General features: G+C 38.6%; 1 protein-coding gene across 2 annotated transcripts; it reads right to left on the reverse strand.

Moving 5' to 3' along the window:
- Window positions 1–6,237: 6,237 nt before the first annotated feature.
- Window positions 6,238–119,347, reverse strand: LRRC8C (leucine rich repeat containing 8 VRAC subunit C). 2 transcript variants are annotated; one of them, XM_074221709.1, is made up of 3 exons: window positions 119,220–119,347; window positions 42,014–42,155; window positions 6,238–14,002 (listed from the first exon to the last, which is right to left on the reverse strand). In XM_074221709.1, the coding sequence occupies exons 1-3, from the start codon at window positions 119,240–119,242 to the stop codon at window positions 11,729–11,731; spliced, it is 2,439 nt and encodes an 812-aa protein (XP_074077810.1). In that variant the 5' UTR covers window positions 119,243–119,347; the 3' UTR covers window positions 6,238–11,728. The 2 variants fall into 2 exon arrangements, with proteins under 2 accessions (XP_074077810.1, XP_074077811.1); XM_074221710.1 differs by lacking the exon at window positions 119,220–119,347 and adding an exon at window positions 102,804–102,890.
- Between the last annotated feature and the right edge of the window lie 24,832 nt (window positions 119,348–144,179).

The following is a 144,179-nucleotide window of genomic DNA, read 5'->3' on the forward strand; positions in this document are numbered from 1 at the left end:
TGAACCTATGAATTTTTATGTATAAACAGCAATAAAATGAACATTTCCGTATACAAAGAATAATGTATTGTATATGTAACTGTGAACTTATAATACCCTGTATCTTGGGATTTGGGGGAATAGAATGACAGAATGTCAGCTCAAAGGGAACTCTGTAACCATCTAGTTCAATCTACATTTGTGCTCCCTTCCCAGTCCTCCTTCAAATCCCCAATACAATATATGTAAAGGGAAGTCTTCTTTCTTCCTGATATCTCATATGGAGGCATGGATTTGGGGAGAGAAGAGGCATAGCAATACCCTTTCTATCCTTGGATAGCTCTGATGGATAGGGAGCATTTTCCTGTCATCAAGGCTAAATTCAGCTCTGTGTAAATCCACGGCTCCTGGTTCTACCCCTAGGGTCAGATAAAATATGTTGAATCTCTACCTGATAGCTCTTCTTGTACTGTGAGGTACAGCAGTGGTAGTTATTTCATTATTTAATTGTGGTTGCACTATGAGTTATTACTACATTTGAATAACCTAAATTCAGAGTCCTTCATTTTGTTCTCCAAGGAACATGACCTTAATGCTAACTTCAGAGACTAGGAAAACCCATCCCTCTTAGACACGCAGTTTTGGGTTTATAATTAAAAATTAACAGAGTTCTAATATTGTCTTACATGTCTATGGCTCCTGGATTTCCTTCTCTCTTTTGTTTATTTTAATGATTTATTGGTATTCTTTTTTTTTTTCTTAGGTTTTTGCAACACAATGGGGTTAAGTGGCTTGCCCAAGGCCACACAGCTAGGTGTCTGAGGATCGATTTGAACTCAGGTACTCCTGACTCCAGGGCCAGTGTTTTATGCACTGCGCCACCTAGTTGCCTCATGGTATTCTTTTCTTGACTTTCTTATTATCACTATTATTCCCCCAATTCATCCCCCCAAAAAAAATTAAAAAAGAAAAGTCCTTCCTTATAACAAATAAGCATAGTTATATAAAACACTTTATACATTTGATTTCATCTGGGAATCTGTCACCTAATTTACTTTTGATTCATTTGCAAGAGCTAGGAAGCATGATTCAACAGCATCAGTCTTCTAGAGAAGAAGGGTCAAAGGAGTCAATCTGACAACACACCCAAGTGCAATAAAGGAAATTAAAATGTAATTGGAAATATTTAACAAATTAAATAAAATACAATAAAATCTAGATAACATTATTAGATGAGTGACTCTCCATTTCTATTTATTTAACATCCCTATTTTAGAGTCATAAATGGTCACCGTGCTGATCATAGTTGTTAAGTCTTTTCTTTAGAAGATTGAAGTCATTGTATAAATGGTCCTGGTTCTATATTTATTGATATATTTTACTTTTACACCATTTACATTTCTCGGTGTATTCCTGCCCCTATCCCTATGGTATTGGGTGGGGAAGGAACCAGTTGTGAAAAACCAATTAATTTAATAAATGAAAAATATAATAAACATGATGCTTGTAGACTGAATAACAAATTGGAAAAGTCTGGCATTAATTGCAATTCCACATCCATAGCATTCCATCTTTTCAAAAAAGGGAAGGAAATGACTTTTTTCCCCCTTTGGGACCTAGATTTATCATTATCATCTCACAGTATTCAGTTTCAATTGTTTTATGTTATTCTTTCCATTGACATTGTTGTTATCATCAGGTATGTTGTTTTCCTGATTCAGCCTAATTCACTTTGTATTGGTTTATCTAAATCTTCTCAAGATTCTCTGAATTCATCATATTCAGAATTTCTTATAGCACAGAAATGTGACACGTATGTGATAAAACTTTTTTAAAAAATTTTATTTTTGAAAGACAATTGGTTGAATTGACTTGTCCAAGATCACACAGCTGAGTATTAAGTGTTTGAGCCTGGACTTGAACTTAGGTCTTCCTGACTCCAGGGCTGGTATTCTATCCACTGTGTCACTTAGCTGCCTCCTGATAAAACTTTTTTCAGTTATTTTTCAATTAAAGGACTTTTTCTTAATTTCTAGTTCTTTGCTACTCCAAAAAACAGCATTGCTATAAATATTTTGGTGTCTATGAGACCTTTTTGAAAAATGACTTCTCTGAGGTATATCATACATCTATCAGTGAAATACTTGAATTGAAAGTATGGATATTTCAGTCATTTGGGTTTTTTAGCTCAATTTAGATTGCTTTTCTCTAGAATTTATTATTAAAGAGATAGTTAATGGTATCTAGAAAAAAGGAGAGGAGTGCCTTGAAAGAGTTAGTTTTATGTCTTCAAGAATAGGTCAGACCAAACTAAATTTTAATCTTTTTTGACACAGTTAATTAGCTGTGAGATCAAAGAAGTGGTATATATATATATGTTAGATATAGATAAATATAGAAATACACACATATACATATGTGATAGCTGGGTGAAACAATAAAATAGAGTCAGGAAGATACATTTTCCTAAGCTCAAATATGGTCTCAGACATTTATTGTTTACATGATCTAGGACTTAACCCTCTTTGCCTTAATTTCTTTATCAATAAAATGAATTGGAGAAGAATATGGCAAAGAATTCCAGTATCTTTGCCAAGAAAACCCCAAATGAGATCACAAAGAGTCAGACATGATGGAAAATGACAACATACTTAAATTTTAAGTAAAACATTTGATAAAACCTTTCATTAGATTCTTGTGGAAAAGATAGAGCTAATTGGACAATTAGGTGGATTTGATCATAGTTATGTGATGAACTCAAAGAAATGCTATTAATAGTTTAATACTAATTTGGAAAATTCCCTTTTGAATGTCTTAGACAGTTGCATGAGGACAGTGCTGTGTAACATTTTTTTTTAACCAATGACCTGAATTAAAGACACAGAGAGCATCATCAATTTTTCAGATAACTTAGAACTAGGAGGGATAGCTAAGTGGACAATAGTCAGGATCCAAAATTATTTTTGACAAACTTAGGATTTTAGGTTGAATAGAATAAGATGAAATATAGTAAGAATAAACATAGACTATTACTTCGGGGTTAAAAAAAAAGTCAACCCCGAAGTAATAGTTTATGTAGCAGAGAGAAGTTTGTCTCCAAAAAAATCTTAGGAGTGGAGAGATGAATAGAGGAGTTTTCTGCAGCCTGTGGTGCTTCCAAGGAGGTCAACCTCTTTTTGGCACCTTGTATCTTTCTTTGAAAGGTCCAGGCCTCTCCTGAAGAATGGGTTTCAGGAAACTTTTGGTGCTTTTGTTGTATCAGAAACCACATCTCTGTACTGACCTATAAAAAGTGACTCATTGCCAAAGATGAGATATTTATTAACATTTTTCTGAAGAATGAGTACAAAATGCAGAACAAATTAGACATTATCACCATAGGAAATATAATGGGCCAAGAAATTTGAATTCATGTGAACAAGTTTTTTAACCAAATTTTTAAAAGTTGCATTGAGGACCCTACTCGTCATAAACGTCAAACATCTGTGAAGCAGCTGGTGTGCTTCTAAGTCAGGATTCAATTGAAATTGAAATCTGTATGCCATTACAACTAGATCAACAACCAAAGAAGCTTCTCCTCTTGGTAGACAGACATAACAAAAATATTTCCCTATTGTAATAGGTGGCTAAATATAGGAAGTGCATGTAAATAAGTGCATATGGTCCATTTTTGCTTCTTTTTTTGTAGGACTAGAGACAGTGGAAATGAGGATGGACCTGAACTCCAAGGATCCCCTTCTCAACCCCTCTCCGTACTACACAGCCAATAATAGAGTTTCATGAGTTCTTATCCACCCTCAATCCAGGATATAGCCCCTGAATCAGTAGTCCTTGGGGACCAAGGGACTAGGGCTCAAGCCCAGGAGAGGCATTGATTGAGATATTTATGCTCAAGGAAATTGGAACTGTGTGGACTGAATGATGAGAACGAATGAACTTCATTCTCCTGGATAAAGAACTGGGCACTTTCAGGGTGGCTCGATCTCAGAATCCAGTCTTCTAGAAAGAGAAAGGGGATGTTCTAAGCAGTATCCCCCTAATATAAGAATCCTGGAATTCAAACTTCTACAGAGAGAAGAGTAATCTCAATCATCATCATCAACTTCTTGGAAAGGAAGGATGATCACACACATCACATTTCTTCCTACTTTCCCTCTCCTCCCTTGTCTGATGAAAAGTCACAATATAGTTAAGTAAAATACCTAGATTTTGCCCTCCACTATTGTTATTTAAGTGCAGATCTGAGGGCAGAAGGTAGCCTTTCTTGTTCATTGCTGTTCTGTGGAAGTCCAAACCCTCAGCAATATATACCAAGGTTTGGTGAATAGAGGGGTCTTTAGAGCAAAAAGGAATTCACTAGAATGTTAAAAATTGCCTTAATAGAAAATTTTGAATTCTCTTTGGAGGAAATTCAAACCCTCAGGGTTCTGTCATAAGGGTGGATGCTTATATTGGACTCTGGAGAGGTTTTTGAGAGGGAGAATAAGTATGATGGTTCACTGGCCACAATGGGTTCTTTATATGTTTTCTGTAGTTTGGTGTGAGAGTCAAGATAAAGGCTGTCTTTTGCTGAGCATATGCATTGTTACCTTGAATGGTTATATGGGATCTAAGAGATTCTTTTATCAACATCTATGTGTACAGGTATTCAGAGACTAGTACCTCTGGTGTGAGGGCTACTAAACCCTCTTCAGGACTGCTTTACATCTTTGGTGTCTACATGCCAACCAACACTCAACTGTGGTTTCAAGAAGTTGTAGTTTGGGCAGCAGCCACACCCCAGTAAACCCATCTTGACAGACCGGGCTAAACCATTGAGGGTAATCGGCAAGCCTCAAACCCTTAGATGAGTTGGGGAGTGTGTTTACCCTAAGCATGTGAAGAATTCCCAGGGGAATAGGCAGATGTGAACAATTTGTTCCAACAGACCATGAAGGAGGGAGAAGCAGGCACTTTGGAATTCTTAGACCTTGGTTAGACATTGAAAAGGTCATCTACTACATCTTAACTTTTGTCTCACCACTGTATTACAATGACTCTGGAAGACAGTGAGGCTGACCTTCATGAACCTTTGTATTATTTAAATCTGAATTATGTGTTAAAAAAAAAGATTAAGATGAACATCTGTGAAGACCTAGATCTGAGCTATATTCAGAAAGTTCCCAGAGGCAATTCTGAACTAGAACAAAGCAAGCCAAAGAGACAGTTTAGGGGTAAGCCTCTAAGTTTAAACACTGGCTATATAAGCCCATGGATTTTAGACAGTTTTTTGCTGCAAATATAGTATGTCAATTGTAGGATTAAAAAATGCAAACTTGGGGCTGTATTTTTTAAAAAATATCGTTTTCAGGAATGAAGTGGTGATAGTTCTGCTGTACTCTAGTTGAATTACATCTTTAATATATGTTATTTCTTGGGATTAGGAAGGACATGGTTGATCTGGAAAGCATCCAGATATAGATAAAAAAGCATCCAAAATAGAATGGTACATCAAATTCATGTCATATGAGGATCAGTTAAAAAAAAACAAACAAACTGGACATGTTTAGCCTGGAGAAAAGAAGGCTCATGGGGGATATGCATGATAATTGTCATCAATTTGGAGTGGAATTAGAGTTTGTTCTATCTAGCCCTTGAAGGTATAACAAGGAACAATTGATAGAAGTGGCCAAGGGACAGATTTTGACTTGATGTTAGGTAAAGCTGAAGATTAGAATCTTTCAAAATGGAAGCAGCTTCCTGGAAAGATTTTCTTCAGTAGAAGCTAGATAATCCCCTGTTGGGTATACCACAGTGAGGATTCTGTCTTCAGATCTGCATTGTGCTGCATGGCTGCTGAGGCTCTTCTAGCTCTGAAATTTGGCAATCCCTGGAATCCAAGTCTCTTCGGACTTTAGTCCAAGGTTCTTTACACTATATTACATTTCCTCTTGCTACAAAATTTTCAGAAAATGGCTCCTTGTGATCCAGTCACAAGTTATTGTTCCTTCTCCACCTCAGATTTACTTAAATTATTGACAAGCACATTGTTCCCCTCTTCTCACCCTCTTCTCACGGTGAGACAAAAGTCAAGGGGACTGGCAATGGCCACAGATCTCACCGCTGTACTCCAATGACTGGAAGAGAGTGAGGATTACCTTCATGAAACTTTGCATCATTTAAATTTGACTTATTTCTATATCTACCTCAGATGTAGAAAATACAAATCTTCCCCTTATCTTTCTTCAACCCCCAAACTGAAAAAAAAGCAGATCTCCATTTTAAATTAGAAAAAAGTTTTATTTCACTTACATTGTTGGAAATGTACTGCAATATAATACAACACAGCCTATGATATTAAGACACTTTTGCCATAGGTTTAAGATGATTCTCCATCATGTCTATTTTCCAACTTTTGACAGTCTTAAAGATCTTGGTAGAATTTGACAATTTGAGCACACACACACATTGATGTCTGGAGAATGCAACGAAGGACTGGGTTCACCAGATACAGAACTTTAACAACAAAAATATTCCCTTAAAGAAGACTGGATGGGAGAAGATGGATACAGAGGAAGCAGGTGAATCCACAGGACATTACTTCTCAAATAGCTGCCAATAAAATAAAACTAAGACCACACCAATCTCCATTTTCTTTTATTCTTTTACAGAGATTTGACATTTAAAAAATCCTTCTTAAAATATAAGAGGTTTATTCTTTTATCCTGCCAAGTATTGTCAAATGAAATTTCCTGGGATGACCATGCACCAATGGACATTGGTGCCTAGGGACCACTGGGGAAAAGGTGATGTTACTGGGCAGATGTGGTATCCTTAAGTTTCCAGAGTCAGTCAATATTTATTAAGCACCTACTTACCTGTCAGACACTATGCTAAGTGCTAAGGATACAAAGATGTAAAAGATAGTCCTTATCTTAAAGGTATTCACAATCTAAAGAGATACTCACCTTCTACCAGTGAGATCTATGCACTCTGAAGAGTCAAAGGGAGATCCAGTCTGTTTGCTTAACAGTTCTTCCCCAGTTTCCTTGAGTGGAAATGAATCCCCAGCAGCAAGGACCTGGGACTCTAGGTCTAGCCATTAAATTGCATTGTGATGCTAATTTGACAATCCCCTTATGGATTATTAATCTGAGAGGTCAAATTTTGCCATTCATAAATAAGATCATGGATGAGCAATGACATTTCAGATCTGTAATGATGAACTTTTAAATGGGGCTTTTAAAAGCATGCATTTATGCAAAAATATATTCTCCTATTGACTGCTCCAGAGTGTTGGTAAAATTCTTTGTAAGAATGTATGGTTTGTTGATGATTTATATTGGTAGATCCTGATTGGTGACATCATTTCAGTAGAAAGTAAGCTCCTTGAGGTCAGGAAATATTTCATTCTTGTTTTTACCTTGACAGTGTCTGATGTGTGGCTTATATTAATAAATGGTTGTTGAATTCAATAAGATGATAAATTCAGAGATCTGTTCAGGAGAAATCATTTCCATGGAAGGAAGCTATTTTAAAGCCTGTATTTTCTTGCCTTTTTGACTAAATGAAGTATAGTGATACCCATCTTGTGCCTTTTTTTTAGAGGATGAAGGAAAATGTTGCTAAATGGACATCCCAAAATCAGCCAAGCTATTTCTGATTCTTTCTTATTTGTAATAATGACAAATCCTAGGGGTATGACAAGAGTCAAGTGGTCCTTCTCTATTTGCCTTATCCCAAGAGATACACAAACTAAGAGTCACAGACTCTCACTGTTGGAAGGGACTCTGGAGACCATCTAATCCATGAACAAGAATCCCCTTGATACCACTCCCAACAAGTGGTCTTACAACTTCTGTCTGAAGATCTTCAAGGAGAAAGTGTTCATTCACTCACTACCAATTGAGGTGACCCATTATATTTTTAGAGAGCTGATTGTGAACAAATTTTTTCCTTATTTACACAAAAACCTAAATTTATTCCTAGGCAACTCTACCCATTGTTCCTAATTCTGTCTTTTGGGCCCAGGAAGAGTCAGCCTAATCTCTCTTGTATGACAGTCCTTAATGGCAACCTTGATTTTCCACTGTGGGCATCTCTTTTTTGAGCTTAGTCTTCTGGGATATTTCTTACCCATTTCTTGTGTTATTTAGGGGTCTGACCAAAGAGGTATTAAAAAAGGTCACTTTGGGGATTTTTTCTTTCCTGGTCAGACACTCTCAGTATGGAGACTTCCCATCTTCTCTCCTTGCCTCCCTCTAACCCCAGTACCTTTTAGCAACTCATCCTAACTTATCTTCTAAGAGTAACTTGGAGGCCCTGAGATGTTAAGCTGACTTGTCAGTAGCTGCCAAGCTAGGGTGTTATCAGAGGAAGGACTTGATTACTCCAAGGCTGTTCCTCTATACTCAAGAGTTCATAGATCTAGGTCTGGAAGGTCACAACCTCTGAGGACATCTAGTCCAATCCCCTCCTTTTCCAGAAAATGGTCCTGAGAACCAGGAAGGTAAAATGATTTGTTCCAGGCTGTCCAGGTATTAACTACAGGGATGTCATTTGAATATAAGTCCTTTGATTGACCAGCCAGGGTTCTTTCCACTGAATCATACTTCCCATCTAGGAATTAGCAGAGGAGATATTTACATTAACATATTTTTTTTTCTTTATAAGGAGTGTATAACAGCACGAATTGTGAAGGCCAGTCTAGATTAGCACCATAGGTGATTTAATGGGCTATGAACCATGTTGCAAATGGCAGAAGTGAAAACTGTGTTCATGTGATCCAAAAGTTTTATTATCCTCAAAATCTTGTAGTCAAGAAACCATGGGATCAAGAACATCTAACTTCTTCAGAGCCATTGCTGAGCTAATTCATAGACAGGCTTCATTTGCAGATACAGCATGCACACTATTCCATTAGTTCATCAATGAAAGGAACACCTGTTCTTAGAGAATTACTCTGCATAACAAAAATGTTTCCTCATTTTGATGCTCAAGGTCTAAGCAGCTGAAAGCAGAGAGTGCCTATATATTTATATAGGTAGCCTTCTAGAGGTCCTATTGAGGGGAAATACAATTTATTATATTCATTTCTAACAAGAGCACTTTTAAAATGCTGAAAATGGGGGGCATAAATGAACCCCGCAGATGACTAAAATGGCCTTAGGAAAGCCAAGCTACTTACTTACCTGAGTTTTCTGTAATAAAGGCCAAACTTTTTTTTAATTAACAAATATGATTAGGGAAACTAGAAAGCTACAAAAGAGAAAATTAAGTAATATCTAGGTCTGTGTATTGTATGTCTTCAGGTGGGGCAGGCCCCTCCCCAGCTCTCATAGAAATGTCTATATTTATTTTTTAAGTCAAAGCTGAAAGGCTTTATGCTGTTTCATTTGATCAGACACGTTTTGTCAGGTAAACGAGTTGGTAATTGCTCCCTTACAAATGGAAAAATAAGCTAGGCTGATTTGACATCAGAATTCTGTCAAAATTGGAATAAGTGATGGAAATGCCTCACGCATATGGCAGGTGTTTAATAAATGCTTATAGACCTAGAAAGCGGAATTGTTTTTTAAATAAGTTTTTAAGTTTGATGGCACTTTTTTTGGAGAAAGGACTGCAATAAACAAACAAACCTATGCCTATAATTCAGAAAAATACAGCACCCCTTTCCCGGGTTCCACTGGGGTTCTGACTTCTGGAATAGGATCGGTTTGTTCTTCTTGGTGGCCAAAAAAATCTTCCCTGGAAGTTTAAAAACATTCAAATTACTGAGTATACTACATTTCCTAAATACAACACAGAATCGTCACGACCAGTGTCTACAGGGATCACAACAACATTCTGAAAGTGAATGGTTAATTGGAGAGAAAATGTAAACACAAGACCACTTCAAACACACAAGATTTGAAACCCTCACTCTCCACTTCATGTAAGTGAGTTGGCACTCAAAGACACTAAATGTTCAAGCAAGTCCTATAACAACACTTTGGTTACATCATTAGGTAAATAGTACAATGCAAAGTGTTTCTTCAATATGGCACCTTTTTGGAAAGTGGATACAGTAATGCATATGCATACTGAACAGTTCCTATCCATGCAGTCCACAGTAGATTAACATTGTTACTGGATTATTTGTTGAACAATAAAAGTTTTTAGAGCAAGGCTTTTGAGGCCATTCACCACCTTCTTCTTTGACTTTGATGTTTGTTGGAGAAGCTCCATTGAACTAGTGAGAACTCAGTGCAATGAAAATTTGGTACTATGACAACGGTCTTATGACCAATCACAATATATGCAAACACCATTTTTGTATCTTCTTATTACAAACATTTAAGAGTCCATCAGCACTTTTTGCACAGAGATCCAAATATTTCTGCATTTCTAAGTGCAAAAATAGAGAGGGTCAATATTATTGACACCATCAGGTAAAATCTGCTAAGTAAAAAGCACTTAACAATTTATTCACACTCAAAGGAAAGAAAGTAACAATCATTTAGGACAAGATCCTACTTTAAGTCCAACATAGCAGATAGGTTTCCTGTGCCCGAATAATCAGCAGCCAATAGAACGTTCATAGGGAGGAAAGGCTTGGAGGGAAACTGATTAATACCTAAACAGATTATTTTATAGCCTTTCATTTGTTTAGAGGCAAGAGGCAAAATTTAACTAGATTACAACTGCCACACAGCCCAAAAAAGGAAGGAAAAAAAAACCCAGTGGAGTTCACCAGCTATAGAACATAGTTTTAGTAGGTAAAATTTCCTATCTACTGAACCCACATATTAAGATTTTGCAGATGATTGAGTTACTGGAAAAAGCAGGCTTCTAATTTTATGATTTTTAATTCCATTACCAGTTAGAATATTAAAATAAATTGAGTTCACCAAAGGTTGTTTACCAGTACTACACAGCAATATCAAGATCCAATGGATAAACAGGAACCACTGAGAATTTCATTGGAAAATCTGATTTAAAAAAAAATTATCAAAAAAGTACAAATCCGTTCAACTCTATTCACCCTATTCACCCCTATAAATGAAGATGACTTTCTTTCACTATCAACCCTCCGCCATTGAAAAAGCAACTGCAACTCTCTTGTAATCCTAACAACCCTGTTTGGGGAGTGGGGTACTGTGAGAACTTAATGGTGACTTTATATCTACCTATCTGTATGCTACTTGTTAGTACACTCACTGACTTCAGCTTCATCTGAGCAGCAATGAATCTGGTTTTTGAATTCTAATTAAATTTAATTCTAATTCTTTAAAGGAGGATAACCAAGGAATTCTGTCAATGGAAAAGTCAGATGGTAAGAGGAAAATGATTTGTATCCCTTGCAAGACTGCTTGGTTCAACAAACAACAGAAAGACCTTGGTACTCTATTTGCTCTTAGCAAAATATCCTTATCTGTTACAAATAATCAAAAACACAGTGCATTTCCAAACTTCCACTTTTCCTTGAACTTAAACTAAAACCAAAAATTAAAAAAAACCCAACAAAACAGCAGATGGAACCATTTGTTTTTGCCCGTACAAAACAATAATAAAGGGACATTAGTTTCTAGAACAAATAAAATTTTAAAATATTAACATTGAAAAAATACAAGTAAATTTTTATTAAAAATATATGTACTCCTTACTTTAAATCTGTCTGTACATTTTGTTTTGTGTGAAAAAGAAAAAATAGTAAAGGCATTAGACTACCTAATTATTTATAATGTATTTGGTAGAAGCATGTTTCAGTCAAACTTTGAAGAAAAATAAGTTATTCTGCTTTCATTTGCTCCCGAATATCAGAAGGTAGCGTTTCAAACAGTGCATCTTCCACCATAAAGCCAGATCGCTTAAGGGCCCGGCAATCACCAAGTTCTGGAGGGAGGACCTCTAATTGATTGCCTTTGACTTCCAAAGAGGTAAGGAGTCCCAAGTTCCCAATTTTTGGTGAAAGGACTGATAAGTTATTTTTACCAATCTTCAAAGTTTTCAGTTTCTTACAGAAGTACAGTTCATCGGGGAGGCTCTCCACTTTGTTAGAAGTGATGGAAAAATACTGTAAACTCTGTAGCACTCCTATTTCTGGTGGGATAAACCGGATGTCATTGAAAGACAGATCTAGGTGTCTGATTTTGTTGCATAGAAAGAGGTGAGAAGGCAACACCTCTATTTTATTGTAACTAAAAGTCAGACGCTCCAGGCTGGTGAGCTTTTTGATGTGCTCTGGGATGTAGGTGATACTATTATGCCAGAGTTTGAGCACAGTCAACTTTCGTAAATGTTGAAAGCTCATAATCTCTTCTATGGATTTCAGGTTGTTTTCCTTCAAGTCCAACTCCTGGAGGCTGAGCAGACTGAAGATGGCGTGGGGGATGCGCTCTAGATCACAGTGGACCAGCTCCAACTCTGTAAGGTTGGTCATTTTCTTCAGGTTGTTGAGCATGACCAGTTTGGTACCATTGTTATGGATGTACATCTTTTGGAGGTGGCTGGAAACATCCACAACAGCTTGTGGGATTTTGGAGATGTTGCTTTTGAGTAAGAGAACCTTCAGGTTCTTAAGTTCCCGCAGAGATTCTAGAGTGATGTTCCTGGAGATATCATGACCCAGAGAACCATATAAGTAAAGCTCTTCCAGATTCCTGAGACCATACATCCAGGGGGGCAGTTCTCGGTAGTCATCGAATTTGACGCTCAAGATCTTCAGGTTTTCCTTCAGGAAGCTCAATGCGGAACTGTGGATTTTGACAGAGCACTGGTGCAAAGACAGCTCCTGGAGATTGCTGAGCTGGGCAATGGTGGCTGGGATCATTACATTCTGGATTATTTCGAGTTTTAAAGACTGAAGTTCGGTGATATCAAAGACCGTGTCCGGAAGGCCAGAGAGCATGATCAACGGCAACTCCAGGCGGTTCTGGGCATTCATCTGCAGCTTCTGCCTCAGTTTATCCACTGTCCACTCATTATTTAAGTTCAACTGCTTCAGTTTGTTTTCGCTGACTTCGGACAGGAACACGGCAAACCTCTTAGAGTAGAGAGGGTCATATTGATCGATCATGTGGAGCAAAAAAGCAAAGTCATTTTTCACATCTGGTATATCATCAATTCCCGTCTCCTGCCTAACATACTCAAAAGAATATTCCTTTAGGGATCGGTAGAACAGCCAATATAAAGTGTAAAGGCACGTTAGTCCATAGATGCTTACAAAACATAAGTAGCAAAAGGAAAGTTTTGAGAATAAATGTGCCATAGTATGATTACAAGAGAAGTGTTTATAGCCAGTCATGTCCTGAATATCGATGTCACAACTGACTGTGAACTGGACTTGGGGAACCAGGGCACTATTATAGCCAATGATGATTAGGAATTTGAGCACTTTGAGGACAGTCTGGCGGACGTACATGCTATATAGGATGTCACCCTCTTCAACATGCATTCTGAACTTCTTTACCTTTTCAAATAGGGCCTTAGCTTGCTCACCTTCTTTTTTATCCAGTGCCCCAGCAGAGGTCTTGTCTACAACAAACTTCTCGGGTATGGACTTTAAGGACTGAGATTTGACCAAGTTGTTATCGGTACTCATCTGGGTGGGATGAGGTTTTTGTAAATTGTTCTTCCTGTTGTCTTTTTCTTCAGAATCCTCCCCAGACACCTCAGATAAAGCCCTGGTGGTCCAAGGGGAGTCAAAACACTTCCCCAGGATGGAAATGAAGTGTTCAATCTTTGAGCTGGAGCCAGGGAACTTGAACCAAAAATTACTGCAAAGCATGAAGATGAGGGTATGGATGAGGACAAGGTAAGGAAAGTACTTGGCATACCAGTGGAGGGCCTTCTCATAACATATCTGATTTATAAAACTATACTGCTGAAGGTCCAGATCAGTCTTTCGCCCCTTCATTTCCACAGTTGCTGGGCTGGCAGATGGTGGAGGTGGTGGAGGCAGTGGTGTTGACGTGTTCATGGTGTGAGATGTGTTAGGAAAGGAAGAGTGGTTCTGAGAAGGCTGTGTGGTTTTGGGGAGACAGATTATCTTGTCTTGCATTACCTGAAATATAGAAATGATATTTTGAAATTTTACTTTCCCAAGGACATGTCTGTGTTGCTGAAGCTGGAAAAATCATCACACAAAACCTCTTAAAGAATCACAGATTTCAACCTAGAAGGAACCTTAGAGAAGCTATCAAGAAAAAATCCCTCATTTGAAAGATGGGGAAACCGAAGTGCAGAGTGGTTAGGCTTCTTATTTAATATATTGGTGTTTTCAAATTGTTATCCCTATTAGAATGCAAGTTTCTTGAGGGCAGGGTTTCTTTTGCCTTTCTTTGTCTCCCCAGAACTTAGGACACAGTAGGCTTACAAAATGATTGCTGACTCTTTGGTCAATCCATGGAGTCAGATGCATTGGAGAAAGATGATTTCAACATCAAAGATAGGCCAATTAGGAAGGAATAGTACAATATGATTCAGTCAGAATGAGGAAGGAGAGGATGGTAAGAACCTATGTTATAACTGACCATTTTCCTTTTATTTATAATAATTTTATAATACAAAATATGCTATTATGATTTACCCTTTTTCCATTTGTTCGATCCCTGAACATTGTATATTTGTGTGCAAACATGTATGTCTACAATCCATATGTGGGGGAGGGTGTGTGTGTGTGTGTGTGTGTGTGGAAGGATTTCCTTGACTTCTCCCATCTTTTGGGGAGACTAAGTGATTTAATAAATCTGGAGAGTTTCTGATGATGAAAATTCCTCTTTCAACTATTCTGTACTTTATGGTCTTTGTTGCCTGGAGCAGTAAGATGAAAACTGCCCTGCGTCATATAGCCAGTATAGTGGAATTTGATCGCCTTGACAGATTGCTCAGTAGATAGTGTTGGGCCTGGAGTCAGGACTCCTTGAGTTTCCATCCTGTCTCAGACACTTATTAGCTGTGTGACCCTGGACAAGTCACTTAACCACTTTTTACCTTAATCCCCTGGAGAAGGAAATGGAAAAATCACTCTAGTATCTTTACCCCATAAGGGGTTCATGAAGAGCTGGACATGACTGAATAATAACATGCCCCTCCCTATCTGCTATGCCACCTTGCCTTGACCTTTATATACCTTTAGCCTCCCACTTTTTAAAATAAATCTCTAGAATAGAACCTATTAAAAGAGTAACTTCTACCTTTGTGGTTTTTGACTGTCCCTGATAAGAACACATGTGCTACTCCATACATTTTAAAAGGAAATGTTAACTTCAAAACATGCTCCACAGGAAGCACACAAAGGATAGAGAGAGTGTGGAGTAGACAATGGGAGAGGTAAAAGGAAATGCCTGTCATATTTCTTAAAGTTTAAGGAAGCACCAAATAAAGAATGTTAGGCCTCTGGCTTTAATCTCCTCCTCAATAGTAACTCAGTTCTATTTCCTTCGTCACTGATTTTTCCAGCTAGCTGGCTATTGTCTTAGCCTTTAGGAATCTACTTTTCTCCTCCTCCTCCTCTTGTGTCTGTGTCTCTTGATCTAAAGTTGGGGTGTGGGAAAGCTGGGCTGGGCCAGGGTCTCTATTTTCTTCCCCACCCCCAGCTCAGCCATATCTCACAACCGTATCCTGTTGGCCACAATTTGGAAGTGTCCTTCGTGTCACCCCCATCAACCAGCTCTAGTCCAAGATGACTTTTCTCTACAGGACCCCACAGATAACCCCTTACTTCAGATTTTAGGCCTTAAGCAGTTATCTGTGGGGCTTTACTCTAGGATCTCCAAGCTCAGACCATTGAGTGTTTCTTTTCTTATCTCCTGTTTTCTATTTAGGCAAATATGCCTGAATCAAGTCTGATTTGTTGGACCCTCTAATCTTTTTCTTTTTTAAACTAGATTTCTTCAGTTCCTGTGTTCTGGTCAATTGGGCATCTTTCAGCCTCGGGGCCCCCACAACTTGTTTATAACATCAATTTCTATTTGGGACTGAATTTATCTCTTTTAAATTCTGAAACCTCTTGTGGTTCTCACACCAACTTGTACAAGTTCAGTTGAATGTAAACCGTAGGGTCAATGCAAAGCCTTCTACCTGTTTGTAGGATATACTTCTCTATTTAATAGTGAGTCCCAGCCCATTTTGGGGTCTTTAAGCCTCAAGGTAGAGTCTAAAGATGTGCTTCCGATATAATTATAGATAAAAACATGCATATATGTCATTTCAACAAATTTTTCAACCCCAGGAAGGTTTATTTCAGCAATTACAAAAACTTTTTTTTAATTGAATTAAAAAAAATGAATGGGACCTTACCTGAATAATTTTTTAAAGGGAGATCATTGTATACGTCTCTCCCTGTCTTATATGTATTCATACATAAGCAATTTAAATTTCAAGGAGGGGAAAGAATAGGGATTAGACCCAAGATTTCACAGGCATAGGGGACTTCTGGATAAAGAAGCTATACTATCAATGGCAGTTGGCATCATTGTTGCAACTGAGACTCTTACAGGATTGCCTTGAACCCTGAGAATTTTGGTGATTTGCTTAGGGTCACACAGTCAGTCTGTGTTGCCAAGGTGGGACCTGAACTCAGGTCTTTCTGACTCCAAGGCCAGTACTCTATCTACTAGTCCATACAGCCTCTCTAACAATTCTAAGAAAAAAAAAGCAAAATGGTCAATGAAGGTCTGTTACAGTTAGACCAGAGCAGTGATACAGCAATTATTTTTAAGGGGCTCTTTGAATATTTAATTCCACACCAAAGTCCTACCCTGATGTCTCTTCCTTCATGCTCTGGAAATGTTAGGTCCCATATTCTCAAAGCTCAGATCACAAACCTTAGAGGGCCCTGCAAAATTGAAATGACTATGACAATGGAGGGACACATGTGCTGTTTCAGGATCTGAGCTCAGATAGGTTCATCTTTATTATCACTGAGTATCAAGTCAAGCAGACAAAATTTTATTTAGCTCTTTATTAAGTGCTGGTGATATAAAGAGTGGGGTATAGTGGTTAGAGTGCCAGAGTTAGAGCCTACTGTACACCAGCTAGTTGTACAGTAGATAGAGCACCTGCCCTGGAGTCAGGAAGTCCTGAGTTCAAATCTGACCTCAGACACTTAATAATTACCTACCTGTGTGGCCTTGGACAAGAACATGAGTTCAAATCCAGCTTCAAACACTTCCTAGCTAGGTTACCCTAGGCAAATCACTTAACCCTGTTTGCTCAGTTTCCTCATCTGTAAAGTGAATTGGAGAAGGAAATGGCAAACCACTTCAGTATCTTTGCTGAGAAAACCTCAAATGGGATCACAAAGAATTGAACACAACTGAAGCTAATGAATAACCACCATGATATAAAGAACAAAAAACACTTCTCCATGCTGGTCCTTTACCCTTCTCAAAAGAAAAAGAACAAAAGTTCCTACTTTGCTACTTTCAAAGTGTTCATAGGTAATGATTATGTACAAACAAGCTATATACAAGAAGAAATGGATAGTTTCCATAGAGAAAAGTGGAATCAGGAAAGGTTTTAGGAACTGGATTTTTGCTGGGACCTGAAAGAAGACAGAGAAGCAAAAATAAGTTGTTGAAGGGGGAGAGAATTCCAGGTATGGGAGGTACTCAGTGAAAATAAATGAAGGGGAGCAGCTAGGTGATGCAGTGGATAGAGCACCGGCCCTGGAGTCAGGAGGACCTGAGTTCAAATTTGATCTCAGACACTTAATACTTACCTAGCTGTGTGATCTTGGGCAAATCACTTAACCCCACTGCCTTGCAAAAACCAAAAAAACAGAAAAAAGAAAATGAATGAAGTCTGAAGAGGGAGGGTCTTGTTCAAAGATCAGCATGGAAGCCAATGTCCCTGGATCAAAGGGTACATGTGAAGGAAGAAGATATACCAGGCTTGGAAAAGTAGGAATTTGAGATTTGATTCTGGAGGTAATGGGGAACCACTGAGATTTCTTAATAAGGGGAGCAACATGGTCAGCCCTGTCATTTGACAGCTGAATGAAGGGTGGCCTGGAGAGGAGAGGGATTTGAGTTGGGAAGAACAATGCTGATGTTTAAAGTGATGAGGATCTGCATCAGGATAGAATCAGAAGACAAGAGGGGATGTATATGGGGGATGTGATGAAGTCAGAATCCATAGGACTTGGCAACAGATAGGATGGAACTGAGTGAGGGTAGATGGGGAGATCAGTGAAAGACAGTGAGGAGTCCAGGATATCATCTAGCCCGTAGGTCTGAATAACAAGGAGAATGGTGTTGCCCTCAGCAATGTGGAAGTAGAAATATGGAATAGTAGGAAGAGGAAGTTTGTTTTTACATTATAACTTCTGAAGACTATCTTCCATAGCACTGAGGCATTAAGATCTGTAACCCAGAAGGAAGAATCTATACTGTTAAGATTCCAGATCACTAAAATACTGAAGGATGCTCTATTTTTGTCTAATAAATGGGGACACCTTGTAGGAGAGCAGCAATACAAGTATGTGTAGTTTGTAGACCTCTGAGCACTTACTGTGATCTATAGCTGCAAATTTGTTTTTTGTTATATGAAATTATACTTTTTTTCCTCTTACCTTTGTATTTAAAAATTCTTAAATTTTGATTGGTAGCTTTTATTTTTATAACACTGACATTTCTAAATATCTCATGTCCTCTTCCCTTATCAAGAAAGTTACCCTGAACCAATAGAGGAGATGGAAAAAGGAGGAAACATATCTGGCTACATACCAGAGACACAACAAAATGAGCCAACATGGGCTGAAAATAAGTACAGTGGGCCAGATCCACTCCTAGCCCCCATCCATCTCAGCAATGAAGAGAGGGAGGCATATCTCTTTTAGTCATATGCCATGATGCATCAAAGATCTGTATTTTCTCCAGACTGGGTCTCTTGCCAATCCTCAATCTACATCTTATTAGGAGTCTTTAGGTGTTATGGTGAGGGTATAGAAAGTTAGGTCAGGAAATATCTGAGTTCAAATCTGACCTCAGAGGCTGACAAGCTGTGACACCCTGGGTGGGTCACTTAACCTCTGTCTCAGTTTCTTCAGTTGCAAGGTGAGAATAATAATAATAATTCCTGCCAACTCCTAGGGTTGTTGAGACAGTTAAAATGAGAATATTTATAAAGTATTTTGCAGTTCTTAAAGTACCGTGGAAAATGATATTATTATTATGACCCATTTAGTCTATGCTTCCTTTGGGCAATAATAAGAGGCTCAGTTACTACAATCCAAAATAAAATCTCCTTTATGTTGTGCTTTCCAGGAAAACATCTGAACAACAAGGTAGGAGTTGACTATAAATAGCAAGCAAAAAAGACAAGAAATTTGCTCAAGGGAGATATGAATGGGCTGTGCTAAAAGCAAAAAGAGAAGTCAGAGGAACAGCTTGAAATATAGACTGTGACAACATATGTCAACTGGGGCAGCTAGGTGTACAGTAGGTAGAGCACCAGCCCTGAATCAGGAGGTCCTGAGTTCAAATCTGACCTCAGACACTTAATAATTACCTAACTGTGTGACCTTGGTCAAGTCACTTAACCCCACTGCCTTACAAAAAAAAAAAACCCAAAAAATGATGTCAACTTATCTGGTTATATACCAGAGATACAGTACCCTAGGTCAGGACTTGGGAGGGAAGGGAAGGGAAGACAAGCAAGGTCTGATTGTTCCTTCAGAGAACAGTCAGACAAAGTCTCTGGGAGATTTGGAGACAACTGTGGAAAGTGTGGTTTTCCCCTTGCTTTCCCTTTTAGTTATTTGTTCCTTCTCTTTGGGAATTGTAGCAGTTTGCTTTGACGGAGCTGGGAGGGATTATTGGGGCTATGTTTTTCAATGTTTAGCCTACAATTCCTCTGCTCACGCCCTCTGTGTTATTTTTTAATGCAGGAAAAAAGAAAAAAACTGCCCACAACAAACAGGAAATAGTGCTAATAACAACTCTTTATGGGAGTGGATATGGAAGTGGATATGAGATATGGAAGCGTTCTCTATGGGAACACTTCCATTTATGTTTTGAAGCTCACCAACTTTTTGTGTAGCATAATCAGTTAAGCATGTCCCATTTGATGATGGGACAATTACATAACTTAGTGTGTGTGTGTGTGTGTGTGTGTGTGTGTGTGTGTGATGAAAAAATCCTAGGCTTGTAGTTAGTAGACCCAGATTCAATTCTGCCTGATTAAGTCACTAATTCCTCTGATCCTCAGTTTCCTCATTTGTATTCTTGGGAATGTTTATGATAACTACCTTCACAGTACTGTGATAGAAACTCTTTGTAAAAAATAAAGGTTTTAGAAATATGAGTCATTAGAACTATTAAGGGCAGAAGGGACAGTTATGAGCAAGGTCCCAGTTGGGTTCTTCCAACACAGATTTATGAGTTATTATCTGGAAACGATATCTGGGAGGAAAACTGCCTTGTTTATAGAATAACACAAAGGCAAGAACAGTGGTTTAAAATAGTAACGTGGCTATTCTAGGACTACAGATTGAAGCTAGAAAGGACGCTAGGATTCAGGCAAACATCGCCTACTCTAACAACTAGACCCAAATCGTGCCCTATTCTCCTGGTGCTCATACTTCTTTGATCCTTCCTTCTTTGCTTCATTAGCCCATCCATCTATCAAACCCTTCATGGTAGGTGGGCTCCAAGACTCTCTCTCTCTCATCCTCTTTTTCTTTAACAATAGAATGAGCCATGACAACCATAATCTCTAGGCAGCTGACCCCCAATTCTTCATCTTCAATTCTTATTTTCTAGTCTTAGCTTTTGAACCATGGGGTTTTGGAGATAAAAGACTTGAGTTCAAACTCCAACCCTGTTTTGTAAGTGTATAACTTTGAGCAAGCCTCTGGGCCTTAGGTTCCTCATCTAGAAAATAAGCCTGCTGTGCTCAGTCTAAATCAGATTTCTGAATCTAAGATCCTTAGATCCATGGAACTTCAGTAGATTAGAAATTTTTCTTGGATGGTAGGATGAGCCCCAGTAAATACAGGTTTTGTTTCCACTTCAACACTGTCAGTCCTGTTCAGATTTAATAAAACTTTTGGGCAAGAAATGAAGCTGTAAAAGGATATGGCAAAGATAGTATACAGGGGGAGCTGCATATCCTTATTTTACTTTTGGTAAATGAGTCCTGTTTCACCAGAACCAGTGCTTGTATCTCTGCTCATCTGAGTACGATGGCTGCTACCATGCTATGGCAAAGATTGAACCATTCTGACCTACAAGCCGCTTTATTCATTATGGTGCAAACAAAGACCTTGCCTTCTGTGGGGAAGGAAATGTTCTCCTACAAAATGTTGTTATTAGCATTGTTTCTTGTCTGTTGTGGGCAGAGTTTTTTAAAACGATAATTTTTTTTAACAAATTTTGAAACACCTGCCCCTCAACAATCCCCCCAACCCCATCAAAGCAAACTGTTACAAGTATAATTCTCAGGGGGGAAATGAGGACCATTTCTCAGAATGCTTTTCAATACCATAAATAAGATTACAAAAGAAATCAGCTATATTAAAATGCAAATTAGTCAGAAAACAAAAACAAAAAATCAACAATCACCAAGTTCATGGATTCCAGGTTACGATCCTCTGTTCTACAAGTTAACTGAGGGAACAATGATTTTTTTAAAATAAGGCCCTATCATTGTGGTTATTTTGTCCATTTTAATAAGATTGATTTCAACCATCACCAAGTTAAAACAGCTTAAGAGAATCCATGATTTTTTAAAATGAAGCACTAATGTGGTTTTTTGTTCATCTTAATAAGATTAATTTCCTAATTTTTTTATTTCAGGCACAGGTGTGTACAACCCATGGTCTGGGGGGATACAGCTCTCAAAACCTATTCAAGCAGCATGATTACATTTTATTATTATATTCATTGCTAATATGGGTTACATTGTAGTCATAAATAATTATTAATTTGCATGTATGGTACTTGACAAGTTTTTGCTGGGCAACGAGGCCCAGAAGAGCCACAAGTACTCCCATGTTTTAGAGTAATTGAAAAAACTTCAGATAGATTACAACAGCCACATTGGCAGAAGGTAGGCAGAAAGCTTCAAGGTAGTTCATCAGTTATTTAATGTAGTTTCCACAAGTAAATCTTTCAAGTTGTTCAGAGTTAAAGAATATTTTAAAATCAAAAACACAGACTTGGCCAGTGCACACAGATGTCAGCATGACTTGGCCAACAATTTGTCTCTGGTCACTTCAGCTTCCCAGAAGATAAAGCAAATTCTTTTCTTTTAATTCTCATTCTCTGTCCTCAACTCCCATCTGCCCAAGTGAAAGAACCCTGATAATTCCTCAAACAGAAAACAGAGCACTGACTCACAAGAGACACAGAAGCAGGAAAAGGGAAGGTCCTTGTCACTGGGAGGGTTGCCTTTGGATTCCAAAGAAAGATAAAATAATAGCCATATCTACTGAAAGGGACATCCAGCCATTCTATCTTTACTCCTTCCCTTGTCAAAATGAATTTTAGCACCTTGACTTTGGGGGAGGGGGGTCTTGAGAACTGAATATGAATAGATTTATCATTTGTATTTATTTTATTTTCTTCCCCCTGCCCCAGTTCCAAACAGTGATCTGCTACTTTTGGCCATTCCCCACTATAGAGAAAGCCAAGAAAGGAAGATGTTTGGCTTTGGGGGGTTAAAGGGGTGACGAGAAACTGAAGGCAGAAAGAGCAAAAGAAGAAATCAATTAACTCAATCAACAAGTAAGTTATTAATCGCTTACTATGTGTTTGGCACATATTATGAGGGGAGTTGGTACAGATGTTCTCCCCAACTCTAAACTCTATTGAAAATGGAGGCCACCCTTCCTGCATGGAGTTTCTGGCCACTGCAGTCCCAGCCTATAGCTAACAGCTTTGTCACAGAATCATAGAACCATTGAATTGGTGAACTCATTCCTACCTAAGGGATGACTCTTACCACCTGTCCCCTATAATATCTGCAATAACTGTTTTCCCACACTGTTTGAATGGTTCAATGGGAATTGTGATGGGTGAACTACACTACACAAGACATTTTGACTATTTTTTTTTTATAAATGAGGTTAAGTGGCTTGTCCAAGGCCACACAACTAGGTAATTATTAAGTGTCTGAGGCTGGATTTGAACCCAGGTACTCCTAACTCCAGGGCTGGTGCTCTATCTACTGTGCCACCTAGCCACCCCTCAAATGATATTTCTAAAAACCAAATCTGACTAAGTCACTGTGCTGTGAAGGAAAGAAGCAAACATATTGAGTACTCTAAAAATAAATCTCGTTTTATTATCACAATCCTAGGAGTTAGGCTCAATTTATTATCCCCATTTTACAGATGAGGAAACTGAGGCATCCAGAGATTAAATGACCTGCCCAGAGTCACACAACTAGTCAGTGTCTGGAGTCAGATTTGAACTCTGGATTTTCTGACTCTAGCTCTTCCTGATACCAGGTGCACCACCTCACTGCCTCAGAAACTTTATTGGCTACCTCTTGCCTCTAGATTAAAATGTAAACTCATTTTTTTGATATTTAAAAATTCACTAACCAGTTACAAACCTTTCTAGGGTAATAACAAATTACTTCTCTCTCTGAACACACATTTTATAGATAGGTCTACTTGCTGTTCTGAGTCACAGTCATCTCCTACCTGTGTCCTCAGGTCATTTCCTCCTCCCCTCAACTCCTTGAAATCCCCTTTCCTGATTCATTAAGCTACTGGTGTCTCCCCCTCTCAAAATGACTTTATATTGATTTTTGTCTATAACTTTTATTTACTTATGTGTATACATGTCATACACTTCTGCTTCCCACATCCTCTGGATGTAAGCTTCTCTATCATGTTTTTTTGTTTCTGTTTTCTTGGTCCCAGCACTCAGTAGTCACTTAATAAATGCATATTAATTGAATTTTTATTGAATCATATAATTTGAGAATTGGCCACCCCTGTGGCCACTGAATTCAATCTATACCCAAAAGGAATCCCTAAAAAAACACACCCTCCAAGGAGGGGAGCACACTATTTGTCCAGGTGACCCATTTCCCTTTCAAACCACCATGTTCTGACGAGAAGTTCATGGCAGACAGGAAATGGTAAAGTAACAGAATGATGTGGCAGACTCAGGAAATGTTGTTTTGTTTTTTAGCAGAGAGAACTTTTAAATATTTAGCAGCAATTAATAAATATTTAATAGTGTGAAGTACCTATGCCTTCTAGGATCAATATTATGAAATGGTATCATATTATAAAAACTCAGATAACTTTTTAAAATATTCTGAACACTTTCCTCATAAAACTGGGTGGTAGGTGGTATTATATTATTTTACCTAATTTTGTGGGGGTGAAGAATATGAGATTCAGTGAGTTTGAGGGATCTCTCCTTCAGTACCCATGTCAGAGCCAGGTCTTCTCATTTCCAGGGCAGTAATGCTCTGGCCACCAACATATTGTCCTCTTAATTAATCTATTAAAAAGTCATTATAAAATTCCCTTCTCCCATAGCCAAATACATGAAAAGAGTCTATTGTTAGAGTAGAATTTCCTGAGAATATTTAGTTGTATTGTATTACCCCATATTTAAACCTAAACAGCATGTACCCAAGCAAATTTGGAAGGATGAAGCAAAGGCTGGGTTAGATTATGGTCAGTGATCTATCTCCTCAACCAATTCAAGTTCCACTAATGGTCTTGGGCAGATGACCCTCAAACCTATTCATTTCTTTACTGATCTCCAATTCAACATTCATCTACTAAACATCTATGACAATGAATATAACCCAATGAGCTTGCCTAAAGTTTTTTTTTTAGGTTTTTGCCAGGCAATGGGGCCCAAGGTCACACAGCTAGGTAATTATTAAGTGTCTGAGGTTGGATTTGAACTCAGGTCCTCCTGACTCCAGGGCTGGTGCTCTATCCACTGCACCACCTAGCTGCCCTTGCCTAAAGTTTTAAAGCAAAAGAGTTAATGGGATTAGAGATTAAGAAAACTCAGAAGTCATCTAAGTTTAGTCACTTAATTTTATGGATGAAAAAAACTAAGGCTCCCAAAAACCAAAGTCACAGGGATGTTAAGTGGTGATCATCTTAGGAAAAGGGAACAAAGCAAATTTTATGGATAATACAAATGGGTGTTGCCATCCATCTGCACAATATATTCATTTGTGGTTGGGCACAATGCTTTATCAAAGTCAACTCCACAACAGAAGAAATGTAGGAAGAATCATAACCAACTATCATGCACAGATATTTATAACAAATCAGAATTGAGAAGAAACAGAGGATTTTCTACTTCTAGAATGCCTTAACTAACAGAACGCTATATACAAATCATAAATAACTCAATGCAAATTGATTGAATTAATATAAAGGAAATACAAAAGGCAAAATTCCCAACTGAAGTTGTTTACAGGAGATTCAATCAAGATTTTAAAGAATAGTTAATATTTATGCAATACAAATCATTTACAAAAATTATTACCCAATCTATGAGACACCTTCTCTGAAGTAGCCATCATCCTAAGCTCTGAAGATACAAAGAAAAGCAAAATGGATGCAAGTAATCTATATTTTAATGGGGGAGAAAATCTATTAAAAATTTATTTACACATTACATATAAAGTGGATGCAAGAAGAAGGCATTAGCATTAGCATCAAGGGTGGGCATAGATTTGGGGGTATGGAATGGAGACCAGAAGGCAGCTATGTTTTAAAGGAATCTAGGGAATCTAAACAGCAAATTTAAGGAGAGAGAACATTCCAGACATAGGTGTCTGCCTTGAAAAAGGGATGTGGGTGGTGGTCAGATCCATGCTTTAGAGATATCATGTTGGCCATGAGATCAACTACTCAGTTTTCCTAATAGTTCAGACAAGAGGTGACAAGGGTTTGAATTAGAGTGGCAGCTGAGGGAATGGAAAGGAAAGACAGGGTTGAGGTAGATTTGAAAAGACTTGGCAACTGATGAGGTGCAGATGTGGGTGTGAGGATGAGGAAGAAGGAAGAATTAAGGGTGACTCTGAAGTTACAAAGCTGGGTGACTAAGAATGTTGGTGCTCCTCACAGATACAGGAAAATTAGGCAGCTTCACCACCTCATGGTTTAATTCTTAATTATTTCCCTATGTATCAGTCTTCTCTCCCCAGATGAAATGTCGACATCTTAGAGATAGAGTCCAAATATTAAATTCTTTTTTATCTTCCATAGGGCTCACTGCAGTTGTGGGCAGGAGAGATGTTTAAAGGGAACTTATTGCTTGATGCTGTGTGGGGACAGCAGGTTCATTGAGGCTGGGATTCCCTTTCTTTGGGGTTGTTTACCTGACTATTCCTTCCAGGTTTGGATTAGATTCAGTGGAAGGCACCAGGGGCACCTTCTAATTCTCAAATTATATGATTCAAAAAATTCAATTCAGGAAGCATTTATTAAGCATCTACTGTATGCTGAGGACTGAGTAAACAGAGAAAAAGCATGATAGAGAAGCTTATATGCAAGAAGGCTGTTGGAAGCAGAAGGGTAGGATAAGTTCACACATAAGTAAATACAAGATATGGACAAAAATCAATATAAAGCAATTTTGAGAGGGAGGGAGATATCGGTAGCTTGATGAATCAAGAAAGAGGTAAAAATTTCAATGAGCAGAAGAATTCCATTGTTCAGTTTATTACAGGCTAACTGAGATTTTACCATATAATTTCCCACTTCTAGCTGTATCAGCTGACATGGGGAAACCATAGATTTTGAGATGAGAGAGCATTTGGAGCTTATTTAGTCAGACTCATTTTATAAATGAGGAAACTGAGGCAGGACAGTCAAGTAATTCCCTAAGTGGTAAAATTGGGCTTTGAACTTAGGCTTTAGGATTGGTATTTTTTCTACAGTACTACAAACAAATCCAGTTGCTGACATTGCTAACTTGAATTATAGAAAATGATTTGTTTCAACAGCCATTAAGTATGTATTATGTTTAGGAAGCATCCTCAGCATTATTCCTCAATTGGCATATTGGTTTTGGTTCCCCTCCCTTAGCTATATGATTGTTTATATCAGTGTAGTTTTTGCAATGCTTCCTCTATGGGTTGTCGTTATTGTTCAATTGTTCAATCATGTTTAACTCTTTGTGATCCAAGAGTATTGTCCATGGGATTTTCTTGGCAAAGGTACTGGAGTGATTTGTCATTTCCTTGTCCAGTTTATTTTACAAATTAGGAAACTGAGGGAAACTGGATTAAGTGACTTGTCCAGGGTTAAACAGCTACTAAATTTGTGAGGCTGAATTTAAACTCAGGTCATTCTGACTCCTGGCTAGAGATCCATTGCACCACCTAGCTGCCCTGCAAATTATAAGGAGAAGCATCCAAAAGTTAAATACATTATCCTAACCCAGACAAGTCAGGGCTGCTCCTGTTTTTTTCTGTCTAGAATTCTAATCACTTTATTATGCATTTCTCCACACATAAGTGTGGTGTGGTATCAAAGAGTTTGGACTTTAAGTTGTTAGGAGACAGGTAGAAGCATGAGCAATGTGAAGGAGAAAAGAAGGCATGGCTTACTTTTATCTCATAAGAATTTCTTAACAGTCTAGGCAGGTATTCTTTTTATTGCCAATACATTTTTTAAATATCATTAGTCTATCCCCTCTCCTCTTCCCATTTCCAGAGAGTTCTCCCATATAACAAATCATATTTTTAAGGGAAAAAAGAAAAAAATTATTTTTATAATAACTATATAAAAATTTTTAAAAATCTAAAAATATGGGCAATGCATAATACTTAGGAACCTTCCACTTTGGCAAAATGATACGATTTGGGAGAATCTTCTCATCTATCTTCTTTTAAGTGTTGCTTATCTTTTTAAGTTTGCAAAATTCACTTTTGATGTTTCTGTGTGTGATTTTTATTCCACTTACATTGCTGACATTACTTTATATATTGTTTTCTGGGCTCTGTTTATTTCACTCTGCATCAGTTTGTACTTCTCTGTATTCATCATATTCATTTCAATTATATTCCATTATACTCATTTACCATAATTTATTTAGCCTTTCCTGGGCATGAAGGAAATATTCAAGATAAGGAGCTATAATTGTATATAAAATCCATGAACTTGGTATTTAGGGGCCATAGAAAAAATTTTGAAGTGTTCACACTCTTTTATCCAGTGGAGTTGATGAAGCAGAGAAATCTCATTGAATTGACAAAGAAAATTTGCGATAATTTACAACAGTGTCTTATGTTATTGATTTGAAGGGGAACTATATGTTGCTGAAATCTCTAACTTCAACAAAAGTAGGGCAATAATCCATTATAATGATCTGAAAGAATCAATGTTTCTTGTTAATGACCCATAGTGTTGAAATGGTGTCATTTGATGATTTAAGAGAAATCTCTTCAGAACCATATTGAAGAGATTGGAGGAAAAAAAAGAAAAGGTAATTTATTCTCTTCAAGATCTGCCATTCTCTACATGGAAACAGTCCAAAGAATGATTAACCATAATGAAAAGTTGTAGGAAGGTGAAAAGTAAATGGTTTGGTTGAGACATCACCATACGAATAATGTTATTTATTGATTACAGTTAATAACAGCTACCATTTAAATAGCAATTTAAGATTTATTTGGTCTTCACAATAACTCTGGGAGGTAGGCACTAGTGTTATTGTCCCTGTCTTATAGATGAGGAAACTGAAGCAAAAGGTGAAGGGACATACCTACTAAGTATCTGCAGCCACTTCTGAACTAAAGTCTTCTTAATCCAGGCCCACTGCCTTATCCAACCACATAGCTTGTTTTAAAAATTTAAGACAGTGATGTTAAGTGACTTGCCCAAAGTCACACAGCTAGGCAATTATTAAGTATCAGAGGTTGTATTTGAACTCAGGTCCTCCTGATTCCAGGGCCAGTGCTCTAACCACTGTGCCACCTAGCTGCCCTACCACCTAGCTTTCTTAATGGTAGTTTAGTGATATTATGGATAGAAGGTTGGGTCCTAGAGTAGCCATGTAATCCTGGGCAAGTAATTTAATTATCCAAAGTCCCTGGCAATTCTCAGTCAGTGCTTCTCAAAGTGCAGTCCTATTTTCATAATAATACTAAGACATTTTAGCTTCTAATATAGTAAATATTGGTTAAACTACATAAACAAAAGCACTTTGGATAATCATCAATGATTTTTAAGAGTGTGATGGTGTCCTAAAATAAAATAAAATTGAGAAACCCTGCTCTAGGTTACAGAGGACTGCTCATACACATCAGTAGAAAGAGTTCCCATATGGCTGAAATCATAGATCTATCCAAAAAAAATTGAGTAATAGTACATGAAAATAATGGTATTGATCTTGTATAGGGTTTTTACAGTATAAAATTGTATAATCAACAGCATAAAATGGGAAGAACATTGGTTCTTGAGTTAGAGAAAGTAGGTTCAGATTTTGTCTTTGACATCACCTGCAAGACCCTGACTTCACTTCTCTGGACTCAGTTTCCTCATCTGTAAGTTAATGAAGTCTTCAAGTACTTCTGAACTTCCTTCCAGCTCTATGAGCTGAAAATATACATAGAGTATTATCATTCACAGTTTGGTTCTTATCCACCATTCCACAAGAAGTAATTGCCTGGGGCGGCTAGGTGGTGCAGTGGATAGAGCACCAGTCCTGGAGTCAGTAGGACCTGAGTTCAAATCTGAACTCAGACACTTAATAATTTCCTAGCTGTGTGGCCTTGGGCAAGCCACTTAACCTATTTGCCTTGCAAAAATCTAAAAAACAAAAAAGTAATTGCGTATCACAGCCCAGGTCCTACCTGTAGGTATATTCAGAGATGTTAATAAAATTTTTTAAAATTTTACTTCTCATAACATTTCTATTAAAATGTCCTAACCTACTTCTTTCCCAAGACTTGAGCAGAATACTAAATTATCCTGACCCCAGAGAGGTTTTATCAGCATATGTATAAACCTGTCCTAATTCAGGTTTTATTTTAAGCATCCCCATTAGCACCCTATGCAATTTTATTCACTCTGAATTCCTAAGAATAAAATATGCTCATGAAGTGAAAATTTCTGAGCCTCTTTTCACAAGGCAAAATGTGATTTGGAAGAAGGGGGGAAAAAGAAGCATCAACAGTTGGTAGAATGGGAGAGCCAACTATCTTCAGAGAGCAGCACTAGTTTCTAACATCATCTCTTCTGAACTACTCAAGAGTTCACCAATGGCTTGATCAGATAACCAAGAATATTGTTCTCACTTCCAGATCCCAAGGATTTAGATCCCAGGGTTTCTGAGGGGTCCCCATGTCACCTTCTCTGACAGAGATGTAGGAGATGAACTAGATTTGCATGAGAATCTCTCTATTTGTTGGGAATCAGAATCTTGGAAGTCACAAACTTCCTAGAACGAACAGCAATGAGAAATGAGAAACTTGATTCGGGCAAACCATCTATGATAACCTTGAGCTATTTTCAATGGCATTAAAAAAATAAAGAGAGCAGGAAATACCTTTCTTCTGTCCAATTCACAAGGGCAGGCCCTTTGGGACTTCATAGGGGTGGACGACTCCTAGTTCCTGTTTCCATTTTAGAACATTTGGCTATATTTGGTAAGAGTCTGGCTTGTTTTGAATTTGGTTATAAGAAGATGACCTGACATCTCTGAACAAGGATATAAAGTGAATATGGGGGGGGGGGGGATTCTGGGAAGATGTTGGAATAGGTCAGAAAATTCCAAGCTTTCCCAATTTCTTCCACAAATAAGACAAAATTGCTGCTTCAAAGTGAATGTTGAGAAAAATAAACAAGAGTTGGGGCAGAGCACTGGTTCTCCTGGGATAAAGACCCTTGGAATGACCCTAGGGATCAAGGTTTTGCCTGAGTGAAGTGCAAACCACTTCAGGCTATGTCCAATGAAACAGCAAACTACAAGGGGGAGAAGGGGGCCAGCTGGGCTGGGATGTAGCTTCAGCCTCAGTCACAGATAGTGTATGTGGGGGTGACATCTGAGCAAGGGAAGGACCCTCTGCTGCTAGGCTATACCAGATCCAGATTTGCCACCGATAAGAGGGTTTTACTGCTGCTGTAGGTGAGAAGGAAGCAGCACAAACTCCTGGAGTGTAGAAGCAATGAGGTAGGAATGCTGACTGTACTTACAGGATACTTACAGGAGAGTTGAGTTCCTGGTTTAGGTTCCAGGCCAGAGGGGATAACTGAAGGTTACAGACACTGGAGTGCCCTCAAGGAACAAGAGCATTTCCAGAATAGTGTGGTTGGGGTCCCTAGCTGTGACTTGGGGGGTGAAAAGAAGTGCTAAGGTCGGATCCTAAACAAAGCTTGGAAAAGAACAATTAAGAATGACCTGAGGTCAGAGACACCATCTTCCAGGTGATAATAGCAATAAACTGCTACAAATAAAAATTTAAAATGAGTAAGAAAACCAGAAAAAAGTCAACCATAGATAGCTACTATGGTGATAGAGAGGACCTGGGCTCATTTTCAGAGGAGGATACCAAAACAAAAAAAGGCCTCTTCTACCCCAAAAGAGTAATGTCAAATGGTCATGTGCCCAAAAAGAGTTCTTAGAAGAACTTAAAAAAGAAGTAGAAACAAGAAATAAGAGATATTGAGAAAAAAATTAGAAAAATAAATAAGAACAGATCAAGAAAACCAAGAAAATTATGAAAAGAAAGTCAAAGAAGTAGAAAAAGAGATCCAGAATCTTAAGGAAGAAAACAACATCTTAAAAACTAAAATTAAGCATGGGGAAGCAAATACAAGATATTAAGAAATAATGAAACAAACAAAAAGAGAATGTGAATTATCTCATAATATACACAAACTGATCTGGAGAAAAGATCAAGAAAATATAAGAATCATCAGACTACCTAAAATCTTGATACAAGAAATAAAGAAAATTGGCCTGAAGTTTTAAACAGTGGTGGAAAGTAGAAATAGAAAAAATACACTTGAAAGTATATCCCAGAATGAAAATTTGTTGGGCCATCATAGCCAAATTTCAGAACCCCCAGGTTAAAAATATTGTGTGCAACAACAACAACAAAAAAAACAATTCAAATACTGGGGAGTCACAATTAGAATTACACAAGACTTAACCTCTGCTACACTAAAAGACTGCAGGTCTTGGAACATTACATATCAAAGAGCAAAAGAACTGGAGTTGTAGCCAAAAATAACTGAGCCAGCAAAGTTAAGTTTGTTCCTGAACAACAACAAAAAATTGACATTCAATGAATTGACAGATCAGGTTTTTGTCTTAAAAGCACTAGAATTTAATGGGAAATTTGATGTGTGAGATCCAGCAGAAATATAAGTAAATATGAAAGGCCAAGTGCAAGGGATTTCATAAAGTCATATTGTTTATTTTTTATTCATGGAAATGTAAACAGTTTTCTTAAGACTGCCATTAGTTATTGAATAATTTGAAAGAAAGATTGGGGATAAGCCAAGTATTTTATGATGATTCTAAAAAAGCAACATGTGCAGGAAAAGGTAAAAAGAACAATTATTTCATATAAATGAGGCAGAAGAGGAAGAACTGATACTGCAGAATCAGGTTAAAGAGGGAACTACATATACTCTAGAAGGGTATAAAAGTCTTCTAAATTTATAAAGAAAAAAGGTGATGAAATTGGTTAAGGGGGAGTTTTCTAAGAAGTATATGTAGATTAAAATTTAGGAGTGTGAGATAGAGAAAAAAGGGAGGAATCCTTAGAGAAATAGGTAGAACAAAGAAAAGGAGGTTTAAGAGAAAGTTTCCTTAAAAGGGTGTGGAATAGGGAAGTAATTGTAAGAAGTAAACTAGAAATAATAATTTCAGCAAGATGGCAGGATATAAATTAAACCCACATAAATCATCCCTATTCCTTTATCAGTAAATTAAACCCACATAAATCATCCCTATTCCTTTATCAGCAGCAAAATCCTACAGGGGAGGGAGGAAGGGAGGGAGGGAGAGAGAGAGAGAGAGAGAGAGAGAGAGAGAGAGAGAGAGAGAGAGAGAGAGACTACATTTAAAAATAACTTTAGATATTACGAAATACCTATCAAAACAAACCCAGGATCCATATGAACAAAAATCATAAAACAACTTTATACACAAATAAAATCAAAATTTAAATAAATTTAATTTAAATAAATAAATAAATTTAAATAAACAGGGACAGCTAGGTGGCCCAGTGGATAGAGCACCAGCCCTGGAGTCAGGAGGACCTGAGTTCAAATGGAGACTCAGATATGCAATAATTGCCTAGCTGTGTGCCCTTGGGCAAGTCATTTAACTTCATTCCCTTATTAACATTAAATATTAATTAAATTAATTAATTAATAATTAAATATTAAAATAAACAGAGAAATATTAATTGTTCATGGGCAGACAGGGACAATATAATAAAAATGACAATTTTACCAAACTTAATCTTTATATTCATTATTTGGTAAAAATTGTTGGGAAAGCAATCTGACAGAAATTGGGCATAGATCAATCCTATAATTTACCAATATATGATCAAAATGGATACATGACCCAGATATAAAGGGAGATATTTGTGAAAATTTGAAGAACATGGAACATATTACCTAACAGACTTATGGATAGGTGAAGAGTTTATAAACAGGCTTAGGACTAGGTTTAAAACATGGACTGTGGTTAGTTTTTGAATAACGTTTACATCACAAAACTGAGTGTTTACCCTATTGATCTCTTGGGCATATGCAGCCTCCCTAGAATGTTGTGTGTTGGTCTACTTTTAAATGAATAATAACTTTTTGACAAAATTAGCGAGATCCTAGGAATAGTGTTTTCTCCAATAGCTTTGAAAAGAATCATTTGTCTAGAAATAAATCAGAGGCAAAGGGTTTAGACTTTTCTGCTGGGCCTCCAGAGAGCAGGTTTAGGAGCTGTGAGTGGAGGTTTCTAGGAAGTCAATTTATACTTGACGTTAACAGCTAGAATGAGTTGCCTCAGGAGATCGTGAACTCCACCTTATTGGAGGTCCTCTAACAAAGATGCGACCCATTGTTGAGTGCATTGTAGAAGGTCTCTTGTACATGGAAGGTTGGACTGGATGGTCTTTGAACTCTAGATCCGAAAGTTCCTCAGCTGGTTAAAAACTAAAACTCTAAAGAACCATTAATAAATTACATAAATCTTTAAGGGTCACGGCTATAACTACCACCCACCTTTAAAAGAAATCTGACTTAGATGTGAATTTTAAATCTTCATTAAACTACTCCTTACTACATCTTAAAAGGAATGATGAAGAAGTGGGTAGAGATATTTGCAGACAGACTCCAAAATGGATTGACATGGAACAGAGCAAGGGAAGTGGGGAGGTCATCCTTAGAGGTTCAATGGTTTGAATCTCTTTTCTGATTTTCCTACCTACAGGACTTCAGAGTCACTCAACCTCTCTGGTCTTCAGTTTCCTCACTTACAAAGCAATCAGGTTAGACTTGGTGACTTCTGAGTTGCTTCCCAGCTTTAAATTCTAAGATTTTACACTCAAATCAGACTTCAGAAACTTAGCTATGTGACCATGGACAAGCCCATTAGCCTCTCTGAGACTCAGTTTCCTCTGTAAAAATTGGGTAATAATATTGTTTTGTTCTTTAATGGTGTCAGTTGAACCTGCCTCATTGGGATGTTATATTAATTCACTCTGTATGAATAAAGAAATTTGAGGATTTTTAGTTTGTTACTTCTGACAAACAAATAAGCAAGTAAGAAAGAAAGCAGGAGGTAACTTTTAATGGGGAAACCTGAGAGGCCTTTTCACCTTCTTTTATTAAGACCATTCAACAGTAAATCTTGACAAATTAAAAATGCTCCACACGTAAACCAAGAAAGGAGTAGTAAAGTGAAGTCAATAAGTGATGAGTGTGTGAAGGGCTGGCTGTTACTGTATAAAGAATGTTAGATGGCTTTAAAGCCATCTAAATGGTAGTTATAGCTCTGACACTTGAAAGATATAATAATGAAGGTAGGTCATCTCTTGGATGCTACCACCTCAATCAATTACATCTGATCTATTAATTATATAATAATATTCTAATGCTATCAGAAAACATAATTTCCTGACATTATAAAATGTTTTATAATATTCTAATCCTTATCATTATTACATTATTATATAATTATTATAATATTCTGATGCCATCATAAAACATTATTATAATTTTCTGATGTAATAAAACATGTGTTTTTATAATATTCTAATGCTATCATAAAACATCAGAACATTCTAATGTTATCATAAAACATGTATCATCATATTCTAGCTACTGTGCAAGTAGTGAGGATGGTAAAAACAAAACACAAGGACCCAGTACCTACTCATAGAAAGCCTACTTTCTTTTCTTTTGTTAAAAGGCTTTTGCAAGGCAAATGGGGTTAAGTGGCTTGCCCAAGGCCACACAGCTAGGTCATTATTATGTGTCTGAGGTTGGATTTGAACTCAGGTCCTCCAGACTCCAGGGCTGCTGCTCTATCCACTGCGTCACCCAGCTGCCCCAGAAGCCTACTTTCTGGAAAGAATATAAATGTACATAAACATGTATGTATAAACAAGGCAAATGTTTGCACACATAAAATAGGGTGTTCACAGGGCTTTGAGCCTTTAATGACTTGATGCATGTAAGGTGCACTGCAAATCGTAAAGACCTACAAAAATGTTGACTGCTAGTATTATTAGTATTGTTACTATTATTATTACTAGCTATTATTAATCAATGATTTATCAACCCTGAGAGGTATAAATTATCACATTAGTTATTCTATGAATTAGCAGGTGATCATTTCATTACTGAAACATTTTGCCAATCAATAATTAAGCAGTTTTACCAAGCTTCTATTTGATAAACTTAATAATAATAATAATTGATATTAACATAGTGCTTTAATGTTTCAAAATCATTTTACATACATTATTCTCACCAGTATTCACAATACCCCAATGAAACAGGTTCAATAAATATTATTAAAGAATGACATTATGTATTATTATCCCAACTCTACAGAGAGGAGACTGAGTTTTGTAGAAACTAAGGAGTTTGCCCAGGGTCATATAGGTAAGTTTCAGAGGGCTTATCTCAACCAAAGACTTCATAATCAAATCCAGTATTCTATTCACTATGCTACTTAACTCTTTACCTTAACAGATAAATCCTGAAATTCTTTTGGTATTTCTAATTTAACAGATCTTAAAAATTGAGGTCCAGAGAATAGCACTGACTTGTTCAGTAAAAGTTAATCCAGAAATGTGAACAGAAGTCCAAGTTATAGTTTTAGAAAGGACTCTCTGTTGACTAGGAAGGTATTCATTAAGCCCAATATTATCGGATGATTTGGCAGATCTAAAATTAAAAGCCTCTATTAAATATCTCCCCATGTGGTACTGCTTCCCTTTGCAAGCATTTTTGGTAGCTTTGTTAGTAATTTTGTATTTTGAATAACTGAATAATATTGTGAAAATGAATAGAGTCATTTTGACTTTATTTACTTATCTAGCTATCATTGGAAAGCTATCCCCACCTTCTCGGTCCCATCATCAAGCTTTCATGGCTAGGGTGTAGTATGAATTAGCCAAAGGCCATTCCCAATATTAAATGCTCTTTGCCATCATGCTATGAATCCAGCCTAACATGTGTGACCCAATATACCCCTAGGACCACCCTTAAAGTTTTGTTGAGTCCTCTGCAGCTTCATTCTAATAGAGCATGCATGTATATTGGTCCAAAGCAGCATGCTGTTGTCAACATTTGTTGGTTTCTATAAACAAGCTCCATTCTTAGGAGAAAAATGCCGGGAGCTGGTCTGTTGAGTTGGAACAGAGCACAGAGAAGAAGACAATGTCAGTAAATACTCGGACAGGACAACACTCTGACATAACCCTGGGCAAGACCCAAAAGAACCAATGAGAACTGTGAACGCAGTTCCAGCTGATCCCTTTTATCGTTAAGGAGCTCCTTTTGTGAACATCTGACAACTTCCCAGTTGTCTGGAAAGAGGGGGGAAGGGCAAGCAAGGACGCTTTTGAGTTCCCACTTCCAGGCTCTCCATAGCAACCCCATGAAACTAATTAGCAAAAACTGACTCTTCCAGTAAGATATCTTATTCCTGCATCTCTAAGTGGTATGGTGGAGAGAGCACCAGCCCTGGAGTCAGGAGAACCTGAGTTCAAATGTGATCTCAAACATTTGACAGACTAGCTGTGTGACCTTGGACAAGTCACTCACCCTTCAATCCAGAGCCATCTCCAGTCATCCTGATTCCTATCTGGCCACTGGACAGATGACTCCAGAGGAGAAAGCGAGGCTAGTGACTTAGCAAAGCTTCCCCTCACTCAAATCCAATTCTCTTGTTTGTCATGACATCACCTTTCTTCTTTGAGAATGAAGGACAAACAATATCATCAAAAAAAAAAAAAGCAAGCAATGATCAAAGAAAGCCAAAAAATAAAAGTGCTTCCCCTCAGGAAATATAGCATATAACAGATAATAAGACTCAGGAAAGGCTAATTGGATTTATTATCTTATCTTCTCGTTCTTCACAAAGACCTTGGCTTCTTAATATCTTTATTGCATATAACAGTCTCTCATTTAGCAAAGTTAAAATATTAGTGTCACTTTTGTGAGTCCTACCCTCTCCCTTCCCATATTTATTATTAAATACTATTTTTAGTAATAACAACTAATGTTTATGTAATGCTAACAATATGCTAAGTATTTGACCAATTATTATTTCATGAGTGGTGTCTTCTGTTCCTCTCCCATACTTATTATTAAGTTTTATTATTTAATAATAATAATTAATGCTTATATAATGCTAACAATGTATCTGACACTCTGCTAGGTACTTTACCAATTATTTTCTCATTTGATCCTCACAATAACTCAGAGATGGAAACTATCATTATCCCCATTTTTCAGATGAGGGAACTGAGGCAGATAAAGGTAAAGTGACTTGCCCAAGGTCAGACAGCTAGAGTCTGAGGCTAGATTTGAAATCAAGTCTTCTTAGAAAAGCAGCATGTTGGAGTGGGAAGAGCACTGGTTTTGGAAATTGGAAAACCTAGGTTCAGATCTTATATTAAATACTAATTAGCCAGGCGACTAAAATAAAAATAGAGTAGCTAGCATTTTGAGATTTGCAATGAGACATTTTTACCAGTGTGTGGCCATTGCACATGCTACAGCTTCTTGGGTGTTGGATAAAGGTGGTCACCAAAGGTATGGATGAGCAGCCTGGCAGCCCTCATGCCAAAGGCACTCATCCTCCCTTAACACCCCAAGCACTACGCACAAGTGCTTACATAGAAGTTAGCAGAAGGTGGCCTCCATAGGGGCAGGGCTGTTTCTGTTGTTTTATAGATGATAACACTGCAAGGGGGAGAGAAAGCTGCTTAGGAGCCAGGTTCATCTGGGCTCTACCACATACTGGCTGAGGGACCCTGGGCAATTCAGTGATCTTTTCAGTATACTTCAGTACACTTAAGACTAAGTTTCCGAAAAGAGGCTGATCTGGGTTGGAGGAAGGTATATTCTATTCAGGGAGCTCATTATCCTATGTCCCAGAGATTCAGGCCCTAGCCCAAACCCCTCCCCACTGTTGATCACATTTTAGTATTTGAGAGTGTACTTCACTATTCACTTCTCTGAAGTCAGACTCATAACTAGACTCTCATACTTATCCAAAGTGATCTACAATTCTCACCTTATCACTTCTCCACCCAAACTTCTTCAGTGGCTCCCACTGACTATAGTCCTAGCCCTTAACCTCTCTCCAAGTCCTTAACAAGATGGTCTTGGCTCGGCTATTCAACATTTTATCCCATTGGGAATCCAAAAGAAACCCTTCATTCTGGGTCACTATCCTTCCACAAAGACTTATGTTGGCTACCATGTTCTTTTTGCATAATGATCTCCCACAGTGTTAACACCCTTTCCCACTTGTATGGCATCTCTACATCCTTCATGGTCCAACTCCAATACTATTGTACTTTGAGACCTTTTAATGCCCAGCCCTCTTCCTATTTTTAACAGGTGTCGCCTATACTGCTCCCTTATCACATTTGTTTCTATCACAGTGCTTTCAACTCAACAAATATCTAATGACTGTTTGATTCCTTAAGACCATCTTCAGAAGCCTGCCATTGCCAAATAGAAATCAGACAAGTTCAGAACACATTAGAAGTCCTTCCATATGAGAGAAGGGACTTGCATAGTCTGTAGAGTCTCCCTCTCCTTCTCCTTTTCTCTATGGTAGTATGGATAATTAGGAGAATGTTTAATGAGACCAAATTTGCAGGAAACATTTGAACGTACTCCTGGACCTAAGGGATATGTGGCCTCCCAATCAATGCTCTCAACCTCAAATAGAAACAGGCCCATACATAAGCATGCTTGAGGGTACACATTGACTTACTTTTAAAATGTAACATTATCCAAATTTTATTGTATTTAAAAAAAATTTTGTCAAACATTTTTCCAATGAAGTTCTAATTGAGTTCTGCTACCATGGGGAGTTTTGAGGGCAAAAGCTACTTCATGTTTGACAGTGGTTCAACTGTTCTGTGATCCCATTTGGGCTCTTCTTGGCAGAGATACCAGAAGAGTTTGCCATTTTCTTCTCCAGCTCATTTTACAGATGAAGAAATTGAAGCAAACAGGGTTAAGGGACTTGTCCAGGGTCACACAGCTGGTCAGCATCTTGAGGCTGAATTTGAACTCATGAAGATGGGTCTTCTTGACTCCAGACCCTGACATTCTATCCATTGTGCCACCTAGTTGACCTTGTGTTGGTGTTAGGAGTGCTCAATATGACCATTTTTCTAGGTGATCTTGAATTTCACATTTTTTCCCCAAATAAACTAATTCTTTCTTATCTATTAGGGTTTCTCCAGAGCTTCCCTAGGCTCCCATTTCATTCTACCATAGGAAATACAAACAATAGGGATGATTGGAAAGAACCCTGGACTTGAGATGTGAGACTTGCTTTCTAACCCCAAACTCTCTCATAACCACCTGACCTTGGACCTTGAATTTAACCATATCTGGACCTCGGTATCCTCATCTGTAAAAGTAGAGATCTAGAGGAGATGACTGCTAAGATTCTTACATCTAAAATTTGATGACTGCATCACATTCTAAGCAAGTTCAGTGGGGAGACATGTAACCATGGTGGAGTAACCCAGAGACAGGTATGCTATTAGCATGGGAATGGTATGGAAGCCTCTGGGGGCAGAGATGCATCCTTTTTTGTCTTTATATTTCACTGGCACTTAACAAGGTCCACTTTTGAACTGGCATCCAAGGAATATTCAAGAAGGAAAGGAAGCCCTTTATCCCACCCACTCCCATCCCTCTATGTAGGTGTTATAAAGGGGAAAGATTGGAAATGCCTTATTGATTTGATGTATGACGCTGGGCAAGTGACAACCTCTCTGATGCTTCCTCATTTATGAGGGCAATTAGACTAGATGGTGTTTGGGGTCCTTTTTGCTTCATAGGAGGACAAGAACATAAGATTCCTTTTTAAAAGGAGTGGACAAGAGTCACTCTCACTGCCAGAGGAAGTGACTACACATTGAAGAGGGAAGTACTCCAATTAGTATTGTGATATAACACAGAAGGTTAATTTTTAGTTAGAGCTTAGAATTAACATTGTGCCAAAAGACATTCACCTGAGGAAAAATATCCAAGAAGCTAACATTGGTCCTTAAATCTAGCCCCAGACACTTATAAACTGTGTGACCCTGGGAAAGTCATTTAACCCTGAGTGTCTTAAAAAAAGAAAAATATTTCATTTGAAAGTGGTAGTGTGGCATAGGAGAAAGTGACTGGCTTTGAAGTCAACAGGCATGAGTTCAAATCCTTGCTCTGTTACTACCTATGAGACCTTGGACAAGTCAAGTCACTTATCCATTTTGGCCCTCAGCTCCTCACCAACAGAATGGGTTGAGAAGGGTGGTTGTACTAGATGACACCTAAGATTGTTCTCAGCTCTAAATTTATGATCTTGTGATCCTAAATTCAGGAACTGAATTTTTTTTATTTCATTATTCAACAATTCTTAAAGTCAGGGATATTTTCAATACTTTTTTACAAGCAAAATAAAACCAAAAGACTCAACAACAATAACCTGCTTGCCCATCAGTCGACTGCCTTTAAGTTTCAGTGAAAGTATATCAGAACATTTATGAATGACTGCAGTGTTTGAGCTCCAAGGAAGCTCGTCCAAAAAGGCTCGGTTCCCTGCTATGCCACAGCAAGAATTGCAACAGGATGCAGTAAAATAGAACTCTGGTGATTTCTTTTCAGAGGAATATGGGCAGATAACAAGGTAACCTAAGCAGAACTCAAAGAATAACATAAACAAAATGACAACAAAAATGCGAAGGATCAACGAAAGTCAATGGAAAACTAAAGATGATTCTGGAGAGCAGGTTATGAATCATACTTTCCCTTCTTTAAGTCAGTCAGCTAGCATTAAGTACCTCCTATGTGCTAAATATTGGACATACAGAGAAAGGCAAATAGAGACTGCTCACAAGGAGCCCACTCCCAGTCAAAAGGGGGGAGACAACATGCTGATAACTATATACAAACAAAATACTTATGTACAAGATAATTAGAGTGTAGTCTGAGGGAGGAGGTGCCATCATTGGAAAGGTCTTCTTGTAGCGGGCAGAAATTTAGCTGAAACTTGAAGGAAGCCAGGAGCCAGAGAGGAGGATGAAAAACACTCAGCCAGGAGATGTGTGTGGCATGTGAATAAGAGCAGGGAGGCCAGTGTCATAAGAAAGCAAAGCACTTGGAGAGGAGTCAGTAGAGGGGAGGGAGAACTACTGAGGCACAGTGCTGCCATTTCATTGTGAATTGCGGTCACTGTGTTGAGTTTTGTTCAAAGGAAGAGTTTGATTTTGATGGAGGGAGAGAGTAGGAAAGAGATAATATTTCTGAAAATGATATCTAAAAATATTTAACCAATAAAACTTATTTAAAAGAAAAGGTTTCCTTTATTCCCACATCTCCCAGCCCTGGATTTATGCTAGCATTTTATTTACTTACTTGTAAGGTACAGCCAAACACACCAATCATTAGCATGACTACAGAGAGATATTCTGTAAACACATCCCACCAAGGTTTCAGTACTCTGAATGCAGGCTGCTGTTCAGAAAACTGCCTGAATTCCGTTACCGGAATCATGATTCTGAAAAAGAAGGAAAAATACAGATGAGTTTAACCAAATCCATTTCCATATAGGTAAAGAAAGCTGAATGTCTCACAATTCACCCTTATAAACTGTGCTCTTGGGAGCAGATTTTTGACAGTCCCTTGGCCAGCAAGAAAACAAATTGGTTGATACTTAAAAGGAATTAATTCAGGCTGATCATTGGAAGATCAAATTCTGAAGATAAAGCTTCAATACTTTGGTCAATAACAATAATGTTTGTCCTTCATTCTCAAAGAAGACCATGACAGCAGGGAGCTGATGCCATGGCAAGCATGAGAATTGGATTTGAGTGAAGGGGATGGCAGCTATGTTAAATCACCAGCCTCATTTTCTCCTCCAGAGCCATCTGAATCCAGTGGCCAGATATGAATCAGGACAACTAGAGATAGTTCTAGATGTGAGGTAGTTAAGGTTAGTGACTTTCCCTAATATTGTGCCCAAAGTCGCATGGCTAGTAGATATCTGAGGCCGGATTTTCCCGTCCTCTTGATCTCAAAACCAGTGCTTTATCCACTGCATGCTCGGGAGAAGAAAGTTAGGCATGAAGCTCATCATTTAGTACAGTACCCCCTCACTCAAATCCATGTCATGGCATCACCTCCCCCTGATGCCATGGACAAACATCATCACCACCACCACCACCACCACCATCATCATCATCATCATCATCAGGGAGAGACACAGGCTGTGCAAACAGAACAGAGGACTCAAGAAGCTCTGTTGGGGAGTTCACACCTGGTTGCCTCCCAAGAAACAATGAGCTACCACATTTCAGAAAACATTTCACAGAGCAGTGTGAGCCAAAGGAAATCAGCTTGGGGGGAAAAAAGTACTTTGGCCACATAATTAAAGCACTTTGGCCACATCATTGGAATGGATCCTGGCATTTGGGAAAGATTAGGATAAAAGGAAAAGGAATGGCAGAGGATATGATGGATAGACAATTTCATGGAGGCAATGAACATGAACTTGGACAGACATTGAGTGATATGGAGAATAGAAGGGTCTAGAGTGCTAGTCTATGGGGTTACAAAGAATTGGACAGACTGAATGACTAAAAAACACTAGGTAAATCTGATGTTTTTCCTATATTAGCTACATTAGCTGGAAATTGTAGGGCAATTGAGTTGTGCTCCAAGGGTTGGAGAAAGAAATGCCAAACCACTTCAGTATCTTTGCCAAGAAAACCCCTTGGACTGTATGATCCATGAGGACATTAAGAGTTAGATAACAATTGAACAGCAGTAACTTTAAGGACTACCCTCTAAAACGAGGAAATAATTAAAACTTAGTGAGTCTTGAAACCAACCACTAAGGTTATAAATTTTTGCTTGTCTCAAAGTCCTGAGACTACCTATTTGAGCAAGTGTTTATACTCAGCTGATAGAAGAGAATCAAAGTCATTCTAAATTTCCCTAACACTGTGTTTCTCTTGAGTTTATATCAGTCTTCAGGAAGAAATAATGGACAACTATGTCACTTTCTGCCCAAGAAAATCCACTGGCTCTTTGATGACCACTAAGAGAAAATGAAAACTCCTTTGTTAGGTATTTATAGTCCTTTCCCACAACATGGTAAGGACTATTATCGTTTATCAGTGTTTAAGTAGACTGGGAAGGAGAAAGACAGAAACAAAAACAAAGCCCAAGACTGCAAAAACGTCAGCCAACCCAGAAGACCTAGGTGGAAGATGGAATCTATTTGTTCCATGATAATGATATATGTCCTTCATTCTCGAAAAAGGCCATGACATCTGGGAGATGATGCCATGATGAGCACATGAATTAGACTTGAAAGAGATAGGGGCTGTGCTAAGCCACCAGCCTCAATTTCTCCTCTAGAGCCATCTGGATCCAGTGATCAGATATGAATATGACCGGACCTGGATGCCAGGCATAAGTGACTTGCCCAAGGTCACACAGCTGGTGAGTACCAAGTGTCTGAGGCTGGATTCAAACTCCTGTCCTCCTGGCTCCAAGGCCAGTGCTCTAACGACTGTGCCTTCTAGTTGTCTTTTGTTCAATGGAACACATTATTTGTACTATCTCCTGAGCAGTTTTCTATATATTCATAAAAGTGCTCAGCAGATAGTACAAATAATGTGTTCCATTGACCAATGTAGAACATGTAGAACATGTAGAAAATATTCATAAGTCTAACACTTTTATACTTGATTGTTTTTTAATCACTACTCAGTGGGAAGAAAATGATTTAGTTCAGTTTTGGATCATCATTTCAAGTTAAGAGGGAACTATTTTGAATTAACGGTAAGATCTATTAAATAGTCTCCCCCCCCCCCACTTCAGGTTTTATACTTTTTTGAAAATTTCCCTTCTTTATAAGTATGTCAGTTTTTCCCTTTTTAAAAAAAGACTCGGCCTCATTTACCCAATGCTTTCTGAGAAATATTAAATACTTTACACTCCTGTAATTTTACATGCCTAGGAATTCCCTCCCCAGACACAGATAACATCCTCCAGACCTTCCATGGGGATAGGATGCCCTCCCATCCTTACCTCCACCTCTTAGAATCCCTCATTTCCTTCACGAATCAGCTCAAATATCACCTTCCTTATATTAAGAATTCTTTTTTTTTTTTTGCAAGGCAAATGGGGTTAAGTGGCTTGCCCAAGGCCATACAGTTAGGTAATTATTAAGTGTCTGAGACCGGATTTGAACCCAGGTATTCCTGACTCCAAGGCCGGTGCTTTATCCACTATGCCACCTAGCCGCCCCTATATTGAGAATTCTTAACCATCAGATTTTAAACTTGATTTTTAGTGTAACTGTTTTCCATTACAATCATTTGTATTTTATGCATTTCAAAACATTATTCTGAGAAGATGACCATAGGCTTTAACAGACTGCCAAAAAGAGGTTATGTAAGCCTTTCCTGACTGCCCCAGTTGCTAATACTTTCCTTTACCCCTCCCTAACTTTCCTCAACTGCAAATCATGGCTTCTAGGGTCTCTCCCTTATGATCTTCAGAGCTAACCCTTTCATTTCTTGATATTTAGTCTAGATTTACTTTTTTGGTGCACATTCTCTCTCCAGATAGATGGTAAGCATGGCTTCTAGGATCTCTCCCTAGATGATTTCAAATCTATGACATTAAAGGATGAATCTTTCATTTCTTAATATCTAGCCTATATTTACTTATTTGTGTGCATGTTATCTCTCCAGACAGACAGTAAGCATGGCCTCCTGGATCTCTCCCTAGATGACTTCACATCTGTTAAAGGATGAACCTTTATATGCGTGTTATCTCTCCAGATAGACTGAATTGAGTAACAACTGGTTCATTTTTAGTTTTTGTAATCACAATGTAATAGGTGTGCAATGTAGTAGGTACATTATAAATTCATAATAAGTGTATAGTAGATACATAATAAATGCTTGATTAATTTAATGATAAGCCTATTATTAATGTTTGTTTTAAATCTGTATATAATTTTGTTTTGGTTTTTTTAAGGATTTTTGCAAGGCAATGGGGTTAAGTGGTTTGCCCAAGGCCACACAGCTAGGTCATTATTAAGTGTCTGATGTCGAATTTGAACTCAGGGACTCCTAACTGCAGGGCCCGTGCTCTATCCACTGCACCACCTAGCCACCCCATATATATTTATGGACTTGTTTTTCCTGATAGGATATAAGCTCTCTGAGGGCAGACTTTAATTTTTTTTCTGTGTATTCCCAGGATCTAACAAAGCACCTTCGTATACAAGCTTATTGATTGATTGGTGCCTGAGAATTGCTCTGGACAAAACTTTTATCACGCTGGACCAACCTGGAGATGTGCATTTCCTAATTAGCTTTGTCCAGCTCCCTTTTTAGGAAGTTTTCCCTCCCTCTTGCAGAGTTTTCAATAATAATGGGATTCTGTGGGGGCTCTTAGAAAGGGGGCATTTCAAAAGGCCAACAAAAGGCGTGTAATTAAGATCAATGAGAAATAATTATTCAGTCTTCTCTTTTTTTCTGTTCCCACTAAACTTTCCCAGAAAGGAAATGAAACTCATTTCCTCTTGCAATCTAAACTGTTTGCCACTACAAAATATCATTATGTGTATACAACTCATTTTCTTCTATTATGCATAACAAATCTCAGCCTCTCAGAGGTAAACAAGTAATAATATTGTGTTACGGAAACTAGTAAGAGCTAAGGTCATCATTTAAGTTCTTTCCCCATTATAGATCTCCTTTATAAAATTTCTACTATCCTATAACATTAAGACTTTCACCCCCTTTTTGCTTGGAGTTTCTAAGCATCACTTTCCATACTAATGCTATGCTAAATTGAGAGCAGAGCTTCATGGTGGTGGTGGGGTGGTGACTTGGGCCAGCCTCTTACATCTCTGAACTTTTAACTTATCTAGGAATGATTTTCCCCATCCATTTGCAAGAAGTTTCCCATATTTTGCTGTTTACCAGTGCCATTATACAATGAGGCAATGCAGTGGATATAGCACTGGTCTTGGAGTCAGGGAGAGCTGAGTTTGAATTAGTTGTGTGAACTCTGAGAAAATCACTTAACCACTCTCAGCCTCAGTTTCCTCATCTGTAAAGTGGGGTTAATAATAACACCCACATCACAAGGTTGTTGTGAGCATCAAATGAGATAATAAATGTAATATTCTTTTCAAACCTTAAAAAAGTATATAAATGATGTTGTTGTTGCTATTTTTATAACTCAAACATCAAAATATAGGTCAAGGGACCTGTACATGAGAACTTTCTTTTTGCAAGGCAGTGGATGTGACTTGTCCAAGGTCATACAGCTAGGTAATTATTATGTGTCTGAGGCAGGATTTGAACTCAGTTCCTCCTGATTCCAGGGACACCTAGCTGCTCCCTACATGAGAACTTTCTTAATGAAAGTGACCAATAAGTATTGATTACAGAAAATAAAATAGAATGTAGAAAAGCCTATAGGCATATGGAATTGGGCTTCCATAGGCAAGAAGCCCAAACTTATAGACTAGGTAAGACAGGTCTTCCCCATCTATTTGGGGACAGAGAGGGCAAGGGAGATCCTGAATTCAAATGTGTGACTGAACTCTATTGAATTTCTCTGGGTAGGAGAGCATAGAGCATGTGCCAGGGCAACGTGTAAGATGCTTCTGCCAGACCACAGGGCATGTGGATAATGTGAGAAATGTTTGTAAAGTGTGGAGGAATGTCAGATTGGGGAAGTCTGTGAAGGCATATGCCCCTTAATCAGGAGCCAGTAAGGATTCACTGAAGATTTTGGAGCAGAGAAGCAATTAGATCTATAAATCTTTAAGTAAATTAAATATATAAATGTAACATAATGATATATAACATATCATATATACATAATAAAGGTAACATAATTATGTAAAATAACCATTAGATCTATAAAATAAGCCAAATTTTTTTAGTAGTGGGAAGGTAGACTGGAGGAGGCAGAGAATGGAGGCAAGAGGACTTTTAAAGAGTCATTTATAAAAGTCTAAATCGCTGGCATTGAGACTTCATCTAATGATATAATGAGACAGATGTGAGGCTGCAGATGGGATCAATGAGATCTGATTGGATGTGAGAGGTAAAATAACTATCACTGAATTTGGAACCAACAGTTCTGAATTCAAATCTTAGCTCTGCTCATTTGACCTTGGACAAGTCATTTGCCAGTGTCTCAATGTTTCAAGGTGGGTGTTGAACCTAAGGCGGAAACATGGGGTAAAGGGGGTTTGAGTCTAGGAGAGGGTCTCAGGTTGAATTTTAGCAGTTCCTGACTGAATGACCTTAAGCAAATCACTTTACTTTTCAACTTCTGCCTCGGTTTCCTCATTTGAAGGAGAGGAACTAGATTTAAATGGCATCTAAAAATTCCTTCCAATTTTAAACCTACAAACTGAAGTATTAGGATTTAAATCCAGGTTCTTTTAACTGGGTCATTCTATTCCAACTAAAGGATCCCCAGCCATAGATAGCAGTAGGTGGTGTGTTCTTTTGGGGACTAGACTTGTTCTTTCTTTCATTATCTACTAAAATGCCACACCATAGTCTTAGGGAGTTGCTGGGGCCACTGAGAGATTATATAGGGGCAACTAGGTGGCACAGTGGACAGAACACCAGCCCTGGAGTCAGGAGCACTTGAGTTCAAATCCAGCCTCAGGCACTTAATAATTACCTAGCTGTGTGGCCTTGGGTAAATCACTTAATCACATTGCCTTGCAAAAACAAAACAAAAAAAGAAAAAAAAGAAAAAAAAGGGAAAAAAGAGAGAGAGATTATATAGCTGAGTCAGGGTCCTTTCCCCCCATATCACCCCTTAAAAGATCTGAACTTGGGTCTTGCCGGTTCAGAGGTTGGTTGATCAATAGTACTAATAATAAAAGAAGTACTGACATTCAGAGAGTACTTTAAAATTTGCAAAACATCTTAACATTCATGTGAACATCCACTATGTCATTAGTAGCTATCAGAATTTAACAATTCTGGAGAAGCTCTGCTACCATATTTCACCCAAGGAGACAGCACTACCCACCCAGGCAGGACACACTGACCTCCCACCACCTCTGTGAACCTCAGCAAAAAGGGGGGGATCTAATGAGGTTATTTCAAGTCCTAAAGCCAAAATTGGGGGGGTTACAGGAATGGGGAACAGAGTGGAAAGGAGAGACTGAAGAAGTGACTGCTTTTTCCCCCAGAGACTCCATCAATCAGAAGGCAATCCTAAAGACAGACACAAAATATGTTTATTTACAAAAGGAGACAAATATCACTTCCAGTTCACCAACAAGAGGGACAGGGAATTTGGACCTATGGTTGCCAATGATTTTGGAACCCCCAGATGAGGTAACTCACTCCCCTTCCACCAATGCAGGCTGGCCCCTTCTCTTCAATTTAACAGCCATAGTGAGGGTCACAGCCGATAAATATGAGAGGCCAGACATGAGTCTTCCCAGCTTTGAGGGCAACTGTCTATCCCTTATGCCATACTGCCTTTCTAGACACAAATTGCTTTACTTAAGAACAAACTACCCTCATTTGAAGAAAACAGAAATACCTCTATCTTATCATAATTACAAAAAAGCCCACATTAATATGTAATTAACAAGTCATCCAGCACTTCCATTCTGGTGTGGAGCTCTGCCAGGACTCTTAAGGGCTACTCCATCATTAAGCCCTAACTCTGCGGTGATTTCTGAGCTAGAAAAGTTTTTTTTTTAATTTTATTTAAGGCAATGGGGTTTAAGTGACTTGTCCAGTCACACAGCTAGGCAAATTAGTAAGTGTCTGAGGCTGCATTTGAACTCAGGTCCTCCTGACTCCAGGTGCCCTATCCATTGTGCCACATAGCTGCCCCTCTAGAAAAGTTTTAAATATTTGCCACCATGTCAGATCATATTCTGGTCATCTGAGGAGGGACCAGCTTAGCTGTTGTATGTCCATCCTGCTCAGAGAGGACCATGACATCAGGAAGGTGATGCCCTGATTTGCAAGTGAATTGTATTTAAGTGAGGGAGTGTTTTGCAAAGTCACCAGCCTCACTTTCTCCTGCCCAGCCATCTGGGTCCAGTGGCCAGATAACCATCTAAGCTAAATTCATGGATGCTCCCTCTCCAGGAGGCTGGCTACCAGCCAACAAATACATCAGTCTACGTTTCTAATTATATCACAACCTGTGAAGAGTAGCTACTAAGGAAATTGTGGAGGGTAATAATTCATGTGAGTTCAAGGAATGTTCACATCCCTGGAATCATGGGACTCTCTGAAAGTGTAAATATTTGCATATGCAAATACATACTTGAATTTGTATGTGATTTATATGACAGTTATTTTTTTGAAATCTTCCTGAAATCTTATTAATCATTGCATTAAAAGAGAAAATGGTGAACAGATCACAGAGGCGTTTTATAACTGGAAAGGACCCAGAGATAACCATCTAATTCTACCACTGGATAGATGAGGCAAACTCAAGCTCAGAGAATATCGAATCTGACGCAAGGCCACACATCTAGGTAACAGCACAGTCAGGTCTATTGCCTGGTCGCCTGACTCTATAGTCTCATTTAACTATGTCATGATAATATATACTCAGACATTTCAGATCTACAAAAACAGTCACCTCAAATTATGTATCTTCATGGCTATTTTATTATGTTTAGAGGAAGAGTACACTTTTTTGTTTTGGTTTTTTTTTTTGGCAAGGTAATGGGGTTAAATGACTTGGCCAAGGTCACACAGCTAGGTCATTATTAAGTGTTAGGCTGAATTTGAACTCAGGTCCTCCAGATAACAAGGCCAATATTCTATCCACTGTGCCACCTAGCTGCCCTGAGAGTACACTGTTTTCAGTAAGCTACCATCAGATTTAAATGACTCTTAAGGCATAATAAATAACCTTAATAACCCTGAAAAGAATAATTTTGAGGTCATCAAACTTAATCTTCTATTATCTTTCTTAAGAGATGATGAGCAAAGTGTGATGAGGAACCTCACAGATATATATCCCTTGTATACATCCAATAACATGGGAGGCACTACCTACAAAACAACCTATTTACACTGTTTCACACTTTTAGGATTAGAATATTCTTTCTTAAGCTAAACTGAGCTACAATCTGCCACCCATGACTGTCTTGGGTTCTCATTCTGCCCACTGGACCACACATTTCTTTTTTCTTCTTCAAATATATGAAATTTCTTCTAATTTAATATTTGATTGAATGCATACCTCTTTAGCGTTTACTGTCCTCAGATTCATCAACTGAGGAGAATGGGGCTTTCATAAGCCTTTTCAGTCTGGTCATCCTTCAGTGAATCCATCAACTAGTTTGTTATATTAGCTTTCTTCATCTCATTTTCTTCCCTATTACCCTTCAAACTTTTTGGAAGAATATTTATCATAGCATTTCCTTCAAACACTTTCAAAATCTTTTAGGAGAACATGATACTTCTTTCTGAACATCACCAATATTTGTTTGAAAAACCAGTTGAGGGATTCATAAATGAATAATGGTTTGCTTTTTAAAAGAAGCAAGAAAAAATAAGCTTTAAGATACAAAATACAAAAGATACAAGTAGTCAGAGACCCCAAATGTTCCTTACTAGCTAGTAATTCTCCATTTCTTGACAATGACAAACAAAATCAAATAATTTATTCTGTTGCAGCTCATCAGTGATTCTTTATGACAATACAAACAACATCCCCCCAAAGTGGGTGAGGAATAGATGGAAGATCAGGAATAACTTGTTGTTTCAATTTTCAGGTTCACTGATATTTTGAAACAAAGCATTGTACAACATTCACGAAAAAGACTGCTGATCAATATCATGTTTTATGTCTCAGCTCAGGAAATAAGGAGAAAAGACAAATTATAACTATTTCCCAGGTCAGAAGCAATAACCTATTATGAAGTGATGGACAGAAAACAGATTCAAAAATTAAAGTATTATATACAAGGTAATGGGCAGGGATGATTCTTTTTTTTGAATATGGTGAGAGGTCAGAAAAGGTTTTTTTCTGTATAAAAAGCTTCAACACTATGCATGGCTCCATTCCTACAAATATTGTACCTTCATCCTGGATCCTTTATGTAAGATGACAGCTTCTCTCATTTGGATTCAGAAGGAACAGTAAGATGAATTTAAGTCACTTCCTATTTGTCTAATTTGATACAAACATTTTTCAAATAAAAAGGATCATGCCCTCATATTCTTTATTTTCCCTTTTTTTTTACTTGTTCTTAGAATTCCTTTTATGAATTAGTGTCCAAGTTCAATTTAGTGCCTAGAAAAATTTTACTGGTAAAGATGTTAAAATGAATAAGTAAATGAGGCATGATCCCTTGTCCACATATAGTTTAGAATATATATCCTTTTTGAGGAGGGATAGGGCAGTTTTTGAGAAGGGACAGGGTGAAAAAAGAGAGAAGGATAAATAGGAAAAATAGAATCAAAGGAAATACACAATTAGTAATCATAATTGTCAATGTGAGTCAGATGAATTCACCCACAAAACAGAAGAGCTTAGCAGAATGGATTAGAAATCAGAATACAACATGTTGTTAGCAAGAAACTATCTTGGGGTGGCTAGGTGGCGCAGTGGATGGAACACTGGCCCTGGAGTCAGGAGTACCTGAGTTCAAATCCAGCCTCAGACACTTAATAATTACCTAGCTGTGTGGCCTTGGGCAAGCCACTTAACCCCATTGCCTTGCCAAAAAAAAAAAAAACATATCTGAAGCAGAGTTAAAATCAGGAGCTGAACAGAAACTATGATGATTTAGCTGAGCTAAAAAAAAAAAGACAGGACTAGCAATTATGATCTCAGCAAAAGAAAAAAGACTACATTAAAATGACAATCAGGGATACTACATTTTGCTAAAAAACAATAAAGTAATATCATAGACAATGAAGAAATATCAATATTAGACACATGCACCAAATGGCAGAGCATTCAAATTGTCTTTTAAAATTTATTTAAAAAATTTTTTTGAATTACATGTAAAGATAGTTTTCAACATTCATTTTTTTAGATTTTGAGTTCCACATTTTTCTCCTTCCTCTCTTCCTTCCCCCTTCCCCTTGACAGCAAGTAACATGATATAGCTTATACATGTACAACTATGTTAAACATATTTCCATTTTACTCATGTTGTAAAAGAAGAATCAGAACAAAAGGGGGGAAAAACCATGAGAAAGAAACACACTTAAAAAAGCAAAAACAGTATACTTTGCTCTACAAGTCTCCATTGTTCTTTCTTTGAATGTGGATGGCATCACAATTCTTTTAGAACCATCTTTTATCACTGTACTGCTGAGAAGAGCTAAGTTTATCATAGATCATCACACAATATTGCTGTTAATGTGTACAGTGTTCTCTTGGTTCTGCTCACTTCACTCAGCATCAGTTCATTTAAGTCTTTCCAGGTTTTTCTGAACTCCACCAGCTTATGATTTCTTACAGACCATTAGTATTCCATTACTTTCATATATACCACAATTTGTTCAGCCATTCCCCCAATTGATGGGCATCCCTCAATATCCAATTCTTTGCCACCACAAAAAGAACTGTTATAAATATTTTTACATATGTGGATCTTCCCCATTTTTATGATTTCTTTGAGATATAGACCTAGAATGGTATTACTAGATCAAAAAATATATACAGTTTTATAGTCCTTTGGACACAGTTCCAAATTAGAGCATTCAAATACTTAAAAGGAGAAGTGAAATGAGTTTCAGGAAGAAATATATAAAGTAAAACTATACTAATGGGATGCTTTTAACTTTCCCTTCTGTGAACTAGACACTGTGCTAGAATTATTATCTTAACAATCCTGGGATGCAGATGCTATTATTAGTCCCATTTTATAGATAAGGAAACTGAGGCAGGCTGAGGTAAAGTGACTTACCCAGAGTAACACAGTTACGTGTCTGAGATTAAATTTGAAATCAAGTCTTCCTGTCCCCAGGTCTAGTACTCTTATCTACCATCAGAGGTATGACTGAAACAGAGTCAGTATTTTATCCATAGTACTAAGTACATAGGAAAAACAGAACTAAATACAGAGGTGAAAAAAGTATGTAACTGAAAAATGGGTCTATTATGTAATGAGAGTGCAAGAGAAGTGATAAGTCAACCCTCATGTTTATTTGAATTCCTACAATTTCAAGAGAATGAAAAGAAGGTCCCCTGGCACATTGGATGGGTCCCCTGTAAAAAACTTATAGGAAACTCTGGAGGAGATTTGAAAGACTGGGCAGTCATGGCTGGTTACTGCCAGAGGCAGTAAGCAGATCACTGAGGAAAAGGAAGAGATGGAAAGAACCACGAGTATCACTCTGAAATTATTCACAATTTCTGGGTGATAGAACTCTTAGGAAAGGGGGAAAAAAAAGGAACCAAAAAAGAGCACAATGCCAATATCTGCTGTTTCCAAAGGAAAAAGCTTTATCTTCTCTTTCCCCTAGGAAAACTGGTTTGTATCTTCTCTTTCCCCTAGGAAACCTGGTTTGTTTTATATGTGATTTATCCAAAAAATTCCAGAATGTGGCTTTGTTTCTCAAGCATCTGAAACTCACGAATGAAACATATCCTGCTATTAAATCTTCTCTTCAAGGAACACATTTCTTCTATATTAAGCAAACATAAAAGAAAGTTGGGGGGGGGGGGGATGACCATTCAGCTAAACACAAATAATTGAGAGAATAAATAATGAGAATGATTCAGATAAGCAAAGGTGAATTGGGGGGAAAAACCTAACATGATTGCAGTGCATGCAAGAATCATTACAATTGTCATGAGATTGAAAGGCTAATATGTTTTAAAGTAGAGTTATTTTGTTCTCTTCCTTATCAAACCAGCCTCAATGGTAACTTGTTAATTTCTCAGTTTAATATTAGGACCCAAGAGCAATAGACTTGTGTTATTAGAACTCTTAAAAGGAACAGAAATTGGAAGCAGTGAAAAAATTGCTTTGTACTTTTATAAGGGAAGTCAAAGAAAATGTTGCCATAAGAAACATTTTTGGCTCTAGATTTTATTCTTTTGGATATGATAAAAGCAATGAGGATGCTTTGGCTCTAGCTCATTGTTTCCCCCAATTAGAGATAATGAGAAAATCACTGACACCTGGTTCTCCTTTTATAGGGAACCCTGATGTTATAAAAGAAACATCAGGAAACCTTGTCATTTTTTGTTTTTAGATAACAATTTTAAAATAATAAGCATTTCTTTTCTCTCCCTATCATGTATTACCACTTCCTCATTTGGGTGGAACAAAGGAAAAAAAAACAAGACTCTCAGAATTTATATTTATTCAAGAAATTATCTTGGAGAAGCAAAAACAAAAATCCAAGATAGGTTCTAAACCTGATATTAATTTAATAGAATCTTTCTTTCAAATGAGTCATTATATGGCAAGATTTGATTTCCTCAAATCATTATTTTGTAATTATGAAGTTGAATACATTTTAATCACATCTGGTGCTTATATCAAATGATTCACCCAGGGACTGGTGTCGGAGGAAGTCAAATGGCCCCCTTTGGGGAGTGCTGTACTCATTATCTGAAAATATCCAATTTCCTTGGTAAGAGAGACCTCAGAGGCCCAATTCCTTATGGAAATCTGCTCTTCATATTCTCTTTACATCACTCATCCATGTGATCATCCAGTCTCCAGCTCAAGGTCTCCAATGAGGGACCCCACGATAGCCTCCATTTTTGGATATTTCTATGGTTACTAAACCAACTTCTTTGCAATTTGCAGATCCTGACTTTGTCCCCTGGGCCAAGAAGAATGATTTGTATCCCTCACTGATTAGCCCTTCAAATATTGAAGATAAATAAATTCTATTGTTGCCTCACTGAGCATTTTTTTCCTTTCCTATAGTCAAAAAATCCCAGATTCCTTCAAGTTTCATGCTGGGGGGAGGGTCTCCCTCCCCATACCACCTTCTGGTTTTCTTCACCTTTCCTGATGGTCCTTCATACTCCCCTCTGTTGGCCACCACTAATATATTCTCTACATATCTAGCTTGAACATCGGTGTTTGCATGTTGTCTCCCTCATTAAGCCGAGATCCTTGAGAACAGGACTGTCATTTGCCTTTCTTTGCCACACACTCACTTAGCACAGTGTTTATAAAAGATTAGGTTCTTAATAAATAGGTGTTGAGTTCATTTCACACCACAGGTTTCCATTACTGTCCATAACCATCCTTGTCACCCTTCTCTGCACATGACCCAGCTCCTCATTGTCCTTCCTGATATCTGGCACCTGGAAGCCAACACTGAGCTCCAGATACCAATTACTGAATGAATGACTGCCAAGGGCAGAGTATACCAGGCCTGGACACTAAAATTACATCAGCTTCAGTGTCCACAGATAGATTGCACCGAAGACTCACGTTAAAACTGACCATTCACTTACAAGTTCCTAGATGTTTTTCAGAAATTTCCATCTAGTCATTTGGATTCACAAAATCAGCTTCATATATGGAAGTCTCAGATTTCTTTTAATAGATTCAGCCTAACATATGGTCTGTCAAAATCTTTTGGATCCCGAATTATATCCGATCCAAGACATTAACTAGTCGTGCGATCCTGGGCAAGATGCTTTGTCTCAGAAATCTGTAAAATGGAGATAATACCTACCCTCCCAGGTATACTGGAAGGATTAAAAACAGATATTTATAAAGTGACTTTACAAACCTTAAAGCTCTCTATAGAAGTTAGTTTTAGCTATCCTTTCTAGTTCTGTGGTCTACACATTTGGGGAGCATACTACTGTACTTTTAATGAAGGTGGGGATAGATATGTTAAATGGCAAAGGACTAAGTGCTGATCCCTGGGGCATGCCACTGAAGAATTGACAAAAAAAACCCTTTAATATTATTTTGGTATCTGGCTAATGTAAAGATTTGTTTTGCATGACTATGAATCTTTGTAATGGCTTCTAATTTTCATGCCTTCTCAAGGGTTGAGGGAGGGGGCGGAAGAAGGGAGAGAATTTGAAACTGAAAATAATTTAAAAAAGAAAATGGGAAAATAGAAAGGAATATACTTTTTTTCTCAGTAGTACATAGCACCCACACAAAATTGACCATATATTAGGGCATGTAAACCTCACAACCAAATGCAGAAAAGCAGAAATATTAAATGCATCCTCTGCCTCATAATGCAATAAAAATTGCATTCAATAAAGGGCCTTAGAACTAGAAATTAAAAATTAATGTGAAACTAAATAATCTAATCCTAAAGAATGAGTAGATCAAAGAACAAATCATAGAAACAATCAATAATTTCATTAAAGAAAATGACAACCATGAGACAACATATCAAAATTTATGGGATGCAGCCAAAACAGTACTTAGGGAAAATGTATATCTCCAGATACTCACATCAATAAAATAGAGAAAGAGCAGATCAATGAATTGTATTGCAATGAAATGCAATTAAAAAAAGAACTTGGAAAAGAATAAATTAAAAATTCCCAATTAAATACCAAATTTGAATCCTGAAAATCAAGACAGATTAATAAAATTGTAAGAAAACCACTGAACTAAAATAAAAAAGTATGAGCAGCTTTCCAAGAAAAAAGCAATTGAGTAGACAACTACTGATTAATTTGATTTTTAAAAAAAGAAAACCAAATTACCAGTATCAAAAATGAAAAAAGGTAAATTCACCACCAATGCAATTAGGAGCTATTTTGCCCAATTATATGCCAATATCTCAAAATCTAAGTGAAATGGATGCATACTTATAAAAATATAAATTGCCCAGATAAATAGAAGAGTTAATAAGAATAACTTAAATAACCCTACCTTAGAAAAAGGACATCAACAAGCATAACTGAGCACATCATTTAAATGTGAATTGTCTCAATAGATGTAGAAAAAGTTTTTGACAAAGTATAATACCCATTCCTATTTAAAAAAACCACTAGGAAGCACAGGAACAAATGATCCTTTAAATGATAAGCCATGTATAACGTCAACCTTTCAACAGGCATCATCTACCAGTATGGTAACATTTTTTGCATGATTACACATGTATAACATATGTAAAAATGCTTAGTGTCTTGGGGGGGAGAATTTAGAAGTCAATTTTTTAAAAATGAATGATAAAATTAATTTTACAGATAATTGGAAAAATAAAATATCAAAAAAAAAGAAAAAGAACAAAAAACCATTTATGCATCACCATTTGACCAGTTTCAAACCCACCTCACCACATTAGTCTGTGCTTCCAAAAGAATGATATGAATGACAGGTCAACTACTTTCCTAAAATTAGTTAAGCTACAGCTATAGCGTAGATTGTGGATAAACAACCCTCTTCAAAATGGAAAAAAAAAAAAGGTTAGACAGACATTTTATACTTGAGGAAGACATGATAGCTTCTGGTTCCTCTAGCTCAGGCTACTTAATTTTTTTTTTTATTTGTATCACAAGTCCTGTTGGTAGTCTGGGCAAACCTATAGACCACTTCTCAGGATAATTTTAAATGCATAAAATAAAATCTCTAGGATTGAAAAAGACAGCAAGTTCACCAACCCCAGATTAAGAACCCCTGTGCTAGTGATATAGTTTATAGTTACATAATGATATATTATTGTTGGATCATTTTTAGTGTCTGACTCTTGATGCCTCCTTTTGGGGGATTTTCTTGGCAAAAACAGTGGAGTGGTTTGTCATTTCTTTTTCAGTTCATTTTGTATATGAGAAATTTAAGCAAACAAAATGAAGGGACTTAAGTATCTAAGGTAGGATTTGAATTCATGATCCCAGTGCTCTCTCCTTGAGTCACCAGCTCCCTTACACATCATAGGCTGTTAATACCATACCAGACCTTGTTCTAAGCACTTCACCAATATTTCATTCGATCCTTATAATAACCATGAGTTGGTTCTTTATTCCCCCAGTCTTTCTCACTTAAAAAAATTATAGATTTTATTGTTAATTTTTATTTTTATATCATCTAAATTTCTCCCAGTATTCCTCATCCTTCTAGACAGCCATTCCACTTAACAAAGAATATTTTTTTTTTTAGTTTTTGCAAGGCAATGGGGTTAAGTGGCTTGCCCAAGGCCACACAACTAGGTAATTATTAAGTGTCTGAGACCAGATTTGAACTCAGGGACTCCTGATTCTAGGGCCGGTACTCTATCCACTGCACCACTTAGCCACCCCAACAAAGAATATTATTAATCAAAGAGGAAGGGGAAGAAATAATCAATTAATATAACAGAAAAGTCTCAAAAAACAGCCAGTGTTCCAAACCTATGGACTTCCCATCTTTTTGCAAAAAGTGGAATCATCTTTCCATCTCTCTTCTCTGGAGTCAAGCTGTGCTTTGTAACTTTGCAACATGCACTCAGTTTTATGGTATTTGTTCTTTTCATTTACATACTTTTATTCATTTCCTGTACTTTTTCTTGGCTCTGTTTATTTCAGATGGTCCTATTTCATGTAAACCTTTCCATGATTTTCTGTATTGCCATTTCATAGCAAAGTAATTTTCCTTTGCATTCATGGACCACAATCTGTTTCTTTTCCCAATCTGTGGGCATCCACTTTGCTTCAAATCAGCGCAACCCCAAGAAGTGTTGCTATACATATTTTGGTATATATATTTAGTTACTTTTTTCAATGACAAATTAAGTGGAATTTCTGGGTCAAAGAGCATAGCTAGGAATTCTATTTGCATAATTCCAAATTGCTTTCCTAAATGGTAGTATGATTTCCTAACAACTTCTCCAGTGTTTCCCAGAACCCTTCCAACACTGGTGATTCCCATCTTTTGTCATCTTTTTTGATAACCTGCTGATTTCGTTGCTGGCTCTTTCAGTGCCCTAGAACAGAGATTAGAGCCTGGAGATTTGAGTATCTCATCATCAGGAAGTGGTTTTCTTAAACTGCAAGCTATTAGGGGCATGGCAAAAATGAGATGTTTTAGAATCTGAAAAGTTACTAGGGAAAGGGAGAGGAAAGGACTAAGTGAGAGGGACAGGTCAAGGTGCCAACTTATTAATAACAATCTCTAACAGGAAGGTGAATGGATGAGGAATTAATGGTCAAAATGGAATTCATAACCATATAATAAAACAAAGGGAAAAGTTCAGTGACAGTAATAAAACTACAAGACAAATTGGCTCATTTATTAGTAATAGAGCAGATGCATTTCCTAGAAGAAGCTTCTAGAAGTAGTAGCCAAAGACTGAGAGATTTAGAAGTGATGAAGACATCTAGTCCAATTCCCTTATTTTATGGATGGGGAAACTGAGTCACTGAGAAATTAAGTGACTTGCCCAAGGTCATGAAGCTAGTAAATATTTAAAATAGGATTAGAACACAGTCTTTCTAAGTCTAATGACCTACTAAACCCAATTGCACCAATTAACCTTTAAGATTTACAAGTTCCTTCCTTATACTGGGACTTAGAAGATTGGCTGGGACTACCAGGTACTTCCCATAGGCTTTTATACTTGTTAAATGGATTAAATAAATGAAAGCAGTGATTTTAAATAACATATAAGTATATATACATGTATTATACAAATACATGTTTATGATTGCATAATTTATGATATACCACATATTTGATACATATTTCTAAAAATTCATGATATATATGTATAGATAACTATATATCACTTTTTATTCATAGAAGTTTTATGTGACTATAAAATCAAGTTTTCATATCTAATATAAATGTAGACTTGAAAGTAGTATCCAGATACTCCAAAAATTGTCATTTTGGCTTTATTTTATTTAGCTTTATTTGAGAATTTCATCAATAAGTTGGCAGATGAGGAAATGCACCAAGGGGTAACTATGGGGATGTGTGAAATGTATTATTTTGGGAGGTGTCAAATACACTTAATAGCAATTTCTTAAAAGTGAAAAGTCACCTGAAAAGATTGGAAAACTGGGCAGAACTCTGCTAAAATTTAAAAAGAAAAGGATCTTTGAAAACCAGACAAAAAAAGAAAATTTAGAATTTAAAGGAAAACTTTTTGATGGTGGAAAAGAAACCCTTTGAAAAGTCTTGGGAAGAAGCCTTGGGGTGGGAAAAAGTAAGGATTGGGTTTGGGTTTTGTTCCTGCCTTATTTTATTATGACAAAGCAAAGTAAAAGAAGCACTTTGCCGGGATCAAGTATACTTAAGGTCAATCAATGGTTCTGGAAGAAATTAATTTATAGACTGCAGCTCGGAAAAAAAGATCCTTTTATCAAATTCAGAAAGACCAACAAATGAATCTCTAATGCTTCAGCTTGTTACGGGAAAATTTACAATGAGACAGGCAGAAAAAAAATCAAAAGAAGGGAACCAAGGGCAGATTAGCTGAGCAGTTTCTCAAAAACCCATTAAATGATCCCAAACTTTCCTAAAAGTCTCTTTATAGATGACTGTCAGTCAACTCAAGATAACTGCTTAAGGAAGACTGCTTCTGGAACTGCTAAGCTTTTCATTGCATCCTGTGATGTCCCATAAAGCTTCCTAGTCTTTGAAATGTCAAAACTAACCTTAATTTGCTCAGGATTGTTCATCCTTTAAGTCTCATCTTCCTTTATAAAATCAAAGCCAGAAAGCTTTGGGTTTGAAAAATGAATATACAAACCCACAGCCAAGGTTGATTCCTTACCTACAAAAATCTAATTGTTCAAATTCAGGTACAAGTTCTGGGTAGTGTCTAATAATCATGGGATAAAGAGATGGGGCAGTGGATAGGGTCTGAGTTCGAGTCTTATCTGTTCTGACACACAGTGAGTGTGTGGCTTGTGTGACCCTAGGCAAGTCGATTGTCAAACAAATAGGAAAAAAAAACTGTACTTAAGGGCAAATAGGTGACATAGTGGATAGAACCCTGGGAATGGAGTCAGGAAGACTGCTCTTCCAGCATTCAAATCTGGCTACAGACACTGACCAGCTGTGTCCCTGGGCAAGTCATTTCACCCTGTCTGCCTCAGTTTCCTTATCTGTAATGTGAGTTGGAGAAGGAAATGACAAAGCACTCCAGTATCTCTGACAAGAAAACTGAAGAGTCAAGACACAGCTGAAAAATGACTGTCCATAAAAATCCACAATTGATTTACAATACTACTTATGACTATTATCTATGTTTTACTGCATATTCTGTTAAATATTTTCTAATTACATATTAATTTGGTTTAGCCCTGAGGATTTCATGTTTGACTCTCTGAAACAAGACTATTAGGTCTAATCTAGACTATTTTCTAAAACTATTGGATGAAAATAGAAGTTCCATATTAATTCATAAAGAAGTTAATTATCAAGAGTTGCCTAGGGGTGGCTAGTTGGTGCAGTGGATAGAGCACCAGCCCTGGAATCAGGAGTACCTGGTTTCAAATCCAGTCTCAGACCCTTAATAATTACCTGGCTATGTGGCCTTGGGCAAACCACTTAACCCCATTTGCCTTGCAAAAACCTTAAAACAAAGAGTTGCCTAAACTAATAGAAAAGTAAAGAAAAAGTTAAAACAACAATACATTAAATTAATAGCAACTGCTTGGATTTTCCCCTCCATTTTTTCCCTTTTATTGTATAACATTTTATTCCATTCATGCCAGTCCCCTTAGAATCTTTCATTTTTTTTTTTTCAGATCAGCAAAGTACAGAGGAAAGAGCCCTGGATTTGAAATCAGAGGAAGAGGTTCAAATTCCTCCCATTTACTAAACTGAGGGGGTTTGGGATCCAAATAAGGAAACTAAAATAGAGCTTTCTAGCACTAAAGCTTTAATACTATTCATTTTATTTTAAATTTCAGTGCCTGAGCCATTTTATCTCACCACATGCTAACTTATGGCCTCCGTTCTTCTCTACTCTAGCCAAAAGAGATTACCTGCTATTCCCCAAACACGCCCCACTGTTTTTCATCTAAACCCCATCAAAGCAGGAGCCCCAGGGCATGAGCCCATTGAACCTAGGGAGGGGAGTGAAGAGAGAGAGAGAGAGAGAGACTGCCAAGCTCTGTACTCTGCCCCTGGAACAGAACTCTGGGGCTCTGACCACATTCAGATCCTGATCGCAGTCTAGGTCCCCCATAGAACAGCAGGGACCCCCCACACATCAGCACCGTGGCAGAGGGGGGCGCTTATGGTCATTCACAGACCAGGAGGGAGGACAGAACCTCACACACTGAGACGCTTGTGGGAGTGTCCCAAAAGCTCAGGAAGCACCCCAAACCAGGCTTAGGCTGGGAAAATGAGCAAGCTGAGAAACAAGAGGAACACCATTGAGAAATACATTATCTGTGAGCCCAAGAAGGATCAAAATACTCAGTCTGAAGATGAGGAAGCACAAGCTCCTGAATCTAAAGACTCCAAGAAAAACAGAAATTGGGCTCAGGCTATGACGGAGCTCAAAAAAGACTTTGAAAATCAAATGAGGGAGTTAGAACAAAAACTAGGAAAAGAAATGAGAGACATGCAGGAAAACCATGAAAATGAAGTCAGCAGCTTAGTCAAGGAAATCCAAAAAAATGCTGAATAAAATAAAATGCTAAAAGCCAGCTTAGATCAAACAGATAAAACAGTTCAAAAAGTTATTGAGAAGAATGCTTTAAAAAGCAGAATTGGCCAGATGGAAAAAGAGATAAGAAAGCTCTCTGAGGAAAACAAATCCTTCAGACAAAGAATAGAACACAAGGAGAATGATGAATTTACAAGAAATCAGGACTCAATACTTCAAAACCAAAAGAATGAAAAATTAGAAGAAAATGTGAAACATCTTATTGAAAAAACTGATATGGAAAACAGATTTAGGAAAGAAACAGATTTAGGAAAGATAATTTAAAAATTATTGGAATACCTAAAAGTCATGATCAGGAAAAGAGCCTTGACATCATTTTCAAAGAATTACTACAGGAAAATTGCCCTGATATCCTAGAAGCAGAGGGCAACATAGAAATGGAGAGAATCCACCAATCCTCCCCAAGACAGAGATCCCAAAAAACCAACCCCTAGGAAAATTATAGCCAAGTTCCAGAACTCCCAAGTCAAAGAGAAAATATTACAAGCAGCCAGAAGGACACAAATACCATGGAGCTGCAATCAGGTTTACACAGGACTTAGCAGCAACTACATTAAAAAGCTCGTAGGGCCTGGAATATAACATACTGGAAGGCAAAAGAGCTTAGAATACAACCGAGAATCAACTACCCAGCAAAACTGAACGTCCTCTTCCAGGGAAAAAGATGGACTTTCAATGAACCAGGGGAATTTCAGATGTTCCTGTTGGAATGGCCAGAGCTGAACAGAAGGTTTGATCTTCAGAGACAGGACTCAGGTGAAGCATGGAGATTGAAGTAGAAGGGGAAAATATGAGGGACTTGATGATGATGAACTGCTGTATTCCTGCATAGAAAAATTACACTGATAATACTCATATGAACCCTCTCACTTAATAGAGCAGGTAGAGGGAGCTTTTATAGTTGAAGCACAGGAGCAAGCTGAATTTGAAGATAAAATATGGTGTGAAAATGGAGTCAGTAGAAAAAAGAGAAATGTAATGGGAGAAAGAAAAAAGGGGGGAGGTGGCTAGGTGACACAGTGGATAAAGCACCGGCCCTGCAGTCAGGAATACCTGGATTCAAATCCGGTCTCAGACACTTAATAATTACCTAGCTGTGTGGCCTTGGGCAAGCCACTTAACCCCATTTGCCTTGCAAAAACCTAAAAACAAAAAAACAAAAAAAACCCCAAAAAACAAAAAAGGAGAGGGGGAATAGGCCAAGATATTTCATATAATAAGATTTTTCGTTATTACAATGAGCTATTGCAATGCTATGGAAGGGGGTAGACAAGGGGGAATGAGGGAACCTTTGCTCTCATCAGAGATGGCTAGGAGAGGAAACAGCATATGTACTCAATGGGGTATAGACATTTGGGGTAAGAAGGAGGGGGGGACAGGGGGAAGGGGTGGGGATGTGAAGGAAGGAGGAGAGGATGCATGGGGGAGAGTTGTCAGATATAAAGCATTTATTTTTTATGTCTTGCAAGGGGCTAGGATTGGAAGGCCTGCCCAGGACCATAGGGCCGGGTGGACACTGGGCCTAAGGGGTGGTATGGGGGCTCAGGGCCTCTTGGCCCCAGGGCCAGGAATCTGTCTGCTGCACCACTCAGCGACCCTACAGCAGAGTCAGAGTGAAAGGAGGGAGAACATATAGTACATGGTAGTGGAGAAACAGGAAAGGGGGGAGTTGCAATCAGCAATGAAAATGGTGGAAAAGTATAGAAATAACTTTTGTGATGGACTTATCATAAAGAATGTGATCCACCCGTGACAGAGTTGTTGGTGTTGGAACAGAGACTGAAGCACATTTTTTTTATTATTATTATTTTGGGGGGGCGGGGCAAATGGGGCTGGGTGGCCTGCCTGGGGCCGCATAGCAGGGTGATCCTTGGGTGTCTGAGGGCGGATTTGGACCCAAGTGCTCCCGGCTCAAGGGCCAGTGCTCTGTCCACCACCCAGCCGCCCCTACTATTATTACTATTTTATTTTATTTTAGGCCTTTTTTTTCCTTTTTTTTGTTTTTGCAGGGCAGTGGGGTTGAGGTGGCTTGCATGTCACACAGCTGGGTAATTGTTGGGTGTACGGGGCTGGATATGGGCTTGGGTGCTCCTGGCTCCAGGGCTGGTGCTCTGTCCACTGTGCCACCTGGCCATACCTACAATTATTACTATCCTTTTTTTAAATTTAAATTTTAATTATTTTTCTCTCCCCTTTACTTTATTGCTCAAGTGAGTCTATATTTTTCGGGGGGAGGAGGTATTTTGTTTACTCTTAAACAAGAATATTTTATTAATGTATAAAAAACATTGTTTATACAAAATGATAATAAATAAATATTAAATTTAAAAATTTAAAAACAAAAAAGAAAAATGGGGATAATAATAGAACATGCTTCTCAGGGTTGTGAGAACCTAATGAAAAGTGTAAAGTGCTGAGGTGATTAATGCGTGTCGTATGCCTTTTTCTTCCCTTCTTCCCTTCCTTTCCTCCTCCCAAATAAGCAGCCTAGGTTGGGCCTGGGTCCTATCCTACCTAGCCTGGCCCAACTCAGGGCTAGACAGAATGGGTTTACAAAGATAGAAGGAATTTCCAAGGTTTTCTAAATAAAATCTACAAAATAATTCAACACTCTACTCTTGATACATCAGAAAAAAATGGTTAAAGTAAATCAAAAAACTAAGAAGAAAACAAGTGGCTAAAAAATTACATTAAAAAGAAAAACTTGTGGGTTTTTCAAAATGGTAATGAGGACAAAAAACTGAGTCATTAAAGTCTCTTAAGAGGATCATTCAAGGAGGAAGTGAAATTATTTGGAACTGCCCACAGTGTTATGTTTGGACAAAATTAGGATAAGATAATGCAGATTGAATGCCAGGAAAACTCCTTAAAATTAAAAAAAAACTTCTTACTCTCAGAATATGTTATCTAATGACCACTTAAGGTTCATTCAAAAACACAGAGCAAATGAAGCATTAAATAAAAATATTCTAGGGAGGAAAAACCATTACACAATCTTGAGGTTTGAATAAGTCCAATAAAGGTTCTGTGCATAATTTACAGAAAGAAATGGGTGGGGGAGGAAGAAGAAGAGGAGAATGTTACCTTTACAAGAAATGATTGATTGGCTTAGTTTGTTGAACTTGGAAATCATTTATAAAATTTAAGCTGCTACTTCCTCCCTTGGAGGACCTCTACCCATTCCTTAGGGCTGGTAATTTTACAGGAAAAAACAAGAGGACAAAGACCATCTTGACAAAGAAACAGAAACACTTCTTTGCATTGTTTTCCTAGAGTTCTTATCCCCTTCCTCTGGGAGAATAGATAAGAGACTTCCTATGTGTTGCAAAAAGAGCATTAACTCAATTCCAAGGAAGACTTTGACACATGATGGTGGAGTTTCATATTTAGAATACAAACTCTTTAGTGCTGGGAGCAGGAGGTTCTGATTCTGGGAGGGGGTATTGGACCCTGGAGATGAATAATTCATCCCTCAACAATGGAGGCTCCCATCCTTGGAGCCATGGGCCCATCTGAGAGGAGAATTGGTTATCTGTGGGCCATTGCAGAGAAAGGGAAGCTGCCATCTGAAAACTGGTTTAAAAGCCAGCATAAAGGAAGGGGAAAAGTCCTGCAGCTTCTTTGGACTGGGGATATTTTAAGAACAATGCAGTGACCCTGGCTGTAGATAACAATTTAAAAGTTTGTAGTTTGTTCTGGCCTTTATTTTATCATCTTCAAAGTGAGGAGGACAGGCAGTGGGGAGTGGTAAAAGGGTAGATAAGATGATCTCTTGGAATCAACCAGTTCCATAACATGCTTTTTTTTTAAGGTTTTTGCAAGGCAAATGGAGTTAAGTGGCTTGGCCAAGGCCACACAGCTGGGTCATTATTAAGTGTCTGAGGCTGGATTTGAATTCAGGTACTCCTGACTTCAGGGCCGGTGCTCCATCCACTGTGCCACCTAGCTGCCCCTCACAAGGTGGTTTTTTGAAGGGGGGAAAGAAGTGAGCCAACAAATGAATATGCATCCCTCTGGACTCAGGGAGAGAACTGACTGTCAAATTTTCCATTTTGCTTTAAGATGAGAGGATAAAAAAATGATCAGGGGACTGTAAATGCTCATGCTCAATAGGAGGCTTGGGGTAGGTACTCCCAGGAAGGCATCAGCTTCCTGACAACCTGCCAATGTGGCTCTAGCCTCAACTCGCTGCATCCATCTTCTGGCATGATAAAGGCAACAGGGCTGCCCAGGTAAAGACCTTTGGTCTCTCACTGCTTGGAGAGTCCAGATTGACCAGAGATGTGTTCATCAGCAGAGGCACTCCCAGTGGCAACAACAACAGGAGATATATTTTCCTCTTTAGTGCTGGGAGCAAGAGGCTCTGATTCGGGGGGGGGGGGATGTTGGACCCTGGGTCAAAAGATGAAAAAGGATTCTATATAGTACATTTCAATTGATCCTCATAGCAGCCCCAGCTGGGGAGTAGACAGAGGAATTAATGAAATTACAATTGGCAAAACACTGTATTAGAGACTAGGTAGGAAAGCTATTTGCCTAGAGATCTTTTAGGCTCAATTCAACTGCTACCTATCTACTCCATAAAGGATATTTTCCCAATTCCTGCCCTTTTTCACCTTAAAAAAGTTACCTTATATGTGTTCTGGATATATTTGTACTCCCAGCCCCCCCATAGAATGTAAACTATTTGAGGATACAGACTTGCATTTCTGTCTTTGTTTCTAGAGTCTAAAACTGAGTTTATTGAATTGAATGAATAATGTAATCTGAAGAAGAAAAATTCTAATCCCAGTTGATTGGCTCAGGCCATTATCATTGTTTTCCTCAACACTCAAATAGAAGACACTCATAAGGAGCTCAGCTGAATCAGCCACCCCTGTCCTCCATGTATATTCTTATGGAATTTTCTTCTACTCATGGCTAGGTAACTCTAAACTTTTGAATGACCTGTAAGTGCCTCATTTGGTTCCAATCTTAAACATTAACTCAAACAGCCTAGAACATCCTATAAAATTAGATTATCCAGACCAGAGTGATCGTATTCCATTAGAATAAACTCTTGAGGACTTTTCTTAGAATTTTCAGAGATTAGTACAGTGTCTGGCATACAATAAATGCCTGATCAGTGTTTCGTTATTAGGTGGACTGGCCCCCCAAGATCCGTGTGACTGGTGTATGGGTTGCTAACACCAATGAGGCAGATTTGCAACACATCCAACAGTCACACATAGATGAGAACATAGTTCCATCCTCCTCCTCAAATACATCGATTAAAATGCCAGAAAGAGCAGATGCAAGCTGCCAGCATTGTATGAGGGGCTGGTGAAACCTTGGAATTTTAGGAAGCAGAGCCAAGGCAAATAAAGATAACATTGGCATTTCACTCTTGTAATGCTATATCTTGTCTATTCAGCAAATCTGTTGTTATATAAACATTTTTCAACTTTATTTATTTATTCTGCCAAGGTAGGAAGTCGATTTGAAAGCTCTGGGTCTGCATCTAATCACACTGCACCAGACCAAGAGGACACACTGTCTCTTCCTCTAGGGAGAAGGTGAGACTGGTACAGAGAGCATGGATTTTATAGAGAGTAGAGGAGAAAGGACCGAATGCCCTTCTCTTCCTCATGGGAAACATTTGGCTTCATTTCAATGAACTGCATATAGGACTTGGTAGAGAATGGGTGTCAAAAGACAGATTCACAGAATTAGAGCTATCTTAGAGGTCAGCCTAAGCCAATCTCCTATTTTACAGATTAAGACACTGAGGGTCTAGAGAGATCTTTAAGCTACTTACCCAAAGTCAGATACTAGAATCCCCCCCTTGTCATCCCTGAGTATAGCTCCTCATAGAATTTGGGATTGAGAAGATAGATTACAGATCCTCTCCAAGACATAGTGAATAGAACTCAGGATCTGAGCAGAAATTTCTTTGAAGAGTGGGTTCGAATCTTGCATCCTTGATATTTATCAGTTACATGAATTCGAGATAGTGAAGTGACAGTGGGGAAAGCACTGGGCTTGGAGTCAGGAAGACATCGGTTGAAAGCCAGCCTCAAAACACATAGGAGCTGTGTGTCCTTGGGCAGCACAACCTCTGTTTGCCTCAGTTTCTTCAATTGTAAAATATGAATAATAAGAGCACCTATCTCTTGAAGTTGTCCTAGTGAGATAATAGATGTAAAGTGCTGAGTATACAGTAGGCACTTAATAGATGCTTGTTTCCTTCCTTCTCATCCTTTTTTTTGTGCTATAGACACCTTAGACAAGTCTGCTGAAGCTTATGGACCCTCTTCTCAGAATCATGCTTTTTAAATATATATATATGTATATATATGCATATATATATACATATATATATATATATATAATCAATCCATAGGATTATCAAGGAAAACAATTATTCTGAGATAGGCATCAAAATGTATATTTTTCAAAAAGTTTGAAGACTCCAGGTTAAGAATTCTTACTTTCAGATTTACCTAATCCAGCTCCATAAAGTGGGACATAGATTTATCATGATCATTTTGCTGATAAGAAAACTGATGATGGTTCAGAAAGTTTAATGTGACAACTTAGTAACAATGTGAGTGGTGCCCATTGAGTACCAAAGCCCAGACGTCAAATTTAGGGTATTATCCTTCACTTCAAACATATCTTCTTGTATAATATAAAATACTATTGCCAATATGACATAGAAATAAGAATTTTTGGTCACAACCAGTGGGGACTGGCTTCACTATGGGGATCCACAATGGAGATGATGTCACAGGTGTGCCAATTTCTTTTATTCACAAAAATGAATAGATATGATTTTGCTGAGACATAGAAACTCAGACCTGGAAGGACCATCAGTGATCTCCAGTCAAACCCATACCTAATTAGATTTCTCTCTTGGACATCTCCACTAAGTGGTCATCCATTCTTTTTCTGGAGACCTCCAGAGAGGAAGAACTTATCATTGTCCCAGACAGCTCATTCCTCTTATAAGAATGGATTAATAGGGTAGCTCAGTCACAATGGATAGAGCACTAGCCCTGGGGTCAGGAGGGCCTAAGTTCAAAGCCAGCTCCAGACACTTAATAATTACCTAGCTGTGTGACCTTGGGCAAGTCACTTAACTCCATTGCCATAAAAAAGAATAGATTAATAATAGCGAACACCAACTATGAGCTAGACATTGTGCTGTTTTCCAATTATTAACTCTTGATCTTTGTAATAACCTTGCAAGGTAGACACTATTCTTCTTATTATAATATTGATTTTTGGAAGGCAGTGGGGTTAAGTGACTTGCCCAAGGTCACATAACTAGTAACTAGCAAGTATCTGAGACAAAATTTGAACTCAGGTCCTTCTGATTCCAGGGTCAGTGCTCTATCCACTGTGCTACCTAGCTGCCCCTATTATTATTATTATTAATCCCCATTTTACAGATGAATAAATTGAGACAGAGGGTGACTTGTCCAGAGTCACCTAGCAAATGTCTAGGGTCACATTTCATCCCAGGTCTTCCTGTCTCCAGAACCAGCACTCTAACCAGTGAGCCACCATTAACTTTGTAGAAAGCTCTAATTGCCAGGAAGTTTAGATTTGTTTTGTTTTCCTTTTCCGCACACCCCCCTCAAATCTAAATTTACTTCTTTGTATGTTCCAGGCTTTTCCCCCCCTAGCTCTGCCTCCTTGGGAGCAAATATTTTTGACTATTCATCCCTCAATAGCCTAAGACTGAACTCTGTTGTTCTGTAACCCCTTCCTGAATTCAACTGAAAACTCCTTGAAGGCAAGGACTGTATTCTTTTCATTTCACCCTCTCTCATTCACTTTTCTCCCTCCTCTACTGGCCCAAATAAGGAGAGGGGAAGCAGCAGAGGGATGTAAAGGGAAGGATGCTTTTGAATTCTGATTCTTTTCATGTATAGATAGGTGACATTGGGCAAGCTGTTTAGCTTCCACATGTAAAATGGGGGTGCCAGAGTAGCCAAAAAGCATTTAAGCATCTATTATGTACTAAGCACTGGCAAATACAAATTCAAGCTGCTAATAATTTAAGAGAGGATTGGCAACATAAAATAAATATGTACAAGGCAAATATGAAATAATTAAGAAAGGCATTATAATTAAGAGAGGTTGGGAAAGACTTTTTGTAGAATATGTGTGTATATACATGTAGATTTGTTGGAATTTTATTAATAGTAAATAATATTTAATAAATGAATCAATGCTATTAAATATTAATAATGAACATAATTACAATAAATAATAAATGTAGATTTTAGTTGGGAAGCCATGGAAGGCAGTAGATGGAAATGAGGAAGGAGGGTAGGGAAGCCATGGAAGGCAGTAGATGGAAATGAGGAAGGAGGGTATTCTTAGAGGAGACAGCCAGAGAAAATGCCTGTTGCTGAGAGATGAAGTCTTTTTTTTAGTGAAATATACAGGATGCCAAAGACATTGGTTAGTAGAGTATGTGGCATACCATGACAAGCCCACCCAGATATAATGGTCTTCTCCAGGAAGACCAACAAAACAGCAGCAGCAATGTGGTGAGGTGGACTTCCCACCTCAGCTTTTTTCCTCCCCACATTTTGGAATCTACTCACCCTTCCCCAGTCTAAGAAGTGACTCCCCAAGACTTTAGAAAAGTCCCTTATTTGGGGAAGATTTCAATTTGCTTCCATACTCCAAAAATCAATTCTCTCCAAAAGAAGGGAACAGGGGCAGCAGGACACTTCCCTTCCCATTCCCAAATCTTTCCTCATTTTCCATCATCCTATCCACTTCTGTAATTTCTTTCTTAGGCTATTCATCCTCCCATTTCCTAGGTTTCTGTTTACTGTTGAACTTGCTGCTTTTTTTTTCATATTAAAAAAGAGGGTGCCCCAAACTTAAAAATAAACAGGAAAAGGCGGGGGGAGGAAAGGAGAGTGTGTGGTGAGGAGTAAGGTGCAAGAAGACAGGAAATGTGGAGGGAGAGGCTAGGTAAGAAATGTAGAGCTTTAAACACCTAAAAGAGAATTTTGAATTTGGTCCTGGAGGCATCTGGGGATCACAGAGCGTACTGAGTAGATAGGTGACAGTAGCAGACCTGCATTTTACAAAAAAAAAAAAAGAATCACCTTAGTGGCTGAATGGAGATTGGATTGTCTGGGGAGACATCTGAGGGAGAGCAGACCCATTGCAATATTTCAGATGTGAGGTAATGATGTCCTGTACCAGGGGGATGGCAATATTAAAGAAGTGAATATATTCGGGAGATGTTGCATAGGTAAAATAAGTTTTCACAATAGACTGGCTATGGGAGAGAGAGATTGGGAGGAGCCAAGGATAACACTAGGTTACCAGCCTGAGGTGATGAGAAGATGATGTTGTCTTTTACAATCAAAGGGAAGATGGGGAAGTAATTTGGGGGAATGATAATGAGTTCTGTTTAGGGCAAATTTTAGGATGAACATTGGACATCCAAATTGAGATGTCTGAAAGAATTCAAGAAAAGTTCTCTGAAAGGAGATGTGAAAATGGAGGTCAGCAGAGAAGTTGGGGTAGAACAAGTAGGTTTGAGAATCATCAGCTTAAAGATAATAGTTAAATCCAAGAGTGCTGATGAGATCACCAAGTGAAGTTGATAGGGGAGAGGAGAGGAGGGGTCCATTTCAAAGTCTTGTGGACCACCTAAGGTTACATTTTAATGATTTAAATGAACAGACTCAGTAGGAATGGTCAGATAGGAGAACCAGGAGAGAGTGATGTCTCAAAAAGTTAGAGGGAAGAGAGGATGATCAACAGTTTCAAAGACTGCAGAGAGGTCAAGGAGAAAAGAGGATTGAGAAAAGTCATTGAATTTGGTAACTAAGAGATCACCGATAACTTTAGAAACTTGATGGCCTTGTAGATTTAAAATTATGATCCTAGAATCTTATTAATTGGACCAATTGATAGCATCCCCATTATCAATAAGAGACTCAGCATTTGGACAGGTGATAACTGATAACATGGGGAAAAGGAAGTCATGGAAGATGATCTAGATAAAGAGGTTTGTGGGCTAATTTTTGAGATATGAGCCCCAGATCTTGTTTTGGTTTGATTTAATTAATATTAACTATCAGGACCCTTTTCTCCTCCCTTCTTCCAGGAGGAGCTAATTGTGACTTCAGTGCCCCTGTGACTTCAGTCTATTGAATGAATAGTTCAATATCTCAAGGAGTTCAGGGATATAAAAATGGTATTGGAAGTTTCATTTCTGGCTCTGCTAGAATTTGCCTAGTTATCTCCTCCAAACTGAACAAGAAATATGATATTGTACTATTAGCAGTGCTCAGCCTGCAATCTACATCAAGAATAAATCATAGGATGCCTTTTCAGTGAAGATATGTGCACACATAATAAAATACTTAATAGGAATAAATAGATCACCTTTGAGAAGGGACGATCTCACATTCTGTAGAGTGCAAAAAATGCTTCAGTGGTGATATAATTTAAATTGAGGGGAAATTATTTTTGGCTGAAATTTTTGCTAGCAAAATTTCCTACCTCAAAAGGTGACATAATGGATAGGAGCACTGAATTTGGAGTCATGATAACCCTAATTCTAATATTTGCCCTATACAACACCTCCTAGCTATGTGATCTTAGGCAAGTATATAAATCTTCTGTGCCTCAGTTTCTTCATCTGTAAATGAATGAAATAAGAATAGCTACTGCTCATAGGGGTGAGTCATTGTAAGAATTTAACAAAATAATACATGTTAAGCACTTAGCAAATCTTATAAAGTCATATAAATCATTGTTATTAATACCATTATTATTATTATCATTTTCCTCATTATATTCTATAGTAGAAGAGTTACTCCAACATAGTATGTTCACATTTCACTTCTATGAAACTTGGTTTCCCCATCTGGTTATTAGTTTTTGTTTGTTTGGGTGGGTGTTTTCAGTCCAGATTGGTGATGTTATCTATATGGGGGATTCTCAGTATGGAAACAAGACTTCTCTAATTTATGTCTCCAGGACATACTGTCAAGTGTATCAGAGGGAGGACTTGTACCTAATCTAGAATTGAAAAATAGTGAAAACAGATAGAGAGTGTCCCAAAAGTCTTTATGCATTTTTTTAGCTTTGATGCCTTAATTCAAAGAATTTTGGGGGTTCTACAGGATTATCATCAAGCTCAAATGAGATTAATACATGGAAAGAATGTGGAAAATTTTAGTTAAAGAACCATAAAATGTCAGGTATTATTATTTTTATTATTATTATCATCATCATCATCACTCTTCTCTTTTTCTTATTGGAGTTGATAGAGAGTTGCCCAAGGACAAATTGCTCTCTGGCTATTTCTTTCCATTATCTTTTCTGTTCTATGGACTACTGTATATAGGAGGATCAAATTACTGCTTACTGTAATTGAATGAAACAATTTGGAGATGAGCTCATCTTTGGTGAAGTCTTTTTGAGATAACACTAATAATACTGATAACAAGTCACAAAGCTAATAAATACCTAAGCCAAGATTTGAACATAGATTTTTTCCCAACTCCAGGTCCAAGGTTCTACTGGAAACAAAAAACTAAAGAAATAGTAGATCAAGTTGATGGATTGTATTCTCTATAATAAGTGAGGAGGTTAAAGAGCTATGTCCAAGAGAAGAATATACAAATATCTTTTCTTATGGGGTAAGACACTAAAATTTCCTCGTCTTTCTATGTCCTCTCTGTTTCAGTTAACCATGGTTTACTACCATAGGGTCTTGGCCAAGTCATTTCCTGGTCAAGGTGGGAGTGAGGGTGGATGGACAGAACTTTCCTCATCTGTAAGATCAATGGATCAATGAGTAGCCTGGATGATCTCTAAGGTCTCTATCTTCCAACCCTAGAAACTGCTGAGCAATGTGTGTGTGTGTGTGTGTGTGTGTGTGTGTGTGTGTGTGTGTGTGTTTATTAAATAATTCTGAGGGAATGAAACAAAGCACCTTCCACTGCAGGATAGCCATCACCAAACCAAGGACAGGAAGCAATGGAGGTGGGGTGGTGGGTGATACTGGATATACTTGTCAGTTATCCACCCAGACCTTGACTGTCTTGACAATATAATGTTCTTTAAAAACAGAATCTGATCCTGAAATGGAGACTATGCTCCAGCCTAAAGTTATCCCTTCAGTATAGTTGACACCATCCTAGAATTTTGCTTTTTTAAGTATGGAACCTTAATAAAGGCAGTTGGTAGCCTAATGGATGGAGCACTGAGCCAGGAATGAGGATCACTTGGGTTCAAATCAGGGCTCATACACTTACTATGCATCTTGAGCAAGTCACTTAACCTCTTTTTGCCTCTGCTTCCTCTGTTAAATGGGGATAATCATGGCATCTGCCTCTTAGGATTGTTGTGAGATCAAATGAGATAACATTTGTAATGTGCTTAGGATAATACAGGATTTAGAGTAGGCATTTAATTAAATGTGTGCTCCCTCTCCTCCCTCCAGTGGTGAGGGAATAAAAAGAAGAGCATTTATTTTAAAACAATAAATTAAAAAAGGAGTGGAAAATAGAATCTAAATGGAAAGGTGAAATAAATGAATTTGGCCTGGTGGTGAAATTCCTCATCTGTAAAATGAGAAGACTGGACTTGAGGATTTCTGAAAAGATTCTTTTAGGTTCTATGTCTATGATTCTAAGAGTGAACTGCAACTATTAGCCAGTCCATGAGCATATATTAAGTGCCTCCTGTGTGCCAGTGCTAAGAGTTGGGATACAAAGAAAGGCAAACACTGCCCTCAAGGAGCTTATGTTCTAATGAGGGAGAGACAACATACAGAAGATCATGGTCTACACAAGAGATGTATGGGGTAAATTGGAGGCAGTAATAGCTTGCCTTCAATATTATGGTGGAAATGATCCCTTGAAAGGCATACAGGCTGATGGAATGTTGACCTATTACAGTATTCCTTCACCCCTAACAAACTAGCTGCAGAGAGATGCTATAACTAGGTGTGCAGTGGATGAAACACGGAGTTTGGAATCAGGAAGACCTGAGTTTAAATCCAGCCTCAAATAGTGACTAGCCTAGTGACCCTGGGCAAGTCACTTAACCCCTTTTTGCCTTAGTTTCTTCGTCTGCAAAATCAAAATGACAAACCATTTCGTTATTCACCAAGAAAACTCTTCAAATGGGTTCATGAAGTATTGAATATAACTGAAATGGATGAATAATAACCACAGCACTATTTATAGCCCTTACTCAGCCTCTCAATAGCAGTGTGACTCTGAGAAAATCATTCAACTAACTTCTCTGAGTCTCACTTTTTCTACCTGTAAAATGGGTGTTTTCTGTTTTTCTTTTTTAGTTTTTGCAAGGCAAATGGGGTTAAGTGACTTGCCCAAGACCTCACAGCTAGGTCATTAAGTGTCTGAGGCTGGATTTGAACTCTGGTCCTCCTGACTCCAGGGCTGGTGCTCTATCCACTGTGCCACCTGGCCGCCCCATAAAATGGGTATTTTAACACCTGCTCAGAATATGCAATTCAATTGTCGTGAAGGTCCAGAGATAGCTAGCATGTGAAAACCAAAAAGATCTGAAATGCCTTCTGGGAAAGTAACAATTGACAGAAGCTGAGCCAGGCTTTAAAAGTTAACCATCTGAGAAGGGACAACATTCAGAGTACCTAGACTTAAGAGATGTATTGTTTTCACATATATCTTACTCTTTCTGCAAAGGGTCAAATCTGTGCTTTTGCATAATCTCGAGAAAACTTAAACTGTCTTTTCTTTTGCCTGAAGAACAAATAATGTCTTCTTCAAGGCACAGTTATCTTAGGAGGAAAATCTTTAGTTACTTTGGAGGAAAAATGTTTCCATCTTCTTAAATTCCTAAGACAAATGCCAATTTGTGTATAGAACTCTCCTGCCAGTGAGATACAACTTTATGTGAAATAGGTCTGATTTGGGGCTGAATGAACTAATGACTTTTCCACAACTCACACCCTTAAGAGCTGCCTTTGCTAACAACCTAAAAACAATCAATCAGAAAGAGAAGAATTTTGGTAGCCATTTAGTCAAATCCATCCCACTGTAAGCAACTCTCTGAAACAAACCCATCCAGTTACAATTCAAATGATGACCTAAATCCATACAGTCTTCCTGAAACATTCCAAAGCATTTGGAATATCTTAGATGGCTAAGATAAATTTCCCTTATAATAGCTAAATTTCCCTCTCTGCAACCTCCACCCTTGGTTCTCCCCTCAAGGGACAAATACATTGCATCTAATTCCTTCTTCCACAAGACAACTCTGCCCTTCAAATACTGGAAGGCTGCAATCATACAAGCTCCACTTACCAAAATTTCCTCTTCTCTAGGCTAAAAATCTTTACTTCCTTCAATTAATCATATCAATCATACCATGGCAATGACTAGAGACTCTAGTGATTTCTCTGTCCAGATTATCAATGGCCTTCCTAAATTGTCAGTCATTCATAGATATTGATTATGATTGAGTTGCTGCTCAATTCAACAGCTTAAATCTTGGTCACCTTAAAAATAATTGCTAACAGATGTGTTCCTGATGAATTTCAATGTAATTAAAACTGACCACTGGAATTCCATTCAAATTTTGGAGATTTTTTAAAAAAAAATTTCTCTGATTTTTATTTGAAAGCTGTTTTTAATGGTCTGATTATTGGAATGTTTGCTCAATCAATCAAAAAAAAAAACTTATTAAGCATTTACTATGTCATCCAGAACTGTGTTAAATGCTAGGGAAACAAAGAAAGGCAAAAAACCAAAAAAAAAAAAACCCCAACACCAACCAAATGGTTTCTTCTCTTAAGTAGTTTACATTCTAGTGGGGAAGGTAATATTCAAATCTTCTCACATACATGATATATACAGGGTAAATTGAAGATAATAATCTCAGTGGGAAGGCTTGATGTGCATTAAAAACTATTAGGAAAGTCCTTGAAAATGGCATCATTGAGATTTAAAAGATTTTGGTTGTTTCTTATGAGTGGGAGGATGTACCTATGGGAAAGCACCCAATACTGGGGAAAGACTGAATATTAGTGAGTGGGAATGATAGATATGGAAAACTACTGGAGAAGATGTGTTGGAATGGGTTCAAAATTGCACGTAGAAGGGTTTGCCTTGGCAAAGAGTAGAGCTACCTCTTCATGGAATACAGGGGACAAAGGAGGGAGAAGCTACCTTGATGATATGAGATGAGAAGGAGGAAAGAAGGAAAAACTCTCAATGAATGGCCTCAAGTTTTTCAAGGCAAGGTTCTTAGCTAAATTTGCTTTTTTGTAAAGCAATGGGGTTAAGTCACTTGTCCAAGGTCACACAGCTAGATAACTATTAAGTGTCTGAGACTGGATTTGAACTCAGGTCCTCCTGACTCCAGGGCTGGTGCTTTATCCATTGCACCATCTAGCTGCCCAGGTGGATTCCTTTGATGATTATTTTGCCCTCTAGTTCCAAGATAACAGGGCAGTGAAATGAGCAGAATCAAGAGAATATTGTACACAGTCACAACAATATTGTTCTACACAGAACTGTGAATGAGTTAGTTATTCTCAAGATAATGATCCAAGACAATCCCAAAAGATTAATGAAGCATACTCTCTGTCTCCAGAGAAAGAATTGATATTGTTTGAATATAGATTAAAGTATACTACTTTTCACTTTCATTTTCTTCTCTTATTTGAATCTTCTTGTACAAAATGACTAACATAGAAATGTTTTATATAATGGCACAAGTATTATCCATAGTGGATTGCTTGCCATATCTCAGGGAGGGGGGAGGAAAAAGAGGGAGTGAATTAAGAACTCAAAACTTTAAATAAAACTTAAAAAATTGTGGGAAAAAAACAACTTTTAACAAATCATTCTGAGTTTATAAATTTTCAAACCAACTGCAAAAAACCCGCAAATAAATTCAGAGAAAGAACTGATAAATAGAAATATGTACAGTATGGTTTTATATAAATAAATACATATTAGTGTCTAATAGCAGCCTCCTCTAGGATAGGGTGGGGGATGAAAGGAGAAGAAAAGTGCAGAATAGACAATAAAGTGAACAAAAGGAAGCATAGAAAAACAGGGTAGTTTTGGAAATGGTGTCTAGCATTTATAACAATTTTTTTTAAAAAAAGGAAACATGAAATGGAAATTCATGGTTTTATGATGTACTCTCTTTTTATGTTGTGCTGTGTATGTGAAAATGTTCTTTTTTGGCATCTTTTTGTATTTAAAATTAAAATTTATAAAAATGAAACTTTTAAAAAATTTCTTTAGTAATGAAGCAAATTCTGAACAGATATCTAAGCAAAGCAGTAGAGAAAATCAATCCCTGGCTTTTGGATTATGCTAAGTCACTGTAACCAAAAGCTGTCATGTAATACTCAGCCAACTTAGATCATGCGAAGAGCTGAGTCTTTGTTCCAAACTTCCATTAAAGCTGGTTTTTTGATAAGGAGCTTCAAGAGAGAATGGAATAACAGCCAGACCTCCAGTTAAAATGGATCATATTCAATCTATATGTTGATTTAAAAATGTCCCACAAATTTTTCCACAAAAACCAATTGGACCTGTAAGAAAACTGAACTAGTATACACCTCCTTAACTATCATGCATGGTAAAAAAAAAAAATAGACATTAGATTTAAAAGAAGACTCCATTTCTCTCCAATATTCCCTCTGTCTTCCACACTGTTCTTGAGTCTCAATAGCACTAATGAGAAATCTTGGGCTCCTGAAACACTTCTCATTCTCAAGGGCAGGCAGGGGTTCTTAGAGTAAGCTCCACAAACTCCAATCCAATGAATCCTTGGATAACTGAAGGTATCCTTGAACTTGAATGGGGAAAATCATTATTTTCATTAACCTCAAATGGAAATTTCACATTTTCTTCAATTACTTAAAAATATGATTAGGATAAAGAGCTGCCAAAGGAGTTCATGATGGAATTTTTTTAAAGAGTTAAGATCCTTGAATCTCCTTCCATAAGCTGATCTCTGTAAGGACTTGTGTCCAGTTTGGATGTCCCAAACCTTTGTAGTGGGGTATTAATTAGCTAGGACTGTTGCCCTTGGGGAAAGAAGATCTGAGTTTCTCAAAGGATCAGAAATCAGAGTTGCAAGGAACCTACGAGGCCAACTAATCCAATGCCCTCCTTTTAAGATTGAGAAACTAAGTTGGGGGAGAAGAATTAAATGACTCAACTTCACCCAGGTAGTTAAGTATAAGATCTTGGTTAAGATTTGAACCCATGTGCTCTAACCCCCCTGAGTTCTTTCTGCAAGACCATAAATATCTTTTTTTTTCTTTTTGCAAGGTGATGGGATTAAATGCCTTGCCCAAGGCCACACAGCTAGGTAATTATTAAGTGTCTGAGGCCAGATTTGAACTCAGGGACTCCTGACTCCAGGGCCGGTGCTCTATCCACTGCCCCATCTACCTGCCCCAGTAAATCTCTTGACTTCTCTAAAGTTCAGTTGCCTAATCTGGAAAATGGGATAATAAGAGCTGTACTGCCCAACTCACAGATTCCAATGAGATTATCTGCAAAGTGCTTGGCAAATTTTAAAGTACTCTGACAATATTAGCCATTATTATTATTATTATATTATTATTATTAATTATTATTATTACTGACTTTGATTCTAATGAGTCAATTAACTTCCTAGTTCCACTGGGGCAATTCTGTAAGGCAATTACGTGAAGAGGAGGTGAGATCTTCATTAGAAGAGGAAGTTTCTTACTAGAAGCACCGCACACAAATGAAATCAGACCCATTATGATCCCATTTGGTTTTTTTGTTTTGTTTTTTGCAAAGATGTGAAGTGGTTTGCCATTTTCTTTTCCACCTCATTTTTAAAGATGAGGTGATGGAAGCAAACTGGGTTAAATGACTTGTCCAAGGTCACATGGCTATTAAGTGTCAAAGCACAAATCTGAACTCAGGGAAGCCTGGCACTCATCTGCTGAGGCAACTAGAAACCCACCAAAGGTCATGCAAGTACTTAAAAAGAAGTCAGAATTTGAACACAAATCTTCATCTAAGCATTTTTCTAAAGAGTTAGCTTCAATACAGGTGGGAAAGATACTCTCAGAATTACTCCTAACACCTCATGTGATCAGAGATGACGTATTTCATTAAGAGAGACCTGAAACAAAGTCATAATTAATTAGCTCTTTTCTTCTTTCCCCTCATTTCAGACTCTGATTTTGCCAATGTGGCTACTCTCTATCCACAGACATAGCCACTAATTACATTCCAGTTTAATGAGAGGCCTCCAAAAGTTGTCATGACCATTCAGTTTCCTCCTTTGGGGCCAACCAGAGTGGATTCTGAATTTGACTGGGATGGTCCTCAGACAATAGCCACAGGACCCTTTGCTCAGTCTGTACCTGAAGTCTTTCCTGCTGGTTAAATTCCTCCAGGATTTGACCTCCACTAGCACACTAGCAGTAAAGGGAAACTGAGGCTTAACCAAATCTGAGATGAGGAAGGCATACAATATAGTCATGGGGCACTGGAAGGAAAATGCCAGGCAATGGGGAAGAGTTATTGGCCCAGGGTGAAGAGATAGTGTGGGAAGGGGAATAACATTAAGTAAAATTAGGAGCCAGCTTTGAGTCAGACTAAAGTAAAAGGGAGTCACAGAGAGGGAGGGGGCTGAAGTGGAGATCCTTCGCATCACTGTGCATATGGCAGATCTAGAGAGGAAGGAAGAAAGTGAGGAAGGATGGAAAGAGGGGAATTCCTCCACCCTTGACTTCCCTGTGGTGACCAGATACCATTCTTGCAGAGCAGATCCTCAAATTTTGAGGAAATTAAAGTACTTCCTCAGACTCTCAGCCCCTACTTCTCCACCCTGCCAAATGCTCCTAGAGAAAGTCATAGAACTGTGTTGAATACAAATATATATTATAGAACTCCAAAGGGTCCTCACTGCTGATTCTGTGTCAATCTTTTTATTTAATTATCTCTTAGTGATTCCCAAGCACATTCCCCACATTAGCTGTTCCAACCCTCATCTTCCAGTGGCTTGCCCAAGGTCACACAGTTAAGTAATTATTAAGTGTCTGAGGCTGGATTTGAACTCAGGTGCTCCTGACTCCAGGGCTGGTGCTCTATCCACTGTGCCACCTAGCTACCCCCATCTCTCCCCTCCACTTCTTCCCTCATCTGCTTCTCCTTGTTTCCAATCTCTATCTCCCAACTCTGGGCATCTTCAGGGGCTATTTCTCATGTCTGGAATGTCCTCTCTCCTCATCTTCACCTCCTGGTTTCCTCCAAGTTTCAGCTAAAAATCCCACCTTCTATTAAGACTCCTTTCTGATTCCCCTTATTTCTAGTGCTTTCTCTTTGCAATTATTTCTAATTTATCACATTCTTATTAATGTTGTTGAGTCATTTTTCAGTCATGTCCAATTCTCTATGACCCCATTTAAGATTTTTTTTTGACAAAGATACTGGAATGGTTTGCCAATTCCTTCTCCAACTCATTTTGCAGATGAGGAAACTGAAGCAAACAGGGCCTGGCACTCTGTCTACTTAGCTGCCCTTATCCTATGTAGAGGATTTTGGTGGTTGTATTTTGTATGTTGTATTTTGGTTGTCTTCCCCACTGTGAGCTCTTGAAGGGCAGGGACTATCTTTTGCCTTTCTTTGTTTACCAGAGACAGACACAGTGTCTGATGCACCATGGGCCTTTTAACTAACTGACCAGAAGAGGCAGTCCTTAGCCTTGCCAAGGCTAACCTCTCCTCTTTGAAGGATCAACTCCAACCTATCAGTCATTATACATCTCTTCCTTGGCTGGCTTCTCTCACCCTTTTGATAATGCTTTGTGCTTTTCCAGGTTAAGGCAGAATAGAATCAAAGCAAACAAAAACCATGAAACATTGTGAAGACTCATTCCTTCCTCCAACCACTCATATTCATTACTCAAATCACTGATATCTGGCTCCAATCCTACCACTACTCTACTGAAATCTCGGATCCAAGGTCACCAGCAGACTACTTTCCAAACCCAAATTTCAAGGTCTTTTCTCAGTCCTCATACTCCTTCACCCTTCTCCACACCACTTTACCCTGTTTGGACCAACATAGTGGGCAGGTATGTGGTGCAGTTAATAGATCAGTAGATGTAGTATCAGGAAGATTTGAATTTGAATCTGGCTATTGTGTAAATCACTTAACCCAGTTTACCTCAGTTTCCTCATCTGTAAAAGTGACTAGAGAAGGAAATGGCAAGCTACTCTGGTATCTTTGTCAAGAAAATCCCCCAAAGGATCACAGAATTGGACATGACAATCATTTACTCCATCCCATTACTCCTCGATACTTTGCCCTTGCTTTACTTGTATGGGTGATTCTTCTCTTCTTTGTCTTTTCCCACCTAAATGCTACTTCTCACTATTTTTTCCCCAAATTTTCCACCTCCTTCCAGTCCCTAAGTGGGTGTATGATGGATCTGAGACTTTTGAGGTAAAGAAATCTTTGACATCATCTAGTTCAACCCTTTAATATAAAAGTTGAGGAAGCCAAGGGTCTAAGAAAAGCAATGACCTGTCCATGGTCAAACATAATAGCCAGGATCTCCACCTAGGTGTCCTCACTCCAACTCTTGAGTCATTCTCTCACTTGATCTCCCTCTCTTCCCTCTCATTTTCTTGATCCACTCTCAAAACTTCAGTTGCCTAATATGACAAAGTTATCACATATGAAATTTGGGTTTTCCTAATGCCAAGGCCATCTCTCCATCCCCTTGATCTACAGATGCACCTATTTGTTTTGTCTTATTTTACCATGGAAATTTTCCTATATATACATCTCCTCACAATCAAGCAAAAGAAAACCATTTGACAAAGGAATGGGCAAAATCAAGAAGCTTTCCGTGACTTTGCCATCATGATAGTAGCACCTCCTTCTCCACATTTCTCATAGTATTTTACCAGAACCTCTCCCCTCACACCCATCAATCTTGGGGATCAATTGTGTGTTTTTTTCTTGCTTAGGCTATAAGTGCCTTAAAAACAGGAAAAGTCTGTGTCTCCTTTAACTTTTATCCTTCAGTACTCTGCTGTGTGCTTAAAATATAATAAATCTGAATCAAATTCAAGTGACTTATCTAAGATTGCCAAGTTGGTAAGAAAAGGTTTTCCCATTGTTTGAGGAATTTTTAAAAAAATTTTAAATCTGGTACTCTTTTCTCTACCACAGGTACCTTAATGACAGTCTTTAAATGAATCTTCTAGATGGTCCTTTCTAAAGACATTCAATTAGTCAGAGATTCATATTAAAAATAGAGCACCATATGCAAAAGACAATGGAAAGATGCATGGTGAGTATGAACATGCTACATCATATAACCAATGAGAAAATGATCAGGAATTGAGGGAAGAGATACAATCAAAGGAAGGGAAGATGGTGAGAATGAAGGGTAATTAAGGAAAGTCATTGTGTCCCACTGGTACCCTCAACAAGACAAGGCAAGAAGGTGAAGGTCCCCAGCACAGTGGATGGATTCTCTTAGTGGACTCATGACAAGACATGACTATGGGTTTGATAGAATAGCAGGTAGGTAAGATAGGTAAGTTGAGTTCTGACTGGCTGAAAGGAATTCTATATTGATGAGATGAAAGATCAACTGAAGAATCTGAATAGGGATAAGCTGGGGAAGCATGCAGAAGGGGAAAATGATGATAAAGGGTCTTTTGTTGATGCTAAACAAGACATAGATGAATAGGTCTGAGGATGATTAACCAGGAGAACTGAAAAATCAGATGAGTGTCTGGCACTTTAAGCTGGCAGAGAATCATGTTAAATGTCTTCAACTATCTGAAGAATTCTCAGAAGAAAGAAGTATTGAATGTCTTCTAATAGTCCCCAGAGGGTTGAACTAAGAGGGATCAAGGCAACCCCATAGATAGGGTGCTGGGCCTGGAGTCAGGAAGACCTGAATTCAAATCCAACCTTCCTTAGACATTTACTAGTAGCCATTGAATTGTTTGCTTCAGTTTCTTCATCTGTAAGATAAGGTCAATCAGAGCACCTAACTCCCAGGGCTGCTGTGAGGATCAACTGAGATATTTGTAAAGCACTCAGTACAGTGCTTAGCTCATGGTAAGTACCCTGTAAATACTGAACATTGTTGTTATCATCATTATTATTGCTATTATTATCATCATCATCATTATTACTCAACAACAGTGGGTGGAAATTATAAACTGACCAATGTAGGCTCCACATAAGGGAAACCTTCTTAACATTTAGCTCTTCAGTAGCAGGATGGGAAGGGTCTCCCTCCTTGGAGATCATTCAACTGGAAGACCACTTAGCTATGTCATTGAGGGAATTCTTGTCAAGGATTGGTTGGATTGGCTGGTTGCTGAGGTCTTGCCAATGCTGAACTTTGATTTCTGCGAGAGCCCAGGAAATCACAAATTGGTTACTAACTCAACGACTTGATCTATTTTAAGCATCTGTTGTGGTGAATTCTGAGGTCTCCAAAACAAATGATGTTGATATGGTTCAAATAGGGCAGCTGGAAATAACTGGCAAATATACAGGCCTGAGGCGAACTCATTCTGGGACTCGAACATCAGAAGAATCACTCATTAAACCAACCAGTGAGGGAGCCAATGAAGAAGCCCCCTGGTGCCAAGGAGATCACAGGGATGGTCCCCTTCACCTCATACACCAGCCTCCCAGGGTGCTGTGAGGATCAAGTTGATGAGGTCTACAAGGGGGTTTTCAAGTCTTAAAACGCTCTTAAGAGCTCCCAATGTCCTTTTCAAAATATTGTCTGGTCCCAATGCCCCTAGAGAAAGGCCCCAACCTCCCCAGTAATCTCTACAGTGAATTTGACAACAGCCCAATAGGGTACCTGGAACAGCCAGGCATTCACTTGAACAACAGTTTACCCCCCCACCCCCAGGGGGTCTCAACTAGCTGCTATTCTCCTATCTGTGGTTCAGATTTCTCTAACTTATGGCCAAACCCTTTGCCATTTGGGGCCAAAGCTAAGTTCCTGAATATTCTGAAGTGCTTTCCTTATCTGATCTCCAGACATAAGAATAAAACCCAACTCCCACCCTACAGGAATGCCCTCAGGGAAGGAATCATCCATACATTTTACATTGACAGCAGCCCATCCTTAAGTTGTGTAGCTTGAATGTTGAATTCAGAGCTGGAAGACTCGAGTTCAAATCCTGCCTCAGTTAGCCAATCAATTAACAATTATTAAATGTCTACTTTGTGTGGTGCAGGTAGGTGGTACAGCGGTACACTGATCCTAGAGTCAGCAGAACCTGAGTTCAAATCCAGTCTCAGAAATTTGACACTTGCTAGATGTGTGACCCTGGGCAAGTCACTTAAAATGCTGATTGCCTCCAAAATTAAAAAAAAATGGAAAAACTGTGTACTTTTTCCAGACACTACTAAATACTGGGAATATGAAAAAAATGGAAAAGATAATCCTTGCTCTCAAGGGGCTTATAATCTAAAAAGGGAGACAGCAAGAAGATTGATGTGTGCAAACAAAGCATGTACAGGATACCCTGAAGTCAATCACAGACTCTAGCTGTATGACCTTGCAGGAGACTCTCAAGGCTTAATCTCAACCTTAGTTTCCTATATGTCAAAAGAAATAGTAAGAGTAGAGCCTTCACAGGGTTGCTGCAACATCAAATGAGATAACATTTGATAGTGATTTGCAAACCTAAAAGGATTATATAAACATTATTATTATACAAATTATTATATAAACTATTATTATATAAATATTATTATCAAAACATTAAAAACTATTTCTTTGAATACAAAAACATGAAATTTCACTGAAGGAGAAATGTAATAAGATGTCTTTGGATGTCTTTGGGTGAGATGGGTCTGTGGCTATGTCACCAAGCAGTTTGGTATGGTCGAGGGGAGCTACAAGCATCGGTGGTTCCTACCTTTAGGGAGTTTTTAATATGGTTTGAGGAGTTGAGAAGGATAGTCAAAGATCACAAAGATACAGAAAATGCTAAGTGCCATAAGAGGTGGAGTTTCAGAAGTAAGAGATTCCTGGAGGGTTTCCCAGTGAAGTGTGAGCTCAACTGAGCTTTGAAATTTTTCCCAGGTAAAGAAGCTTGAGGAAATGTTATAAGCAAGCACAAGGAAGCAAGAGACTGTGTAGAAGGAACAGTCCCAGGATCATAAATGGAGGGTTGGAAGGGATATTAGAAGCCATCTAGTCCAAGGCTTCTCCTGAAAGAGGAAACTGAGGTGTGGAGATGTTACATGACTGACTTACAGTGTCACACAAGTAATAAGAACCAGAAGTAGGGTATGAGCCTAACAAGTCAAGACTCTTTCCTTCCACCTTTACCACAGAGGGAGTAATCTACTTTGACTGGAAATTTAGAAGGATCATGGGAACCAAGGTTGGAAAGGTAGGCTCTGGATGTGCTGCAAAGGGTCAAGCCCCAAATGGCCGCCTTCATTTAGGCACTGGAATTTTGAAGTAGGGCAATGATATACTGATACCTCACACAACTCTTTTGCCATTTCTTGAGGACTTTGCCATTAAAAAAAAAAATCTCTTAACAGAGTAGGCAGGTATTAGATTCTCCACTTTGTAGATGAGGAAACTGAGGCTCAAAGAACTCAAGTTGACCTTGTATAGTCTAGTTAATAGAACAGCTGAGACTTTAAGATGCTTTTAATATTGTATTTGAAGAAAACTGGTCTTCCAGAAGGTAGGGGTGTGTGTGTGTGTGTGTGTGTGTGTGTGTGTGTGGTAGATGGCAGAAACGGTGGGAGTCAAGAATGATAAATGGTAGAAAGCAGAAATACTTAAGGTACTATAATAATGATAAAGGCAAGAAGCAATGAGGGTCTCTGAACAGGGGAGTTGACAGTGGAAATATTGAAGGTTTTGCAGTAGAAGCCTGCTGTAACTTATTGGAAGTATGTGGGAGAGAATCTAACACTAAGTAAGGTAGGAGTCTGGGAGACTGAAGGAACCATTAATAGAAATAGGAGGTTAGGGACAGGTTTAGATTAGTAGAGATTGGAAGGAAAGGAGAGAAATTATCTAGTCTGCTTTCATTTCTATTACTCGAATCTCTATCATTTGGATATTTGAGGAGGTGTTTTTTGTTTTTATGTGACCGTCATTCCATTATTCATTACCTTCTGACTTTTGCCCAGAGAGATGCTCTATTACAAAGAATGCAAGAGGTTTTTTGTTTTTGAAATGATTCTGGAAAACTGGCCAAACTCAAGGTGGATAGTATATGCAATTTATTTATTTCTATTTTAAGAAACTGAACACCTCTGAAATTGAAAGACCTCTCATCATTTTTATCACGTATATCAGTTTCTGGTTCTTAATAAACTCCATCTCACAATCAACCAATCCATGAGGCCGCATTTGAACTCATGTGCTCCTGACTCTAGGTCCTGTGCTCTATGCACTGTGCCACCTAACTGCCCCATATTTCTAACATTCTTTTCATCTTTTCAGTCCAGCTGTTCCAAGTTGATTTAAGCTAGCTGGGGCTGCAGTAACTCCACAATCAGAGTAGCTACATGGCAGCCTAACAATTCAGAGACCACCAGGGAAACATGGTGGGAGTAGCTGTAGTGGGCAGTGATGTTAGAAGAGAAAATCTTGTCCCTACAGAAGGGGATAAACTCATTTTTATGCCCATATTGGCAGTCTGGTGATTATTCTCTGAATAATATTTGAGTCCCTAAAAGAAAAATATAGGATAGCAGAGGAAACCAGAAGCTGAAAAAAACAGCATATTCCATAGTGCAATTTGAAGCTTTAATAACTTCAGAAGAATATAGCCAAGTTCCCAAAACATCATTTAAAAGACTAATTACTTAAATTTATTTTTCATCTACATAGTTTTATAGATTTTGATGAATACATTTTTAACTAGCTTAATTTCCTGGATGATACTTTCTCAGACTGGCAGATTGGTAGAGGAGATTCCTCTTGGACTCCTCAGTCACCTGATCTATTTGCAAGAATGCTTTTTCCTGTGGGCCACATCAAAACTATCATGTACACATAAAAGTCCTGTTCAGTGTATGATCTTAAGGCTAGGATTATTAGTGTAATTGGTTTAGTCATTTAGCAGTAGTAACCAAGACAAGTTTTTTACCAAATTCAAAATCAGCTAAAACAATGTATAATTTAAGATGGTGATGATGACTTTTATTTGTTAAAAAAGGTTGTAATTTCATATAATCAAAAATGATTCATTTTTGTATTTCATAATACTCTGCCTCATTTTTGGTCATAAATTCTTCCCATCTCCTTAGAGTTGACAGGTATATAATTCCTTGTCAGTCATCCCAATCCACATCTGGCCAGATGGCTCCAGAGGAGAAAGTGAGGCTGGTAACTTTGCACAGCTCTCCCTCCCTCAAATCCACAGTTCACCTACATGTTATGGCATCATCTCTCTGATGTTATGATCCACTTTGAGAACAAAGGGCAAACAAGGAGAACAACTTAATAATAAATATTTCAACAGTTTAAAATTTAAATAACTAACCTTCCAAATTTGTTTTGTTAGTTTGCTTAACTTTTATTGCTTTTGAAGTTACTGTTATACAGTTATCAAAATACTATAATGATGATGAGCTCAGATGAATAATTCCAAGACTAGAGATAAAGCTTAAACAGTGTGCCTGGAAAAGAGGGAGAAGAGTACAGCAGATGCTGTTGATGTCCCCTGTGCTTGAGCACTGGGGTTTGTTATCATTTTGACTATTTACATCTATTAGTGATGATCCTCTTGCCTTAATTCAGTCTCTGAGAAATATGGTTTGAGGACATTCTGTTGGATGTTTGGTAAATGAATCAACAAAGATTTATCAAGTAGCTAATCTGAACCAGACCCTGGGTGACTCAACTTGCTGTACTGAAGAAGATATTCTAGATTGGAGCTGGGTAACCACTCAGAAGTATGAACAGTGGATCTACATGTATAGTCTATGTTAGATTGTTCTCTATCAGGGGGAGGGCAGGGAGGGAGGGAAAAAATATAAAACTCAAAAGCTTGCAAAAAAAATAATTGTTGAAAACTACCATTGCATGTACCTGGAAAAAATAAATAAAATATTTCCTGCAAAAAAAAAATGGGTACAACCCTGTTTATTAGGGAGGTCATAGTAAGAAAGAAACAAGAAAGCTATGACATCATATAGAAAACCTCATTATACTGTTTTCTAGAGAATAGAATTTTTAACATGCATCATCAAAGCCTAATAGGATTTTCCAGTCAAAGAATTATAAATGTAGAGCCAAAAGAGCCCTTTTAGTAAAATCTCCTCATTTTGTTATTTCTCACATTGAAATATTGAGAGCAGGAGGTTTCCCTGATTTTCTTTTTGCTTCTTAACACAGTATTTTCCACACACTATCAACTTAATTTATGCTTATTCGTTCAAGTCAATTCATTTCTTCATTTTTCATTCAGAGGATTTATTAATGAAACAAATAGGAACTAGCATGTACAAAGCATAAGAGGTAATGTGGCCTTCAAGTCCTATTCCCTTATTCCACAAAGGACACAGAATCAAAACTGTTTCAGAAATGCCTGCCAAAAGTTGGAAAAAATGCTTTTTTCTTTTCATGTCAGCCACCTTTGGAGTAGTTAATGACAGATACCAACTTTGGTAAACATAGATTTTTCTACATTTCTCTTTTTAACACCAACCTACAGCCAACTTTCACCAAAGGAATGTGAACACAAGCGCCCCAGTTTCCTGATCCCTTAGTCTCCCAGAAGATTTGCTTCTGGTCCAACCCTGAGACTGTAGCTTTTTCAAAGCAATCCCTGTCCTTGTGGGGGTAACTGCCTCAGCAAGGGCTGCAGCCACAGCTACCTGAGGCCCAGAAATAAATGTTCTTACCACCAAGTCCTACCAGATCATTCAGTATCAGTAAAGGATATGATTTTATCAGTGGAAAGGACATCAAAGAAGGGTCAGGACCATCTGCTTTGGCACTGCTTCCTAAAGATCTTTCCATCTGACTTGCAACTGATACTCTTCTCATAAGTATGATCTCCATTACAATGTGAACTCTAATGGGAGTAGAGATCACATATCGACTTTTCTATTTGTATCCCTGGATCTTTGAACATCAGAAGTCTTAATTAAAAGCTTTTTAATTTGTTCATTTGGGTATGTGTTAATGGAATAATTATCACATGCACTTAATATATATGAGGCAAAGTAGCTTAGTGGATAGATCTATGTTGGAATTAGCATTATCTGGGTTCAGTTCTGCCTCAGACACAAATAAGCTATGTGGCCTTAAGTAAATAGTTCAACTTCTCCACATCCTTAGTAATTAAACCTACTAAGTGGCAGGCAAGTAGTTGTTTGGTGAAGGGGAATTCCGCACCAAGAATGCCTAGTGTTTGTGGATAATGCAGGAGTAAAGAACCCCCCCCTTCCCAAACAGCACATACATATAGTTACATAATTTTCCATCATGTCTCCTGTTTCTGTTTTGAGATTATCAATCCTAACTGCAGGATTCTTTGACATTTCTCCCACTTCCTCTGACTCTCCAAACAATGTTAGTGGTGATTCAGGTACTGACACAATTCTGGGTTTAGGCAACTTAGCATCCTCCTGTCATCCTTACTTATTTATAGGTGAGGAGCTTTTCTTTGGGCCCTTAAAGAACAGGTGGTTCTCTTGGATGCCTCTACCCCTACCCTGTGGGGCTTTTTAGATAATCCCTTAAGCTTTGGAAATATGCTCTGCTAAAATTGACTTTCTAATTAATTTCTTTATTTCTTTTCTAGATTTTTTTGATCAATGAGGATTTGTTTTTTAAGCACCTATTATGTGTGCTAAGTACTGGAAATATGAAGACAAAAGTGAACCAATCTCTGTTCCCCAAAACCTTACATTCTATCGGGGAGAGACAATGTGGCGAGAAATAAAGACATTATATAAAAAGAAGAGATACAAGATGGGAGAATTAGCAGTTGGAGGAACTAAGAAAGATACCATGTAAAAGATGACCCTTGAGCAGAGTCCTGAAGGAGTCTACTCAGTTAACAAGCATTTATTAAATGTCCTGTGCTAAGCCATGGGGATACCAAATAAATAAATAAAACACTGGTTCCTGCCCTCAAAGCACTTACCTTCTAACTGGGAAATGTAACATGTTAATGACATAGCATATACATATATACACATGTGTCTCTGTGTGTATGTACATGCACACATATACAAAAAGAAAATTGCAGGCTATATGAGGAGAGAAGATATTTAAATGTAAGGACTGGGAAATGTTTCCTATAGAATGTGAGCTTTGAGCAGAGACTTAAAGGAAACCAGGAAAATGAGGGAGCAGAGCATTCCAGGTTTCAGAGAAAGCCACTGCTATGACACAGAAACATGGCTTACAAAGTAGGGGAAGTACATGGCAAGATCACATAGAATAGTTGAAAAAGAGATAGAACACTGGAAAGGTATGAGGCTGCCAGCTTCTGAAGGGCGTTAAAAGTCAAGGGACTTTCGAATTTGATTTTAGATGTAATGGAGTGCCACTGCAGCTCACTGAACTGCATGGTCAAACTTCCACTTTAGGAAAATCACCAGCACTTGAATGAAGGACAGATTGGAGTGGGGAGCAACTTGAGTTAGAGAGATCTTTTCAGGCTAAGCATCATAAGAGGCAGAGATGGGGAGAGAGTGAACTCTTACTTTGATGTTACTTTTTTCCCCAAGGCACCTTTCCTTGGGGGGGGGGGGGCTGGGGGGAGGATAAGTGGCAGTTGAAATTAAGTGTTTTGCTCAGGGTCACACAACTAGTGTCTGAGACCACATTTGAATTCAAGTCTTCCTTAGTCCAAGTCCAAGTGCTATTCACTGCACTGCCTAGTTGCCCTTGTACTTTCTTTAAAAACAAACTCAATGGGAAAAGGGAAAAAATGCCATGACCTAAAAGTGATTTCTAGTCCACTCTGGGCACTTGTGAGACAGTATAGCACCCTTGTGTTTGGAAGTTTAACATTTTCTGAGAAACAAATTCCAATTATCCCTCAACCACATTCAAACGCCACTCAGTCAGCCTTTTCCCCTAAGACAAATCCCTATTGAGGATCTAATTCAGTATTTTCTCAACTGCCCCTGAGCTGAATTCCTAGAAATATAGTAGATTGTCTTTATCCTTGAAGTAAAGACCATATATTTCCACCTTTCCTTACCTAATCAACTTTTCTGCTCAGTGATTTTCTTCATCTCATACTTCCTAACCCTAGCCTCATTTTAAGAATATAAAATGTCAATCTGGAGGAGTTTAAAGATACATTAATTCTATGAGGGAGTTCTCTGGTTGGCTTCAATTACACCAGATTGGTCATAAAAGCAAGACTTCCTATTTTCTCTTATTCCCACCTTTATAGTGGAATAGATTATTTAAGGTTTTGTTCTTCCTCTTTGCCTTCCTTATTCTCTATTTTTCAAGGTTCTCCCTTAATTCAGAAGCTCAAATACTTTTCTAGTTCCCCTGTTCCTTAGGTTTCAAGCAGACTCAGGCCAAATTAGAGGGTAGAGGAAAGGTGTTGTCTTAAGAAGAGATCTTTCACAAGGGACAAAGGAAGGATTTCCTATTGAGGAGAGGTGCTCCAACATTCCTATTTGCAGATGATGTCATACTAATTGTAATCAAGCTAGAGAACAATACTATACAGAAAAGGGATTGGTCTTTTTTCCTAAGTACCAAAGAATAGCCTAAGGAGCAATGACTAGAACTTACAGTCAGAAGTTGACTAAGAAAAGCCTTCCGAACAATTAGAGCTATCCCCAAAGTCTAATGTACTGCTTGGGGAAACAGTAAGTTTACCATCACTAGAGGTCTTCAAGTTAAGACTAGATGTCATGGGGGCAGTTTGGTGGTACAGTGGATAGAGCATGGACCCTGGAGTCAGGAGGACCTGAGTTCAAATCTGTTCTCAGACACTTAATAATTACCTGACTGTGTGACCTTGGCAAGTCATTTAACCCCATTGCCTTGCAAAAAAAAAAAAAGACTAGATAAGATGCATCTTATCTGTAGAGTATGTGGGGAGAAGGGGACTCATTTTTTTTCATTTCCTAGTTAGGTGGGATGAGATGTCTTTTATGACCCTTCCATCATGCAGATATTGCTATCTGTGGGCTCCAAGAAGATCAGAAGAACACAAGAGACTGCTTTAGCTATGGAGGGAGGAAAAACAAAGTGGGTGGAATGTTTACTTTGAGCAATTGATGTTATGATAAACAACAGTTCAGTGGGAAATGAGTTAAAATCAGACCTCAATCTGTTAATAAGTTAAGTTATCTTACTGAAGAGAGTGCTGGAGACAAAAGGCAAATGGATTCTGGAATGGACAACAAGGAAAAAAGCACCTGGCATGTGTTTTGGAAATTGGGCTGTGCTTTCAAAGATAAAAAGGAGTCACATGGGATTGTGGGTTTCCAGACATTTGACTTCTCTTCATAAGGGTGATGATTTATTTTTTGTTTCTATGTGATAATTTCTAGCCTAATTGAAGGAGGATTACAGTCTCTGTGTTTTTTTTTAAATTGATTAAGACTACAGGGAAGTCTGCCTTTCACTAAAATCCTCCCAGTGCTATGCCATGGTTGAGAATCATATATACAAGAGTTAATGAAGAATGAAAAGAGATAACCTGGAGAACATAGAAGACACAAGGCAGACACAAGCACGCTGGTATCACAATGCAGATAACAAAAGTTGCAAATGGCCAAAGGTGGGCCATTGACATATCTAGAATAAGAAGCAAGGGCTAGTCAGCTCAAATGGTTCCCTGGACACCCTCCTCCTCCAAATGTTCAAAGAACAAAGGCCTTTACTGCATTCTGTAATGCATTCTCCTTTAGAGGCATAAAACAATAAGAATTTCACCAGCAAGCAAGGTGTGGAGAGATTCTTCTGTTCTTTGGAAGGAGTCGAAAGAATGACCACTGTGTGATCATGTCAATCCAACCCAACAAAATTCAACATTCATTCACTTATTGGTAACTAGGTATAAGATGTACTACTAGCCTTTGTTCACATAAAGACTAAAGATAAGACAGCCCTTGACATCAAAACACTTATGATTCTATTGGGGGGCCCTCCATCATGTAAACAAAGAAGTGTAGAGATGATTATTTGGGGGGGCACAGAAAACACTAATATCCAGGGAGAAAAGGAAAAATTTCTCATAGGATGTGGTTCTCATGCTGGGCTTTGTTTATTTTACTTTTTAAGAGAATAATATTTTATTTTTCCAGATATATATATATATATGTATATATATATATATATATAATTCTAACATTTATTTAAAAGAAATTTTTGAGTTCCAATTTTTCTTCCTTCTTCCCTCTTCTCCCCCTCCTATGGTGCTAAGTAATGTAATATAGGTTATATATGTGCAATGATGCAAAATATATTTCCATATTAGTCATGATGTAAAAGACCAAACAAAAAAATGAATAAAATAAGAAAAGTGGAAAATGGTATGCTCCGATTTACATTCAGTCACCATCTATTCTTTCTCTGGATATAGATAGCATTTTTCAATATGAGTTCTTTGGGACTCTTTTGGATCACTGTATTGATAGAGTTAAGTCACTCATAGTTGATCATCATGCAATATGGCTGTTACTATGTTCAGGTCAGGATTTGAACTCAAATCTCCCTAATTCCAAATTCAATACCTCATTTATCAACCCCCCAGGTCATATCCTTTCCTGGTTCCAACTAATATAAAACTTCCTTTGCTTAATCATGCAATTTCTAAGGTAAGATTATTCCTTTCTCTATAAAGTAAGTATGATGTCAATGCAGCTAGTGCACCTTCTGAAGCATCACATCCTATAAGGATATTATAAACATTAGAATGCCATTGACTTAATAAATGAATAATATACTTTGATACACTAAACCTAAAGATACAACTTGGAGATTAAAGGCTTTGATTATCAAGAATACTTAACTAAAAATCACAGATTATCAGGCTAAGCACACTTTGGGGAATACAGGTTCCAAACAAACTAACCACTCTAAGCAAATTCTTGGATGAGGAATCATAAGTGGAGGAAATGATTCTCAAAATACAGAGGAAGGAAAGCCCAAGATGAAACCAGCAATATTTGCATCTTATATAGATTTGTGTTCTTCCCCCCCTCTTATTAAGGTTAAATAGGGATGAAAAAATTGAAGTTAATTTTTTTCTTTCCTGAGTTATTCATTCATTTAATATCTATGTGAGTGACTATATTGATTAATATATATTTGAGCCACGACTAGGCCAGGAGAACTGGACCTTTGCCACAGGGAACCAAAAATCAGAGGATACAAAAATGTTAAATGATGATTTTTAAGCAATTGTACAATTTGATCAATTAATTACACATTTGCATTCTTTCAACAGATCAGTGTTAGTTAGCAAGAATAATTCAGTTAACTAAGAAATAACCATGTAACTTAACTCCCCCTGGAAGTTCAGTGATCAAAGATAATTCCAAAATCTGAATGCAGATCAAAACATACTATATTTTCACTTTTTTCTTTAACGCATTGTTTCTCCTCCTTTTGTTATGACTCTTCTTTCACGGTGATGAATATGGAAATTTGTTCAACAAAATGGTACATGTATAATCTATTATTGGATAACTCATTAATTAAAATGGGGAGGGGAAAGGGAAGAGAAGAGAAGAAAGTAGAAAAATGTAGTACTCAAAAGTTTACAAAAAGGTGAATGCTGAAAACTATCTTTGCATGAAATTGAAAAATTAAAATAACGTAAAAAAAGAGAAAGAACTAATCATATAGCTAGCTTCTTTTAACCCTTCCCCAATATGCATATACCAAGAGAGCTCTCATCTGAATTAAATTCTCTCTCCTCCCCTCTGTCAGGTAGAACCAGGGTCTCCCCTTTTGCTCAAAGGAATCTGTCATGACTTGCTTTATTTTCACAGGGCAGTGAAGTGCTAGGAGTCAGGAAGACCAGATTTCATATCTGGCTTCAGACACATATGTCTCTGTGACCCCGGGCAAGTCACAGCTTTGTTTGCCTCAGTTTCTCATCAGTAAAATAAACTGGAGAAGGACATGGGAAACCACTCCAGTATCCTTGGGAAGAAAACTTCATATGGCTTCATGAAGAATTTGACATGATTAAAACATAACTAAACAATCACAAAACCCCTTTTCACACTGTAGATCCAAAGTTCATTTGCCAGTAAGTACCCTTGTTGGGGAGGAGGTGACCCCAAAGTTGCAAAAATCCCTGAAGGCGTTTGCTTTTGTCTTGTAGCCTCAATATAGGATCTGCCATTAGAATTGTTGCTGTTGAGTCTCCCTTTAAACCTTCCTAAATCCAAATTGCTGGTCTTTCTCTCTTCCCTCAATCCATCTCCTCCGGCTCTTTGCTGTTTTAGTTCACATTCTCTTAACCCCTCCCTCTTTCCCAGGCATATATAACTAAATTCTATTACAAGAGCCTTTTCTTAACTCCTGATACCCTCCCCTCCATCCACCTACTGACCCATCTCTCTTTTTGTCTTTCAAAATCCACAGAGAAAAAGGTAGCCTATGCCCTATCTTTCTACTCTATCACTGCCACCATCCCCGCTTCCAATCACCTACAATGTGACACCAGCTTTCCCTAATACCCACTCTTCTCTGACAGCAAAATTTTTCATTAGTCCCACCACTGTTTTCACTAATTGAAATGCTTGGAACTTCTGGGTTCTTCCCTCCCTTTCCACATTCTATATCTGATAGCTGTTTTCCTATGTGTTTCCATCTCTCTATTCCCAATGCAACCAGTGAATCTCTTATGTCTCCAAAGATTGTTTTCCTTTTAAGTCAAATATAATACATTTGCCTTATAACATTAAAAGCTGTCCAGCTTGTCAGTGATTCTTCTTCACTTTTTTCTGTTCTTTTATATGGCAGTAAAAATACTTCAATGAATTCTTCCTTTTTGTTTTTCATTTGTGGCTACTACCCCTGCCTTTTTTTTTATAATGTCATTATATATTTTATAATGTCATTATTAAAATGTCATTAAAAAAAGTTTATTTAAGGCAATAGGGTAAGAGTGACTTGCCCAAGGTCACACAGCTGGGTAATTATTAAGTGTCCGAGGCTGTATTTAAACTCAGGTCCTCTTGACTCCAGGACCAGTGCTCTATCCACTGCACCACCTAGATGCCCCCTAATACCCTTGTCTTTAGTCCTCCTTTTTCCCTTCCTACCCTCCCAATGAAAAAAAAAAAACAAGATGCCTGATCCAGTATGCATAATCAAGAAAAAGAAATTTCTACACTAGTCCTACCCCAAATTCTGCATGTTGGTTTCATCGCTTCTATCAAGAGATGCTACCTGATCTGCTACAGTCCAGAAAACTTCAACTACTCCATGAAGCCTTCCCTGAGTCCTTCCCTGGGTATTCACCTCCTCTCATCTCACAATGCATTTTGTTTATAAATATCTTAATTGCTTATCATGTATTAGTGTGCATGTAATCAAATGCAATTCAGTTAAAATAAAAAATAAACCAAACTGTGCCCTTACCAAGTCTCAATATGCTAGGTATATTGTGTCCCTACTATGTATATTTAGCACTATGCTAAAAGCCAAGGACACAAAAACAAAAACAAAATAGTCCCTGACTTCAGGGAGCTTACATTTTATCATCCCATCTTCCTGGAAGACTATAAACCCTACACGTGCAAGGTCAGTACTTTAGTGAAACTATTTCTCTCTCTCTCCTTTCCCCTCTCCCCCACCTCCATCTAGTGCAGGATTCTCTCTCTCTAGCAGGTATCTTTTAAAGATTTGTCTAATTAAACTCATACATATATGCAAGATAGTTGGAGAGAGCATACCAGAGATCATGGACCAATTAGGATGCCATGCCATTAATACAGAAAAGTGGTAATGGGGGTAATTTAATTAATACTGTCTGATTTCCCAAGTGCAGGGCACTGGGCTAAGCCTGGGGGAAGATGCACAAAGAAAATGGAGTATTATTCCCATTTTACAGATGAGGGAACTGAGAAAGAAAGAGGTTCAGTGATTTGTCAGATGTACCTTTCGAACCTCATAAAGGATAACAATTTTTGCTCATTTTTCTAAATGACAGAATCATGTAACCTAGCAACTGCTGCCTAATTTTTATGTAAATTTTAAATGTTTAAGTGACTTGCCAGAAGTATCTTTCTGGCTTCTCATAAAAGGCAGCATTTCCCTGCTTATATTTACAAATGACACACTATCATGTATCTTAGCAACTGCTGACTTTTTTTTTTACCAACATAGCAACTGAAGACTAAATTGCTGTAAGAATATTTCATATTTTAAAGCATTCAGTTTCCTCAAGTGAGATTTTTCATGGAATTGTGAGCTAAAATGTCTTAACATGAATTCAAGAATTAAGTAGACTCAAAATATGACACTTGAGAGAGGGCTTAAATGAGGCAATTAAAAAAAAAACCCTGAAAAAAAACCCAAAGTTAACAAACAAGTAAAGAAGACTGATCTCAGGTGCTGGTACAATCTATCAGGTGTAGTGAAATTTCTGCTTTTTTAAATTACTTTTAAGGTTTCCTAGACATGCACAAAGTTATAAAAATGCCCTGTTCAGTGACAGATTTATAGGTGAAAAAAATTGGAATGAAATAAAGTCAAGAAAAGTTTTATAGGAATCAAGGCTCAGAGAAAAATACTCAAAGCATCTTAGATTTTTGTATCATGATCTAATCATTCATCAGTCACAAAGATGAATCACTGTTTGGACTGATTAGTCATCAGACTGGGAATATATACAATATATATTAACACACATATAACATGGTAATACAGGAAGTATCTATGATTTCATCAATGTGGGAAACTCCCTTCACAGATGGCCACTCTTGAGAGATGTAGCAGATGTCTCATGGAGTTGCAAGTGGAATGGGATTCTTTCTGATTTCAAGCCCAGCTTCAATCCACTATCCTGCCTCTACCAGTCTGCCGTTATATAGGAATTATGATCATGTCACAGATGTATTAGAAACAGATCAGTTTCAAGAGCAACAATTTACAATTAATTTTCCATACAACAGGAAAGATTCTCTAAATACTTAATATAATTTAGAATCAGGAAGACTCATCTTCATGAGTTCAAATCTGGCTGTGAGATCCTAGGCGAATCACTTAACCCAGTTTACCTCAGTTTCCCTATCAGTAAAATAATCTGGAGATAAAAAAAATTGGCAAACTAATCCAATATCTTTGCCGAGAAAACACCACATGGGGTTACGAAGAGTCAGACACAGCTAGATACAGCTGAACAACAATCTGAACCGCTTAGAAGTTTAACTGCTTTTTGTTAGCATCAGGGCTTGAAAGCAGGAAGGGACCTCAAAGGTCTCACCATGCTAAAACTAGGTCCCCAGTTGTATTTAAACAAAAAATTCATAGTTCTTATGATACATGATACTATCACTTGTAAACAGTGAAATCAGAAAGGTACTTAATGCAAGTCATTTCAACAGGTGATGTGACTCACTCAAGGTCACACATATAAAGAAGCAAGATTTGAAGCAGACGTCTCATTTTCTTTCCTCTGGACCAACTATTTTCTCCACTACACCACAGTTATTCTGAAGCATTGGGATTTAGAATCTATTTTTTTTTAAAGATGAGCTTCCCATAAACATCAATAATTGATCTATTGGGGTGGTTAGGTGGCACAGTGGATAAAGCACCGGCCTTGGAGTCAGGAGTACCTGGGTTCAAATCCGGTCTCAGACACATAATAATTACCTAGCTGTGTGGCCTTGGGCAAGTCACTTAACCCCATTTGCCTTGCAAAAACCTAAAAAAAAAAAATAATTGATCTATTGTATTAACATTTCTCTGAAAACATTGTCCTTGTCAAATATATTATACTAAATATTAGCTAGTCTGGGGATGAAAGATTCATACAAAAAGACTTCATTTTCTTAGTAAGGCTTTAACTAAATTAAAAATTAAAAAGATTTTGAATTAGACTGGTTTCCTTTGCATGATACAGACTACTTAGACAGCAATGCTAGCAAAACTACTCTTGTTTTTTTTTTCCTCTAAACTAGATTTGAGGCAGAATAGTTAATTTAATTGCTGACCACAAGGAAGCTCCTAAGCTTGGGCCCTCCTGCCATCTAAAGCAAGACACCGAAAATACTTGTAGCCCAAATCTGACCTTCTATTTTTGTTTCAGGGTGGTATATTGGCCTCAGCAAGCCTTATATGCGTCCAGTTGGTGGACTGCCAACTTCTGCAAAACCTGGAATCCATGAGCTTGGTTCATCCTGGGGATTTTGCAATGGACCTCACTAGGAGTAAGACTGGCAGATAGCAGTCCGGCTGTTTCTAGAGCAGGGCTCCTGTCCTGGGCTGCTGCTGGTTGACACGTTAAAAGGAGGAGGCTTGCCGGTATCTCATGTCTTTGGGAACCATTCTCAGAAGCCGTGTGTGGGTTTCTTGGACTAGAGGGCTTTTAGGGAAACAACACCCAGAGGAGACACTGCTGCTGAGATCCCACTCTGAGCAGGCCCCTCCCCTCCCCCCAAAGAGCTGAAGTGACAAAAGGAGAGGTCCGTCTTTTTCACACACATCCAAGACTTTCTAGAAAAATTGTAAAGCCTAAGGAATGTCCAAGGCCCGCGGCAAGTTTGTCCCTGCAAGACGCGCGAGGGGGGCCGTGGGGCAGCTCTCAACAGCGAGCCGGGTTTTGTGAGGGTGACTTGGGAGCGGATTGGAGGGAGGAGGAGATGAGACCAAAGGGAAGGTGCCAAGGCCACTCGCTTCCCTGGAACCGCCTTCTCACGGCGCTCTTTGGGGAGAATTACTGTTGAGGAGCTGCTCAGAGCCCAAGTTAGCTGGAGATTGTGGGAGGGGGAGGTGAGCAGCCGCTGCCCGGGCACTGGGCGCCTCCCTGGTCCCCAGAGCCCGGCTGGCCTCCCCGCGCCGGCCGGGAAGGCTGGCGAGCAGGCACCTCTCAGCGTCTCCTGCCATCACTGCCCCCCCCCCATGAGCTGCCACTTCGGACTGGCCCTGGAGGCGGGAGGAAGGCTGGGGGAGGCGGCCCGGAGCCCCGGGCGAAGTGCCCAGGTGATGCTCGTCTCTTCCCCGCCCGCCCGCCGCCTTGCTCCCTCCTCCAGCTTCCAGAACCTGCAGCCCCCCAGGGGGCCCGGGGGCGGGGGGGCCCGGGAGGCTGGGGCGGGGGCCCGGGGGCCCGGGGGCCCGGGAGGCTGGGGCGGCTTCTGGAGCAGCCGCCGGGGGCAGCGCGGGCTGCAGCTGCGGCGCAGACAGCGCGGAGAGGGCCGGGCCGAGGCAGGCGGTGGCGGGCTGCGCCCCCGGGCTGCCAGCAAGGGGGGAGGGGAGGGGAGGGGAGGGGAGGGGGAGAGGCGGCGGTGGGGGTGGGGGCGGGCGCTAGGCGCACGTTCGAGCCGAGCCCGGCCGGCCTCCTCCTCCCCTGGGTGCCCAGGGCCGGGCTCCTCTCCAGCCCCCCCACTGCCCCTCGCCTTTACCTTCGGGTCCCGGGGCGGGCGGGCTGGGCGAGGCGAGGCCAGGGCGCCCCGGGCTGGGCTCACAGGGGGCGGCTGTCCTCCAGGGTGGGAGGCCGCCCAGGAGCGCGGCTCATGGCTCGTGTGCGCGGAGGGGCGCGGGGCGGCGGCTTCCTCCTCCTCCTCGGGCCGGGGCTGCCCGCTGCCCGCTGCCCCCCGCCGTGCCGCCCGGGCCGCCGCCGCTGACGCTACTGCCGCCGCCGCGATGCCGCCGCGATGCCGCCCTGCCCGGGCTGCGGCCAGCGCCGCCCCGCGCCCGCCCCGGGGAGGGGCCTCCCGCCCCCTGCCCACCCGCGGCGCGCCCCGCTCAGCCCGACCCACTCCGGAGCCCCGAGCCCCGAGCGCCGGCCGGGCAAGGGGCAGGCGGCGGCTGCAGCCCCCCCCACCCCGAGCTTGTATGTGAGTGAGAGTTGTGTGTGTGTGTGTGTGCGTGTTTGTGTGTGCGCGCGCGCGCGCGTGTGGCCTTTGCACATGCCCCCGCCCCGGCCCAGAAGTGGGGGGCGGGAGGAGGGGGCTCCAAGTAGCCACACAAGCGCCCCGGCCCCATGCCTCTCCGGAGGGCCCTGGCCCCCTCCCTTCGCCTTCGCTCCTGTCCCGGCCGGGCCCGGGGGGGTCCCCACTCCGGGCAGCCCCTGGGCAGAGGCCACCACACCTGACCCGCCGAGCAGGGGGCCCCCCCGCTTCCCCAACGCGGCGGGGAGCCCCCCACCTTCCCGTCCGCACAGCCCGAGGAGCCTTCCAGCTCTGCGCCGCCCGAGCCCCGGCTGCACTTCGCCTTTTGGAGCGGAGCGCCCACGTCGGGGCGGCCCGGCGGGCGCTTGGGAAGCCTCCTCCTCGCTTCCTGGGCCCTCCTCTCCCCTGCCCAGGGCCGCCCCCAGCCTCCTGCCTACAGTCGGATGGCAGCGCTGCGGCCCAAGGTGCTGCCCCGGAGAGGGCAGCTGCAGACACGTGTTCCCGGAGCATCACCAAGAACAGCAGACTCTCCGCAGGAGTCGGACGAGCACCCGCCTCCCATCGGCCAGGTGGCTGGCAATGGGACCAGCAGGCCCTTCTCTGGGAGCTCACAGGGCCCCTCTCCCTGTTCCTCCCCTCTTCTATCTCGCACATAGGACGAGCCTCATTCAGTGCTCGTTCTAAGCAGAAGCGCCCTGGCTTCCTCTTTGAGACGCTTCCTAAGCCTCTGCTCTGCAGCCCTTCATTCCTTTCTGGAATGCCCACCAGGCTGCTCAGGAGACACCTCTACCCCCAACCTTATAGCCGAGGCCGGCCCAGAAGAGGACCTTCCTTTGCCCAACTGCTCAAAGAAATTGCCAAGATGCCAGATGGACAGGTGGAGCATCTGGGGGGGGGGGCTTATTAGAGGGCATTAGGATATTCCAGAATATTGGGCACAGAAAAGTCTCTCCAGAACCTAACAAACTCAACATGGGCTGCAATAGCCCAAGACTGGCCCTCCAAGAGAAGGGGCAGTTCCTTTTTCTCTAAATGTTAGGAAATCTTTGAGCGGATCAAAATTTGCATTTCTAAGTAGAACATAAACATATATAGAATAGGAAAGGTTAAATTGTTTATATTCTAAACAGTTGGAGAGTTGCCTCCATCTTGGCTTTGAACACAAGGCAATGCTTGCCCCTGGTGGGTCCTGGATGATGATGGTTGTCCTTCCTTCCTGGAAAGGACCATGACAGCGTGGAAGTGATGCCATGACAAGCCAGTGAATTGGAATGGGGTGAGGGGGTGCTGTAATAAGTCATTAGTCTCACTTTCTCCTCCAGAGACACGACTGAGTACAGTGGCCAGATATGGATCAGGACCCGACTGAAGTTGACCCTGGATGAAGGGCAATCAGGGTTAAGTGATTTAAATTCACTTGATTAAATTCGCTTCAGATCCTCCTGACTTCAGGGCTGGTGTTCTACCCACTGTGCCAACTAACTGCCCAGATAGTTAACAGATGCTTGTTGAATTGAATACTGTGTATCAGTCCAGATCTGCCTTAATCTTTTCTTCTGGCTAAACATGCCCGATTCCTTCAAGAGATCCCTCCATAGCATGGTTTTCAGTCCTTCCACATCATCCTGGATCAAACACTATGTGAGCTTCTGTATGCTGAAACCTCTTCTAAAAGGAAATCCCTAGAACTGAAAAGAGTTCACTTTGACTGATGGACTTCAGTAGTTGGTCCATCTTAGGAAAATTCTAGAACCAAGTGATCTCCCTAAAGCACTGATCTAACCGCATCAACCCCCAACTCAATAAACTCCTGTGACTCTCTCTTCTCCAGGATCAAATATAAAATCTTCTCTTTGGCATTTAAAGTTCTACATAGCCTCTTCCCCCTTCCAAACACACTTCCCCACTCTTCTTATACCTTACATCCTTCCCCATTCTCACTCTTATTAGACTTCCATATTAAGGGGGTTAAAAGTGTGGCATCTCCTCAATCTGGAAAATCCATGGAAAGTCTTTTTTGCCCTCCCTTGTTTCCAAAAGAAAAAAATTGAATCATGGTATTCAAAGACAAAATGTGTTGGCATTATATAATACATATATTTTATGCATTTTTGAGTTTATAAGTTTTCTGTGTTTTCTATGGCCTTCCCATGTAATTTGTGACTTCTAGAAAACTCTCAAAAAATCCCATTTAATTTCTTATGCCAATTTGTGATATATTGAAACAGAGATGGGGAAAGTTAAGATGTGGAAGGGATAATTGTGTTCTTTCCATGCTTCCATCCATTGATAGGAACCTTCCTTACTTGATCTCTCTTCACTCTTCAGCATTTGTATTGGCTATTCTCCATGCCATCTCTTCCCCCATCTCTGCCTCCTAGCTTCCCTGGCTTCCTCAAAGACCCAGCTAAAATCCCACCTTATAAAGGGAACTTTTCTGAAGCTCTCTTTGTTCTAGTGCCTTCTCTTGGTTTATTTTCTCCATTTTATTTTGTGGGTAGCTTTTTTGGACAGTGTTGTTTCCTTGTTTCCCCTCATTAGACCATGAGCCTCATTGAAAGCAAAAGCTGTCATTTGTCTTTCTTTGAATATCCAGAGCTTCACAGTGTTTGGCACACAGTTGTTTTTGTCCATGTATTTTTAATTTTATTTTTAATCTTTTCCCTCAATTACATGCAAAGGTAGTATTCAGCATTCATCCATTTGCAAGTTTATGAATTCCATATTTTTCTACCACCTTCCTTTTTCTCTGGGACCAACCTGGTAAATGTTGTACATATATGATCACGTTTTGTTGCAAAAGAAGAAATAAAGCTAAGCTATGATAAAAAGAAAAATATAAAATTGTCCTTCATTTTTGAAGGGGATCAATGATATCTCAAGTGATGTCTTGACTTCCAGGTGAGCTGGATTCAAGTAAGGTAGTGTTGCACAAAGTCATCAGCCTCACTTTTGCTGATTCCTTGAAGTTCAATGGCAAGACAAAAGTCAACTTGACTGTCATTGGGCCAGAGTTCAATGGATGAACCTGCTGTCTTCCATATCTCATCAAGCTCTAAGTATTCCATGGCACCTGCTTCAGCCATATTCTTGGTCATTGCAACAAATAGTTCTCATCTATCCATTCCACTGGGGAAACCCAATAAACTGCCTCTTCTTTTCTGGTCTGAATCAAGTTCCTATAAAGTCCATTCTTGCCTGCTTCTCCTCAAAGTCCCTCCAGTAGGGAACAGATTGAAATCAAATGTCTGTTTTCATCTACAATGCATCTTGGCTTCCCTGGCTTCTTTCAGATTCCACATCAAAGGTCATCTACAGGAATCCTTTGCTAATCCCCATTATTTCTCAAGCCTTCCTCCTCTGGTTTATCTTGTATAAACCTTCTTTTATACATAGTTTATATGTTCTCTTTTCTGGGAGCTCCTTGAAAATAGAAATTTTTTTGACCTTTTCTTAGTAGCTCCAGAGTTTAGCACAGTCCTTGACCCATAATAGGTACTTAAGATTTATTAACTGATGGCACTCCCATTCACAAATGTCTGCTTTCCTCTATCAACTGTTTCCTCATATCCCTGAGTTAAGAACAAACCAGAAACACAGTTTCCTCTACAAACTGGACAGATTGATTATTGCCAGGTCCAAGTCTGACCCACTCTCCCTGTTTCTCCTACCAATAACAGATTGATTATTGCTGGGCTCAAGTCCCACCCCTGCCCCACCCCTTTCCCACAAAAACCTAACAATGCAGTACTCTTTCTACCATAAGATGCTGGCTTCTTTCGATGGAGGATAAAAACAACGGGGAGCTGGTCTTTATGTCCCTGGTAGAACTCTTTCAACCACACCTGGAAGGGTACCTTACTAGAATGAAACCTTTGGCTATAGGAATGAAAAATCATGCATCATCATAAAACTCAGCCCAGTTCTGGCCTTTACACTTAAGCCTCCCACAAAAAACCAATTCCCTGGAAAAGGGTTTGATGATGTGTTACAATCCAAATGTCTTGCTTGCTCATTGTGCTGGCCAGAAAGAGGAGAGAAGGATAAATTTGGAACCAGGGAATACTTTGGCATAGGGACTCTATTGGATTTCCTCTGCAATATTGCTCCTATTATGGTTCACTATCTGCTGCCAACATACTTCCAGCCCCTTCTGGCTCTGGCCTTCACCAGTGACTGTTGACACAGAAGGACACCAGAGTCTAAGACTTACTGATGGTAAAAACATCGACATTAGTAATGAAGATCATTTTCAGGAATGCTTTAAAAAAAATGTGTTCTGATCAAATTGTTGAGACCTGAATCCTTTTCCTATTGACACATAATTTCAGGGATACTTTATTTTTTTTTTAAGGTTTTTGCAAGGCAAACGGGGTTAAGTGGCTTGCCCAAGGCCACACAGCAAGGTAGTTATTAAGTGTCATTAGGTCGAATTTGAACTCAGGTACTCCTGACTTCAGGGCTAGTGGTTTATCCACTGCCTCACCTAGCCTCCCAGGGATACTTTATCGTAATTGCTTATTGCTCTACAGTTAGCAGTGACTGCCAATGAATTACTTTTAATTTCTTTGTAAAGGACCCTTACTCTCCTCAAGTTTTTCTGTTAATTAATTAACAGCTTGTAAAGGAACACTTACAGGTTACCAGAAGGAGGCAGGAGAAAAGAAGCTCCTATTTCAACGAAGCCTGTAGACTAATTTTTTTTTAGATTTTTTTTTTTTTTTTTTTTTTTTTGCTAGGCAATGGGGTTAAGTGGCTTGCCCAGCTAGGTAATTTTTAAGTGTCTGAGGCTGGATTTGAACTCAGGTACTCCTGACTCCAGGGCTGGTGCTCTGTCCATTGCACCACCTAGTCACCCCTGGATTAATTTTTAATAGAGAATCTTTTGGGATGAAAATGTGTAAATTAGGGACTTATCAATGAATTCATCATTGTAGTAAACAAATTCCTGGTATGGGATTCTCCTGCATCATATCAGATTAGAACCTCTCTTGGATGACATACCTAGATATGTATGTATAGGGTATTATCTATATCTATATCATCTATATCTATATCTATATCTATATCTATATCTATATCTATATCTATCTATATCTATATCCATATCTATATCTATATCTATATATCTATATCTATGTATATATGTATATGTGTGTGTATATATATGTATATAGGTGTGTATATATGTATCTATATATCTCTGTGTCTATGTGTGTGTGAAAATTTAGTTTCCTGAGACGCAGAGAGACTAAAGAATTTATCCATGATCTTGAACAAATCACTTAATTTCTCAAAAAAAGAAGAGAAGAGATTTTTCACCTGGGAGTTTCTTCCAACACTGAAATCACTGGTCCAGTCCCTATTTCTAGCCATAGGATCACAGATACAGAGCCAAAAGGGAAATCAGAAACTATTTTGTCCAACTCTCTTATTTTATAGATAAGGAAACTAAAATCTCTGAGAGATTACATAGAAAAGATAGGATTTGCACCCAGAGAAAATGGTTCTGAGTTGGAGACAAGCTGGGTGGCACAATGCATAAACTGATGGACTTGGGAGTCAGGAAGACCTGATTCTTAATCTTGCCTCAGATACTCACTAGCTATGCATCACCCTGGGCAAATGACAACCTTAGCTTCTTCAAATGGAAATAATCATTGCACCTACCTCACAAGGGAGTTGTGAGAATCAAATGAAATAGCACATAGAAGGTACATTTAACTTTAACACCTATGTAAAATTCTTTGTGCTATGTAAATAGGATTATTATTTTATCATCCTTTTAATGTTTATTATATTAGCTATATTATTTATTCAATTTGTTATTCTTTAAAGTAACATGCTTCTTTACTTTTTTTTTTGCAAGGCAAGGCAGTGGGGTTAAGTGATTTGACCAAGATCACACAGCTAGGTAATTATTAAATGTCTGATGCTGGATTTGAATTCAGGTCCTCCCAACTCCAGGATGCTCTATCCACTGTGACACCTAGTTGCTTCCATGTCTCTTTATTTTAGGTCCTGAACACTATCCTTTCTGTAGCACTGCATGGCATGGCACAAATAATTACTTCTTAATTCATCTTTAGTTTATTTGAAATTTTTAGATATTCCTCTACTGTGTTTTCTCCAAGAACTAGATGGAGGAGAAACATACACATACATGGCTGTCTGTGTGTATATGTATAATAACCTGTCTTCCTGGAAAATAGGGATGTTTACTTTTCAACAAATGCGAGATGATTCCAGAGCACTGAAAATGCCACATAGTACGTCAAGAGAGTTTATTAGAAAGGTTTTCTATTAATTTTCATTGGGAAGAGCGAGAAAGAGATAAAGAATACTTGCAATTTCTGAAAATGCCATGTACTATCAAGAGTCAGAAAGAAACATACATTGTAGGGCATGATCAATGTGGGAATTTGTTTTGCTAGACTATGCATATTTTATTAGAAGGGTTCTCTTTTAATGGTCATTGAGGGGAGCAAGAAAGATAAAAAAAGTACTTGTAATTTCTGGAAATGCCACATACTATTTATTCAAGAGGCAAAATGAGACTTACCTTGTAGGGCATGATTGATGTGGGAATTTGTTTTGCTGAACTATGCATATTTATTAGAAGGGTTCTCTTTTAATGTTCATGGGGGAGCAAGAAAGAGAAAAATAATTTTTTTAGAAGAAAAATTTAGCTTTTGAGTTGGTCTGGACTTTATAGTAAAATCTACATTCTATATTTAACTTTAAAACTATGTACACACCCAGACTCTAAAGCTCTTTTAAATTATCCAAGCACCAGATTCCTGAGGAAACGAGTATTAAAGCTAGGTTTCTGAATGCTGCTTACATATACCATTTGACCCTCTTCTGACATTGCCTACCTACCAAGGGTCCAAGAGTCACTAAAGTCTTGACTTTTTCCATCTAGGATCTTCACCAGGACTTCCTTGCTAGAGGTTAGATTTATGGGAGGGCATGGACACAGTTCTCCACTGAACCCCCAGATAGGAATAGGCTATGATCTGGACCTTTGGAAGGAACAGCCCCATCAATTAATCATAAACGTATCAAAGTTAATACTGCTCATCATACTCTCTGAAAACTAAAACCAACACCAATTGCTTTGTAAAATGTCTTGATCATGCTGATGATAATAACAAAACTTGCACTTCCACCCAACCCATCTTACCCTACATCCTCTAGCTTACACATTCTGACACTGTTTTTGAGCTTTTGTGGGTGTTGGCTCTGGTGGAAAAGAACCCAAGTTCCTCTTCTCTACTAACAAACGCGCCAGTTTTCTGATTAAATATTCAACTAAAAATCTACCTTTTTGCCAATTGAGAGACTGAAATTCTTGCTTTCCAAAATGCTGTGAGGGTAGGTTCCCTAGAAAACTTTTTTGCAAACTGAAAGTTGTCTTAGAGGTAAAAAGCACTGTCTTGAACCTAAAATAACAAAGCTGGTGTGGTGCCAGAGGAAAGGGTGGTGCCTTAGGCCTAAAAATAAGCCCTCCTCGAGACTTGACTTCTAATTCTTCTGCAGGGAGTAGCGTGTCTTTGCACACTGAGAAATGAGAGGGTTAGTTGTTCCCACTTGAATGCTAGGGTTTTCTCCAGGCAGGCAGACAAGGTTCACTGTAAATTTGTACTTGTGTGTCCCCCAAGGTTCCCGAAGCCCTTCCCCCAGCAGTTGGAGACAGCCTAGCCATCCTTGTCTTTCACAGTAAGGTATTCATATCCCAAACATGCTCCTTGAAAGTGGCACTTGTTCTCTAGTGGTTTACTGAAAGTAGGACTCTTAATTAAAAAGATCGTAAAGGGAATGGTTGTTCTGGGCTTTGACAATGGCAAGTGGGTACATCTGGGAAGCTAATGAGGCTTTTCTAGGGAGAACACAGTCCACATCCCAAGGATCTATGGCTTTCCTGGGCAACCAGATCTGAGAGGTAGAACAAGACGATCTTAGAAAATCAAGTCTTTTCCAGTTTTACATCCTCATATTGTTTGGGGTGTGTGTGTGGGGGGCAATGGGGTTAAGTGACTTGTCCAAGGTCATACAGCTAGTAAGTATCAAGCATCTGAAGTCAAATTTGAACTCAGGTCTTCTTGATTCCAGCGGTCAGTGCTCTATCCATTGCCCCACCGAATTGCCTCTAAAAAAGGGCAGCTAAGTGGCCTTGGAGTCAAGAGGATGGGAGTTCGAATTCAGCCTCAGCTACCTGATACTTGACATTGTGGTCCTGGGCAAGTCACATTACCCTCACTGCCTAGCATCCAGGGCCATTGCAATCATCCTGATTCATATCTGCCCCTGGACCCAGATGTCTCTGGAGGAGGAAGTGAGACTAGTGACTTAGCACAGCCCCTCCCCCCACTCAAATTCAATTCATGTGTTTGTCATAGCATCACCTCCCTTAATGTCCCGGTCTTCTTCAAGAATGAATGACATGGAAAAGGGGGCACCTAGGTGGCGAAGTAGATAAAGCACTAGCCCAGGAATCAGGAGGGCCTGAGTTCAAATTTGACCACAGCCACTTAATAATTACCTAGCTGTGTGACCTTGGACAAATCACTTGAACCCATTGCCTTGCAAAAAACAACAAAAAAAAGACAGACAAACATTATATTGTTAAAACTAAGTAGCACCAAGTTATGGGCTGCAATTCAGACAGGTCTTTTGGCACTTGTTCTGGACTGCTTCTGCTTTGTCCAGGTCTGGAACTCTCTCCCTCCTCACACCTTCTTCTCTTAGAGTCCCTTAGTCCTTTTTTGTACTTAATTTGGGTACCCCTGTCTAAAGACCATTTCTGTATCTCACCCCCATTCCCATTTCTTATGCTCTACTCTCTCAAATTATTTTTCAATCTCTTTATAAATATGGTAATATATATTTATATAATAATTTATATAAAATATACATTCATATTTATGTATTACATAATATATAAAACATTTATATTTATATAACATTTATATTTATAATCCCTTTATATTTAAGTGCCCCTTGATGGCTGGGCACTTAAATAGTTGTTGAATTGGATCTGGTTGAAATGTTCTGCATATATGACAGAAGTTCTGGTCAAACATTTTTAGCAGTCCTTTTTTTTTAATGGTGCCTGAAATATAGAATCACTATGTCTCTGCTGAAATGAGAAAATGTTCTACCCCCTTGCTGGAAAATTATGAGATATTTCTATCCATAGGGGTAAAGAAAAAATTAATGCTAACAACTCCTCACTTTTCTATAGCATTTGAAGGCCCACAATAATTTTTCTCCTCAATTTTCCCCACTAAGTGCTATAGATAGAGTGCAAATATTATTATTCCCATTTTGTAGATAAGATAAAGTTTAGAATAATTAAAAATGACTTGGTCTCTTTTTGCAATGATCTGGAGCTGGGGTTTAAATCCAGATCTTCTGACTTCTGACATTATATGGCTTTAGGTCTTCCCTTATTTCTGCATGATGCCAATATATAGAGAAGTCTCTTCCTAAGCAAGCTATCTGATTTTTCTAGGAAGACTCCAAAATCCTGAATGGACAATGTAGTCTTGCCTTCTGTTTCCAGCTGATTGCATGACCCTAGTGGGCAGGATATATCTATAAAATGGAGAGGTGAGTAGCCCTCAAGATCTTCCCATACCCATTCCAGCTCCAAATCTAGGAAAATAGGAAGGGGGAGGAGAAGGGGAAACTGAGGTAGGCTGAAGATGCACTTCTGGTTGTTGATTACCAACTAGATAATTCTGCATTACTAAGCTCATGTAGGAGATATTACAGGTTAGAACAATGCATTACTACTTTAAAGACTTGCTAAGAGACCCACTTTTAAGATACAGAGAAGATCTTTCCAGTGTTTGTATGTATCTCCTTTGCTTCTGATGCCTGGTGATCACTGATCCTGGATGGAAACCTTAGTGGAGGTGGTACTATTGTGGCTACTCTTGTTGCACACAAAATTTGATTCCACCTCTGGAAACTTACTTGTAAAAGTTTTTTGTTTTAGAAAATACTTATCAACAAGCCCAACTATGCTCTTTCTACACTGAACACAAGATGCATTTTCTTGTATGCTTCTATTTTTAATAATTCTTAATTTTATTGGTTTACAATGGTCTCCTTTAGCAGAAAAAGAAATTCACAATGCCTATTTGGCCTTCCCAGCATTGGGGGGGGGGGGGGTGAAAGTGGCAGTGGGGGTAGACTTTTTAAGACCCTTGGCTCCATTTCTAGGGAACTTTTTTTTTTTAAGGAAAGTGGTCACATGAATCAAAATGAGATCGCCTCATCACTATATTTAGGACTCTAGAATTTAGGACTCTTGATGTGACTTAGTTTTGGTGCAATCCCCCCCCCCCCTTCTTTATTCTTTGTTATAAGAGATGGCTTCCTGGGTAGGGAAATGGAGAGGGGTTGATATATTTGGACATAAAGTGCATGCAACTTGTTACTAGCCAATGGGGACCCAGTTCTTGGGGCCAATACAGTGTGTGTTTTCTGCAGGCAATCTGTTTGTAGGCTTGATGACCCTATTTCTCAAAATGCATGGTGGGACAGCCATGAAAGGGCTCTTTCAATACAGAGCATATTCAGTGACTGTTTTCTGGATGATGCTAGAGAACCATTTTATGGACTTCTGAGTTGGAACTGGATATGCTTACAAACAGCATGGACAGACAAAAGATCTCTGTTGGTCTGTCTCTGTCTTTCTGGTCTCTGTCCCTGTCCCTGTCTCTTTCTCAAAGAACATATGTATGAGTGTGTGTGTGTGTGTGTGTGTGTGTGTCTGTCTGTCTGTCTGTCTGTCTCTGTTTCTCACTATGTGAAGAGGGCCGAATACTCTAAGCTTCCTTTCTTCCCTTCTTATCTGTTCTCCTCATAACCTCAAACAAACACATGATATTTTTGTTTCTTTTGTGTTTATTCTTTACTGATCCTAAGTTAATATGTATCAGGGAAACAAAGACATTGTGACCTTCAAAAGCTCATAAGCTCATTGAAAGGAACAGAGAGGGGAGATCTCAGCAAACGAATCTGATAGCCAGTATAGCCTTGAACAGTGACTCTTTTTGACCCAACTCAGCATAATTAGAAAGGCCCAGCAATCCTCAGCCTTAAATTTAAATCTAATCTCCCAAAAGGCAGACAGTAGAGGAGAGTGTTTGCCTCTCTCCCACTTTGGGGAGAATATTTTGTAGTTTGAATCTACTTTGATAAGGAGTAGAGGAGAAAGGATGAGAATGTATGTCCTGATATGGTTTTCTAAGACATATCTTGCTAGATCTTTTCAGTAAACAGCCTTTTGTAAAAGCTAATTGACGTTAGTTGGTTAGCAGTTATATCAAGATGTTCAACTGATCTAAATGATATCAGGGCTGTAGATCCAGTGGGGGTTATAGTGGGGAAAGATATCCCCAACCCTATGGGATTCTAGAATTCCAAGAAGGGGTCCTAGGAGTGAGTTCCAGGAATTGGACCTGTCAGGATGAGTGGGGGCAGAGAGTTGGGAGAATGAACCCTGAGCCTATTTACTACATCAAAATTAAAATTAAAAAAACAACCTTTTATAAAAGTCAATACCAGACATCACATCTCAACTCAAAATATCCTCAGTGTTTCCTTATTATCTCTTGGACAAAATAAATATTTTCAAACTACCAATCAAAGTCCTTCAAAATATAGCTCCACCCAGGCATAGATCTGATCCCAGAACTGACTGACATGGCAGGTTTAACCTGCTTCATTTTTCTGATCTGATCCAGATTATCTCTCCTTAGACAGCCTAGCAGGCCTCACTCCTGAAGGCTTACCATAATGGGCCTGGAGCTCAGAACTCAGAACTCCTGCGATCCACCAGCCCACAGCTCTTCAGAAGCAAGAACTATAGGCATTTACCAGCGCACCCATCCTAATACAACTTTGGATCTCCCTCCTCTGTGCCTCTTCAGGTCTGGACTGATCATTCTCCTCACATCTGAATCCAAGAATTCATAACTTCTTTCAAAGATAGTTTACTCAACCTTCTATAGAAAGTTTTCCCTGATTTCCACTCCCCCGTTTCCACCCAATTGTAAATACTCTCTCATTCTTGAATTACTTTGAATTACATTAACATTGTATTATATTCATATATTCCATGTGTGCAGTAGAAGGTAGACTTTTGGGGGATTGGAGATGTTTTCATCATGTCTTTTTTGACTTTGTGTCACCATTGCCTAGTTCAATCATACATAGCAGATGCTCACATTCCTTGTATATAGTGGGTGCTTAAAAGATGCTTTTAATTTATTTAACTTGAATTAATGTTATCACCAGCACCCAACAAATGAAACTAGAAGACAGACTTACCATTGGGGGTGATACCAGAGCTCACAGTCATGATGAATTACTCAACATTTCTCTGAAATAGTTTAGCTCTTTATCATCTTTCCATAGAGATGGGACCTTTACTTTAGAACCTTAACAAAGACTCTTTTTGTCTTTGCTCTTTATTTCCAAAGGACTGAGTCTGAGATTATCTGCAATTATTTTTCTTCCTTTTTTAAAATAATGTTTCCTTTTGTCCCAATGTTTTACATTCTTTTTTAAAAATTTTATTTATTTAAGGCAACGGGGTTAAGTGACTTGCCCAAGGTCACCCAGCTAAGTAATTATTGTCTGAGGTCAGATTTGAACTCAGATCCTCCTGACTCCAGGGCCGGTGCTCTATCCACTATTCCACCTAGCTGCCCCCTTTACATCCCTTTAATAAATTTTTGAGTTCCAAATTCTCTCCTTTGTTCTCACCCCTTTTTTCTCCCTGAAATGTAAGCAATTTGTTATAGGTTAAGCATGTCTCTTACAAATAATTATCTAACCTTCTGGAGAAAATAGAGAGCAAAAGATCTGTTTTTGTTCATTTTTGTTGAGAAATATCCTTCTCTTGGGCTTTTCCCTATCATCCTTTGGGTCTTCTTCATATTTATTTTAAACTATGCTTCTCTCAATATAAAATTTTAAGCATGATCTTTGATGATTTTCTTTCCCTTCCTCTTCTACAATTCAATCAGTTGATAAGCCTCGGTCATTGAAATGCCCACCTTCTTCCCTTCACCTGGCCACCAATTATCACCCATCATGGCTCCAGGTTGGGCTACTAGCGGTTCCTAATTGGTTCCTGTGGCCTCCACTTTACTCTCCTCTTGTTAGTCCCTTCACATATAGCTGCTAAAATCATATTTGTAAGGCACAGGACCGACCAATAATTCCCATGCTCACTTACCTTCAATGGCTCCCTAGTGCCTCCTTTATAAAAGATGAACTCCTTCTAGCAGGATTTAAATATCATCTTGTCCTTTATGAACTAGCTCCAACCTACTTTTCCAGTTTAATTTGCCATGATTCCCCCCCCACACACTTTTATGTACTCTGCTCCAGGCCCCACTTTCATCCTAAGCTCTTCTGTTTTCCTCAATTCGTCATTCCTATTTCATTGGCTTCTCCTATTTATTACAATCTTTTTTTCATTTGGCAATCTTGTGTACCAATTTTGTCCAGTTATTTCCCCAACCCAGGTCCTTTAATCTAGGGCAAGCTCAGATTTCTTTTGTTTTTAACTTTGTATTCATTCCCCAAGGCAGTGGCTTGCCACAAAACAGAAGTGTAACAAATGTTTACAGACTCAAATTCTTACATGTTAGCACATGATACAGAAACCCTGTTATTGAGAGATGCCAAGCTTGGTAGACCTAGAAGTTAGTTATTAGTTGAATAACATGTTATGGCTTTCTTAGGTGTTTTTATCGTTTGCCCCTAACATTACATAGTCCAACCTCTTAAATGTTACCTCCTACAGACATCATTTTTTTTGGAAGGAGCAGAAAGGGTGATAGTCACTGGATCTGTAATAATTGGCTAGGGAGTTCAGGTGAAGAAATTTCCTACAAACCTACAATTTATACTTTTTTTTCTTTAGGTTTTTGCAAGGCAAATGGGGTTAAGTGGCTTGCCCAAGGCAACACAGCTAGGTAATTATTGTCTGAGATCGGATTTGAACCCAGATACTCCTGACTCCAGGGCCAGTGCTCTATCCACTGTGCCACCTAGCCGCCCCAACTTATACTCTTAAAGGCTTGTCTAGGACGATTGGGAGATTAATGAACTTGGTTAAAGTCACACAGCCAGCTCATGGTGGAAACAGGATTAGAACTCAGGTCTCCCTGATTCCAAAGCTAGTTTCCTCTTGATCACCCCAGTTTGTTTCTTTTAGGCACACTTTTAGGCCTTTATACCATGATCACCACACCACACACCAATAATTTCCCTCCATATTTTTGGATCTTTTCGGTATATATCTATTGGTAATGATAATAATGTTATTAATATTGATACTAACAAATGCACCTTGATTTTCCAATAGGACCTGCCATAAACCTGCCATTTTACAACATGGTGGATGAAATTTCCTCTGAAATGAATAGAAAATATTTTATAGCATCCGGTTATTTTTTTTTAACTGAACTCATTTCAAAATAAATTCTTATAATAAAGAGAAGTGGCCCTCACTCATTAAATCCCTCTAAGTTAATGTGGAAAGTAAAATCGACTTTAGAAGTCAGGAAAGATATGATGTACCATGTGACTACAAGGCAGAGCATTTTTGTGGAATTGTTATTGAGTCTTTTTCAGTCATATCTGACTTTTCATGATAGCATTTGTGGTTTTCTTGGCAAAGATACTTGGAATGGTTTGCCATTTCCTCCTCCAGTTCATTTTATAGATAAGGAAACTGAAGTAAACTGGGTTAAATGACTTACCTAGGGTCATGCTGCTAGTAAGTATCTGAGGCAGGATTTAAATTCAGGAAAATGAGTCTTTCTGACTCCTTTGCACCACCTAGCTGCCAGAACATTCTAGCATGTTGTAAAATCAAACTATAGCTTCTCTTATATCCCTTTAACCTTTGCAAAGAACTTTACATTTATTCTTTCATTTGATCAGCACAACTCCTGTTTGAGACAAGTTCAATTTTTATCTATCTCCATTCTTACAGATGAACAACTGAAGCTCAAAGGAGATGATTTGCTCCGGGTTTAATAACTGGTGTCTCCTTCCTGACTCCAGAGTCCTAATCATCTCATCTTGCACAATGCTACCTCTTCACCTACCTATCTCATTTAGATGACTGACATTCTTCATTTTTCCAGTGTTTTCAACTATTCCTCTTAGAAAAATCATCAACAATCACACACACACACACACATTCCCTTTCTCTCCATTGGGCCATTGGGTCTAGACAAGGCACTATAAGTCACATCAGATAAACAAATCACTGACTGGATAGCCAAGGGCTCAACTCCATTGCTTTCTGCAAGTGATTTTTCTAATTATTTAGTTTGAATTGACTTAAGAAATTTTGATTGATATCACCGGAATGATACGTTACCAGTGGAGGCTGAGGAACATTTTGTTCTGGAGATGGTAAGAAGAAAGTCAATTTTTATGATGATTTCAATACTAAGATCAGAAGAAGGATGAGATGAGCCCTTCTAGTTGCCTTTAACTCTATGATTCTATTTTGCAAATTCTCATTTAAAAAAAAGCTCTGAAAATTTTATTCTTTTGGAGAAGTAGAAAGAGGAAGGGGAAGAATACATTTCTCTTCTTAGTGGTAAAGCATTTGCCAGAGTTTTTTATCATTCCAGTGATTCATGTTTTCTACTTCTAAGCTTAAAAGTTTGCTCCTCATCCCCTCTTGCATTTCATAGATATAAAAATAGATGAGAGTCAACAATGAGAAATCAGAAACTCCAAAGATTATTGCTCTGAGGCATCCCAACTTTCAAACACATCTCTTTTCAGAAATCTTTCAATTATCCCCAAAGAAAGTTCAACAATGGCTGCTGATTTTAAATCTCTAACATTTAAAGAAAGATAATAATTGTTTACCTGGTAAGGCTTACTCTATCCATGGTTAGTTTAGGGTGTCAGATCCAGGCGAAGAGTCAATGAACAGGGTTGTGGTGCTGTAAATCCTAGATAATGACTCTTTACCTGGTAAGGCTTATTTTATCCATGGTTAGTTTAAGCTGTTAGATCAGCTGAAGAGCCAATGAACTGGGCCCTGCTATAACTACTAGAGTATTATGACTCTGGCTGGGTAAACCAGCCTCACATCACAATGCTCTCCTCAGACCAGACTGTCAAATAATGAAGACAAAATTCTAGCTAGAGATAAAAACCAAAAAAAAGCCACTGGAGGAAAATGGTATGACAGAAATTCTGAAGATTTCTGTTAGTTTGGGTTTTGTTTTTTTTTAGGTTTTTGCAAGGCAAATTGGGGTTAAGTAGCTTGCCCAAGGCCACACAGCTAGGTAATTATTAAGTGTGTGAGGTCGAATTTGAACTCAGGTACTGCTGACTCTAGGGCCGGTGCTCCATCCACTGCGCCACCTAGCTGCCCCTGGGTGTTATTTTTATATTATGTTTACATAAGAAGTTGTTTTTTTTACCATGATAAACAAAAAATTTAAATTGTTATTGTTTTGCTACCTGACCTTTATTATAGAAAAATATTTATTATTATTTCATAATATTTATTACATAGAATTAGTATAGTCTGCTGCCATTTTCTGACTGGGAACATACAATCTAGTACAACTTTAAAATAAAAAAAATGGAAATATAGCCAAGGTATGGAATGAGCAGAAGGGGCCCCGTTCCAGCTCGGAGATTCTATGAGTCTCTGGTCTTACTGATTGATTTAATAGCTGGTGTCTTCTGGCCGACACAAGGGGTGTAACCCTTGACACCATCTTTGAATTAATTTCAGATCAGTTCAAATTTTAAAAAAATCATTTATTGAGTGCCAGCTCTGTCAGTAAAACTCAGACTGGATAAAGACCTTAGCTTAAAAAGGCCAAGGTCTCCCATTGCATCCAGGGGCATCTCCAGTTATATTTGGCCACAGGTCTGTCTCTCTTAGATCCAATTCACTTGTATGTCATGCCATTGCCTCCCTGATTTGAGAAGGAAGGACAACAACAGAAACACAACAGCTGCTTAAAGGAGCCATTGATGTTTCCATGAGAGGATGATGATATTTGTCCTTCATTCTCAAAGAAGACCAAGACATCAGGGAGGTGATACCATGACAAGCACATGGATTGGGTTTGAGTGAGGGGTGCTGTGCCTCACTCTCTCCTCCAGAGCTATCTGGGTCCCGTGAACAAATGTGAATCAGGATGAGTGGAGATGGCCCTGGACGGGAGTCAGTCAGGGTGATGTGGCTTGCCCAAGACCTCACAGCTAGTAAGTGTCTGAGGCTGGATTTGAACTTAGGCCCTCCTGACTGTAGGGCTAGCACTCTACCTACTGCGCCATCTAACTGCAGTCTTTGGTACATTTATTGTTTACAATTTTTTTCCTTGCTAGTATGAATGAATGAAGGAATCAATGGATGAAAAAGTATTCATTATTTTCTATGTACAAAATTCTGTTCTAGGCCCTGGGAATGGCAAGAAGCTTGTTGTTGAAGAGCTCACTTTCTGCTTAACATAATCTCTCCTCTGACGGAATTCACATTCTAATAATAAATAAAAGAGGCAAAGTTTGAACTCAACTTCTCTGACTTGAAAGTCAGGGTTTTTTTTAATTTGTACAAGGTTAGACCTTGACCTGGATGCAGCTTCCAGTGGGATATCCCCCTGGGCATTTCTAACTCAACATGTCCCAAATTTGAACTTTTTAAGCTTGCTATTTGTTTCTGTCATCTTGACTTGACTTCAAAGCATGAGCAGTGGGAAGAGTTACAATAACATCCCTTTATTCCTGTATAGAATGAAAAGTCTTTACTAATCTGGAGGTTCAAAGAAATATTTTGCTCCTGCTGAGTTGCTCAGTTGTCTCCCACTCCTTGTGACCTATTGGGGTTTTCTTGGCAAAGATACAAGAGAAGTTTGCCATTTCCTTCTTCAGCTCATTTCAGAGATGAGGAAACTGAGAAAAACAGAGTTAAGTGACTTGCTCAGGGTCACACAGTGTCTAAAACCAGATTTGAGCTGCACTATCAGGAAGATAGTACAGGGTTTTAAGCCTAAACAGAGAAGTTTGTATTTTATCTTAGAGCAAAAAAGGAGCCATCAGCTGTGCCCTAGGGACATCAACTTGGCAGCTGTGTGGAGGATAGATTGGGAAAGTAAGACAAGAAACAGGAAGACTAATTATAAAACTATCACAATATACAGTTGAGAAATGATGATGGATGAAACCAAGATTGTAGATGTATTAGTAGAGAATGGGGGATAAATAAGATACTCTGGAGGTTAGAATCGATAAGACTTGGCAGCTGATTGGATTTGAAGAAGGCAAGGGAAAATAAAGAACTGAGGATGAGACTGAGGTTGTGAAATTTGGGAACAGTTAGAAGCCTGTTATTCTTATTAGAAACATAAAAGTTCAGAAGAGGGTTGGTTTTGAGGGTGGTGGTGGAAAGATGAGTTCTGTTTTGAATATGTTGAGTTTGAGATGTTTAGAATATATCTAAGTGGAGAGTTGTACTGTGCTACTGGTGGCACAGGACTGGATGTCAAAAGAAATAGAGGAGCTGTTCATGATTTGGTAATCTTTGGTGCAGAGATAATCATAGAACTCCAGGGAGTCAATGGGATCATGAAGATGGAAAGAGAGAGAAGAGGATTCAGGACTGAGTCATTGAGTATGACTGATGATCTTGGAATATTGTTGTCCTTTGTTCCTGAAGAAGACCACAATATCAGGGAGGTGATGCCATGACATGCACATGAATTGGATTTGAGTGAGAGGGTGCTGCCACCAGTCTCACTTTCTCCTCCAGAGCCATCTGGGTCCAGTGGCCAGATAGGAATCAGGATGACTAGTAATTGTACTGGATGCCGAGCAATCAGGATTAAGTGATATGCCCGGAGTGACATTGCTAATAAGTTTCAAGTGTCTGAGACCAGATTCAAACTCAGGACCCTCTGATTCCAGGGTTGGTGTTCTATCCACTGCACCACCTTAGATGCCTTTGGAAAGTAGATTGAGAAGCAATAGCCAAATAAGAAAAGAATAATATCATATAAACCAGAGAAGAGAAATCATATAGGAATATTTGTCCTTCATTTTCTTTCTTTTTTTTTGTCCTTCATTTTCAAAGAAGACCATGACACCGGGGAGATGATGTCATGTTAAGCACATGAATTGGATTTGATTTGGGGGGAGGAGGGAGGCTGTGCTAAGTCACCAGCCTTACTTTGTACTCCAGAGACATCTGAGTCCAGTGGCCAGATATGAATCGGGATGACTAGTAATTGTCTTCAATACAAAACAATCAGGATTAAGTGATTTGCCCATGGACACACATCTAGTAAGTGGCAAGTATCTGAGGCAGGATTCAAACTCCCATCCTCCTGACTCCAAGGTCAGTTTTCTATTCACTGCACCACTTAGCTGCCCTTGGAAAGTAGATTGAGAAGCAATAGCCAAATAAGAAATAAGCCAAAGAATGTCACATAAACCAGAGAAGAGAAATTAAACAGGAGCGGAAACTGGTTAACAGTTTAAAATGTTTGAAGAGATGACAAGAAGAATGAGGACTGTGAAAAGGCCTTCACATTCAACAACCAAGACTTGGCCATCAGTAGCCTCCAGAAAAGCTTCACTTGAATGAACTGAAACTAGATTTCAAGGGGATTGAACAGTAACTGAGAGGTGAGATAGTGAAAACAGGGTATTGGATATATCCTTGTGACTCTGCTCTGTGAAGGATTTCAGTTTGATGACTGTATATGTGCTCAGCAGAAGCTTTGTTGTTAACATTTTGTCAGCGAATTAATGTAGGAAAAAAGAGAAAAGATCTTACATGAATTATTGTATGATTTTGGACAAGCTAATTCTATTCTGTGAGACTTTGTTTTTATTCATCTTAATGATGGAAGAGTTAGCCGTATTACTTCCAAGTCAAGGGTTCTTAGTTTAGGGTCCATGGATTTTTTAAAAAAACATGTTAATGTGGGTTTTTTCCTTTGAAATATTAAGTATTTTATTTTTTGCACTTAAAAACAAAACTCTGAGAAGGGCTCCACAGACTTAACCTATCAAAGTATCCAACACACACACACACACACACACACACACACACACACACACACACATACACACTCACACATATACACACACATAAACATATCAATTGCTGCTCTACTAGCTGTATGTTCCTGGGCAAGTCATTTAACCTTTCTCTTCCTCAGTTTCCTCAGTAAAAAATAGGTTGGACTTGATTGCCACTATGGTCTAAATCCCATGGTCCTGCCAGTTCTAAATCCTATGCTCCTCTGAGCTTCATTGGCCCTTGATTGGGCTTATCTCTAAGGCTCTGAGGTCCTGGCTGGCACAAGGGGTGTAACTCTTGACACCAACTTTGAATTCTATTCAGTTCAGGTCAAATAAAAAACCCCAATTTATTGAATGCCAACTCAACGGGATAAAAGTTAAAACTCAAAGCCACATAGTCCTTTTCTTCAGAGAGTTTGTATTCTGCTAGGAGTGGCATGTGGCAAAAACAACTTGTACTCAGATAAATACAAAATAGATACAAATACTTTGGAAGCAGAGCAATAATTCCTGAGGGAATCAGGGACGGCTTATATTAGAAAGAGGCATGAATAGAGCTTGGGAAGCCTTCACTGACCTCCTCAGTTTTTTTTCCTCTGAAATCTTGTAGTACTTACCACCAGTGCCACTCATTTGGTATTTTTTTTATTTGCTATAATTCTCAGACTAGACATCTTTTCAGATTAGACATCTTCTCAGACTAGACTCTCAAGACGGGGATCAAAATTCTATTACATAAAACAAATTATTTAAAACTTTTCACAATCTTGCCCCTTCTTACTTTTCTAGCCTTTTTGTATTTTATAGGGTTTTGAGGCCCTCTACATTCACCTACACTGCTCACCTTACATTCCTTGAACAATACACTTCATCTCCCATTCTAGTACCTTTGTACTGGCCATCCCATGAACGTAGCAATGTCTTCCTTCCTCCCCTCCAACTCTTAGAAACCCTGGCTTCCTTCAAGATGCAGATGAAAGTGACTATTTCTGGCCAGTCCTGTTACTAGAGAACTGGATCTGGAGTCAGGAGTGGGAGTTCAAATCTGGCCTCAGATACTTACTAACTGTATGGAGGAAGTTCTTTCCTTCCTTTCAGTCTTTAATTTATGGTCACATTTTTTTTCAGTATGCCATCAACGTATCAGAGGATTTGTTGTAGAATATGATGAAGGGGGAAAGGCAAGGGAAGGAGGGAAATCCCTACTCTACCTGGGGGAAGTCATTTTACCTTCCTTCTGCCTCAGTTTCCTCATCTGTAAAATGAGGTTAGTAACACAAACTTCATGGGGTTGTCATGAGGATCTAATTAGGTATGTATATGCATATATGTTTATATATATATAATATTTTGCAAACCTTGCCTATATAAACATACATTTATGCTATACATATTACAATATATCTAGGATATTTAACCCTATGTAAATGCTTGTTGCTGCTGTTTTTGTTGCTATTTTACTTACATATTATCTTAGTTTGAAGGTCTTGTTAATTTATTCATTGAATTTAGAACCACTTGGAAAGGCAGTATATAGCTTAGTGGATACAATACTGAACTGGCTCTCGAGTAGACCTGGGTTCAAATTCTGTTAGAAGGATTTGTTAAAAGAATGACTCTTGGACATAGAATCTTTCTGAGTATATTTTCACTAGCATCTACCTCATAGGGTTGGTGAGAAGATCAAATGAGACATTCTCATCAAGCCCTGCCTGTCTGTCAACTAAGATTATCTAGTACAATCCTGCTATTTTACAGATGGAGAAATTGAGACCTAGAGTCTTGGTGACTTACTAGTAGAGAAGAGAGTCAGTCTGAGTCTTTTGGTGCTGAATCCAACTCTCTCCAAACCTCGGTCTCTGCTTCCTACTTTTGTTGAAATGTTGGAATGCCATTAAATGGAAGTTAGTTTGGAGCAACCAGCTTTTCCTTAAAAAATGTATATACTGTCTCCTTGACCAGAAAGGATCATCAGTAGTTATTCCATAAAAATCAGTTCTTACCTAAGGGATTAGGATATTTGGTTGGAGAAGAGAAGAGATAATGTTCTTTCCACAGTTCATTTCAGCAACCAGTGGGGAGGGGAGGATGATGGATGAGGGGAGTGGAAAGGGAGCTAGGGGACTCAGGGGAGTTCATAGACCAAGGTAAAGTGAGAGAAAAGACATTTCTGAGGTAGGAGGGTGCTCAAGATTTCTAAATTTGGTCAGAGTAGGTCTTGAATTTAGGAAGACCTACCTATGTGACCTTGGACAAGTCATTTTACCTCTGTCTACTTTAGTTTACTCAAGTGTAAAATGAGTATAATAATAACACCTGACTCCTTGGATGTTTATGAAGATGAAATTTTGATTAATATGTTTATTGATTGATGAGATAATATTTGTAAAAGTCTGTTTCTTTCCCTTCTTCCCTTTCATCTTTTCTACAACAAATCCTCTTTGAAGGCATACTGAAATGGAATGGGACAGTAGATTAAAGAAAGACCAAAATGAAGGAAATAGGTATATCTCTCTAAATGTGCAGTTTGTCTCTCTTCTTCCATCTGCTCCTCTTTCCCAACTCACTTAGAATGTTAGCTCCTTGAGGACAGGGAATATCTCACTTTTGTCCTTGCTTGCCTGGAAACCAGGATAAGTCTTGGTGAATAGTTGGTTTTTTGTTTTGCTTTGTTTTTATTTATTTTTTTTTATCAAGAGAGCTGACCAGAGTTTCCCTCTCATGACAGCTCTTTCCTTGAAAATTTGAAGGTTGATATTTAACACAAATGTGTGTACCCTATTCACCTGACTGTTCACCGATGAGGGGAGGGAGGTGGGAAGGGAGGGTGGAAGGAAATTATGTAACTTAAAAATATACATATGAATATGGATGAATGTTCAGAGAGTTTCATAACATGGAGCTAGAAAAAGCAAAGAAAATATCAATTAAAAAAAAAAAGAAAATTTGAAGGTTGAGTCAGACCCATCGAGTGTACTGATCACTTTCAGAGAAACCTGAGTCTCAGTCAAAGTGTTTCACTGGCAAAAAGAATGCTGAGAGCTTTCAGCAAGATCTGAGTCCTTGGCAATTAGCATTTAAGACTGCTTCAGCTGGTGTTACTCAGGGTGGTTCAGGGTCTTGGATGCAAAACAATCAGGATTAAGTGACTTGCCCACGGACACACATCTAGTAAGTGGCAGGTATCTGAGCAAAACAGATTGAGAAGCAATAGCCAAATAAGAAAAGAATAATGTCACATAAACCAGAGAAGAGAAATCAAACAGGGCTTTGCCCTAGAAGATGAAATCTAGAGGGTGAAAAAATTTAGCTGTACTTCTTTAACAGAGTAGGTAGAGACGGGGGAAAGGAATTTAGACACTGACCTAGGGACACAAAATTTAATAACTAATTTTAAATTTAAAAAAATCTAGAAAAAATAGAAACCACAAAGATTTTTTTAAAGTGTTCTGCTATATGGTAAATTATATCTGTACAATGCTCTTTATCATGTTATTTTAGAATCTGTGCTTCAATAAGATGGGCCTGGGATCTCATATATCTTCTTTTTAATACCTTCTGCTCATGGGGGATTAATAATTACTAAGTGATGAAAGGTGGGGCGGGAGTAAGATAAAAGAGGCTCAGATTCCCTTGAACCCTGGGAACAACATTCAGTAGTTTGTTCCCTCCTTCCTTTATTTCCCAGAAATACTCACCCCACCCCCTTACCAGGCATTCTTTTCCCACTATTTTTTGGACCAGAGCAACTTTTCTCCTCTTAAAAATCTTACTATTTCCCTCTTCTCTTATCTCCCCTTCGACCAATTGGAGGTGATAATCCCTGACTATCTCTCTGTCATTAATTTCGAAGGAACCTCTTAGGGGCCTCTCTGATATAGAAGAAAATGCATAGGACCTAAATCCTGTGAGTTGGACCAGATGACTCAAAATTCTTGCCAAGTCTTGAGATTCTATTCCTTGGGTTCCTATAGTTAACATTTTTCACTTCCACTCAACTGAATTTTTCTTACTAAACTCTTACGCTATTTTCACATCACTAATCACAACACTTATTCAAGCTGCTTGTCCCTGGCAATGGTTGTTCCAGACTGAGAAATCCCTAATTGAGCATTGGTCTTAGAGTTGCTCTGGGGGCAACATTGCATATTGCAGAGGTTGGCAAAAGTGGACCTAGATTATTGTTTACTTCAGTGATCCACTATAAGAACAAATATTATCCAATCAACCATAGAAGGGATTATTGGAGTTGAAGTAAAAGTTGAAGAGAAAAGTGTGACTCAGTTTCCAAAGATCTACTCATTTAGGTGCTAATAAGGGATATGGCGTGGTCAGTATTTGAACTTAATCTTATGTCTCTGACTTAACATAATAAAGGGGATCAGAAAGAATTCCATGAACTTAACTAATGTTTAAGCATGCTACTTACTTCATGACAAAGAGATGAAAGACTCAAGGGGAAGAATGAGACATATAATTTTAAATGTTACTTTATTTTTTCCAATTACATGCAAAGATAGTTTCCAATACTCATCTTTATGTAAGGTTTTGAGTTCCACATTTATGTACCTCCCTCCCTTCCCCCTCCACAATAGTGAGTGATCTAATATAGATTAAACATGAACAATCTTGTTCAACATATTTCCATAGCAGTCATGAAGTGAAAGAGGAATCAGAACTAAAAGGGAAAAAATCCATGAGAAAGTGAAAAAAACCCAATAAAAACATTTTTAAAAGTGAAAATAGTATGCTTTGTTCTAGAAAATTCAGACTCTATAGCCTTTCTTTAGATGTGGATGACATTTTTCATCACAAGTCTTTTAGGATTGTCCTTGATCACGCACTGCTGAGAACTGAAGAATAGGAAGACTATGATCCCACTATACTTGTCAGAACTCATCTAGACAACAGTCTTTGGCTCCAGCTGATAAGCTGGAGAACCAGTGGAAGGAATTGGACGTGTTGAACCTGGAGAAAAGAACACTCAAGAAGACCTACTAGCTGAATCTGAAAGGTTCTCATGTGGCGGAGGGGATTTGCTTGGCTTTATTTGACCTCAAAGAATAAGACCCAAGAACCAAGAAGTTTCAAAGAGGACAATTTATATTGATGGCAGAACTGTCCAAAAATGATGAATAGTTTTTCTTCAGTCAAAGCATCCTACTTTCTCAGAAGTCTTTAAGAAGAAGCTGGATGATCACTTGTTTCTGTTGGGTGGACAAAATAGCTGCTGAGATCCTATCCAACTAATAAATGCTATGATTCTGTGAATTCTATGAAGATCAAAATACTCAAGATTCTCTGACAATATCTGTAAATATTTGTTTCTTTCTCTTACTTGTCCTTCTTTGGGATTGTCAGCTATCATCCTGGTTAGCGGGTTCAGCTGCTGCCCCAATCTGGGCTGTGTTATTGGATGGCTAGATGGTGAAGTGAATAGAGTGTACTCATTTTTTGAATATTAATCTGACCTCAGACACTTGCCTGTCTCAGTTTCCTCATCTGTAAAATGAACTGGTATAGGAATGAGAAACAACTCCACTATCTTTGCCAAGAAAATTCCAAATGGGGTCACAGAGAGTCAGACATGACTGAACAACTGAATTCTTGACTTACTCTTCTTCCCTTGCTGCCCCTATCTTTTCCAAGTTGATTCTTTGGTTGTTTCCAGATGAAAAGGATGACTCTTGGGGCAGCTAGGTGGCACAGTGGCTAGAACACCAGCTTGGAGTCAGGAGGACTGGAGTTCAAATCCTGCCTCAAGACACTTACTAGCTGTGTGAACCTGGAAAAGTTATGTAAACCTAATTGCCTCCAGGGTAAACAAAACAATATGACTTCCCTTAGTTCCACCAAATAAATTGACTCTACTGTTCTTAGCAGTTTACTTCATCTTTGAATCTTTTTTAAAAATTGTATTTATTTAAGGCAATGGGGTTAAGTGACTTGCCCAAGGTCATATAGCCAGGCAATCATTAAGTGTCTGAAGCTGAATCTGAACTCAGGTTCTTCTGACTCCAGGGCAGGTGCTCTATCCATTGCTCCACCTATCTGTCCTAAATTTTCTTTAAGGCCATAAGGAGTTAGATGACTTGCCTAGAATTTGACAACCAGGAAGGATCAGAGGTAACATTTAAAACTAGATTTTCTTGACTCAGAGGTCAGTGCTTTCTACCCATTACATCATGTACCCTCCCCCATCCTCATCAGTCCCTTTGGGTGTTCAATAACTAAGAAAAGGCTGAATATCAAATGCAATACCAACTGTTCAAGGAGCCGCTCCTCCCCACCTCATCTTTCATCGACTTGTAGAGTATTAGAAATGGAAAGAAACTTGGAGATAATAGACATCTCCTTCATTATACAGTCAAGAAACAGGTTTAGAGAGGGGAAGCTACTTCAAGGTCACAGTCAGTAGTAGTTCCTCCATTTTCAAATCAGTAAATTTCCCATGGAAGCATGAAGAGATCTTTTTTTAAATCATTTGTCATTTTTAGCTTCCTCATCTGAACAAGAGTCTGGAAATTCAAACACATGTTACAGTCATTATCCTGGGAAAAATAAAGCCAAAAGAATAATAGGATCTAAGATGCTTAGCCCTGAACACAACAACCAGAAATAATAACCTCTCATTTCTGTAATACTTCAAGGTTTACAAAGTACTTTACAAATATTATCTCATTTGATTCTCACAACAATCCCAGAAGGGAGGTTTTATTCTTTATTTTACAGCCAAGGAAACTGAGGCAGACTTGTCCGGGGTCACATAAATAGTGTCTGAGGCTAAATTTGAACTCAGGTTTTCTTGATTCCAGTCCCTATGTCCCCTAGCTGCCCTTCTAGTCCAATCTTTTCATTTACAGATAAAACCTTGAGACCAAGAAAAGGGAAAAGATTTGTCTTCCTTCCCCTTCTTTCCCTTCTTCCCTTCCTTCCTTTTCCTTTCCCCCTTATCTCTTTCCATTTTCTTTTCTTTTATCTGAAAGTAGTCAAGATGAACGGGGCCACTCTCAAGCCTGATCCTAATATAGATTGGCATAGGAATTTTGAGCTAATCTTTTCCCAACTTGGACTTCATAGCTCCTTCTTTGGCAGTTTGGCGACCCAGGGTTCATCATCTTGTTTTTTGACTTAGTTCAGACATCTGATCAGCTTTTGCCTATTGTATTTCAGCATTTTCAAACTCAAGAAATCTACCATCCTCATCCTCCTTAGCATGCCCTACCATGTCCGACAAAGATCAACTTCGTAATGAGTGTCTTTGAATCCAGAACTAGGCTAGCTCTCAGTGGTCAGACACATATTTGGGTGCTAGGTTCATTCTTGAAGCCTTTCTAACTTGGTAGATCCTCACAAGAGCTTGTACTCCATTGGCATGATCATTGAGAATTTAGGGTCACCACCATGGCACAATGAGACACCAGAATAGGACTTTAGAGAAGGAAATATATATATATGTATATATATGTATGTATATATATATACATATATATATTTATATAGTATATACATACATACATACACATTTTAATATTCACATGTATTTAACAGAGTGGGGGGAAAAATCAGCTTTTTCTGTTTTGATACAACATGATGAGAATCATTGATCTCCCAGAAGAGAAGGCAAGGGAAGAGGATGTAACTCAAGTTGGAGTGTGGAATAAAAGGGAAAAGACAAGAAAAGGGAATAGGGAGGAGGTAAAGGAGTAAGGAAGTGAGGAGGTTCAAGACTAGTTTCTGAAACTTAATACCTTTGTGAAATTATTAGGGCCAAGTTATGTCATGTCTCTAATGTTGTTTCCCCAGCTATAAAATGAGAGTATAGGACTTATTATAAGACCTATTTCATAGAGTTGGTATAGTAATGTACTTTGCATGTCCCAAAGTGCTCTGCAAACATAAGTTTTCAATCTTATCCTTAAGATGCAAAGTGGAGATGAAAGGAAACTAAGGACCTGGTGTGAGATGGGTACAGGAAAGGGTTCAAGAAACAACAATACAAAAGTGAAAAATCCAAACATCACCAAGATTAATAACTTTTAGACAGATGTCACTAGATTCTTTTTAAGTCTGGGGGGAAGATGGAGGAAAGTTTCTGTGTTAGGGAAGAGAATATGCAGAGACCCTCTCCCTCATCTTCTGACTATTCATTATTTTATCAATTCGATTGAAGCTGCTTTTGCTGTCTTAGCAGTTTCCACAGAAAAGCCATGTGCGTCAATGAATGTTAAATAACAAAGGTCTTTATTTGGGGGCATTTTAACGCACACTTAGTCTCATGGGTAGGATAGGAGGATAAGAGATATCTAAATTATAGTCATTGGACTGACAAGGATACAAGGATCTCCAAATGTTCTATTTAAATATTAACTTTGGGTCAGAGGACCCATGGGAGGAAGAGGAATGGTATCTAGGTAGTGTATCCATCCCAGGGCCTAGATAGGATGGGATCTCTACAAGACCCATCTGATTGGTTTCTCCTCTCTTGATATCACTGGCACTGAAGAACAAAGATAGAAGTTCCCAACAAGATTCTGAAAAGTGACTTGTTGGGTCTAGTCCTAAGCAGGAGAAAAAGGGTGTGTAGTGAACAGAGACATCTTGCCCAGTACTGGGTCCAACAAGACACAGGTCAAGAAAGGCCAAGCTTATTAAACCAGAGGTATTTGGATTATCATGAGAGGGATTGATGCTCAGACTTAGGTAGTCAGATTCCCCCTGTGTAGGAAAGATTTTAGACATAGCCAGAATCAATGTGTTTTAAATTAAAATCACTGGGGAAAACATTTGAGTTGCTATCTCTCAGTAACTTGGTAGATAACAGAGACAAAGAAGAGATGGGTAGGGAAGCAGGAGACCACATTTTAGTTCCATAAAGCCACTCATCCTTTCTGGGGCACAAGGCACTAATATTCTTTTACACCTGAGTTTCTTCCTGGGCAAAAGAGTTCACATTTAAAACGTGGAAGACCAGCTAGTTCAGGGGTCCTTAACATTTTGGGGCATTGCATTATTAAGTCCATAGATCCCTTTTCATAATAAAAGATTTTTAGCGAAATTATATAGAGAGAATGCAAAATTTCAGTGAGAGATTACTGAAAATAAGATGAAATTTTTTTTCATTTAAGCTCACAGGCACCCTGAAATCTCTCTACAAATCCCTTCCAAATTAAAAAATATTTGATTTAGATAAACACAGTGGTTATGTTGGATTTTGGTGTGAGGCTTTAAAGGAAAACAGAACTGATAAGATTATTGATCAAAGTTATTATAGAAATGACTGTGAGAGTACATAATAGACTGTGTAATCATCTTTTAAAAATTATATTGTTATGAAATGCTTCTTTTATTCTTATATTATTATTTATAAATCTTATATTATTATTTATAAGTAATATAACTATTTATTATATTAAAAATAATACAATCATGTATTTATAAAGAACTATTTTATTATATTTAATATATTAATATAATAAATGATAATGATTATATTTAATATATTATTAAATATAAATATTATTTATAAATAAATAAAATGCAAATAAAGAAAAAACTGTGACATTAGTCTTTGAGTTGGAGAGGTACAATTTTTTTCATCAGATTCATTTCACATGTAAAATAATATATTTTAAAATCTCTTTCCACATTTTTCTCCAACTGCTAGGCAGAGCATGATATTCTATGTCTGAGTAAAGATTCAGGGCTTGCTGATGTAGATGGCCAAAGAGGGTTATGATGCAATGCTTATTTAACTTTATTCCTGTAAGATGTACCATTTGGGGCAGAATAGAGGTCTTTGTTCAATGGAGAACTGGTGGAAAGTTTACTGTGGCTAAAAGGTTGACTGGTCACTAAGTTCAAAGATACAGAAGTTTTTTTTTATGAACTCAACCAAAGTCTGTGGCTTGGTTTTCTTTTTTTATTAAGGCAGCTTTGGATTCCTTATTTAGAAAGGATTAACTGGGCATCTCAGAAATGCCATTCCATTGGCACAAGAGGACTGTTGCTCACCTGTGACAAATGCTTTCAGAGAGTCTCCTTAATCACAGTTTCCAGCACATTCAATCAGAGAATCTTAAAGTTGGAAGAGATCTCAGCAGTCATTAATTCCTACTTATATCTGAACAGGAATCTCTCCAACCACACACAACTTATTTTTTTAAACATGTAAGAGACCTACAAATTCTTGTTCCAACCCAAATCAGTTTTTCAGTGGTTTAACTGAAGGGAAGCATGGTGATGCAAATACAGGACTGGCCTGGGTTCAAACCCAGTCCTAATATGGAGTAAAGTTCTGAATAGTGCAAATGATGAACACATTAACTGTTCAAATTATTTGATTTTGCAATGCATATTTTCATTGGGCTGAAACCAATGACTATATTTTCCTTAATTATAACTTAGAATAGTACAAATTCAAAAAGCTGTGACTACTTCACAGAATTCATAATCTGTACTAATTGGGGCCTAGTTGTTTGACATGGGTAATTTACTTAACCATTCAGTGAACTCTAAGACTACAAGAAGCAAATAATTATGTTGATTTATATAGGTAAAGAGAATTTCCATACTTGGAGGGCCAAATAATGATGAAATAAAAAATTCAGTTCCCTGTTCCCCTTTACTTGGTCTCCACATTATCAGGATTTTTTTCCCCTCAAATGGAAATTTTCCCTTTTGTAACTTACACTCATTGCCTCATTAGCCTTCTCTCTGGTGTCAAATATTAGACATTCATTCCTTATTTCATATGGAAGCTCTTCAAATATTAAAAAAACTGATAATCATATCTCTTGTCTTTTTTTCTCAAAGCTAAATATACACATGCTCTCTCTCTCTCTCTGTCTCTCTCTTTCTCTCTGTCTGTCTGTCTGTCTGTCTCTCGCTCTCTCTCTCTCTCTCTCTCGCTCTTGATCTCTCTCTCTTTTGGTTTTTGCAAGGCAATGGTGTGTGTGTGTGTGTGTGTGTGTGTGTGTGTGTGTGTATGTGTGTGTGTGTGTATATGTGTGTGTGTGTGTGCATGTGTGTGATAAGTGACTTGCCAAAGGTCACACCGGTTGGTAATTATTGAGTGTCTGAGGCCAGATTTGAACTCAGGTACTCCTGACTCCAGTGCTGATGCTCTGTCCACTGTGCCATCTAGCTGCCCCCTTTTTTATTTTTGAGGGGTTTTTTTTGGTTTTCACAAGGCAATGGGATTATGTGACTTGTCCAGGGTCACCCAGTTAGGTAATTATTAAATGTCTGAGGCTGTTTTTGAACTCAGGTCCTCCTGACTTCAGGGCTGGTGCTTTATCCACTGCCCCCTAATTGCCCCTATTTCCATGTTTTTCAATCAGTTCTTAGATGATATGAATTAGAAGTCCTTCAAGATCCCTTTCTAAAACAGGTTCCCAGAACTGAATACAATACTCAAGGTAATGATTTGCCCAACATAGATGGGATTGTGGGATATAATTGTGATAGATAATAATCTCCCTGGTCCTTGCAATGTGAGAAGTATAAGCTTTTATTCTTTTTTGGTAGCTGCCAAATCATATCAATTCATTTGTACTTGAAGTTTCACAAAACATCCCAGATCCTTTTCAGAAAAACTGCTATCTAATCACATTTTCCCCAAGTGATACTTGTGGAGTAGATTTAAAAAAACTCCAATGCAAGAATACCTGGCACAATAGACCAAAAATGGAATCTGGAGTCAGGAAGACCTGGATTCAAGTCCTGACATTTATTTGTGACCAGACTTCCCTGAATTCCCACCCTTCCTGGTTTCTAATAGAACAATAGTGTTCCATGACATACATATACCACAGTTTGTTAAGTCATTCCCCAATTTGAGGACATTCACTTAATTTCCCCTTCTTTGCCACCACAAACAGGGCTGCTATGAATATTTGTGTGCAAGTGATATTTTTACCCTTTTTTCATCATCTCTTCAGGGTATAGACCCAGTAGTGGTATTGCTGGGTCAAAGGGTCTGCATTCTCCAATTTTCAATGTGTTGTGCACATGTCAGCTCTTCTTGTTGTCCTTAATTATTATGCTTATAGAGATTTGGAATATGTACAGGATATAAAATAAGAGAATCACAAGGCTCAAGGGAGTCTCAATGATATTATAGTTCATTATAGGGTTCTTTCCTCATTAGCAAAAGCACTTTATGTTCTGGCCAACTCATCTGGTCAGTATCCAAAATGAAAATTCACTTTAGGTCTTGGATAAACATTATGGAAAGACCAAAGCTCCCTTTCATGTACATGGGCTTAGATAACAATCTTTCTCTTTTTTGTAACATTTTTGTCTGAATTAATCATAACATTCACATATTGCTTTGTGCAATATTTTTATATTTCTGCAATTCACTAAATCTATGATCTCATTAGTATTTCTCCCCCTCTACCAGTATAGATCACACCCATCCAAGCTTTCATGTTCTGTACAGTTGTGCTTAGGTCTTTCCCTAAATCCTCCCCAAAGGGTCTTTCTAATGTGTTCTAATCTTCTTTCTTTTTTTTCTCTTTTGATACTTTATACAATTTTACATAATATGAAATTCTTGAGAAAAGTATTCCAAGAATTGTTCCTTCTCTTAAGCAGAGAATTAGAGGGTTATATAAATGTCAGCCATTATTATAAACCAATGCATGCTACTAAATACCATCATAGGTGCATTTTCTAAGTCAGTTTGTTTAGATTAGCTGTTTTTCTTTGTTAAAAGAGATGGTGTAAGATTAGAACAAATCTTGATTTCTCATGCCATTTGATGAGCAAAATCCATTAACTTGACCACATAATCTCAACTCTGTTCAGCTCAGTCCTAGCCCTTACTGCATCCTAACTTCCTTTGCCTTCTCCTTCCATGTCACATACTGGAACCTTCAGTTGTCTTAATAGCTAATATATTTAGATTAATAGATAATTTTTATCTTAATAAATAATAGATTTAGAGATAAGTGTGACATTAGAGGTCACCACTTCATTTTATGGATGAGGAATTGAGGCCCACACAAGATAAATAATTTGCCCAAGTTCCCATAGCTAGTGACAGAGTTAGCTAGTATTTGGACTCAATTTTTCTGATTCCAAATCCTGTACTCTTTTTCAATGTATTAGACTGCCTCCTACCTCTAATATTACATAAAATTTTGTAGAAAAAAAGTAAAAGAAAGAATCCTTTTAAATTATTTTTTATGATACAGTTATGATAGTGATACCTAAACTAAGGAGGGACAAAGCAGAAAAAGAAAATTATAGATCATTTTTCTAACATGACAATTGCAACAAAAAAGTTATCTTAAATATTAGCAAAAAGTATATAGCAATTCATCATACATTCTCACGACCAGTCAGCTTTGTTGTGTGTCAAAATACTCTGGAGCAGATCTGAGATTGTTTGAATTAACATCATTCTCAGGTAGATTTACCTAGGACCCAACTGAAAACCTTTAGGCAAGGTGTATATAAAGATGAGGTAAGGGGCAGCTCGATGGTGCAGTAGATAGATGGAGTCAGGAGGACCTGAGTTCACATCCGGCCTCAGACACTTAATAGTTGTGTTTAACTGTTTGACTTGGGCAAGTCATGTAATCCCATTGCCTTAAATAAATAAAATTTTAAAAAAAGATAAGGTGAGGGATCCTATAGGCAAAGAATACCTAATCTGGGAACTCTAGATGTCTGTTGGGAAGCTCTGGAGACCCTAGATGAATTCCTTACAGCCTACTTTTACCTCTTGATTAGCTTTTATCTCCTGAGGATTGATTTCACCTGGGGATTATCAACTATGTTTTTAATAAGGAAATTTCATATCTTAGCCTTGTGTGCTGTGAGTGATACTTTGTGCTGAAGGTTAATAAATGGATTCATAGAAACCTGGAAAGACTTGTATAAACTGATATAGAGCAAAATAAGCAGAAGCAAGAGGATGAATTATAAAATGATAATAGCATGTAACATAGACACATTTGAAATATGTAAGAATACTGATTGATGGCAATCATCAATCATTACTCCAGATGACTAAAGCATGTTGTCCATTCCTGACAAGGAAGTGATGGACTAGAGATACAGAATGAAGTAGGTGTTCTCAGGTATGGCTAATGAACAAATTTGTTTTGTTTATGTCCATTTGGTATTGGAAATTTTTTTATTAATTTTGGAGGTGGGGATTGGAAGAGAAAAGAAATCTGGTGATAGGAAGGACAAAAAAGAAGAAAATGAAAAGTACATAAATAAAGCATTTTGAAATGCATAAAGGGAAAATAGTTCCAAGAACAACATAGACAAGCAGGACAGCTTTGGAACCAAAATACCCAATTATTATGTATTTTTTAAAAACATAAACTGTAGACAATAGGGAGCTACAGTTTCATATACAATCCTTTTCTTTTTCTTTTTTTGTATTTGGAAGTGTCCATGGTTCATAGTGCTTAAGTTCACAGCAGAAAAATAAAAATTAAAAAAAATAGTTTGTTGTTCAGTCATTTCAGTTGTGACTCTTTATTACCCTATTTGGAGTTTTCTTAGCAAAGATACTGAAGTGGTTCGCCATTTCATTTTCCAGCTCTTATTTAGAGATTATGGAACTGAAGTTAAACAGGGGTAAACTACTTTTTGTTTTGTTTTGATTTTTTTGTGGGGCAATGGGATTAAATGACTTTCTCAAGGTCATACACTTAGTATCAAGTGTCTAAGGTCAGAGCCTCCTGACTCCAGGGCTGGTGCTCTATTTGATGCACCACTTAACTGATGCAAACTAGAATAAGCTAACTGGCAAGTGTATGAGGCTGATTTTGAATTTAGGGCTTCCTGACTCCATACCCAGCATTCTACCCCCTGTGCTGCATAGTTACCAATGTAATGGTATGTTGAATCAAGCTTCTATAATATACTTACACCTGCCATGTGTTCCACTATTGCCTTGTAGGTCATCTACAATTTTGATTCCTTAAGGAAGTCTATTTGTGTCTGTGTATGTATGTGTGTGTTTGCATGCATGTATGTTTACACACATCTATCTATCTATTTATTTATTTACTTCTTTTTCTTTCCCAAGAAACTGCAAATTCCTTCAGGGTTGGGGCACCTTATCTTGTGATTGTACTCCTCTTTTTCTTGTATTCCAAGTGTTGTCTCTGAAACCCCAAGGGATTTGGCACTCTTCATCATTTCTGGTACTATCTACATTTCAGTATAATGAGATTCCCAGCAACAATGGGCTGCCCGAAACCTCCTAAACAGCTTCAGAGACCAATATTCTATATATTTCCTTATCAGCTCTAGATGAACAGCATCCCAGTGTTTTTATTTTTGCATTTTCTTAAATAATGCAACTTTGTATTTTGTTCTGAGCCTGGATTTTGAGAGGACCTGTGTTTAAATTTTAGCATTCTTCCTCACTGCCTGTATGATCTTGGAAATTCATTTGAACCATTCTGGACTTCAGTTTACTCAGCTGTGCAAAATGAGAGGGTTGGACTAAATGATCTCTGCAGTTCCCTCTGAATCTAAACCTATGATATTATACTTCCTCATCTGTCTGTCATTTAACAGTCACCAGACATTTATTAAGTACTTGTGATCTAGGCACTGTGGAAAGGACTGTGGATACAAAGAAAGTCATAAACCTAGTTCCTAATGGAAGGAAAAAAACAATCCAACTACTTTGTACAGGAAATAGAGAAAGTAAATGGAAGGCGATCCTCAGAGAGATGGTACTAGCAGTGGAGGACATTGGCAAAGTCTTTCTGCACAAGAGGAATTTGAGTTGAGTACTGAAGAAAGCTAAGGAGACCAGGAGATTGGGGTGAGACAGTAGAGCATTCCAGAGATGAGGGGGGCTGGAGAACAGCCAATGAAAAGACATGGCATGGGGTGGCTAGGTGGCGTAGTGGATAAGGCACCAGCCTTGGAGTCAGGAGTAACTGGGTTCAAATCCAGTCTCAGACATTTAATAATTACCTAGCTGTGTGGCCTTGGGCAAGCCACTTAACCCCATTTGCCTTGCCAAAAAACCCCCCTAAAAATAAAAATAAAAAATAAATAGAAAAGACATGGCAGCAGGGGAAAAGAATATCACATGCAAGGAACATGTTCTAAGGAGAGTAGTTTTGCATACATGGAAGGGGTAAAATGTAAGAAAAATAGAAAGCTAGTAGGGGCCAGGTATATGACTTTAAATGCCAAACAGATGTGGTATTTGATCTGGAAGATAATAAGGAACCACAGAAGTTTAATGTGTAGGGATCTGACACATATCATAGGACCTAAGCTTTCGGGTGAGTCTTCCCTAGTCTGTCCTATGATTTCCTAAAATCTTTTGCTTTAGGAAAAAATGAGGATAATAACAAGCAGATTATGTCACAGTCCAGCCATGTGATGATGAAAGCCAGCACCAGGGTGGCGGCTATGTGAGGCAAGTGGAAGATGGCAACAAGAGACCATATTTCAATAATTCAAGCATCTGAGATTTTTTCACTATGGGGGGATCTCAGGGTAGATCTTAACCCTGTTCCAGCTGAGAAGATGGTCCTTGAGCATTACTTTGCTTGAAAAATTATTACTAAGGGTGAAAAAAAATAAATGCATGACCTGGTTGAACTCATTAATGAATATTTCTCTTCTAGTAATGCTTCATTGTCAATTTTGATGCATTTCCCAGAATCCTCATGTTTTGGAGCTCCTCCAACCCTTTTGCTATATTATCTCAAAGTGGGAATTTTAAGAAACAGACATAAATCAGATAATAGAGATCAGAAAGAGAAAGGCTATGTCTAAGATATGTAGATCATCAGCATTCACACATGATTTGTTCTCCTGCTGACTTAAGGATATAAAAATTCTGAACAGATTCCAAGGGAGATGAACTTACACTTGGATGTTCATGCGTCCAGGGAAAATAACCACTAGTCCTGGAAAAATATGGACAAAGATCTGAGTCTGCAGTCAGGAAGACCTGAGTTCAAATCCAGATTCAGGCAAGAGCTAGTCGGTGTGACCCTGGGTAAGTCACTTAACTTTTATCAGCCCCAGTTTCCTCACCTGTAAAGTGAGGATAATAATAGCCCTCATCTGCCAATGTTTTGGAAGGATCAAATGAGAAAACGACACTTTGAGAACCTTGAAACACTATATCTTAATGTATAATAATAATAATGTTTATTATTAATATTAACTATATTCTCACTAATTAGCAAGTCAATCAATTCCCCATCTACTTTTTTAAAGGTTTTTGCAAGGCAAATGGGGTTAAAGTGACTTGCCCCAGGTCACACAACTAGGTAATTTTTTAAGTGTCTGAGGTTGGATTTGAACTCAGGGCCTCCTGACTCCAAGGCTGGTGCTCAATCCACTGAACCACCTAGCCACCCCAATTCCCTATCTACTAAGCTACAGATATAAGGCAAAAGCCTATCTCTAATTTGTTTTATTTGGCTCTGGAAATCAATGTGGCAGAATAAGAAACAATATACTGGAAAAAGTTCAAGGTTTCAATTGATGTTGTCCAATTGTGTGACCTCCATTTAGTGTTTTCTTGGAGGTACTGGAGTGGTTTTGCCATTTCCTCCTTCAACTCATTTTACTGATGAGAAAACTGAGGCAAACAGGGTTAAGTGACTTGCTCAAAATCACACAGCTAATAAGTGTCCGAGGTTGGATTTGAAGAGAGAAAGGGAGGGCAAAAGGAAGGAAGGAAGGAAAGAAATCAACATTTACTGCTTCTTGTCTAGCTGAGAAGTTTATCTGAAATCTGGCATGGATTGCAAAAATGATCCACCCCCTTCCCCAAATTTACCTAAATCAGTAAAAGTGAAGTAACCTTTGTCCATGCGGCGGAGGTGAGGTGATGCCACCTGGTCCCTTTCACAAGACTAAAACTAGCTTACTAAATGTGTCAGACTCTATATTCAGTGCTGGGGAATACAAAATGAAGTCAAAAGCAAGTGGCTCCCTGCTTCTAGGGTTTACATTCTAAAGAGGGTAAAACCTAAGACACAAAAGTGAGTGAGGAAGGGAAGGGATGGACATTGAAGTTCAGAAAAGGCTGGAAGGGGAGTGAAGATTCTTTCCAAGTCAGATTCCTGTGAGTCTATAAGCAGAATTAGTGCTAAAGGGGAGCAGCTGCCTAAAAGATGTCATAGACTCTCAGTGTTTCAGGGTATTTTAGGAGCCACACTGCTCATTTCCTACCCCAGAAGGCATCCTTTCTAATAAAAACAGCAGTTCACATTCAGAGTGCTTTAAAGTTTGCAATATGCTGTGCATATCTCATGCGATACTTCCAATAACCCTAGGAGGAAGGTAGTATTATTTCATTTTAAAGAGGAGGAAACTGAGGTAAGCAGAGGTTAAATGACTTGCTTAGAATCATACCCAGGTTTTCTGAGTGGGTTCAATACTTTATCCATCAGGCTATCAAAGTGATTATACTTGAAAAACTCCAGTAAGGGTCAATTCCATTTTCAACCAATTCAAATTATGAGAACATTTTTCTTTTTATGAAGGAGAAATTTGACTTTCTGACACTTCCCCTTCTATCCCCAAGAGTCCTGTTTCTGGGGCCAATAAAGAACAACTTTAGTCCCTTTTCCCCCTCATAGTTCTTCAAACACAATTGTTATATTCTCCATAAATCACATTTTCTTTGCATAAAACAGTTGGTCTTCATATGGCCTGGGTTTTGTTCAGTTCTCTCACTGTCTCTCCTGTCCTCTAGACCCTCTGCAGTTTGCCAATATTCTTCTTGAAATGTGATACCTAGAATAATACTTAAATGCAATTCCCAGAACAGTGCTAAAAAATAAGATTTTTTTCCCCCTTTCTTTGGGTTCTCAATGCATAGACAATGTTTGGAACACAGAAGGTATTTAATAAGTGCTTATCAACAATTCGAATGTAATCTATCTAAACCCAACAGAAAGAAAAACTTCATAACAATTAGATTTGTTACTCAGATGAATGGGCTCCTTTGGAGGGTCATGAGTTGTCTATCTCTGGAGACTTTCAGGAAAAGAATGGACCTCTGAAGTCTTCCTACTCTTAGTTGATTATTCCATGATATCCATCGGCAGATGTCATCTTATCTGGAGAGACTCTGTGCCTTTACTTTGTGATTATCCATAATTTATCCTGTTTATATCTTGTTTGTTCATGGGTGACTACATGGTTTCTCCCTCATGAGACTGGGAGCTTAGATTCCTACTGCTGAACGTAGTTCCAGACAACTTGTAGGAAGTTAATAAATGTTAGATGATTAATTCACCCCAAAACACAAAAAGGGAAAGAGTTTTCTTATTCTATTGGTCTATTAAATCACTGCTTCTGTTTCCAGGGAGAAAATTTTTTTATTTTTTTTTCCTTTTTTTCTTTTTTTATTAAAGATATTATTTGAGTTTTACAATTTTCTCCCAATCTTGCTTCCCTCCCCCCCACCCCCACCCCACAGATAGCACTCCGTCAGTCTTTACTTTGTTTCCATGTTGTACCTTGCTCCAAATTGGGTGTGATGAGAGAGAAATCATATCGTTAAAGAGAACAGAATTCTCAGAGGTAACCAGATCAGACAATAAGATATCTGTTTTTTTTCCCAAATTAAAGGGAATAGTCCTTGTGCCTTGTTCAAACTCCACAGCTCCTTATCTGGATACAGATGTCACTCTCCTTTGCAGACAGCCCAAACTTGTTCCCGATTGTTGCACTGATGGAATGAGCAAGTCCTTCAAGAACATCACTCCCATGTTGCTGTTAGGGTGTACAGTGTTTTTCTGGTTCGGCTCATCTCACTCAGCATCAGTTCATGCAAATCCCTCCAGGTTTCCCTGAAATCCCGTCCCTCCTGGTTTCTAATAGAACAATAGTGTTCCATGACATACATATACCACAGTTTGCTAAGCCATTCCCCAATTGAAGGACATTTACTTGATTTCCAATTCTTTGCCGCCACAAACAGGGCTGCTATAAATATTTTTGTACAAGTAATGTTTTTACCCTTTTTCCTCATCTCTTCAGGGTATAGACCCAGTAATGGTATTGCTGGGTCAAAGGGTCTACACATTTTTGTTGCCCTTTGGGCATAGTTCCAAATAGCTCTCCAGAAAGGTTGGATGAGTTCACAGCTCCACCAACAGTGTAATAGTGTCCCAGATTTCCCACATCCCTTCCAACAATGATCATTATCCTTCCTGGTCATACTGGCCAATCTGAGAGGTGTAAGGTGGTACCTCAGAGAAGCTTTAATTTGCATTTCTCTAATAATTAATGATTTAGAGCATTTTTTCATATGGCTATGGATTGCTTTGATCTCCTCATCTGTAAATTGCCTTTGCATATCCTTTGACCATTTGCCAATTGGGGAATGGCTTTTTGTTTTAAAAATATGACTCAGTTCTCTGTATATTTTAGAAATGAGTCCTTTGTCAGAATCATTAATTGTAAAGATTATTTCCCAATTTACTACTTTTCTTTTGATCTTGATTACATTGGTTTTATCTGTGCAAAAGCTTTTTAATTTAATGTAATCGAAATCATCTAATTGGTTTTTAGTGATGTTCTCCAACTCTTCCTTAGTCATAAACTGTTCCCCTTTCCATAGATCTGACAGGTAGACTAGTCCTTGATCTTCTAATTTGCTTATAGTATTGTTTTTTATGTTTATGTCCTGTAACCATTTGGATCTTATCTTGGTAAAGGGTGTGAGGTGTTGGTCTAATCTAAGTTTCTTCCATACTAACTTCCAATTATCCCAGCAGTTTTTATCAAAGAGGGAGTTTTTATCCC

The sequence above is a fragment of the Macrotis lagotis genome, chromosome 2 (genome assembly GCF_037893015.1).
Source record: "Macrotis lagotis isolate mMagLag1 chromosome 2, bilby.v1.9.chrom.fasta, whole genome shotgun sequence".
NCBI classification, from domain to species: domain Eukaryota; kingdom Metazoa; phylum Chordata; class Mammalia; order Peramelemorphia; family Peramelidae; genus Macrotis; species Macrotis lagotis.

Bases quoted from the DNA above. Each gene is read 5' to 3' on its own strand.
- LRRC8C (XM_074221709.1), bottom strand. From the start codon at position 119,242: ATGGATAGAGTAAGCCTTACCAG. The intron at 42,156-119,219 runs GTAAACAATTAT...CTTCTTTTTCAG, and splicing joins GATAGAGTAAGCCTTACCAG to AATCATGATTCCGGTAACGG. The intron at 14,003-42,013 runs GTAAGTAAATAA...TCTATATTTCAG, and splicing joins TGTTTGGCTGTACCTTACAA to GTAATGCAAGACAAGATAAT.